Genomic DNA, 144179 nt, shown 5'->3' on the forward strand with positions numbered 1-144179 from the left:
GCTCAGAAGTTCCTTCTTGTACTTCTGCTGTGTTCTGCTTGTATGCAAGAACTAAATCGGGCCAAAGTTAACCCTTTAGTGCAGTTTAACTGCTCCGTCTTTAGGATTTACTCAACTTTATCACAAGTAACAGCAGGTTCAAAATTAAAATGAACTTACTTTGGAAGCTGGCTTGTTTTCATCTTGTTAGTCATACAAAGCCCTTAAGGTTAATTTCCTATGGAAGTTTTTCTAGTTTAGATGATAAACGTTGTTTACTATCTCCAGTCATACTCAGAAATTTGGACACAGCGGCGGCTGTGGCTCGGGAGGTAAAATGGATCTACTAATAACTAATCGAAAGATCAGTGAAGTATCTATGGGCAAGATATCGAAACCTAAGTTGTCCCCAATACATCCAGTGGAGTGTGAATTTGTGAATGTTAGATGAAAAGCACATTGGCATTGAAAAATGTGCTTGTAGAGTGTGTGAGTGTGTGTGTGTGTGTGTTTGTAAATAAATGGGTGAAAGGCTTGTAGTATAAAAGCACTTTGAGTACTCAGAGTAGAAAAGCACTATATTAATTTTTTATAAAGCACCTTTCACAGACATGATCCCAATAATTGACATAATAAATCTATTGAAATTGGTTTGGAGTTCAGTGTGCTCGGTTCATTTTGAAAACATCTCGGGTTGTTTTTTGGGTTTCTGTTTAGTTATCGGTGGACGTTGCTTTTACAACATAACATGCAACCTTTGACTCCACTAACAAAGCGGCGTTGATGACAGCTGCATTTGATGTCATTCTTTGGGTGGAGTAGCTGGACGGCCTGAGCTGACAATTTATTCCCTCAGACCAAAGAGTTAACTTTATTCATAAAGCTATAAATGGCTGAGTCAAGTCCAGCAACAGACCTGCAGCAAAGTCCTCATTACCAAGAGAGTTCAGCTGACTTCAGCCGAGTCAATCGTCTGAGCTGAAGAAACAAGAATATTCCTCGGAGCAGGCAGCAGCCCTAATGAACTCAACAGGGTACTCTGCAAGTGCCCTTGTGCACGCTGTAACACCTTATAAGAGGAGAGGTTAGCAGCACCAAGGTGCCCAGCATGTAAATCAGTTATTTAATTAAACAGTTGCTAAAGGCACAGACCAGGTAAATCTTGTGTTGAGTTGTAAAGGCTTTTCCTTTAAAAGTATGCTCAGGGAAGCTAACCGGCAGTGTGTGTCGGGTCATTAACATTCCTATTGAAATGTATCTGTGGCATGAGCTGCTACCTGCCAATTAGGATAACAGTGCTTAAATACCAAAAATGCTGTGCAATCTGGAAGCGGTGCAGGTGCAGGTTAGATTTGTTTTGTTTTGTAATTGCCCTGGTTTGTTGGCAGCGGTCTTCAATGAACTGCTAATCGGTTTAGTGTCACATATTGCTCCTTTCAGCCTGAAAGTGCCAGCGATCGTTATCAGATTGTTTTATTGATAACATTGAACGTACCTCCTGCAGTGTCAGGTTGGCGCAGTCTCCATTAAAGCATCGGAGAGCAGTAGTAGTATGGACCAGAAACGAAATCACGGGGCTTGGCAGTAGCAATTTGCATGAGGTGGTATTGTTTTAATAGAAGCACTAACTTGAGATTGCTTTGGGAATTGAGGGCAGGAATGAGGATAGAAGAGCGGATGTACAGGGATCTTGAAACAGAGCCCCATTCTTTCTTTCTTTTTTCTCCCCCAAGTCAGCAGCGGATTAGTTTCTTCTTCTGACAGAGGAAAGGCTTTATTTGTCTAGCTTATGAGGATATAAGGACAGAAAAACAATGTTTCATCTAGAGAGTGAACTGCAGGTTTTTCTAAATAAACTCACATTTTTGGAGTTAGCTTTTAAATACTGTGCAAAAGTCACCCCATATTTTATAATATTTTCTTTTGAAAACAGGAATTTGGGTGTATACATGTATTGAAATATGCAAACATACATGGAAATGCAGTGCATGAGGGTACATAAGACAAAGATAGCTTTGCCATACAACAAGCTTCTGCTGCTTCTTTTGGAGTCACCACAGTGGCCTCCTCAGAAGAAGACTCATGTCTTCTTGTCACACCAACCCTCTGAATGTCCTCCTTCACTGCATCCATGAATCTTGTCTGTGGTCTTCCTTTTTTCCTCCTAGATTGAATTTTCTTATTCAACATCCTTTTTTCAGTATAACCACAAACCTCCTCTATACAAGTCCAAACCACCTCAGCCTTGGCGCTCTAATTTTATCTCCAAAGATTTAAGCTGTCCTTCTGATAAACTCAGTATTTTGGTATGACCAGCATTATTTTTCAGAACAGGCTAAACTCTCTTAGGCAGCTTTCTTGTCATTTCTTTAAGGAGTCTTTGGGAATAGTTGTCCAGGCATCTTGAAGGACATTCAAAGCTCTTCCTTGGATGTTTCTGCCTTTTGTTCTGTTTTCTGTGAACATAATCCTACACTGCATTAGTAATGTTGAGGTCTGTGCTTTGTGGAGGCCAATCCATGACTGATTGTGTTCCATTATGTGCTTTTCTATCCAGGTATGTTTTTACTGATGGGATCAAGCTGTTGCCAATTTGATGCGTTCAGATGGTATTGCATGGTGGATCAAAATCTGCATTCATAACTCCATCAATCATTTGTATTTCTTTGTATGTTTACCTAAATAAATGGGAAGAAATTATGTTATTTCAACAAGGACAAGGACCTTAGGATACAATTTAGGTTCTCTGGTATGTCTATCCCTTCAGTGATGTGTCATTAAAAAAATAAAATAATAATAATTCTTAACCAACAAACAAAAAATAGCATTTTTCTAAAAATGGTCAGGTATGGGGACTGGCCTGAAAATGATCAAAGATGAAAATGTTCAAAGACAAACTTTGAAAGACCTACAGAAAAGTACTATTAAAGACCTCTTTAAAAAATATAAGAAAGTCTGGCCCTTGAAAGCAAATATACAGTAATATGGGGTGTACCCAATAATTGGCTCAGTTATATGTTTTTAAATTAATACATTAGCTCGATAACAATAAACAGTATTAACATCTTACTAACAGATTATAACTTAACTTATTAAATGACATTAGGCTCAATTTCTAAATCTTTTTGTTTCAAACTGTCCCACAGTTTCAACCTCACAGGAAAGAAAACATGAGGATTTGGGAAAAGGCTAAATTAATTTACAGCCAGGTCCACTGGTGAACACGTAATGACTGTAATGGTGAGCTCACATGCTGGGTTATCATGTCCAACCAGTCAGTGCCGTGGCTCATCAGCATTCCTCCCAGTGGGAATGACCGCAGTGTGGGCTGATACTAAGAAGGGACTGGCTTTGATGTGCAGTGATACATTTTCATGATATCACCATGGGTGGCTTTTAATTTGCCTAAAGTGATGTTTGTTAAAAAAAAAATGGGAACAAGGCTGACACAAATAGGAATTCTAAAACACAGAATTAGATCTTGACAAGATCATTACAGTTCCTTTCATGTGTGTATTGGGAATAATTTAATGAATAATCTGCCTCCAACACAAGCCTATCTCATCATATTTTATTAATACAAACATTTTTTTTGGTCATTTCCTTCCTTCAATAGGCCAAAAAATCAGTAGCCTTTTAAAAAGCTGAATCATGTCGTTCAGCAGGCGAGATATTCCACTAAAACTGAAATAGAGTTAGCAGAACTTACAAAGGGATGTCTAATGTAAGTTCCTCTGATCGTTAAATGCTTATTTGACTTTCAGTTTACATGCTGCTTTGTTTGTCTGCAGCCGCAGGATGGAGGGATCTCTTCATAAGTCATGATTTGCAGCTCCCGGTGATGCCTCAGGATGTGAGATGCTGCGGTAGTTGAGGTGCTTTATAAAGTTTATCATCTTTGAGCTTAGATATAACCCAAGCTTCACATAGATCCTAGGAACTTGTTGTTGAAATTCTGTTAGAAAACGCACATTATTATTGATTCGCATTTTATTCATAGCCAAGCTTGGGAATTCACCTGCTGCTGTCTCCACAGTCACTCTGGGCCTTCATAAAAACAGCCCCGCACACGATAAAGGTATTGTAACTTCTATTTCACCAGAAGGATGACTGAACAGAGGATTACTATTAAGAGCTGTCTCAAACTGCATCGTTTCCCGATTGATGTATTGATCGCAGCCATTGTTTTCCTCACAGCACAGAGGTTAGTTTACCTGCGCTTTTGATAAGGAGAAGATGGAAGAATGCTGTATTTTGCCGCATAATGGCTTCCTAACAGCCTGGAGTCTCATCAGAAAGGCAGTGATCTCCTCTGGCAGCTCATTCAGTCCCTTATAGCACAATGCTGCGGAGTACCTCCTCAAGCTGCCTATCCATCATACCCCAAGAAAACACACCAGATCAAGTAATGTTAGCCGTAACACAGTTTAAGCTTTTCTCTGTGTTGTGCTTTTATTAAATTTAGTGCCAGTGCAGAGAGTCTCTGTGGACAAGTTGATAGCTAGACAAAAGTCCAAGAGGAAACGGCTACTGTATAACAACACTTTGGAAAAGGTGGAGAGAGAATCTCCTGTGATTTAAAGGTTACAGGTGTGATGCCTGAAAAGGGTAGAAAATGGGAGCAGGTTTCGTTGGACTATAGGGAGTCCGATACCACCCAAAATGCAGCTGTCTGGACTCGTCTTGTTTTTTTTCGTGTCTGTTTTTTAAGGGCAAGGAAAGTAAATACATATAGTGCTGTTTTTTTGATTGAGAAATATATATATATATATATATATATATATATATATATATATATATTAGTGCTGTCAAAATTATCGCGTTAATTGTTAAGATCAACGCGAAATGTTTAATGCATTAAAAAAATTTAACGCTGATTTTGTTTTTTTTATTAATTTCCTGTAATCTAAGACCTTTAAATTCATGAGCACCTCTGGAGGAGGGGGCAACAGTGTGCTATGCTGGCGTTTGGCCTGACAGAAATGATTAGAAGAAGAAGAAGAAGTGACACCATGCTACTATCTAGCTAACACTAGCTAACACACGCAAGCATGGACGAGGGCGGACTTTTGGGTGGAAAGTTTCTCTTTAAGAAGTTGCCTGATGGCTTGTTGGACAAAACGAGAGTAAGATGCACAATTTGCAACGCTGAATTCAAGTACCACAGAAGCAGTTCATCACTGGCGTATCACCTGAGAGCAAAACACCCAACTGAATCCACCTCTACGGGACCTCGCCAGTCTACGCTTCAGGAGTATGGTGCTTGTGGACGAATAACAAAAAATGTGAGAGAAAAGGTAACCAATTCCTTGGTTGTTTGGATAGCTAAAAACTGCCGACCAGTTAGCATAGTAGAAGATGATGGACTGAGAGAAGTCATTCGTGCTGCATCAGGAGATGAGTGTTACAATCTGCCCTCGAGAGGAACCATTGTGTCGAGACTGCACACTTTGTATGGGGACCAGACGGCTCAGCAGTCCAGCAAGCTTGTGCAAGTAAGGAATGTCGCTCTCACCGGAGACCACTGGACTTCGGTGAACAACGATAATTACTTAAAATATAAAGAATAAAAAAATGTAATTGGAGCCAGGCTATTAATAAAGTAATTGAGATTAATCGCAATTAATAACAGAAAATTGTGAGATTAGTTAGTTAATTTTTTTTAATCTATTGACAGCACTAATATACAAAAACACCCAGCACGCCCCTGCGGGCGGTTTATCCTTCAACTCGGGTCCTCTACCAGAGGCCTGGGAGCTTGAGGGTCCTGCGCAGTATCTTAGCTGTTCCCAGGACTGCGCTCTTCTGGACAGAGATCTCCGATGTTGTTCCCGGGATCTGCTGGAGCCACTCGCCTAGCTTGGGAGTCACCGCACCTAGTGCTCCGATTACCACGGGGACCACCATTACCTTCACCCTCCACATCCTCTCGAGCTCTTCTCTGAGCCCTTGGTATTTCTCCAGCTTCTCGTGTTCCTTCTTCCTGATATTGCTGTCATTCGGAACCGCTACATCGATCACTACGGCCGTCTTCTTCTGTTTGTCTACCACCACTATGTCCGGTTGGTTAGCCACCACCATTTTGTCCGTCTGTATCTGGAAGTCCCACAGGATCTTAGCTCGGTCATTCTTCACCACCCTTGGGGGCATCTCCCATTTTGACCTCGGGACTTCCAGGTTATACTCAGCACAGATGTTCCTGTACACTATGCCGGCCACTTGGTTATGGCGTTCCATGTATGCCTTGCCTGCTAGCATCTTGCACCCTGCTGTTATGTGCTGGATTGTCTCTGGGGCATCTTTACACAGCCTGCACCTGGGGTCTTGCCTGGTGTGATAGACCCCAGCCTCTATGGATCTTGTACTCAGAGCTTGTTCTTGTGCTGCCATGATTAGTGCCTCTGTGCTGTCTTTCAGTCCAGCTTTGTCCAGCCACTGGTAGGATTTCTGGATATCAGCCACCTCCTCTATCTGCCGGTGGTACATACCGTGCAGGGGCCTGTCCTTCCATGATGGTTCCTCGTTTCCCTCCTCTTTCTTGGGTTTCTGCTGCCTGAGGTATTCACTGAGCACTCGGTCAGTTGGGGCCATCTTCCCAATGTATTCTTGGATGTTCGTTGTCTCATCCTGGACTGTGGTGCTGACACTCACCAGTCCCCGGCCCCCTTCCTTCCGCTTAGCGTACAGCCTCAGGGTGCTGGACTTGGGGTGAAACCCTCCATGCATGGTAAGGAGCTTTCTTGTCTTTATGTCAGTGGCTTCTATCTCCTCCTTTGGCCAGCCTATTACCCCAGCAGGGTACCTGATCACGGGCAGGGCGTACGTGTTGATGGCCCGGATCTTGTTCTTACCATTCAGCTGACTCCTCAGGACTTGCCTGACCCTCTGCAGGTACTTGGTGGTTGCAGCCTTTCTAGCGGCCTCTTCATGGTTCCCATTTGCCTGCGGGATCCCCAGGTACTTGTAACTGTCCTCTATGTCTGCAATGTTGCCTTCTGGTAGTTCAATCCCCTCAGTTCTGACTACCTTCCCTCTCTTTGATACCATCCGACTACACTTCTCCAGTCCGAACGACATTCCAATGTCATTGCTGTATAGCCTGGTAGTGTGGATCAGTGAATCGATGTCTCGTTCACTCTTGGCATACAGCTTGATGTCATCCATGTACAGGAGGTGGCTGACAACTGCTCCGTTCCGTAGTCGGTATCCGTAGCCAGTCTTGTTAATGATCTCACTGAGGGGGTTCAGGCCTATGCAGAACAGCAGTGGGGACAGAGCATCTCCTTGGTAGATCCCGCACTTGATGGTGACTTGTGCTATGGGCTTGGAGTTGGCCTCTAGTGTTGTACGCCACATCCCCATTGAGTTCCTGATGAAGGCTCTTAGGGTCCCATTGATCTTGTACAATTCTAGGCATTCCAGTATCCAGCTGTGGGGCATTGAGTCATAGGCCTTCTTGTAATCAATCCAGGCAGTGCACAGGTTGGTCAGTCTGGTCTTGCAGTCTCGGCTGATTGTTCTGTCTACCAGTAGCTGGTGTTTTGCGCCTCTGGTATTCTTGCCAATTCCTTTCTGTGTCCCGCTCATGTATTGACCCATGTGCCTGTTCATCTTAGCCGATATGATGCCTGACAGGAGCTTCCATGTAGTACTGAGGCAAGTTATTGGTCGGTAGTTGGAGGGGACCGGTCCCTTCTTGGGGTCCTTGGGGATCAGGACCGTCCGGCCTTCAGTTAGCCATTCCGGGTGTCTCTCGTTAACTAGCAGCTGGTTCATTTGTGCTGCCAGACGCTCGTGGAGTGCAGTCAGCTTCTTCAGCCAGTAGGCATGAACCATGTCGGGCCCTGGTGCTGTCCAACTCTTCATACTGGAGACTCTTTCTTGGATATCTGCCACTGTGATGGTTACTGGACCCTGTTCAGGGAGGTTGCTGTGGTCTGCCCTCAGATCCTCTAGCCACTAGTAGCTCAGTGTTCCAACATTCGAAAGAAGGGACTGCTCTCACAGCTAGAGATTGACGAGGTACAACACCAATGCTACGGCAAGGAGGAGTCAGGACGCCAGGTCAGGGGGGCGATATCATCACCCCCACCCGAGATTGGGTACATAGCCCCAAGTGCGATAGGAGAAGGATCGTTGAGTGCGAGAGGAACTGACCTGAAAAATAGGATCATGGCCAAGCTTGAAACCTCGATCCCCCGTAGCCGGTTACCAAGATTACGTGAAGTACCCTCAGAAGGTCTGCTAGATGATGTTAATGCAGCACTACGGGCAATACCTACAACCACGATTACCGACACTAACAAGCTGATCTACAATACGGCAGCAGTGATCAGTGAGATGCTTGGCTACACGTTGAACAGCGACAAGGGGCAGTACCCTCCATGGAGAAGGAGGCTAGAGGGCAAGATCAAAGTAGCACGGAGGGATATATATATATATATATATATATATATATATATATATATATATATATATATATATATATATATATATATATATATATATATATATATATAAGGGGTGCAACGATACACAAAATTCACGGTTCGGTTCGGTTCGATACTTTGGTGTCACGGTTCGATATTTTTTCGATACAAAAAAATTTTCATGCATTTTTAATTTGTCATTTATTAAAATTATAAATATATATTTTTACTCAAAAGTACAGTTTTTAAATTTAACCCTAACCCTTGTGCGTGTTTTTTATTTTGACAGCGAATGCGCACCTGCGGACCACTTATGTGCAGCCCTGGTTATTTAGCTCATCATATTGCAGCCACAGAAATTCTTTTGTCCATGAAACCATAAAGCTGCACTTTCTTTTTGCCTTATAGTCTGATTTGTCATAACTTCTCCGTTTTGTGGTAAGCTTTTCTTTGGCTGTCACTTCTTCACCCTGACCTGTCTTATTTGGCTCAACAGAACTGAAATGTTTTTACACACGCACTCACATAAGCTCAGCGATTCTCTGCGCGATCAACCTCTCACATGTTTAAGCTTGCTGCGGGAGATTTCACTTGTCATGTTTGCATAGTAAGCTAACGATTAATAAGACGATGTCAGAGGAATTGGTGCACAAATTATCATCACTCACAGATCAGTGCTGTCGCTCTCTATACACAGTTCGCACGATTGCAAAGTGAAAGCAAAAAAACAAGCGCAAATTCAAACGCGATTTCAATATGTCACATATTGACAGTGGCTCACCGATGCCAATGACATAATTACCCAGCTACATTTCCGAAAGAATGCAGAAGCATTGACATATATTTTTCCTTCCTACAATAGCCCGACGGGCAGGGAAGAGATAGATTTTGGTAGCCCGACTGAAAAAATCGCTAGCTCCGGGACGTCGGGCTAGCGATATTGCAAGCCCTGTATCTGATTGAGGAATCACTCATCTTTGGAAAAGAGAGTTTATTACAGAGAAATGTCTCTTTCCAAAATAAAAGCTATACTATCCGCTTCTTCTGGGCTATATTCTCAGCAGTATAAGGAGAATCATGTGCTAACAGCTGTCTAAATGACTCGGCTAAAGTTAGTAGCATGCTTGCTTTTTTTTGTCTGCTTCCACTTGTCTTTGCACTAGGATGATGTCGGCGTAAACGTGCAGTCATATTCGTTGTGTTCCCGCTAGTGCTTTCAGGTTAATCTCGTTGAAATGACCTTAACGCCACAACACGGCAAATCTCCGTTAACGAGCTACCGCCGATCACTCCGTGCATGGGGCTAGACGGCCAACACGTTAACGAGCTAACTGCGCTAACACACTAGTTCACACCAATGTAATTGAGCATTGCATGGCACATTCAACATACTGTTTTACTTTAGTCCATGACTCGCTTACCTTCAGGGTCATACGTCACATGAAAACCAAAATAATTCCAAACACCAGATCTGAATGACGTTCAATTTGCCTGTTGCAAGGAGTGCTTAACTTCTGTCTCGCTAGCTTGCCCTGCGCTCTTCCTTCTGACTATGCTGTCTGTGTTGAGCGCTCAGTGGATCTGCGCTCGACAGTGCAGCCTAGGCGGAGTAGTCGAACACAGATTCACTGAGCGCTCAACACAGACAGCATCGTCAGAAGGAAAATTGATAAAATAAATTACAAATGTTGTATTGTTCGATACATATGCGTACCGAACCGAAAGCACTGTATCGAACGGTTCAATATCGATACGAATATCGTTGCACCCCTAATATATATATATATATACAGCGGGGAAAATAAGTATTTGACACATCAGCATTTTTATCAGTAAGGGGATTTCCAAGTGGACTATTGACACAACATTTCCACCAGATGTTGCCATCAAGCCAAATATTGAAGTCATACAATCAAATCAGAACATATAAGTATACAAGTTAAACCATAATAAATAAAGTGAAATGACACAGGGAATAAGTATTGAACACACTTTATTCAATACTTTGTAGAAAAGCCTTTGTTGGTGATTACAGCTTCTAGACGCCTCTTGTATGGATAGACCAGTCGTCTGCATTGCTCAGGAGTGATTCTGGCCCATTCTTCCACACAAACGGTCTTTAAATCTTGAAGGTTCCTTGGGCCTCTTTTATGAACTTTAATCTTCAGTTCTCTCCATAGATTTTCTATGGGATTTAGGTCAGGTGATTGACTGGGCCATTCAAGCAACTTGATTTTCTTTCTTTGAAACCACTTCATTGTTTCCTTGGCCTTGTGTTTGGGATCATTGTCTTGCTGAAATGTCCACCCTCTTTTCATTTTTAGCTTCCTGGTAGATGGCAGCAGATTTTTATCCAGAATGTCCCGGTACATCTCTCCATTCATCCTGCCTTCAATAATATGAAGTCTGCCAGTACCCCTTGCTGAAAAGCAGCCCCAAACCATGATGCTTCCACCCCCAAACTTGACTGTTGGTATGGTGTTCTTGGGGTGGTGAGCAGTGCCATTTCTTCTCCAAACATGGTGTGTAGAATGACTGCCAAAAAGTTCAATTTTGCTTTCATCTGACCATACTATAGTCGTCCAATAATCCACAGGCTTCTCCAAATGCTGTTGCGCAAATTTTAACCGAGCCTTGACATGCTTTTTGTTCAGCAATGGAGTCTTGCGTGGTGAGCGTGCATGGATGCCATGGCGGTTCAGTGCATTGCTTATAGTTTTCTTTGAAACAACAGTACCTGCTGATGCAAGGTCTTCCTGAAGTTCTGTCCGAGTGGTTCTTGGCTCTTGGAGAACCCTCCTGATTATTCTTTGGACTCCTCGGACAGGGATCTTGCGTGGAGCACCTGATCGTGGCAGGTTTATGGTGAACTGATGCACTTTCCATTTCCGGATAATGGCCCCCACAGTGCTCACAGGAACATTCAGCATTCTGGAAATGCACCTATAACCATTCCCATCAAAATGCTTTTCAACGATAAGATTACGAAGATCTTGAGAGAGTTCTTTGCTTTTACCCATCATGAAGTCTTTCCTGTGTGCCTTCTGGGTAATGAGGAGCCTTTATAGGCCATCAATTAGGACTAAAGCAGCTGATATCAATTAGTACTGATAGGGGACAGGATTTCTCTATCAATACTGACAGATTTCAGGTGATCTCCTGGCTTTCTATGTCATTTTGCCCCTTGTTATCTCCATGTATTCAATACTTATTCCCTGTGTCATTTCACTTTATTTATTGTGGTTTAACTTGTATACTTATATGTTCTGATTTGTTTGTATGACGTCAATATTTGGCTTGATGGCAACATCTGGTGGAAATGTTGTGTCAATGGTCCACTTGGAAATCCCCTTACTGATAAAAATGCTGATGTGTCAAATACTTATTTTCCCCGCTGTATATATATATATATAATGTGTGTAAAAGAAAGCAGAATTGTTACCCTTTTGAAGCGTTCCCTTCATTTTCCTAAACAAAGCAAAATTACCTAGTCCAAGGTGGTCCAACCCTCCCCGAAAGCCCTAAATTCACTGTGTGGAAATTGGTTTGTGGTCATTTGATTAACTGTAATATCATTTGGGAGTGTGGGAATACTTTGGACGACAAGACAATAACAACTCGTCTTAAGGTGCATCCTGCATCTTCACCTGGTCTTCAATCTGTTTTAACCTGAAATGTTTCAGGAATGTTTACAGCTTTAGAAAATGTACTTTACAGTTTTATTTTGTGCACCATTTTACAGTTTCTGAAGGTAATGTCATACTGCTCAGTTCTGTGTGTGCTCTTCAATTTGGGTAGTATGTTTGCTGTGCATTTACTCTAGATGACTTGCTTTCATGTTTTGTAATCCTATCCCATAGATGCTTGAAATCCTGAAAGTCCTGTCCTTGACCAGGTACCATTCCTTTACACAGAAGAAGTAAAAGATACTTTGTTTGAAAAAATAGGAGCTAGATTTTCCCTCTACCACCCCTCTTATAGAGTACTACTTGACAATAAATCAGCTTTGTTAGTTTATAAAATATCCTTCAGAACATGGTACTAAGGCATCCTCGTTTTTTCTTCAAAAGTGGGTCTTTTGTGTTTGTGCTCGATGATACTCCACTTTAATGCACCTCTCTTTCCTTAAAGAAACACCTACTAACTTCAGGCAAATGATGGCACCAACACTTGACAAATAGCCAATAGCATTGCATGCAGGTGACAGACTGTTTGCCTCAGAGTCATTAGCTGAATGACACCAAGGACAAACAGTGACAGAGCTCCATGAAAAGCTCAAAAACCTGCCTACCAATAACAAATGTTTGTTTGATCCATTTGTACACAAAGACAGATGTGGCTCTACCGTCCTGAAGAGTTTGGTTACTTGCACAGCAAAATATCTTATCCCAGTCAGGCTTACATGCAGCATTACTGCTGGCTGGACTGCATTTTGAGACGAGGTTGAATGAATTTATGGATTGCATCAGAATTAGAGAATGTGGCTGTTGTGACTCTAACACCAGACAGCAGGTTTCTCGCTGTCTTTACCGACTTGTTGCAACCAGGTATGTAAATTGATTCACACTATGCATGAAAACTCTTTGAATTTATTTATTTTGATGCGGGAGCTAGGAAATATGGAAGATGCTGGAACACCCTTTACAGGCCAGGGCCCACATAGCTACTCACCAACACAGGAAGAAGTGAGGACTGATTGGCTTCAAGCTCTGCAACCTGGCATATTTAAAGAAACCCTGTAGACCTCAGCAACACTTAGCTCTAAAAATACAACAAAACACAGGTGACTGTAACGGCAGTGAAGACCAGACTTGATTAGGGCTTCATGTGATGAAGTAAACACAGCACAATGCTGATGCTCAAAGGGAAAATTTCCACTCTGATTTCCTCTCAATCGGCTACCTTGGACAAACACAGCTAAGCAATTTACAGAGAGATTAAGGAAGTCGAAAAAGGATTAGAAAAAAGTGCAAGGCCTTACCAACTACGTGTGCAACTAAGAGCTGCACCTACAAAACTTTGCTATTCCATTTGTGCGACACAATTAGCATAGTAGTGTTATACAGGTGAAAAAGCAGTGATGAGCAGTTATAATAGCCGATCTATGCCCTTACGTGGTTCTGCAGATCACTGTGAAGTGCTGTTTGAGTGGTTTTCAACTTATCAGTTGGATTTGTGTTAGTAGTTAAACAGTGAAAGAACAAAATCTTGTGTGTCCTCATAATGACACAGGTCTGGGCAGAGATGGGTAGTAACGCGTTACTGTAATCCGATTACTTTTTTCAAGTAACGAGTAAAGTAAGGGATTACTATTGCAAAAACGGCAATTAGATTACCGTTACTTTCCCGTCAGAACGCTGCGTTACTGCATTACTAAAACCGTGATTTTTTTTGCTAGAATGTCTCATGACAGTGACATAAGCGAGTGCGACGTTTGTGACAACAGCTGTGTGCAGATCAACAATGGATAATATATCGAGTGCGGGAGAGAGTATGAGCATGCAGCGTTTAAAGCGTGGAAGTACTGACCTTACTTTGAGTTTGATTCCATAAAAAGTGAAAAAAACATTAGCGTCCGTTGTGCGTGGGAAGAAAACTTCTTTTTACAGCGAAAAAAAACCCTAAACTTCCAAGCAAGCACCGAGTGCGCAACGACGTAATGGGAAACTCCCAGAGAAACTCGCGGATTCTTCCAATGACCGCTGCGGCACACCTGCACCAGGGTAAACCTCCACCTACCCCGCTCCTGCTTTACAGGTGAAAATAGAGCAACACGACCGATAGTCTTTGACTTTATTTATTTTCTGCTGTGTTTTACTTGCATCTATTTGAAAGACTGAGTGTAAACACACAAAAAAATTATTTTATGTGCTGGAATGTGCAGAAAATAGGTTTAAATATTAAACAAATTTCTTCCAGTCAGAGAATGTTGCATATAATTAAATTTTTGCTTGATGCATAAAGTTAAAAGATTAAAACTAATAAAACAAGTTTTAAAAGAGGACTTTTCCATTTGATTATTGATTGATTGACTGATTGAATCTTTATTTTGAACATGTTGAAAAAGTACAACAAAATAGAATTAAAAGACACAAATGAACAAAGCAAAACAAAAGGAAAACGAGCAACCACAACTCCAAATAACTTTCATGTTCAAAAAGGAGCAGGAATAAGCATAAGCTTATTTAATCCCACCCCTTTTCCACTATCTAGTATCAATAGACTACAGAAATACCTCCTTGCAATTACATTATATGTCATGTGTATTTATTTATTTATTTATTTTTTAAATATATATACATATATGTTTCTATCTATCCATACATACGTATATACACATACGCACATATACACATTTTCAATAACCCCATTAACACCTCAAGGATACACAACCTACAAATACATATATATACCCATACCTGTGCTCTCAAATTTGAGAGCCAACATAGTACATAGACTTCACCACAGCCCTGCAAACTCACCAGTGTACCATGCAAGAAACTCTACCCAATTGCATAATACAATATTTCAATTGAAAGTTTGAATAATACAAAAGTAGTGTACATCAATTTCCTTTTGCAAGCCATTTCACAAAACTGTATTTCAGCAACACATCATGTCTAGATCAAATTTCTGGTTTTATAAAACAAACAAAAATCAAATCGAATTGCGACATTCCATCCATCCATCCATCCATCCATCCATCCATCCATCCAAAAATGATTTAAATGTAGAGTTTTTAAAATTGCACTTGCTGAACAGCGCTCACCTTTGAGAATGATTTCTTACCCCTTTCTCCTGTTTTGTCGTTCTTACATCTTTCTCCATCTTTGTGTCCCACATTAATGTTTTTTTCTGTCCCTGGAAATAAAGCATCTGTATGTTTAGTTACCAGTCTGCTACACACAGTTTGTGTGTCTGCTGATATTTGTTGAGGTGTTTGAAATGCTGCATTTGAAAGGAGCTGCCATTTCAAAAAATCCGTTACTCTGTTTATTGTGCTCACCCCTCTTTTGCAGCATCAGCTAGATGAGCAACTCCACAGTAACTGCAGCATGAACACATCACAGGGATGAGAAGAAACAAGCTGTGGGATGTTACTATTTTTGTATTCTTAAACATGTATGTCCATGCTATCATTAGAAGAAATGCCATGCTGCAGCACACAAGACAAGATCTCATTTAATAGCAATATGCATTAACCTCCATATCAGATTTAATTGCTCATTAACCAAAGGTGCTGGAATGACATTTTGGATCATTCCAGCCCAGCCCAATATAGACTGACTCACAGCTGTGCTGAAAATCACATAACCTTAGAACACCACTGAAGCATCTCTTTTTTTCTTTTAGTTACATTATACTGGGAAGGTCAGCTAAACATGCTTGCTCTTGCCCAGCTATGCCCTGCTTAACATTCATGGTACAGTCGCACACATTCACGCCTGGGAGCAACTCAGGCTAGTCTTCAACTATTGACCACTGAGCAGCTCCACTGGAGCAGCTTAACTTAGCTGTCTTATTCAAGGGCACTTGGATGAAAATAGTGACAAGCCCTTTGAGGCCTGACACGACCCTCACCTGTTTGCTTTCATGCTTTCTTTTAACATGGCTTCTTATAAATATACATAAAATAAAATTTCTTTACTCAAAGCACAGAAAACAAAATGATATTAATGCAATTTAAAGTTTTTGAAGAGGGTATACGCACCATTCTTGAAAGTTCTTGACCCTAAACGACTCTACATAGCTTCTCTCTCTGAAGCACGCCTGTTTATTTATCTTTTTTCCTTTGCTCTGCATATCTGCCATGTTTTTACTGTCCCTGAGGTTTTGAGCCAAATTTTTCACAACAGCAACTGCAATAATCATCTCTATGGTAACTCAGTGAAAATGCTTTGCTGCATTTGAAGCAGGACAACAAGCGAAAGCGGGAGGGAGGGGGGCAAGACAAGCTCGGGGCTTTTCATTTAATTTTCAGCTGTTTTCTAGTCATCAGTTATTCATCCATGTTTTAAGTCCATCACTCACACTCACTTAAGAATCCCAGATCACATCAAAAATGGAATCGGGTGAATGCCATTTTTCCTGCCAATCCTCCTCTATAAATAAAAAAGGAAAAAACAGAAAATCATGGTGTCTTGTCTGAAAGGGGAGACAGTGCTGCTTGTCTTGTAAGCCATTCTGTGTTTATCAATGGCAGTCTGAAGAAAAATGCATGTTCTCGGTTGAAGTAGATGTGCCGTCATATTTAAGGACAGCACATTAGCTTTATAAATATCTCACATTCATCATCAATCGTGCGCTTGTTCTCGTCAGCTTTACATTCTGGTCTGCTCTTGAGATATAGGGCTGTAAGTGGTTGTGCTGCAGTCACAGATGAATAATCTATGTGTCCACTAAATTCTGTTTTCATCCAGCTGGGAAATGAATACCAAACCAGCAGTGCTCAGCGAGGTGTGGGACTCTTTACTTTTATCTTTTGGTGCAAATATTTGTCTCATGAATTTCTCTGCCAACTGTTCCCAGAGATATTATATTCCCAAGATAGGACATAGGTTCTCCTCAACATTTATTCAAATCTTTATTATCAGTTCAAACCCTCCTTAAAGCGCTTAGCTCAGGGAGTATTGCATTCGTATGTTTGCTGTTGGAATATGTACACGGGGTTTTAGTGCTTCCTCGTGGTGTGAAATGTATTCATCTGCCAGGCTTCTAAGCAGGCTGATGCCTGTGTTACATGCTGTTTCAGCCTCTGAATGTATCGCTCTGCTAGGATTAATTAGTGCGGCAGGTCTGACTTAAAGGTCACAGCTTGGGGATCATTCAATAGAGCCATTGCTGCCTTGGGACACCTCTGGACAAATTAAATGAAAACGTGTGGCTTGAGCAAAAGAGCAGGAATAAACCAAGTGTTTGCAATGTTTATGTGTGCTAAAATGACTGAGGTTACCATGCACCATTACGAAAGGCTTAATTACATAGTGAATCAAAACTATAAGTAAGCATTGCAAGACTTTAGGTTCAGATTCAGTGCCGCAGGAAAAGAAATACTTAAACTATACAGGAAAAATAAAGGAAATGGATAACAGTGGCAGGAAATATGGGCTTATAGATGGCTGAAAAGATCAGCAATGCTAGCATATATATTTATGACTTTGCTCAATCTCAGAATCCAACTCCTATGAACGTAAATCAATCTTATCCTACCTGCAGATTCTGATCATTCATATGTAAATATCTTTTAATGGAGATAAGCATTTATTTAAGGTGATGCTTCTGTTCCAGTCAAGCTTGTTATCATTGACCGCAATGCATTTTTCCATATGTATTTGTCCTGGTCCTCCACAGCCTAATAGTATTTTCCTTGGATTTACAGGAGTTATGTACTCAAGAAGGTGCCAAATTCTTTTTCTTGTGACATAAAACTTCAGACTCTCTTGTGAATTATTCATCTATACAATACTATCCGCAAAGGTTTTGAGTCTTCTATTATTTCTTCATATTTTGCTTCGAAGGAGCCAGACTTTCTTATCAGTTTTCAAAGAGTTCTCTAGACTTTCTGAAGGTCTTTCAAAATTTTTCTTTGGACACTGGCTGCTTTTACACTCATTTCAGGCCAGTCCTTGGAGCTGAATTTTTGAGAGGATTTTTTGTTTGTTTGCTAAGCCACATATCACTCCACCTTTTGCATCTTCTTTAGCTGAATCTATGAATAATGCCAAAATTATCTCAGTTAGACAGGAACAAATAGCACTGATGCACCAACAATGTGATTGCCAAAGATTTACAAGTTACAAGTGGAGGACAAAGAAAGAAGTAGCAGGCTGGAAAAAAATCCAGAAAATCCAAATCTAGAAACCGAAAGACTTGACAGAGGGCACAAGACATGCATCTGGCTCTTCAGTTGACCCATCTACTGTTCACTGAAGCCTCATCAGAAATGGTCTCACTGGAAGAGTGGCTGTCAAGAAGCCATTTTGAAAAGCTCTGCCATGGTTTAAGGCTGTACCTCCAGATTTCGACTGACCACAGTGTAAAATCTAATTAGATCCCAGAACTTAAAAAAAGTTATGTAAACTTGTTGCCTTAAAAAACTAAGTACACCCTACTTAAGATGACTAAGTTAGGGCAACTTATTCACACTGTGAAAAACCTTTGATTGATAACGGCTTCATTTTTCAGCATGAGAATGATCCCAAACAAACTGCCAGTGTAGTAAAAGCATACTTGGATAGAAAAAATCAGTCATGGATTGGCCTCCTCAACATTATTGAAGCAGTGGAGGATCATCTTGACAGAGAACAGAACAAAAGGCAGGCAACACTCAAAGAAGAGCTTTGGATGTCCTTCGGGCAGCCTTTTTTCCTAACATCTTCATCTCTGGTGCAAGATCCACTGTGCATGTCTTCGGTGATTGCGTCCATCCACAGCTTCTTCTGTCTTCCTCGTGGTCGGCGGCCTCCAGGGTCAAGTCGAAGGGCTGTTCTTGACACTGAATTCTCCTCGCTCTCTGTGACGTGTCCATACCACCGTAGGCGCCCTTCCCTCATCTTCTTTTCGAGTGGGGCAACTCTGAAACGTTTTCAGACATCTTTGTTCATCACATGATCAAGGCGGGTTAAGCCCACCATCCACCTGAGCATCTTCATCTCCATGGTGTTGAGGATCTGCTCGTGTTTATTGGTGGCTGACCAGCATTGTGCTCCATAAAGGGCCACTGGCTGTATGACTGTCTTGTAGATCTTGGCTTTAAGGTGTTCCTCTTATTGCCCAGAGGATGCCCGATGCCAGGCGATATAGGGCAATGACATGCAAAGAATCAAACCTGGGTCTCACTGCATCTGCACCGATGGGATATCTGCTGGCAGGTTGTCCTGCAATATATTTATCTTTATCCAGCTGTAGACTAGAATGCTTTCAGCCTACTTAAGTCGTTATATAATTAACAGCTAGCCATGGGTGATAAAATCTGCTTCTTAGAGGTGTCATTTCCTGCAGCAAAAGAAGCATGCTTTTGTCTCTACACTTTTAACCAAGGATCGATGTTTCAGAAGAGTTCATATGGGCAATTTGACCTTGTTGTCATAGTAAACTGAAACTTTGTGAGGTGCCAGAACAAACAGCTCGACAGAAATTCAAATGAAAGGCAAATTTTATTTTCATTTCTCAGTTGTTCGACTTTGGAAGTTACCACAGTTGTTGTCATCTTTACCTGTGTCCTCTTTTTACACGACTTGCTATTCTTGTCAGAAATGCAGCTTTGTGCAAATCATTTCACGTTCATGGTGAAATACTGTAAATCATTATTATCATTTCTGCCTACTGCACAACTGAGGAACATAACTGAAGGCACTTATGATGGAGAAAATGTTAAGCTGCTCCCAATTCCCAAAGTGGATTATTATCTCTGCACCTTTTAACACCGACATCAAAAGATTACCCCTATTCCCCGAGGTAGACCTACTGGTCTCTGAGCTTTCTTTTCGACGTGTTTTCTCACAGTTTCCAGGGAGACAACAAACTTCTCTCCCGTGTAACAACAGGCTTGACCTAGTGTGACTTGCCAGGTGTTGAATTATTCAGATTTTTTTTCCTTTACTAAAATGTTGCATTTACACAACAAAAAGAAAACACAAGCACCATTTTGAGGCATGTTCGACAAAATTGGCTAATTAGGACGGCTGGCTACCACTCACACTGCGTTTTAATTTGCTTCTCACAGTGCAGAGGTTCTGTTTCACTTTACAGTTTGTTGGCTTCCAATGACTAAAACGCTGACGTTGGATAGGGACATTAATAAGAATATCACTTCTGCTACGCTGGGTGCCCACATCTAAATAATGACATTCAAATTGTACATACTGTGTTCTTCACAACACTCAGCTGGAGACTGAATCAATTTGAACTTAGTATAAAAGTGACTAGAGAGCAGTTGTCTGATTAGATAAGTACTGATACTGTATGTGCAACTGGACTTCGCTTAATGCATTGCTAACATTTGTTTTTTGTTATTTATTTATTTATTTTTGCTACTACTTACTACCTAACTTCCAAAATGTTGACACGACGCATCCAGCACAGCATTGCCTCTTGTTCCCGTCCATGGAGAGGATAACAAGATGAAGAAGAATGTTGCAAACCGCATACAAAATGTCTGCTACTAAATAAATGACAGCCTGCCCTGGAAGTCACACGGAGATTCACACATACCAGAAGGCGCAAACCATTAGCAAAGTGTGAAATGGAATGATGAAGACTATTTAAAACCCTTTTTTCTTTGTTTTTTTTTATGAGGTTTAGAATTACAGTTTGGGGAAGCAAAAAAAAAAAAAAAAAAAAATAAGGAGGCAGGAAAGAGGTTTGGGGTTGTGGGTGTGCAAGCAATGAGCATGAATTGTGAATGAGCAAGCGTCTGAGCTGAACACTTGCATAACAACTTAGCTGAGAGAAAAATACGGCTCGCTGAAACTGAAAGGGAAGTGCTGGGTGTTTTGAAGACATCTTGTTGTCTTGTTCGCATTAAAAGATGAGGACTTCTTTGCATGATTATGGCTCACGCATTAAGTTTTTCATAAATTATTGAATGGTTTTATGAAGCACCATCCTCTAAAGATACAGAAACATTTGAAATTTATGACATTTAGTCTTTTTTATGGTTTACAGGTGGTTACGGCCCTAATTAGGTAAACTGATTTAGCAGATTACCTGTTCTCAGAAGCCGCCTGGGGACGTCAGAACTAATGAAGTGCTGAGTGAAAAGCTGGAGTGTTGCTTCATGCAGACTTTATAATTCTTCTCACTAAACATTACAGGGAAATATTGCTCCCACTGTTTCCACTGATGCATACGGTTATTTCTTTTTGTAAAACAAAACTGCTGCTTTTATTATGCATTCTTGGAAAATAACACTTAGAAATGAACTGGTATTATAATGTCATATTAGATAAATGCATACACTGGAATATGTCAGTTTTTAGCAGCACAGTCTATGAATCTATGACATCATGTAAATTTCATGAAATATAGAGGAAGCTTCTTTCTTAATCTGCCTAATAACTGGGTTTACACTCCTTAACTGCACTGGGAATAAACCAGTGTTCTCAAAAGCTATGCTGGCTCTTCTTTGATCTGATGCATTTGACAGTATACAAAGTCCCGCATACAGTGCTGTTCAAAGCTTTTTAGACTTTAGATGTTTGGATTACAATCCACCAAGGAATACCATCAAGGAGACATCTGATTGGTCCCAGATTTATTATGCAGCACAACAATGGCACCAACTACACAAGCACACTCATAAAGAACCATCTGCAGCCATGGGAAGAACAAGAAGTCCTTCAACAGATTAGATTGTGGCTCTGTAGGGACCAAAGATCATCAAATCAGTCTGGGATTACATGAAGACACAGAAGCAGCTGAGGCCTCCTCAAATTCTCCAAGAAGCTTCAAATATCTCATGTACCATGAAAAATGTGTGCAAGTAAGAATTTTTAAAGGTACTGACGCTCTTCAAATCAAATATTAATCGGCTGTATTTTTTTCCTGTTTACGGCACTTTCGATGACTTGCCAAGAAAAAAAAATTATTCGTAATATTTTTTAAACGTCTACAAATAGTTACTTTTTTTGTATAGTGCAACACAACAGAGGGCATCATGGCACTGATTTTAAATCATTACTTGCACATGTACATTTATTTATCAAGTCTTATCAGGTCAGTCTTGTCATGTGACAGGTCAATCATTATACTACTTCTGGTGGTTTCAAAATGATGAGCAGATATGCAAAAGATCATCCAGCATATTGAGTAAACTTGCTGTCATTGCCATAGCGAAGCTTCAGAGGCTCAACAACCTCGTGGATATCGGTGGCCCACATCTGTTATCAACGTCAGACCAGTAGAATCAAATGGTAACAATCAGGTACTGATGCAACAAAGGTTTAAATTGTTTATATTATTGGCTGTTTAAAGGGCTAAAACACTCAAATCCTAAATGGCCCATTTTACCTGACCCAGTTCTGCTGAGTTCCTCCTATATGACAGGACAAAATGTTCAATGTTGTCAGTGTTGTAAAACATTGACCATATTGGCTGAGATCAGAATCAGAAGAGACTTGACACTGTGCTTTAATTAAATGTAAGAACTAGGGATGGGTACCGGTATCCGGTGCTATTATGGCACCGGTTCTGACATAAACAGTAGTAACCAGACCAAAAAGCAGTGAACATTTCGGTGCTTTATTTCAGTGCTTTTTTTTCCCTGAGATGTCATACACTTTGGATTCTAGCCAATCATTTTACCTTTGCAAGCATAGTAGGCGGGCCCAGGTATGCAAGTTCTCTTAGAGCAGAGCTACAGATTAAAAATGCCCAAGGCCAAGCGGTCAAAAGTCTGGCTGTACTTCACAGCAAAAGATACAAACTCAGTAGCCTGCAACAAGTGCTTTAAGCTGATACTGTGATAATGTCAAAGGAGGTAACATCTCGAATCTGATGAAACACCTAGCGACGTATAGCATTTTGTTAAAAGCCGAGAAATGCACTGTATTTGATAGCTTGCTGCGAGACCTCACATCGTGCACATCTACTGCGGGTGTGGTGCCTGTTATTGGACCCGGAGTTAGCAACATCCCCCAAAAACCCGAAGAGGAGAGTCCTGGCTCCTAGCCCTGCCAGTGTAGCAGAAATGATGACGGATGATGATGGCAGCAGCAGCCGTTCTTCTCTGTGTGAGTAGCTTAATGTTATTTGTGTGTAATTTACGTTGTGTAGGCTAACCACGTTATTACATTAATGCATGTAAGGTGAACTAGCAAACACCGTCGTAGTTACATGCGGCTGTCTTCTTGTTTGATGGCCGATACTCCCTTCACCCTGGCCAAAAAAGCTAAAATGACCAAAGAAAAAGTGGGAAACAGTTAAACATGAGAGGTTTTTGGACAAAGTTTGTGTTTTTTTCCATTGATTAAGCACTGCTTCCAGCCAAGAGTGATACCATATATGCCCTATAGCTGCAGAAAGGGCTAACATTGTTATCTTTTTACAAAAAACAGCTAAACATGAGAGGTTTTTGGACAAAGTTTATGTTCTTCATACTTTAAGCACCGGTTCAAGCACCGTTTAAGCACCGGCACCATTTCAAAAATACCGGTTTGGTACTGGTATCGGATAAAACCTAAACGATACCCATCCCTAGTAAGAACGCAGTGTTCTCACAGGAGTACTTTGGTGACTCAGCTGGACATGTGCATGGCCACTGTGACCAATCTCTAGCTCTATGTGCAGCAAGTTGTAGTGCACTGTGTATTCTGACACTTCTATCATATAGAGTATGAAGTACTATCTGGCCTGAGCTCCCCTCATGCAACAGCTAATCTTGGGTGACCATGACCCTAGTGATGAATCACCAGTTGTCTGGTGGACTGATTATGGTAAATTAGTTTTTTTTAGTAAGTGTGGAATTATGTGCCGATGTCGGCATTCCAGGAATACTCAAGATGATCTTTTCTTGCTCTGGTTCAGTCATCTAGTTATCAAAATTTGTTAGAAAATCTCTGATATTGTTAAGCTTATTCATTTTGCCTCCTTCCAGTAAATAGATTTCAAGAAATGACTGCTCGCTTGCTCTCTAACTATAAGTCCTTCACTTCAGTTGTGAGTACCACTAATTGTACCTGTGTATTTCTCAAAAGGACGACCCACTGGTTGCAAACTTCTTCCCAATTTTTCAACTTAGCCCTTAAAGCTCATCATGTGGTGAGGGACAGAAAGACTCCTTACAGTGCAACAGCTTATGGTATGATGAAGAAGAATAAATTATCTTGTGAAATGATTTGATCTGGAGGCTAAAATACCCACATTTCTTTTTCTTTTCTTTTTTTTTTGCTTTGCTTTTTTTTTTTTTAAGCTTTCTAAACTTAATCAACTAAGGACAATATCTGCAAAGGTAACTTGTGCCACAGTCACTGAAAAGTAAAGTAGGACGATCCTGTCTTTACTTTTACATGTGTTTTGACTGCATCTAATCAGTGTAAATACCTTCAAAAGAATTACAAAATAAAATATTAAGAACTCTGTGTCGCCTTCAGCATGCACTTTATATTGACTTTCCATTCCCTGCTTATTATTATACACAAAAGCTACCAATTATTCAGTAGTTTAGCCTCCTCTTCCTCCTTCTCTTCAGCTCCTTTTTCAGAGATTCATAAAAATATATTTATATGCTGAGCTAATATTAACAATATTGACCAGAGGTCACACAAGATTATCCGAAGCAGTTATATAATGAACTTGGCACACAATTTATGAGCCACATGATTGCATATGCTTCCAGCTGGGTTATTCAAGTTTGCCACGAAGCTTTAAATAAAATTGTGATGATCTAACGAATAAATTTTCATTCTGTTCCTGCTCTGTAGCTGGTAGAGCGTGTCCTCTTTTTTTCCCGTCACAAATAGACTTAAACTCCGCTTTTGTCTTGTCTGTTTTTCTTTACAAGCTTTGCCCTTTAACCGTTATGTAAGTGCTGCTAGAGAAATACTTGCTTTTAAATCATTTAGCACGTTTTGTGGATCAATGTTCTCCCATGTTTGAAAAAAAAACAACCCAATGTCTATTGGATTGATGTTTCCCAAACCAACACTCTGAGTAAATATATCTGCATTCATTGAGCTGCTCTGCTCAATCACACTGCAAGATAGCTTGCACCCAGAGGGAGATACTGGCAGACCCTGTAAGGCGTCTTGCTGACTGCTCAAGTGCCTTTATCTGTGCATTTCCTAATGGCTTTGCGTTTGCACCAACTTTAATGTAAAAAAAAAGCGATCATTTTCAAAGTGATTTTTTCCCCTCATGACTTAATTAGTGACAATTACAGCACAGAAATGAATGTTTCCAAATTTGTCCTGACTCCTCCGTTATTCTTTTAGGTTTGCTTTGGCTGAAAACTTAATGAAAATGAATGGAGTTGTAGGAAACTTGATTGTAAATTTTTCTTTTTTTCATGGTATTGCATTTAAAAAAGGAGCCATGTTTCATGAGAGCTCAACTCTCACTGTTCAGACGACCTCTAGACATCGACTGTACATCCTTTGCCGTCACTAGACAAGTAATCAATAGGCCCTTGTGAGGACAAAAACAATCCCAGCAGACCTTTATAATGTATCCATACACTTGTTTAATTGCCCTGCTTTTTCCAAGGTGCCTGCCAAAAAAAAAGGGGGTGCCATCTGCTTTAAATTAGTACTGGCCAGGAAGGAACCATTTGATAGTGTATTTAAATCAGTCAGACAGGACAAGGAAAGTAGCTCATTATGATTATGGTGATCCTGGGAATCAATCACCTCCCAGCAGATGTTTCCCCACCACCCAAAAAAAATCTTTTTGGTGCTGTCAGTCTTATCATCAATCAGCTTCCCAATATCAGCTAAAAACAAGAATAATCAGGAATGACTGTGAAATGTGGTATAAGAAGAAATAGACAACTTTTCTTTTTCGTGTTCCTTTCAACTGGCTCTCTAATCAGCGTTTCTCAAAAAGAAATCACTGTGAGCAAGCTCCTTTGTATCCAAAGTGCATTTGAAATGTGTTTTTTCAGTGACAGATTTACTCAGTGTGAATCTCGACTGTCATGGCCATTTGGTGTGTGCGTGTATGTGTGTGTGTGTGTGTGTGGCCAACCATGCATATGAATTTATGAAAAAGCACTGACAACGTTTCCGACTTTATACAACAACTTTATAATTCCTCTGCTGTTGGAAACTGACAGCAACGTCCTATCTACAAGGACAAAATAACAAAACAGCTCAGCAAATAATGCAATCCAGAACAGCAACAGCAAAAATAGTGGTCGCAAAGCTTGGGCAGCCAGTGCGGAGTATGTGAGGGCAATCAAATGCAATCAAGTACAACACTGTGAATGCCTTTGACCAGAGTCTGTCCAAAATTTGCCACTTGTGTGAGTCATTGATTCTCTAAACGAGCAGGCGTTTTAGTGTGGCCAGTTCCAGCTGTGTGGTACTGTCAGTTCTTCATCTGAAAAAGTGACAGCACCACAGTATGACACAGTTTAACCTTGCTTTACTGTTTGGATCAAATTTGACCCTTTGTGATATTTGACAGCAGTAAAAATAATATAAATGGATGTCAATTAGCTTGGATTTTGATTACTTTTTCTAAAGTTATGCAAAAAGAAAAGAATACATTTGTTACATCCATGTACAGGTACGGCACTTTTTTTTGTACATGGAGGTTGGTCAAATGTAACTTGTAACTATTCCGATTTTAGATCCACTGTTGTGGTTCTAATCAAGGGAGATTTGGGTGTTAGGGAATCTTTTCAAACGGAACTTGCAATATCTGTGTTTACTTTTTTGGCGACGGAGTTCAACGAGGACCTTGACACAGTCCTGCCATACTATCTCTGCTCCCACCGCATTTGCCAAAGCTCCCACAAAGACTGTCACCTGCTCGTCTTTGAAATAATAAAACAGTAATACAGCACATTAGTGATCATATGTGGTGCACATGAGAAATGAAGGTCACACAGAGGTCAGAGGGTGCCTTGACACCGACACGAGATCTGCACTCGAAAGCACAAAAATAACCAAATTTAAATCAATTTATTCTGAGCTGACTGACATTAAACAAACTAAGAGTAAAACACAGATCAAAAGATTATCAAGGCACTTGTCCTGACATTTCAGTGAGTGTGGGAAACACATGTGCAAATTCCACACATGCAATGTTTCGTACCACTGCTTTGACTGAGGTTTTCACATTTAATGTTAATAAGTTTTGAGGCCAAAAATTTAGTGATAATAGTTGTTTTTTTTAAAAAACGGATTAGTAGTTCAGAATTTGATATAAACACTTACTGTATTAGCCTGTCAAAACTGATCTGGACCACACTATCAAGGCATGAATAACCGGAGTAATATTAGGGTTCATCTGAGTTCCTTGTTGCCAACTTACCAATGCAACACCAATATTAACTCCCTTTTGCCTCAGTTTAGAGCTCCACAAACCATTACAGAAACAATGAACAATTTCATTGATATAGTCTTGACTCCGTTAGGTAGCGTTCTCAATCTGCTTCTTGGGAAGCAGCAAAAGGTTTATGAAAACATGTGCCCGCTGGCTTCAAAAATTATTCCGATGAAAGTAGGGAGACTGAACCCAAAGCCGTCTGGAAAAATCAAAACAACAAGATGAAAGACACTATACAGCTTTGTAGAGATGAGGGGAGTTGCTTGATTATTCTCTTTCATACACAAGTACTCATGTCATCCACTGTTGATTTAACAATATTGATTACAACCGCTTGAAATGTGGTGTTGATTTCAAGGCTACTTGTCAGCTGTCTCTGTTATTTTGTACACCCCCCATGGAGTCACACAGAGGTATATTCAGAGTGATTCATACACAAAAAGCCAACACTGCCTATTAAAAATACTGAACTCAAAATGTGTGACACAAGATTAAGGCACACAACAACAACAACAAAAAAAACAACAACAACAGAGTGCACAGACAAGCACACACTTACTCAAGGGCTTTGGATAAAACACATAAATAATAATAAAAAGCCTGGCAGAGGAGCTATGTTTTGAGCCTGCTCTTTAAAAAGATAAGATTTGGGGCACAGGTCATCTGGCACGCCGCTCTGCATTTTCAGGGCAGAGTGACTAAAAGCAGTTTCACCAGATTTTGATTCCATTCTTGGATCAACATAAATTCCCACGCCCATGATCACAGAAGTCTGGTGCTGATAAATCGTAAGCAAGTGAGAAACGCACTGTGGAGTCAGATCATTGTGTGCTTTTTGGACCAGAAGTTCAGTCTTAAAGTAAATTCAGGAGGATTACAGAAAGCATGAAAGCCTAAAGCATACGTGATGTGTTCAGCACTTATGTTGTAGTCTGTGCTGCAGGCTCCTAGTGCACTGGGGGAGACCAGAAAGGATACATACAATTCAGTATGCTCATGATAGACGTCAAATGTAAAAAAAAAAAAAAAAAAAACTAAGTGGGGAAAGTTTTCAGAGCCCCCTGTGCTTACTCCCATCATTGCAGTTAGTGAGCTTTTAAAGTAGATTAACACTATTGTTCCAACTTTATTACACTAGGGAGGAATTTCATATTCAGAGCCCTCAACATTTCATTGACTGCAGCGCGTCATCTTGTGATACACTAACAGTACAAGACTGTACTGTCTTTGGGGAAAGGTAAACTTCACTCTGTAGAATATGTGATCTACATGCCTCATGATTGACCCTGACAGGTGTTCTGTGGTCAATTCTTTGCTGCTACACTCTCAAAAAAAAAACAACTTCAAAAGTTCTTCTCACGCCAAGTTGGCGGAGCAACCCTTGATTGAAGTTGAAGGGTGAAGTAACACTCCCTTCTTTGGGGCTTCGAGGTATTTTTTCCATTCTGTGAGACAGGTAGCCTGGCGAAGGCGACTGATTTCTAAGGTACTGTAGCTATAATTACGTTACTGCCAAAGGAGGCTGTGTGGAGTGGAAGTCGTGCCTGAAGTCTGGTCATTCACTGACAGCTTGTGCCTTACTGTCCAATTCTATTGCTCTCAATTTAAAGTCTGATAATGTGGGCAAATGGAGAAAAAAAAATGAAGCATTTAACACTCTGCTAATCAATATCTATGAATATATATATCAATATCCGCTAATATGTGAAAGAGGTTTCTCCCCCAGTTCTGCAGCTAATGTTTTTCATCCCATTGTTTTTGTTTTCCTGCCAGCACCTCGATTTTTTTGGTTTAGTCTCTGGGCTCTCATCAGCCTCATTTCCATCTGCAGGACACAGATGTTTGCAGCTAATTGGAAACTACTGTACTACATTCACTCAGTACCAGGAACAACTCTTTAAAGCGCCATTATCAGTGTCTGGTAGATAGGAAGTTCACTAACAAATTTACCACAGTAACATTAAAAGGAGAATTGACACAGTTCTGTGTGGTGTTTACAAGTTATTTAACTCTCTATAAGTGACTATAAGTCAGTGTTTCAGATATCAGTACTTGGATTTTGTGAATAACAACCAATCAAAGCTGGCTTGCTTTCTTCATAGAAATTTCTACAAATGTGTCCTTCAAGTGAGATCCTGGCAATAAAGTGGCATGCATACTTTATGTTTTCTTATAAATTCATTATCGAATAAAGCCTTTGAGAAGCAGATGAAGCCGAAAGCAGTGAATAATAATAATATTCTTCGGGTTACTCAGACGATGGGAGATGCACCTACCTGTGTGACCTGTCACTGCTAAGCCTTTGAGCTTTCCTGTACAGCCTCATTGCATCCTCCTCATCAGAGCATTATCTAATATTGGTCCTTGAGGAGGAGACATCAAACAAATGTGGCTGATAATATTTTTATCTATTACATTCTCTGAATTGGTATTCCTCTGCAGTCACACCTTTTAGTGCCAGTTAAATTTGTAGCAAATACTGGAATTGCCCTCATAATTACATACAGTCAGTCGTGAGCTATTCTTAAGAACCGAAGCTGTGACATAGATTTCAACCAGATAGACACTCACTGTATAAAACCTCCTAAATTAAATGCACCGACTGTCTACATTACCACTACTACTTTGCTTTGTTATTACTCACACCATGCCCCATCGATCCCAAACAACAATAAAAATGATTGAGGAATGAACTGAAACTCAGCACACAAATTTCTTTTTTGTTTGTCATTTGTACATAAAAATAGCAATGGCATACTGATGCAGCAAAAACATCAACACACTGTGGTGTTCTACTTTTTTTTCCCCTGCTAATATATTCCAAGTTTTTACGAGCATTTAATCTTCATTAACCCCCTGTCTGTGCCCATTCTATGCGTGACTCTCCTGGAATAGTTCCCTCTCTGTCAGACCCGTTAAGCAGTTTCTTCCATAGTTATTTCCTTATAAAACGTTTTCTTGCGCTTTTAGATGGCTATTGTTTGTTGGCCTTTGGTATTAATTTAAAATAATGGCACTGTGAAGACCTCTGTGGACACTAAAGAGCGGTACTTCAGCTTAATTTCATTTGACTTGACATGCAGCAGACTAAACTAGTGATTAATTTATGATTTGGATCCAGTGCATCCTCTTTCATTTTTTTAAAGTTTTTTTTGACCATCGTTTCCTCTTCTCTTCCCCTCTGTTGTTTTGTTTCTCTTGGCCGGCGACAGGGAGCACAGGTCTAAAGGTGAAAATGAACAACAATAGGTAAATATTTTGAAACAGAAAAACAGTCTGTTGTGTGTCCACTCTAAGGTGTTTTGGAACCCTACCACTCTACAGTGTTGAGTACGCATACAAGGTCAAAATGTGGTGCTGAACTTTCTGTGATTCTCACCTAAAAACAACAACAAAACAAAAGACCCCCCCCCCCCCCCCCCCCACCCACATTTTAGATTCTATTTTTTTAAAATTTTGCTGCAAATGTAGAGGGACACATGCAAATATAGTGTGACAGGTCCTTACCTAGGGTGGCCCTGACCGGTCAAATACACTGCAACTTAAGAAAACACCAGCGAACAGAAAAACACTGCAAAAGCACAAAAAACACAATGGAAGTCAAACAAACCACAACAGAAGCAATAAAATAAAAATAAAATCTCACAAAACATAATGGAAGAATTGGAAAACACAATGGAAGACAAAATAACGTGTTTCACTATGGGAATCGCCTTGGCATGACCAACTACAGAAGCTCCAATGACACCACGTCTGTCTATGACAGACCTGTCGAGCCGTGCTCAGGGCTCCGCCCCCTCATTCTACCATGGCCGACCAGCCCTCCTAACTATTTCCAAGCAGATTTCTTTCTGTGCCTAAGCAAGGAGGGAACTGTTGGTGAAACACCTCACTCTGTTATCAAAGAACCAGGGATTACGTTAAGTAACCCAACATTCTTTTTCTAACTTCGCTCGTTGTTTCACTATGGGAGATATGGCCCACTCCTGGATTGCGCTAGCTCCCGAAGCTAGACAGAATAGACAGAACCTGTAATTCACTAACTCGCTTGGCTGTGGTTAGAGCCAACAGCAGAGCAGTTTTAAGAGAGAGAAACTTCAACCCCACTGCCCCGATAGGCTCAAAGGGGTGGTGGGAGAGGGCATCTAAAACGACTGACAGATCACATAAAGGGACCAGTGGTCTACAGACTGGGAGCGTTTGACGCGCCCCCCTCATGAAGTGACATAACAGAGGGTGCTGACCGGCAGGTTTATCACCAAACCCCACGTGACAGGCTGAAATAGCTGCTAAATAGACCTTTATGGTGGAAAAAGCTCTCCCTTTGTCTGGCAAGTCCTGAAGAAAACACAACAGCTCCACCAATGAACACTGGAAAGGGATTATCCGCTTTTCATTTACTGCTGTAAATGGAATGAGTGGACGAGGCTTTAGCATTCTGAATGGTTTCAATAAACTTCGAAGGCATGCCTGTAGCCTTCAAATTCCACCTTTCATGGGCCAGTCCAAGACAGCAACCTGGTCTGGATAAGGATGGTATATTTCCCCATGCGCCTGAGACAGAAGGTCCCTGGGGATGGGGAGTGGCCATGGCTCGTCCACCAGAAGCTGGATTATTTCTGCTATCCAGTGTTTGGATGGCCACAGTGGAGCTATTAAAATCAGGCTGAGGGGAGGGAAAGGATACAGTAATGTGTTTGGCCATGGATGGGCCCTCGCATCCACGCCCAGTGGCGCATCTGCGTCTGACAGGGAGAAAAACTGTGGGCAATGTGTGCTTTCTTGCGAGGCAAAGAGATCTACGGCAACCCGGCCGTATCTCTGCCAAATCTGCTCCACCACCTGTGGGTGAAGCCTCCATTCTCCGAACAGTGGAGGTCCACCCCCCTGTTCAGAATTCCTGGCATGTGAGTTGCTTGAAGGGAGATGAGCCGTGTGCTTCTCCACACAATTATTTCCCTGGCTAACCTGTGTAGCTGCCGGGAACAGGTACCGCCCTGGGAGTTGATATAAGCAACTACCATGGAGTTGTCTGTTTTCACTAAAACATGTTGCCCCTGGAGATATGGCAGAAAATGGGGCTAGGAGCACCGCGCGGGGCTATAGCACATTTATGTGATTCAGAGCCTGTCTCTGTTACCAAATGCCATATCCTGCTCTGCCCATCATAATTGCACCCCAACGTGACAGAGATGCATCTGTGGTCAGTGTCACCCTGGGTGATACTGCCCCAAGAGGTACCCCTGCTGTTTTCCAGGTTGATTGTGAAACAGAGCACCGTGAGGTGATTCACTACCACCCCGGAATCTTTGATCGCCTGCTTGCACGATCGTGAGCTTATTAGATAATCGTCTATGTAAGAGAATACTCTGATGCGGCTGTTCCTTAACGGAGACAGCGCTGCCTCCACACATTTGCTGAACACCCTCGGGGCTAAGGATAGCCCGAATGGGATAGTTTGAAACTCGTACGCTACACTCTGATAAGTGAACCTGAGATATTTCCTGTGTGGAGAATAAATGGCGATGTGAAAATATGCGTCTGAGAGGTCGATTGTAATAAACCAATCGCCTGTGTGCAATGAGCGACAAAGTGTTTTGTGTGTGAGGATTCTGAATGTGTACTTTCTCAAATGCTTGTTTAACACATGCAGATCCAGAATAGGACGGAGCGATGTTCCGTCCTTTTTCGGGATGAGGAAATAGCGGGAGTAAAAGCCCTGCTGAGCTTCTTCGCTCGGCACTGCTCTGATCGCCTGTTTGTGTTACAGGGAGGATATTTCGTCCTCCAGCACATTTGCTGAATTGCCACTGGTCACTGAAGTTAACACTCCGCTGAATCTTGGTGGTTTTACCGCAAACTGTAGTCTGTAACCATGGGAAAATGGTTGACAAGACCCAAGGATGAACTGCCCATGTGCGCCACCGCTTCAGTCGTGCTGCGAGAGGGCCCCTGAAGATGCGATAGTGTGATGTCCGGTGTTGGGCAAGTTACTTTGAAAAAGTAATTAATTATAGTTACTAGTTACTTCCTCAAAAAAGTAACTGAGTTAGTAACTGAGTTACAAGATTCTAAAAGTAATTAATTACTTGAAAAGTAACTATTGCATTACTTTAAAAAATGTTTAACCCTCTGGGGTCCAGAGTGGGGTCAGGTGTTCTGCATTCAATGAGGTGCCACACAAATTATTTATGCCACTCCAAAAAAATAATTTCTGTCCACTATAAAGGAGAACATCACAGACCTGCAGGTCTGACAGCAGCAGGTGTATCACTCCTGTTTTCTACCTGGAGACAGCAGTCGCCTCTTTGTTCTGACACACAACACAAAACTGTCCACAATACTACACACTAACTACACAAGACAACACATTAACTACACACTCCAAACACGCTAAACGTCACAAATCTCTCACATCTCAAAACTCGCTCTCTCTCTTTTTCTGCTGTCTTTCTTTCTCTCTCTCGCCGTCACTCCTAAAACTCCCCCCTCTTCCTAAACAACCAAATGTCATGTTGCCATATCATTTTTGATTGGTTGACATGGTATATTTTTCCACCTACACGAATGGGCTGTTTTTTGTTTTTTTATTCTTTGCTCATAAGCAGAGAGTGCTTGCTAGCGCTGTCCTTAGACAGTAAACGTGACGAAACTATTGAGGAAAAAACACAGCGTAAATAGTGTTTATCATGAATGGTTTTATGTCGCCTGTCGACACAATTTAAAAACTGTTATATATCACCTTGTTACTTTGTCATCTTAAAGTGGTCGTGTGATTACCACGACTACTATATTAATAATGGATTGCATTTATATAGCGCTTTTCAAGGCACCCAAAGCGCTTTACAATTCCACTATTCATTCACTCTCACATTCACACACTGGTGGAGGCAGCTACAGTTGTAGCCACAGCTGACCTGGTGCAGACTGACAGAAGCAAGGCTGCCATATCACGCCATCGGCCACTCTGGCCATCACCGGTAGGCGATAGGTGAAGTGTCTTGCCCAAGGACACAACGACCAGGACAGAGAGCCCAGGGATCGAACCGGCAACCTTCCGGTTACAGATGCGCTTCCCAACCCCCTGAACCACGGTCGCTCAGGGGGTCGCCCAGGCCAGCCAAACAGACGCCTGTCTTCCGGAAGGAGTTTGGGCTGTCCCCCTCGGGAAGAGCGTGAGCTCCCCACGCTGGGGACAAAGACAAATGGCAGTGATTTTCTTTTGTTTTTATTTTCAAACCGGGGGTATATTCTGCCCTTGACAAACTGCCTGGCTGCTGAAATGCATGTTTTATTTCCAGTGTTGGGTAAGTTACTTTAAAATAGTAACTTAGTTACATTACTAGTTACCTCTCTCAAAAGTAACTCAGTTACTTCAAGTTACTCGTTACTTTCAAAGTAACTAGTTACTAGGGAAAGTAACTTAGGTTTTACTCAGAATTCTCTTGTTAATGTGTTTCTTCCATAACTTTGCCAGTCTTCTAGCTTGCTTACTTGCCACAAGTGCACTGTGCCACCTACCAATAGAAAGGAAAAGATAATGTGCATATTTCCACGAGAGAAATCCCACGCCTGGACCGTCATTGACTGCTGCCATGATTCTAGCCTACGTCACAGCGTCATGTGCGCCTTTTACATCCAACACAAAAACTGCAGTCGTGGTGCTTTCGATTGTACTCAGAACTCGGAGGTGACACGGTGCCATTTGTCCACAAGTCCGTCCTCCCTGAACTGGAGGAGGAGACTGAGAGGGTGCTCCTGGTGAACTGGAAACTTCCGGAGACCCTGAACCTTGGAGTGATTTTGTTACCCCTTCTAACACCTTCCTTCTCTTTGGGGGAGAAGAGGAGAAGAGAGGGGTGACACAGAATGACGCAGGTTTGCTAGACTAGATTTACCCTTTTTAATTTTCACATTTATTTCCTATCTTATTCATAGCCTTTTCTTTTTTTCTTTAAGTCACGAGCAGTTGTCTAAGCATTTCACTGCATTTCGTACTGTGTATGACTGTGTACGTGACAAATAAAATTTGAATTTGAATTTGACTGACCACTTCTTTTTTTCCCTCTCCGGGATGTGACGGCTTGTTCTTTGCAGCAGCTGCTGCGAAGGAATGCTTTCCCCAAGGTCTTTGGTTCTCTACCTTGGCCTGGCGGGCAGACTGCAGGCCTCCTGCTCCTCTCTGCATTCTGGCCCCGCTCTGTCTCCCTCTCACAGCTGCTGCTATCCGGTTGTTCAGTGATGACGCGACGAATCCTACTTCCGGGTCTAAAGTAGTCTGCGTTTAATATGGCTTTTGTGTTGTTAACATGTTTAATGTTATGTATTTTCTTCTATTTGATCTCAAAAAGCTCCTAAAACAGTCAGTGATCACTGTTGACCTCCCTCGGCTTTTATTACCACTAATCATTTATTTAAGCTCAGTTTTTAAAACCTTATGAAGTAACTACAGCCCAGCCCATGCAGCAGTATATGAATGACTAACCTCGTATTGTGGATGGATTATCTCAGTTGTTCTCCTGGCTGAAGTTTGGTCCTTTTACAGCATCCTGCCATGCGATTACATTTGTTCCTGACCACCGAGAACACTCACGTTAACTTTTATCGAGTGGAAAAAAAGTTAGCTTGTTTATATTATGCTAACATAGCTGTGTCGCTAGCGGTCACGTAGCACATCATTATATACCAGCTAGCCCAACTTCAGTAACCCTACAAACATCACTGCTGTTTAGTTTTCTGTCTTCATTTATGCTGGAAGTGATAGCAGAGCTGTACGTTTTAATTTGTTTCCAAAACCCCGCAGTCAGGACATGCTATATTGTATTTAGATAGAAGCTAGAGAGCTAACTCCCTGCTAACTTCTAACTCCGTTAAATGTCATAAATTCCGTTTTCATGGATGCCTGGATGTTAAACTCAATTGTTACACCTGGTAGAGCAGAACGCTGATCATTTTATTAAAGATGAAATACTTTAGACAGTTTTTCAACTCTCAGTAATGCCATAGTGATCGTTTGATATATGGACCTGCAGCGGAGTTTAGACCCAGACACGGCTAGTGACGTCAGACTGAACAATCGGATTGCCACAAAGCCAGCTCTTGGCACCTGCTGGGGCTGAGGGTTAGGTTTTCTGGGTAAGCAGAGGTTGAATGCTTCTCCCTCCTGCTTTCTGCGGGTGCTTGTCTCTCTCATTCTATCCAGTGCTGGGCCAAAGAGACCCTTGGTAGGGTCACAGGCTGCATCCATGACCTCAGCCTTCTGAGCATCACCTAAGCTTGACAGGTTTAGCCACAAGGCTCTCTCACCTGAGACTGCAAGGGACATAACATGGCCACACCCTTGGACTGCTCCCCTGGAGGATCGAAGAATGAGATCATTAACCACACAGATTTAATCCCAGAGGGCTGGGTTTGGGGAACCTGAGTCAAGCTGACAGCCCATGTCTTCCAGAGCAGTGCAGCATATTTGTACATCCTTTGATAAATAGATGCCGTGAGGCGATCCATCTTGCTGGGCAAAGAAATGCTAGAAGAAGCTGAGATTGCCCTGCAGTTAGGGTGAAGGTGATACGCCACTGACAGCTGGGGGTTCGGTCATCCCCAGTTCACCCATCCCCTGGATCTCAAGCTTAGAGCAGCCCTTGGTCAGAATCTTGCTTTTAAAAGGGCTTGACCAATAGTGACTAATTTCTTTCACGAAGGCCGGGACTGCTGGCAGAAGCTGCTTCAATGGTGGCAAGGCTGGTGGGAGCCTCTTGCTGTCATACAGGTCCCGTTCTGCCCCTTTGGCATCCTGGGCGGCTGGCCATGGCATGCCTAGCTTGGTAGCAGCCCGTTTGCAGACCTCGTACAAATTGCTGTCCACCGGGGGTGCAACTTCAGCCCCACTTGGTGGCCTGGACTGCTGGGGAGGAAAGGTAGAGTCATCCTCCTCCTCATCCATGTCCTCTAGGTCGAGGAGGTCAGAGTTGGCATCGCCCTCCGTGTCCTCGCCACCCGGCTCACCCACGTTTTGATCGAGGAGGTCTTTGAACGATGGGGGCATGAGCGGGGACTCTTCTTTCATGTCCGCCCAGCTTGTGGAGGCTCGCGGATGACGGATATCACTTGTAGCAGTAGCGGCCGACAGGCAGATGTCCTGACTGTTCGTTACTGCTACTCTCAGCCTCCTTTCCAGGACTTTCTCTGGCATCAACATGCAGTGTGGGCATCCCTGAGGGTTCGCCAGTGAAGCCTGAGCATGCTTGGCACCCATACAGAAGACGCACTTTGGATGAGGTTCCCTGCCCAAGATGACCGCATGATGTGAGGCACGGGCGGGATACAGCCTCTTTGGCCTTCGGTTCCGACCATTTGGCAGGAGTAGGAGCCAAAGACATGGTTAGAGGAAAGGCGTGAGACTAGGCTACACCAGGCTCGTCGCGACACGTTAGCCTGTACGTAGCTAGGACTAGCAGCGGGGGTTAAATCCGAGCTAGTCACCACGGGAGTCAGCTCGTCGTGACACGTTAGCTGCACTCCACTAGCCAATATTGTTAGCAACTTAATGCTAACTGAACCCTTGGTCGACTACAAGCTAACGAGACACTAAAATGGTTTGTGGCCTGCTAACAAGTTAATGCTAGCCAGACACTGAAAGAACAGCTCGCCATAACGCGTTAGCCCGAGTTACACAACGTCCACCACCTCGATAACTAAAACCAGGAACCGCTGGAACAGCTCGCCTGATGCGATTGCTGTTCCACAATGTAGCTATAAGTACACTTCTTTCGTAGGACTTACTCAGCATGATCCAAACTGGAACCAGAAAAACTGTGTTTGGTGACATACTCCTACACGGGACACCTGAGAACTGTTAAGCAGCTAATCAAGTTAGCCCGGATGCGCTGAGGGAGCTCAAAGTAGTTTCTCACAGGACAAAAGCAAGAATGAGTTAGGAGGGACTGGTCGGCCATGTTAGAATGTGGGGGTGGAGCCCTGAGCGTGGCTCGACAGGTCTGTCATAGACAGACGTGGTGTCATTGGAACTTCCTTAGTTGGTCACGCCGAGGCAATTCCCATAGTGAAACACTGAGCGAAGTTAGAAAAAGAACCAAAACAAGTACTGCACTGAGGCAAAAAGAAAAGAAGCAGAGCATCGATCGGTTTTGTGAGGGGGAAAATATGTAAGGTAATGTGTGTTTTAATCACGATTCATCATTTATAACCCTGTAGATATATGTTAGCTTTGTTGATATTTGCATCAACTCTTTGTTGATGCAAATATCTATTCAGCCTATCACACTGCATATTTCATTTTATTTTCCCCATCATCAAACCAGCTACACTAGTGTTTGCTCTAACTTGTGAAGTTTGACTTTTTTCTCTTGTTTATATCATCATGGGGAGGTAACACATTTGTTTCTTCTCTGTAGGTTATCTCAGTTTGCATTGGTAGGCAGCTCCATTTGTTTGTTATTTTGGCCTTAGCTCACCCCAAGATTATTTCATACTGGTGTGTTTGTAAATCTGTTGAATAATAAATACAACATCCATTCTTTATTGAGAAGTTCTTTCTGTGGCTCTTTGGGACTTCCATCATACCCCAGATGCAACATTGGATGATGCCAGACGGGTTTTCTGAGTATTTCTAAGTATCAGTATCTAAGTATTGATTTTCCACGACTGTCTCTAGGGTTTACAAAGAATGGGCTGAAAAATCTAAACTATTGATTGAGTGGCAGTTGCTGCTAGAGGTCAGAGGAGAATGGCCAGACTGCTTTGAGCTGATAAGAAGACAACAGACACTTGAATAACCACTCATTACCAACTAGAGTCTACAGAAGAGCATCTCTGAAGGAACAACACATCAAACCTTGACGGAAGTTGGCTACATCACAAGAATAGTATTGCTGCTTGCTATGTTCATCCCTTCAAGCAGGATAACCCACCATGTCACAAAGCTCAAATGATCTCAAATTGGTTTCTTGAAATTACAAGTTCTCGTTACTCATATGGCCTCTACAGTCACCAGTTCTAGAGCACCTTTGGGATGGTGATAGTAGATTCTCTGCACTGATCCAACAGATTAGCAACAATCATGCTATCATGTTAATATGGACCACAATCTCTGAGGCATGTTTGAAGGTAGTTCTGAGGCAAGGGGTCCAAGGTGGCACAAACAAGGCGCACCTAAAAAACCTGGTATTAACTGCAGTGGAGTTCAGCAAGTGATAAACCACAAATAAGAAAAAATTAGAACTTATTTTCTGCTTTTTAATATGGGACTCAGCATAAGCAGTTATCCCAATGTTCATGGTAACCAGAGCATGACCCTATTATTCTTTTGCTTTAAACGCAAGGGTTAAAGTGGGTTACTGAAGGTGCTGGAACATTGGTAGGTTAATACATGTAATAATAATATTACTAATGAATTGGTTCATTTTTCACATCCTGCAGTCTGGCTTCGCTTCCAGTGATGGTGCAGTCAGTGCTCAGTAATAAGAAAATACAGACATCCAATGACCCACTTAAACCTTTACCAAATCCCTTTTCCTTCTCATCTGTGTGATGTGCTCATGAAGCAAATGTAAATGTTTCAGTTCATGTTGTGTTCATGTTTCATCTACCCAGATAATAAGTAAAAAGAAGTGAGCATAAATTGAGTAGTCTTTTTTTTAAATGGCAAGTAATTTCAAATACTAAACCCCACTTTAACCCATTTTTGTTTTAAATAGTTGTTAGAGGGTTAGGGTCACATATGAAGAGAATTAAACCAAACTTGATACCTGCTGTATGTTTCATTAAATTTAATTCACAGAGAATATTCAGGTGATATAATGACAGTATTAAAACAGTATTAGTATTGGAGACCGTTTTACAATAACACATAATTTAATTTGACACATTTAAAAACATCGCAGCTGTTTAATCACATCAAATAAGTTGCATGAAATCGACTAGCTATGTGGATGGTATATTTATAAGACATTACCTCCAATTTTTTACTTCTGTGGATTTTTTTCAGGTGCATGTGGAACAGTAGTGTTTCCCAGTAATGAGCACATTTATTTCCCCTTTCTCTATTCGCCATAACCACAGAATAACAGATAAACCCTATTTTAAAACTGAAAGAAGGGATTTATCAGTGGTGGTAGTGGGTGGACGGTTGATATAAAAATTAGCAGCATGACTTGTTGTGACAGTAAAATGATTAAAAAGTGAGGAACTCTATTAACAGCTTGCAAAAGGGGTAAAATTATTAATCACAGATTCATAGCTCTAGAGTGCTAAATATATTCTAAACTAATAATAAGAAAATATAATAAATGGAAAAATGCACAGCTTCAGATATTGATTCAGTTGCCTTTGACTTTGGACATGCCTCTGACCTTCATCTTACTTTTGTTAGAGAATAAGAGCTATGTAACAATCACACTATCTTACATGTGCCTGTAACGTATCATAGCATAGGATGGTGCACAGGAGGCAATATCTCCCACTATTCTAGAAATGGCGTTTTTTCCCCTTCCTCTAGCAATTTATTTTCGCCCTTGTGGTTTGTGATCGCTTTGTTGTGGCTGCCACATGGCACAGCACTAAGTGTAGTAAGAGACTATTTCCATTCATTAAATTGCAAGACAGCATGCACATACAGAGAAGGGAGGGTATGAGACACTGTATGTGTGTGGTGCATTAGTGGTTAAAAGGAAAAAGTAAAAAAATATAGGGAGTGTGGGACACTTAAAGTAATATCACACTGCCCTTTTTAAAGGTTATTGTCAAAAGATAATAGCGTTGTAGCTAAATAATCAATCAGATGAAATGTGTGCAATCTAGAAAACCATTAAATCACAAAAAAATAAAGGTTTGATGAATGAAGCAGAAAAAAACCCCCAAACATTTTGGATTTATTGTCGATATATAAGGCCGATCATGTGGTTTTGTGAATAGAAGCAACTGCATCTTTAATCGAGCCCTTTAGTGGAGTCCCTTCTTGTTTGCAGTGGTGATGGACAGATTAATAGATGAGGTTAAGCACGAGTCTCTGTTAACTATGATGTTTGCAGATGATACTATGATCTGTAGTGAGAGTAGGGAGCGGGTCTAAGATAGCCTGGAGAGGTGGGGGTATGCTTGGGAGAGACGAAGAATGAAATTCAGTAGAAGCAAGACAAAATACGTGTGTGTATGTGAGAGTGAAGCAACTAGACTGGTGAGACAGAGGTAGTTAAGGTGGATGAGTTTAAGTAACTGGCACCAGTGTTGGTCAAGTTACTTGAAAATAGTAATAAGTTACTAATTACTTCTCCAAGAAAGTAATCCAGTTACTTCACTGATTACTTATTTTCAAAAGTAATTAGTTACTTTATAACTTAGTTACTTTTTAAAAACATGATACACAACCTGAATATGTTAATAAAGTAATAGACCTTTCAGCCCAATTCTATTTTTTCTGCATCATCCATCATATAAAACTGAATCTCTTTTTAAAACTTGTTTTATTAATTTCAATCTTTTAATTTTATGCACATTGCATCAAGCAAAAATGAAATTATATGCAACAGACTTTGACTTGAAGTAATTTGTTTAACATTTAAACCTATTTTCTGAATATTCCAGAATATAAACTATAATTATTTTTTGTGTTTACACTCACTCTTTCAAATAGATGAAAGTAAAACACAGCAAAAAATAACTAAAATCAAAGATTTAGCTGCACTAAGTCCTGTCACTCTTAAATCTGTTTTCACCTGTTTAGCAGAAGTGGAGCCGTCGGAGGTTTGCCTGGTGCCAAAGCGTTCATGTCAGTGGGGGGATCCGGGGGTTTCTCTGTGAATTTTACATTCCCGTCCCAGCACTCCATATTATCCATTGTTGATCTACATGCGTCTGTTGCTGTTGCACATGCTTACGTCATTGTCACGAGACACCCTCACAAACCAAATAATGGTTTAGTAATGCAGTAATGCAGCCTGCTTACGGGAAAGTAACAGTAATCTAATTACTATTTTGCAATAGTAAAAAAGTAATCAGATTACAGCAACACAATAGTTTTAATGCGACAAAGAAGACAAAGATATATATCCAGGGAAATGTGCATGCATACAAGAACATGTATAAATTATAGTGTAAAGTTACTGAACTTCAGGATAACTTCTCTCTGTGCAAGTCAGTCCTCGTATGTAAATGATCTGTTCCATATTAATGCGAGACTTTTCTTACCTGAGTCACTTCCTCCCTGCTGCCAGTCTCCTTTGCAATTAATTTAATTCCATTTGTGTTGAAGAAATGTTTGGGTATGGGACTGGAAACACAACAGTAGGGAGAGGCATCTTCTGACAATGACGCCTTTGAAGTTGGCGGTTCCTTTAAAATAATTATGAAAAGAAAGGAATGAAAACACTGCACATGCTGCTACATCTCAAAGACAATGCTCGGTGATCCTTATTCACGCATTTGCTGGAGGGTAATCAGTCTTCCTTTAATGTTTTTTAATGATATTTCAGTCAAGCAAAATCCCTTTGGTTGAATCAGAATCTCAAACTTAATAAATACTATATCTAGCTATTGTACCCTTTAAGACAGATGACTTACTTTATTGCTTTGCAACAGCATATCTTGACTCCCAAACTCCCAGCAGTTAATGTTCAAGTAAAATAAAAGCAGGATTACAGAGGCGTACCTATTATTATGACAGTTGTGGAAATAACAGGAAAAATGTGTAGGCAATAATACAATGCACGTGCATATACACATAAAATATGTTTAGTCAGTGATTACTTCATTGGTTTCAGTTTAAGGTAGTCAAAAGTGTGTTCTTGTGCACTTACAGACACACACTACATCAATAATGTGAGAGTGTAGTGATGCATTTCTCTCTGCCTGTTCACTTTTATATCACTACACGATGAGGGGGAATTAAATTACTATAGTCTCATGCTATTCCAAAATACATATCAATGCACCAACAAAGGCACAGAACATAGATTTGTAGATTATGGTTTCATGAGCCTGTCACTGAAGGGGCTTTTCGGAACACCCACTGCATCATAGATAGGGTAGTGAGTGTTATTAAAGAGAGATGACTGCTTAGCAATGACGCTCTTCTCCCCAGTGTTTCCACTGTGTCCAAGGGGCACACAAGGACAGCGCTGACATTCATAATTAGTTTATTCAGTCTCTTGCTTTTTATCCCTCTCTGTGATTATTTCTGCTTCCCAGCAAACTACTGCACAAACACAAATTAAGAACTAATGCCAGCACAGTGATACAAAATGATTTTTAACTGTCTATGGCACCGTCTCCTTGGCAGATAATGGCCACTTTGGCCATTCTTATACATTTTTTCACTAAGGCAGGTTCTTAAGATAAATAAACAGGTACAGTGCTTCTGGAGTCTGCTACAGTCTTATTCTAAAATGGATCACTTCAGAACTCTTCACACAATATGCCAGAATAACAAAAAAATGTTTGGAAAGCTTGCAAATTTCTTAAAATTAAAAACATGTACATAAGTATTCACTACCTTTGTCATGATACCCAAAACTGGGCTCAAGTGCATCATATTGATCACTGATCATCTGTCAGATGTTCATATGAGTCTACATAAGGCCCCATAGTTACAGGTCATGTTAGAGAGCAATCCAAGCCAAAAGTTCCAAGGAATTGCAGACTTCCAAGACAGGATTGTATAGAGGCAAATATCTACAGAAAGGTACAGAAAAACGTTTGCAACACTGCAGGTCCCAATGACCACAGTGGCTTCCATCATTTTTAAATGTAAGACATTTGGAACCACCAGGACTCTTCCTAGAGTTGGGTGCCCAGCTAATCTATGTGAATAGAGTGAAAGGGCCTGAGTGAGGGAGGTGACCAAGCTCATTCTGACAGAGCTCCAGCATTGCCCTGTGGAGAGAGCAGAACGTTCCAGAAAGACAACCATTTCTGCAGCACTCCACCAATCAGGCCTGTTTAGTAGAGTGGCCAGACTGAAGCCACTCCTCATTAAGAAGCCCATGACAGCCCATCTGGAGTTTGCCAAAATGCACCTGAAGGACTCATAGACCGTTACAAACAAAATTCTCTGGTCTAATGAAAGATTGAACTCTTTGCCCTGAATGCAAAGTGTCATGTCTGGAGAAAAGGCACTGCTCATTACCTGGCCAGTACCACCTATACAGTGAAGCATGGTGGTGGCAGCATCATGCTCGGGGGATCTTTTTTGGCAGCAGCAGCACTAGGATACTAGTCAGAGTCGAGGGAAAGATGAATGCAGCAATGTACAAAGACATACTTGATGATAACTTACTCCAGACCTTTCTAGATCTCAGACTGGGGTGAAAGGAGTAGTTTTAAGACCAATCTGTGATGTTCCTGAGTGGACTGAATATCTCTGGAGAGATCTGAAAACGACTCTGCACCAATGTGCCCTATCCAACCTAATGGAAGTCAAGAGGTTCTACAAAAAAGAATGGGGGAAATTGCCCCAAAATAGTTCCAAGCTTGCAGCATCATATTCGAGACTTGAGGCTGTAATAGTAAAAGGTGTTTCAACAAAGTATTGAGCAAAGGCTATGAATACTTATGTATATTTTATAATGTTTTTTATTGTGTAAAAAAATAGCAAGAATTTAAAGAAAATATTTTTGTATCATGTGTAGAATTTTGATGTCATAAATGAATTCAATCAATTTTTTTAATAAGGCTGGAAGCTTGACAAAATGGGGAACAAGTGAAACTTTGTGAATACTTTCCAGATGCACTGTATTTGTATGTCCCAGCAATCCAAATGTCCATTCCATAAAAGTATTAGATTACCAGTGAATGGGCTTGTTTCCTGTGAAAGTTCATTACACTCCTCTTAACCTTCCTGCCTTCTTGGGACCTTTTTGTGCCACTGCTATGTGTTAAATGGCTGCCACAGGATAGTTTTTACCTGTCAATGTTAATATTCCAGTGTGAATTCCTTAAATCAGCCTAAAATGGCTGAGCAGCAGAAATCCCCACACCCATCACCCTGGGGACCATTTTCTGCCCATTGACTTCCATTATAAACGCTATTTTTCAACCCCAAATTATCATCATATGATTTTATTTTTTCTTCTTTTCTTGGATGTCAATGAAGACTCAGGGCCTTGAAGTTTTAATTTTTAAATTACAAAAAAAATGCAAAAAAAATAATGGCAGGTCAAAATGTATGTTGGTGCCAATCTTTGGTCCATCTAAAGGCCTACTTATAATGACAATCACATATTACTTCAACTGGTTTTTTGTGGAAATATTTAGTTTCGTTTTTTGGTTTTTGGGGCTTATAACACAGGGCGCTCATGTAATAACACTGGGATTTGAAGGGTTAAAACAACGAAAATATAATTAAAACTTTACATGAATATTTCAGGGAGAAGTAGTTTTACAAGGTTGGCTAATTTAAAGTGGAATAAAATATGGATATATGGTCTTTTTATGGCGTGGCTGAGAATGGTCCCTAGGGTGATGGGTGTGAGTTTTTTAAAGGATGGCAGGAGGGTTAAGCTTGTTCACATTACATCAGTTCTGTTTTTAGCATTTGGTGAAATCCTGGGATAGTGGTTTCATCACCACAGATTTTCTGAAAGTGCCAGTTGCTGCTATTTTGTACATCTAACAGTAACAAAGTAATCATTATGACAAACTCTAAAAAATATACAGAAAAAAACACAGTCATGCAATGCAACAAAATAGTGTCTGTTTCATCCGCATCCACCATCTCAGTCTTTCCTGTATGCAAGCCTGGCAGTGTAGAGTAAAAAGCATGGAAAACAACTTTTTCATATTGTTCTTCAAGATGATACAGGGAACTGCACACTAGGTATATGATGGCGAACTGCACAGAGGAGCTCACCCAGAGTATGATGTGACCGAGGAAAACCTCTCTAGAGTCTTCATTAGGTTTCATGTAAGAGCTTCTACTCTGTAATGGTTAGGATCTCGCATAAAAAGAAGAGAAACTCTCAGAAAATATGAAGCACCACCTCAGGCAGCTAGTATTCAAAGACCTTAAGAACTCTGGAGAAGACAGGAGATAAACAATGGACAATTGTAAATACTTAAAAAACTAAAAGTAATTTGAGGGGAGGAAAATGCTCTCAGGTTTGCTGAATGCAAAAATAAAGATGTGCATACATTGTTTTGGTAAGAAATACTCAAAGGTTACCAAAAATGCTTCTTGTGGCACATTCATTTGACTCTTTAGTAGAGGTGGGAATCACCATACACCCCACGATACGATATTATCACAATACTTAACTCACGATACGATATTATTGCGATTTTTTTTAATATATATATATATATATTTGCAATATTCTGGGTATTGCAATACGATATTTTGTGATTTATCACATATTTTTTCTACTGCAGATTTTGTCCATAAAGGTAAACTTTATCAATATTCATTTGATCTAATAATAAAGTCTCACACTCAGTCTTTCTCTCATGTCAGTCAGTTTTATTGCTGACAAAGTGAACGGTTTGTATAACAGTCTAGTAACCAACTTAACTGAACGTAACTATCTGGTACAATTATAGCTTAAAACAAAATATAATTTTACATTAAATAAAAAAGTTTTAAATTTAAATAAAATAAAACATTTCTTAAATTAAAATAAGTAAACTGTCCTGTTTGTTGCTGCCCTAAAAAGTTAAACACATTTGGACAGTGAAGCAATGTCAGCATTCTTGCTCAGAAAAAGGAGCTGATCAACATGCTCTGAAGTCAGAGTGCTCCGTTTTGCTGTGACGATGTCTCCAGCGGTTGAGAAGACTCTTTCAGCCGAGACACTAGTACCTGGGATACAAAGGTATCTTTTTGCCAGTGTGGCCAGGAAAGGATAGACTTCCTCATGGGATTTCCACCAGCTTAGTGGGTCTTCTGTGAGTGCCAGTGACGTGACCTCCTGGCATCTTTTCACCTCCTCCTCAGCTGTGGCAGATAATGATTTTGGTGGGGCTCTAACATCACCATAAGTCTGACCAAGCAAGTCTGTTAACCCACAAGACTTCCTCATCTTGGCTGGTATGAGAGGGGGTCTGGGATTTTGTTCAGTCTCGTCAGGTTTCTCATGATGTTCATGGGCTTCTGGCTCACAGATGGGCTGCTGCCTCTTTTCTTCCTGTAGAAAACCCACACACATACAGAGAGAGGGAGAAAATAAATATTTCATATCTTTTAGTATGCAGTAATATGTTAGCAAATTATAATTAATGTATTTAATTGTTAAATAGAATATTACCAATATGACAAAAATATCACCGATCTACTAATATTGTAAGTAAGTTATTTAAATTATAACACCAGAATGTTTGCTTACCTGAAGGGTTATAGCCTCAGCAACCACTCTGGCATAGGTTTCCTGTCTTTCCTCCAGTGACAGGAACGGCAGGGTTTTAAAGCGTGGGTCGAGAGCTGATGCTGTGTAGAGGGTGTTCCTCTCGACTGTGCTGGCATATCTCTTCTTAAGATCTTGACTGATACTTTGCTTGATGTTTCTGACCAGCGCTGTGTCACCAATGTTGTCTTGGGTGTCGTGCAACAGCTGTGCTAGCAGCGGTGCTACGAGAGACAGAGTAGGATTCTTTTCCTCAGACATCACAGTAGTCGCGACTTGCATTGACTTCAAGGCCCGGACAATTTCTTCAGTGTTCCCAATATCCGTCTCGTTTAGAGTAAAGATATCTGTGCTACTCTTTCTGACTTCGGGAGACAGCAGCGCTGCAAAAATCGCAGGTTGTTGTTCAAGGAAACGCTGGAGCATGTCATAAGCACTGTTCCATCTCGTGCAGACGTCGGTCTTGAGCTTGTGAGTCGGGAGCTGTAACATTTTCTGTTTTTGCTTCAGAGCGTGGTTTGCCACTGTGCTTCTATTGAAAAACCCAGTTATGCGCCGCACTCTTCCCAAGACCCTGGCTACTGCAGGCAGGTTTAAGGCTCGTTGTGATGCCAGATTGAGCGTATGGGCGAAACACTTCACATGCAGGTATCCCGCTAGCTGAGTGGCAATTGTCATATTAGAAGCATTGTCGGTGACAACCACCAGATTTTTGTCGGCAATCCCCCATTCCTGTGCTGCATTTTGCAGGAGATTTGCAATGTTCGCTCCGGTGTGACTTTCATGTAATGTTCGAGTTTGGAGAACGTAAGACAGCAGTTGCCAGTCCGCTGTGAGATAATGAGCTGTTATAGTCACATATGAATCCACAGCCCGCGAGGTCCATGCGTCGCAAGTTAATGCAACCCTTTCTGCTGTGCTCAAACTTTCCTCAACTTTACGCTTCACATCTATGTAGAGATTGGGTACGGCTGTGTCCGCGAAAAAACGTCGTGATGGTATCACATACCTGGGTTCCAGCGTCTTGATCATATAAGAAAAGCCCTCGTTTTCCACAATGTTGTAAGGACGCAGGTCTTTGCAGATGAAGTACGTGATAGATTGTGTTATTTTCTTAGCTCGCTCTGAATTGGGAGATAGCTTTGCTAAGCTAAGAGTGTCCAGCGTTGGTTGATTTTTCAGTGGAGCTGATTCAGAGCTAGCTTTCCCATCCGCGGTTAATGCTATTTTTGGATGGTGCCGTGTAAGATGGGCCCTCATGTTCGTAGTATTCCCAGAGTACTTTATTTTCATACGACACACCTTGCAAATCCCGTGTGTCATATCCATCTCATTTGTTCCATCCTTGTTAAAAAATCCAAAGTACGTCCAGACATTTGATTTAAATGCAGATGGCGCTTTCCTGATCTCTTTTTCTTCCTCCATCTTTGTTTGATCTATTTTCCCATGTGCTGACCTAACCTCTGCTGACCTCACTAGAGAAAAAGCTCAACCGCACCATCTGGTGGACTGGAAGTTTTTGGAACAAAATATCGATATCTGCTGTCCCTGTATCGATACATTATTAGCAAACAAAATATCGCGATACTACGCAGTATCGATTTTTTCCCCCACCTCTACTCTTTAGGGGGTGAAACACAAGACACATTACACTTCTAATCAATAACAAGTATAAGAGACAACATTTGTAAGAAAACTGAAGATAGTTTAAAATTCATATTTGAAACAGACATCGAGGCAGTGATTGCAATGTTCTTGACGATTCAAATTTCAGGGTTTTTTTCTAACTGGGACCTGCCGATGCAGCTTTTTGCATTTTCAAATTTTCATAATAAAAGACGTGATTCAAATGTACAGTTTTTGCAAACTTCTCTCACTTAAACAACTGAAAATTAAGTGGAAAGAGGTTCAAATAATTCACTGAAAATGAATTGCTGAACAAACACCTTTAACTGACAATTTTTGTTACCAAAGAAAATCAGGTGTAATAGATTAATATAATAAATCAAATTTCGGTCACTTATATCATTTTAAAGTATGTTTATAAATTCACCAGATAATCGAACATCGATTTTCTTTTTTATTTCTTCTTGATTTCTTATAATTTCTCTTAACTGCTTTGGCTGTTTGCTCATACTGAGGCTGCTAGCTTGTTGCTGGCTCTGAGCTCTGGATAGCTTTAGCTTTGCCGCTGTTAGCTTTTTAAAATATCCATGTTCAGCTGGGTAAATGTGATTTAGGCATTTGGTGGTTTTCTTCTCACAGTTTACTTTGGCAAATGTTGTCTCCAATAACGTCCACTCATATTAGCAAGTGTCTATGAGTATCCGTGCGATTTTTGTGCTGCTGTGATTGTTTTCATAATTGGACATATGTGAAAATGAATGGCCAATTCTGATTATTGTCCACTTAATATTTACATCTTTTAGGGTAGACAAATTCTGGCAATGCTGTTTCATTTTAGTTTAAATGTAAAGAGTTTGATATGTTTTAAGGAAAATATATAGAAATAAATATAGCAACAATATACAAGGGGTGTCAACACCTTTATACATTGTGTGGATTAAAATAATAACACCTAGGTTAGAACATATATTAAAATGAAAAGTGACATTATCTATTATTTGATGAAATTATTTGTTAGGCAAATCAGTGTTCCAAGAAAGAGTCAATGAGTTGAGAAAATAGTTTATAAAAGTGTCTTAACGCATTTCATCTTGCAAATATTGGGTAAAATAAACACATAACTAGAACCTGGAAGCTGCTCTAAGGAAGAATCAAGGAAAGCTAATTGAGAAAACCAATTTATGTAGCTGATTTAAAGTTTCATAGTGAATTTAATTACCACTCAGTGAATAATTTCCTCAAGTTCTTCTCATTTCAGACAGCCAGGCCCATAATTCTTAAAGCTGAACACAGCATCACATTTTTTTCCCCCTTCCTCTCACAAAGCTCATTATCCACTGCTTTCTCCTCCTCCCTTTGTTTCCCTCATCCTCTGGCTTACTTTACGTTTCTGGTCCACAGCTCATCTTGTTCACTGCAGCCAATTTAAAAGCAGCTTAATCCTGAGGAGAATACTGTTGCCGCTTTCAGTTACACCCCTGTGATTGATGTCTGGTAAGATCTAATCTAATGTGCAACATTTGTGTGACACACAGGTACGAAAGCCAGTGGACGCACACAAAAAAAGTACAAAGGGGGTTTACTTTGTGCCCCATGCCTACTTAGAGAATACAACTGCATGTCATGTCTGAAATACTAGCAAGTTCTTCCTTGCTGATTGCATTTGAACTCAGCTTGCAAATCTCTTGTTGTCCTCTTTTTTTTTTTTTTAAATTCGTGTTGTCTTTTATTCTTTTCTTTCTCTTTCTTTTTTTCCCCCTTTTGTGACAAAATGTTTCCAAAAGCCTTGATTGCCCAAGAAGGTGTCACTGGCGACATGGTGTATGAAAAAGCCAAGTCAACAACAGCTTCTCTACAAAAATAAGTGGGACATGTAGCCTGAGGGTATCACTTTATAAGCAAAGCTAAACTACTGGGATGTGAAATAGACAGTTGTTGCATACAACAACATACTTAACATTCAGTGAAAGTAAAGCACACAAGGTAGTCTTCTGTTAATATTAAAGAGAAAATGCAAATGTCAGACTCATGTCTTTCACATATGGCATGTATTTCTTCTTGATCTTAATAGTACAGTTCCTACCAACTAATTCCAAGATAAAAATAAAAGATTTATTTTAAACATCAAATGCAATAAATGTAAAATAAATAAATAATTATGCATGAGTTTACATAAAGAATCTCAGTCTTGGTGTTGCTCTACAGACAAAGTTTTTTATTATTTCTTCTTTTGCCCATTAATTCTGCATGTACTACTGTATGCCTCTGTGCAGGTACACGAGGTGAAGCAGTAATCCCAGACTGTGTAAACTCCTCTGGGCTTGCCTCTTCTACAGTCAACCACTGCAGAGTAAAATTTACCCATGTTTGTTTGCTACAATGTCCATCACACATCAGTGACTTGTCAATCATAAGATAGCCACAACCTAAAGTACACATTGTTCTATTTAAAATAACAAATGAAACTGGAAAATCCTGAAACCACTCTACCATGTCCCCTATCAGTGGGACATCAGAGACTTTCAACACCTGACAGACACTGTGCAGCAACAGCTTTTTCCCCCTTTTTTTCTGCACTCAGGTCTGTCAGTTGGAGCATCAAACTTTCTTTGTTCTAGATGACTTTGACAGATGTTCTTGATTGAAGAACTAGACTGTGTACTTGCAAGGTGCCATATTACATAAAGACAAAGCTGCAAAGCTGATTTGCCATTTACATAACTGTCGCATACTTAAAAAAAATGACACCACTCATTGCGTATTATCCAGTTTGTATCACATCGTGGGACCACCCTTTCTTCTTTGAAACTTCGCATTCAGTGCTCTTTGTGTATGTTTCAAGACATGCTTGACAGAAAGAGTTCTTTTCCTTCAGCTTCCAGATCCTCTCCACTCACCCGGATGATCCTTCCAAAGCCAGGGTAAACAGTCCGCTGCTTGTGACTTATCACCTTAGAGAATGAGACCTTCTTTGTTTCTCTACTGACAGCTGCCTGACTTGACAATGTTGTAATAAATGAGCTTTAACAAAATGTATCTAATATTAAATAAATATTACATATTAGTAATATAGTCATTATGTAGTTGCATTAGCTATTTAACTTTTTTTGTAGTGGCATTTTTGATATGTATAACATAGATACTATATAAAAACTATTTGCATAACTACAACTTACAACTTGAATACATTCTTAGTAGAAATGCAAAGAGATGTCTGTACCAGTTATAGCAAAGAAATGCAATTCCAACAGGACCACAACAGACGAGTACTGCAGTGAAGACACGTGGCATTGCTGATAACACCCAAAAAAGATGCTGCAGGTTTCCAGTGACAAAGGATATTATTAGACTATCAGCACATTGAAGTTAGAACTTCTAAAACTGTTATTTATTTATTTTTTAGTTCCTGCTGTTTCCATTCTTATGCCCCCACTACTCTTTTCCAACTGCAAACATCTTTTTTGTTTGCTTCTTGAAATTACGTTCACAACTATAGTCTGACTTTTATTCTGAGCTCTCAAAATGATAACTTTGTCCTTTTAGTTAGACAGAACCTTTAAAGCTAGACTTTTATAATTTTTGTTTCTATAGTAGTCAGGTTATTCATTTATTTTCCTTTGGATGGGTGACCAGCACTTGACAGTGTTTAGTCTGTTGTTATGATTTGCTTAATCACTGAGTTAAAACTCTTACGTGGAGGTTCCTTACACATTATACACACCACACTCACTCCTATATTCCCTTGTGTCAATGATTGTTTTCCTGTCAGTGTTTAAAGTAGTTTATATTCTCGTTCTGGATACGTTTTTTTTTATGTTGCCGTCCTGTTTTGTTCATAAATAAAGTTATATGAAAAAACCCCAAGTGTGTAGTCTGGGAATGAAGAGGTCATCAATTTTAAATTTAGTTGTTAACAATTTTTACATTTTCAATATGGACGTGGATCAAGTTTGGAACCTTAAATAGGTTAAAAAATGTAATCACCTTGACATTTACATTACACAACTATAACTATAATATGCTTTATTGTTATGCCTGTGATTGCTCGATTGCTAGTTTCAGTCTCCCTTTTTTTTTTACGTTTTTTTTTTATCTGGAGGTACATGTGAATCTTTCTGAGTTAATAGGATCTTTGAACAAAATTTACAGTAATGGATTACATTTACTTAAAGTTGGTTTGAGTTTGTTTGGAATTTGTTTTGTCATCTATCACCCTCACTGCTGTTTTATCAATGTAAATCCTGTTAAGTGAATGTGCATAGAGAGCCCTGAATGATCATTTAATCCTACAGTAAGTGTTCCTAGATGATGCTGTGAGCCTCAGTGTGAATGTTAAATAAAGTCTCAATGCTAACTAAAATCAGGCTCTGTGTCAAGTATCTATGTCGCAAGACGGGTTTTCCACACACTCCCCAGAAAATGTGTATTTGGGCAGATGCTGGGAGTGTGTGCATGAATAATACACAGCATTTCTAATGACTTCTGCGCTCTTGGCTGGAGAGCTGTTTGTGCTGCAGTGGGTGGTCTTGTGTCAACCAGTTCAATGTACTGAATTCTAAAAGCTTTGCAATATTGTTTGACTGCTCAATGGAAAATCAGAGGACAGAGGAATGAAGTATTTGCACTTGAAGGAGACTTTGTGGCCACAGACTGTCTTAGTGAAGTGTCAAACAATATTGCAGAGCTGAAAAAAAAAACAATGGGGAAAAAAAGGGAAAAGCATTTTCCATTATCTTTGGGCATTACACTTTAAAAACTCCTACAGAGTCACAAAGCCAGGTGTTAGATTTGTATTGTTGATTGTCATTTATGCTTAGAAATATTTACTTATATATGCTTAGAGTTTTGTAATTAGTTGTAGATTGGTAGAGGTTTTGATCCTTGATAGTCTGCAAACTTTGTGTGTATTAGACAGCACTTTGGGAGCATGAGAGGTCATACCGTGTCTTATTGTTTTATGGTAGGATTAACGTAGTTGCGTCTGTTCTAGTCTAAGTGCTCTTTGTTTAGATGAACTGCAGGACTTCCTCACCGTGTTATCTAGGATGAACCATCTAGGGGGAGGGGGAGGCTACCCTCTTCCTGACCAAGGATGTTTGACCCTTTGATCAGCAGTCCACACGCACGCACACACACACACACACACACACACACACACACACACACACACACACACACAGGCAAGGTACTCTTTGTGTGTATGTAGACGTCATATGTTAATGAACTTATGCATATTCATGTAACCTCAATAAAAGAACAGTGGTACGGGAGAACGGACGAGAGCAACTGGGGTCAAGCGAAGGAACGGTGCCTGTCCGGTTCTCTCCCGTGCACGAGAAACATGAAGAAGCTTGCCTACTTGTGTCTTGCTTTGCAGTGTAATTATATTGCCTTCAACGTTCCAGCGGATGGGTTCAAGCTACAAACCTATCACCAGGTTGACAGCATTCAAATCTAAAGACCTTTGTAATGGTAGATTTGAGTTTTTGTTAAAAGTGAGGTCTTTGGCGGCGTGGCCAATTTTGATGTTTCATAATGGTGTTTAAGTTCATAAGTGCAGGTTTATAACATGATGCATTATCATGTTGGAAGCAGCCATTAGACCATTAGTACACTGTGGTAATAAAGGATGGATGGATGTCATCAGCAAAGGAAGGCTGTGGTGCTTAAACGATGCTCAGTTGGTTAAAAGTGTGTAAGGAAAATATCCCCTACAAAATTACATGTTACATGCTGCTGTACAGCTGAGATTCATCAAACCACAGAACATTTTCCTGTTCTTCTGTTGTCCAATTTTGTTGAGCTAGTGCCAAATGCAACCTCAGTTTCAGGTTCAGTGAGTGCCTCCATAGTGTAGCTGCAATTTTATGCACAGATGTGCCATCCTGGAGGAGCTGGACCACCTGTGTAACCTGAGTAGGCTGCAGGTACCATCCCTTTTCCTGGGTAGTAGTTTCACTATTAACCTGACCCTTTTTGCCTGGATTGTCACACAGATTTCCTGTGGCCAAATTGTTCGAGGTGTTTGCAGCAACAGAAGGATTCAATATGATTCTTAGTTTAGGTTTTAGTTTAATTGCTAAATGTTCTTTTTTTTGTTTGTTTGTTTGTTTGTTAGTTTTGGTTCTAAAGGAGCGGCCGTTTTCTATTTAAGAGACGTGATTATAAAACTAAATTCCATCATTCTATAATTCGTGTTATTCAACCACACTGTCTATCATTTAAATAAAGCTACTACCATTTCATTTCATATTAGAACATTAAACATATATTAAATTATATTGAATGTAAATTTTATCACGTTATATATAAATTTATTTTTCAAATAGAATGACACAATGAGACCAAAATAATAACAATACTGTTGTGTAATTTTATTTTAATTGTAGTACAGTGGTGCATAACTGTATTGTTTGGTAATTTAATTTTATTCCAGGGCAAATACCTTTTATTTTAACATAAAGCATCTGTTAAAATGCAAATGAAAAACATATAATAATGCAAGTCCACTATTTACATGGAGTATTTAAAATAAATGTGAAGTGATATTTACAGCATGTGTGAAGCACTTTGTAATTAATATTGTTGTTTTTATGATCCCAAAATATTTTAAGCACAAACATATCCAAATATCTAATAAAACACAATGTCCTTTTGAAGGCTGCATTTGTAACCATGAATATTAACAGTGACAAGAGCAGTGGGGAATGCTACATTATTAACATTCATATCTTTGACAATCTGGGTTCCGACATAGATGAGCTTTTATGAAAAAATGTATTTATTTATTTATCTATCTGTTTTTGTCTTGCTTTGAGACAAGAGAATCTAATCAGTGATGAGATAAATGATCACAAAATCCTGTTATTGTGTTTGTACAGGATGCAACTGCAACCCAGCTACAACTATATCATATGAAAAGGCAATATATGTAGTAACAGAAGAAGATTTTCTCATAAACGTGTACGATAGAATGGAGCAAAATTTATCTGGTTTGGATTTAATGGGCAGCCACGATGTTTCTGCATGTTTTGGCCAATCTGATTATAATATCCTCTTCACAGGGATTGCTGCTTTTTCTGAATGTATGCCAAGAGGACTAATATCTCTAACTGACTCCACATGAGTAAAATGAAGGTGAGATGAGCTGTGCAGGCTCTGGTGTTTCTGATTGAATCTTATGGGGAGATAACCACATTTGCCCATTTCTTCAGCTCTCCCACTATAAAGAAGTAGTGCAATGCCTCCCTATATGTTTTATGTGAATTCTTATGAGTGCTGGGGGTGGAAATCTATAGCATCTTTAGACTCTCATGAAAAATTTGAGTGTTATAAGAATGCCTAGAGATTTCAATGGAGAGAAATAATCATGCTTGGTCCATGGCAGACACCCACAGGTATATGAACACTGAAAAAAAATCGCAGTCGCTCATAATGCTAAGAACCGTTACTTCACAGTAAGAGGGTCCCCGGGTCAAAACCTAGGCATGTTTCTTTCTGGGGCTCTAATTTGTCCCTCCACCAAAAATATGTTGGGTTAATTCTGCTGCAGTACATTGGCTTTCAGCTGTTGCTAATACAAAAGATTAAGCACAAAGACTGAATTTTACTAATAAATGATATCTTATCAGATAGTTAATATTCATGAGTCATCAGTAAGTATTTTCACTTTCGCAGTTAGTTCAAGTGAAACTAATTAGCTCACTGGCTCCCAAACCTAGCTGACCCAACCAAAGTTTCACAAGATTAACAATTTAAATGATCTCAAGATCCCTTGGTCCAAACTGTAATTTTCTATTTAAAAGGGAAATAAGTAAAAACTGTGTCCTGATACATATATTTGCATATTTGTGAAATGGTGGATAATTTGATAGAAGTAACCTGACAAGTGTATAAGTTATCTCTTTCGTACCTCTCTTAACAACTCATTACAAGGCAAAAAAAAAAAAATATATATATATATGTTGGATGGATGTCTTTTTTTTTTTTTTTTTTTTAAAGTTGTATGTATGTATGCAATTATTTAGCCATATGTTGCCAAGCAATGAAGCAAACCTGACGCATGTTTAAGTCTGTATTTGATACTTTGGTCTAAACTGTCTTTGAGAACTTCAGTATTTCACATTGTGCCTTAATGTAACAGAAATAATGTTGCATAAAGGATCACCAAATGATTTAGAGTAATGGATTGAAATAATGGTCGGGAGCTCATGGTTGAATGCCAGCCTCTCTTGGAAGCCTTTCTAAAGACTAATAACAGAGTAGCTGGAAGCACTTCACTGCTGACCTCTCTTCCTTTGTTGTGTTTACAGTGAATAGAAAAGTGACTACGAACAGAACCATGCTTCTTTATGTTGGTACTACATTTTTAATAGAAAGATTCTGCTAGATACAGCTGTCTAACTGCAACAGAACTGATTAGGGCAGGAGCCAACAGTAACAAGAGTTCTGTTATCTGTTTCTTATCTTGTTTCTACCAGTTCAAACCCAGACACAAACCTCCGTCACAAAGGTAACAGCAAAATGTGTTGCTTTTCATCACTCTTCATCACTTATATGAGCAATGATAGTGCTAATCTTGCTAGGATGATTTGTTTTACAAATGATTGGATGTTGCTATATGCCGTGTTTATCTGATGTGACAGTCTTCAAACACTAGCAAGCTTTCTTCTTAGTTGTTAGGTTTTGTATTGTTGATTGTTATTAAATGACTGACAAATTACAATCACTACAGTAAACTGAGCTGAAACTGACCTCCCGCTTTTAAAAATGCCAACACTCCACTGATACCAAACACTAAAACCATGGAGCAACTACACTAATGCACTCTGCTTCAAGTATGTAATGCAGTCCAATAATAATGCTCATAAAGTGCATGCTATATTTGTGAAGCATGTAAGTTCAGAATCTTCATCTTATATCAGAGAGCCTTACAATTACCATGAAAAAGTAGTGTTCAGTACTTTTTCATGGTAATTTTAAGGCTGGATGTTCCTTTGTTAGTGCACTGGAATGGACTGTACTGTAAATATCATATTCATGTTCGGCATTATATGGAAATACAGAACTATTCATTATAATTAACTCTACAGCGGGGAAAATAAGTATTTGACACATCAGCATTTTTATCAGTAAGGGGATTTCCAAGTGGACCATTGACACAACATTTCCACCAGATGTTGCCATCAAGCCAAATATTGACGTCATACAAACAAATCAGAACATATAAGTATACAAGTTAAACCACAATAAATAAAGTGAAATGACACAGGGAATAAGTATTGAATACATGGAGATAACAAGGGGCAAAATGACATAGAAAGCCAGGAGATCACCTGAAATCTGTCAGTATTGATAGAGAAATCCTGTCCCCTATCAGTACTAATTGATATCAGCTGCTTTAGTCCTAATTGATGGCCTATAAAGGCTCCTCATTACCCAGAAGGCACACAGGAAAGACTTCATGATGGGTAAAAGCAAAGAACTCTCTCAAGATCTTCGTAATCTTATCGTTGAAAAGCATTTTGATGGGAATGGTTATAGGTGCATTTCCAGAATGCTGAATGTTCCTGTGAGCACTGTGGGGGCCATTATCCGGAAATGGAAAGTGCATCAGTTCACCATAAACCTGCCACGATCAGGTGCTCCACGCAAGATCCCTGTCCGAGGAGTCCAAAGAATAATCAGGAGGGTTCTCCAAGAGCCAAGAACCACTCGGACAGAACTTCAGGAAGACCTTGCATCAGCAGGTACTGTTGTTTCAAAGAAAACTATAAGCAATGCACTGAACCGCCATGGCATCCATGCACGCTCACCACGCAAGACTCCATTGCTGAACAAAAAGCATGTCAAGGCTCGGTTAAAATTTGCGCAACAGCATTTGGAGAAGCCTGTGGATTATTGGACGACTATAGTATGGTCAGATGAAAGCAAAATTGAACTTTTTGGCAGTCATTCTACACACCATGTTTGGAGAAGAAATGGCACTGCTCACCACCCCAAGAACACCATACCAACAGTCAAGTTTGGGGGTGGAAGCATCATGGTTTGGGGCTGCTTTTCAGCAAGGGGTACTGGCAGACTTCATATTATTGAAGGCAGGATGAATGGAGAGATGTACCGGGACATTCTGGATAAAAATCTGCTGCCATCTACCAGGAAGCTAAAGATGAAAAGAGGGTGGACATTTCAGCAAGACAATGATCCCAAACACAAGGCCAAGGAAACAATGAAGTGGTTTCAAAGAAAGAAAATCAAGTTGCTTGAATGGCCCAGTCAATCACCTGACCTAAATCCCATAGAAAATCTATGGAGAGAACTGAAGATTAAAGTTCATAAAAGAGGCCCAAGGAACCTTCAAGATTTAAAGACCGTTTGTGTGGAAGAATGGGCCAGAATCACTCCTGAGCAATGCAGACGACTGGTCTATCCATACAAGAGGCGTCTAGAAGCTGTAATCACCAACAAAGGCTTTTCTACAAAGTATTGAATAAAGTGTGTTCAATACTTATTCCCTGTGTCATTTCACTTTATTTATTATGGTTTAACTTGTATACTTATATGTTCTGATTTGATTGTATGACTTCAATATTTGGCTTGATGGCAACATCTGGTGGAAATGTTGTGTCAATAGTCCACTTGGAAATCCCCTTACTGATAAAAATGCTGATGTGTCAAATACTTATTTTCCCCGCTGTATATGATGCTAACTTGTGTACTGACAACAGCTAATTTACCACTTCTTATTATATAAGGTAATAGGAATAATTTTTGACATTAATCTTTAACATTTTACAACCAATGATATATCTAAAATAGTAGAGCAAAAGCTAAAATATTCCAACTGTCACGGTTCTGGGTCCGTTGGACCCAGTATTTTGAGTTCATTATGTTTTGGTACTTTTGCATCATGGATTTTCCTTTATGTTTCTCTGGTACTTGGTGTTTCAGTTATCTTGGTGTTTTTCTATATTATGATTTATGATCTGATACTGTTGTGATTATGATTATCATTTAGTAGCCTTTGGTCAGTGTCAAGTCTGTCTCTGTCTAGTCTGTGTCTTAGTAAAGTGTGTTTTGTTTCCTGTTTTACTTTGAAGGTTCTTGTTCCTGTCTGATGTTAGTATGTGCAGCTTTGTTCCCCCTGTCTCGTTAGCCCTGATCTCTCCCAGCTGTGTCTCCCTCCTGTTGCCGATTTCCCCGTTACTACCCTGTGTATATAAGCCCTGTGTTTTCCCATGCTCAGTGTCGCGTCGTACCATCAGTTTATGCCTGTGTGTTCTTGGTCTCAGTGTTCCGTCCTCACTTTATGTTTGTTTTCCTGCCAGCAATAAAGCTGAGGTTTTTTGAGTTACATTCCATTTTCCGAGTCCTGCATTTGGATCCTCATCTCTGCCTGCCCGCACACAGAGCCTTGACACCAACTGATAAACAACTAAAAGCACGTAAACACTGTAATTAAAAGCATTTTAATTTAAATTAACCAGTCTTTGAGTAGCTGTTTTATATTGTCAACTGAACTTAAGGTTAGAAGAATTTTCTCTTTATTTTTGTTGTGCCATTTGTCCGAAATTTTACTGGTAATTTGACCAGTAATGGTATGGTACTGCATACAAGTAAGCTGGTTGTCACAACTACATGCATTTTTTTTTCCAAATATATGTGAGTAAGACGGAACAACAGAACACCCAACTGGTACCTGCAGATCAATTTGTTGCTGCTGGGTGTTGCTATTCTAGATTTGCAATAATTGGCCATATCTCCTAAATATTGCAATACTGTTTATAATAATAATGGATTGGATTTATATAGCGCTTTTCAAGGCACCCAAAGCGCTTTACAATTCCATTATACATTCACTCTCACATTCACACACTGGTGGAGGCAAGCTACAGTTGTAGCCACAGCTGCCCTGGGGCAGACTGACATAAAGTATGGATGTCGTTGAAGGACTTGAGTGGTGTTTTTTGTTCTTGGTCTTTCTACACGTGTCTGTGCTCTGTGTGAAGATGTGTACATTTTTGTTGAAAAGGAGTAGTTGGGTTTTGCTCCTGGCATTCTATATCTGCCTAAGTACTTGGTACTTAGGTACTTACATATTTAAATGTATGGCTTATGTAGAATCCATTGGAATTTTTCCAATTGGGCAAAACTGGTCGGTTATGGTGTAACCTTGGTTCTCTTAGTGAGAAACTATCTCTCCACACCGTTACGTATTCCATATGTACGGGGTACGACCCCCCCTTGGTCGTGGCATGTGGATATTTCTTTAAGACACTCCGGCACGCCCGGCTACACCCCACAGTTTACGTATAAAACAGCTGTGCGGACATGACACCGGTTATAGTTTGATCGGAAAGCGTCTCCGAGCGGCATGACGGTGGACAGGCCTAGCCTGCGTAAGTGGAGGGCTGAGCAAGGCGATGATCCGAAGGTCCACCCCCAGCACCGTCACCACGTGCTTGTCTGTAGACAGAGGAGCCTCAAGAGTGAACTTGCAATGAGACATTCGAGGTCAGACACAAAGTCCCCGTGCTGGCCATCTAAGTCCGTGAAACAAAGGCGGGCAGTGGGCAGCAGCAGCAACAGGAGCAGCAGCGGCGGCCGCTTAAGCTGCGGTCAGAGCCGAGAAGCCACCCCACTCGATCAACAACAGGAGCCCTGCTGGCCGTGTGAACCGCACACTGTGGGCAACACGCCAGACAGAAATGGCTACACTAGGCTGGAGAATGCCACTCGCCGCAGCGAGGTGCGACTGGCGTGTACGCCAGCGAACGCGGGCAAAACGCCAGGGCAACACAGCCTACCAAGCCACTCGAGCACAGCAGCTGGCTATCGCTGTGACAGAAGCCCACGATATGCGGATGACCCCAGAAGGGAAGGCGGAGCCGCCAGCTGGAGAAGTGAAGCCACAACAGAGCCCTGCCTGGCACTAGGCAGTGACACAGTGCCAGGGAGAAAGAGCCTGTCGAAGCATCTCGGCCACTCAGTGGATTGGCCGAGGTAGGACGAGGCCCAGGGCCTGTCCCAGGAGTAGAGCAGCTGACCTGCACCATCCATGATAGGGGAGGTGCTGGTGGCTCAAAGCGCGGGCAATACGCCAGGGGAACACAGCCAGGAGCTGCAGCAGCTGATATGCCAGAGAGAACCCAGCTAAAAAAGGCTGGAGAATGCTCACTCGCTGAAGCGAGGCCCAACTGGCGCGTAAGCAGGCGAATGCGGGCAACACGCCAGGGGGAGACAGCCCGGAGCTGCAGTGCAGCCAGGGACGTGACTCGCCAGGAGTGGCAGCTCACTGAGCGGGCCCCTCCGGCCACGTGGACCCGCAGCATTTGGGCCAGACAGTGAGCCAGTGCCGCAGGCCGGAGAACTGTCAACCGCAAGGTCCGACTGGCGTATGAAGCCGGCGAAGCATGGGCAACAGGCCAGGGGAACACAGCCTGCAGCAGTGCTGGCCACTAGGCCCAACTCAAAGGATGTCACGAGGAAGGAGGACAGCTGAGCCTAGGCGCAGAGTCCTCCCTGCCTCAACTGAACACGGCCTCATAGCGAGTAGACAGACAGTTCCATCAGGTAACCCTGGTCGGCTGACCGGCGCCAAGCGACATAAGCATCAACCTTCTGACAATCAAACCTCCACCAGCCCAGGCCTCAAGAAGGCGGGCCCATGGGAGGGAACGCTGTGGGAGGGCCCAGAATCAGGCGACCCACACATGGGTCCACCCGTCTGGCCCCACTCCAGTGGTAGCCAGAGGGGATGGAAGCTTCTTCAACATCCACCTCACAATAATCAACCCCCACCAGCCCAGGCCTAACAGAGGCGGGGCCATGGGAGGGAATGATGTGGGAGGGCCCCAGTACCAGGGAAGCCAAACATGGGTACACCCGTCCGGACCCAACTCCAGTGGCAGCCGGAGGGGACAGAAGCTTCTTCAACATCCACCTCACGATAACCAACCTCCACCAGCCCAGGCCATGGGAGGGAATGATGTGGGAGGGCCCCAGTACCAGGGAAGCCAAACATGGGTACACCCGTCCGGACCCAACTCCAGTGGCAGCCGGAGGGGACAGAAGCTTCTTCAACATCCACCTCACGATAACCAACCTCCACCGGCCCAGGCCATAGGAGGGAACGCTGCAGCCATCATCCTCATATAGCCTGAGAGGCACAGGTTTGGGGCGGACCCCCTTGCCCAGCCCTTCTGCAGCTGTCATGTTAAGCTCCATCCCATAGAGGGAGCGACAAAATGGCCACCAGCAGAGCATAAGTAACCCTCACATCCCTGTAGGGTACGCCGCCCTGCCCAGGGAGGGCCTGAAGGGGCAACCAGGGACTGGAGGGGGGGCAAAGGCAACTACTCCCGCCATGCACGGCATCATCCAACTACGGGCAGGGGAACATAAACGCCAGGAGGCGGGGCACACACGGCCTGCAACCAGCCCAACCAGGCAGCAGTGGCACCTTAGGCAGTAGGCGCCGAGGCTGCGTGATAGCAACAACCTTGAGGTCCACCCGGCATGCTCCAATCAAGAGCTGAGGGGACCCATCTCGCCGAACACTGTACCCAGGGACCAGCAGGGGGCAGACCAGGGACAGGTTGGCAACACCAGAGGAGAGGATGGAAGCTTCTTCGACATCCGCCACCCGACAGTCAACCTCCACAAGCCCAGGCCTCACAGAGGCGGAGCCATGAGAGGGACGCTGTGGGAGGGGCCAGCAGTAAATCAGCAACAGGTGTGGGGGAGGACCCAGCCCATGGCCTGCCTAACTGGAGTCACAGCAGGGGCAGCCATGTTCCCCATAGGAGCGTGCTCTCTCATTTTTGGAGGCAGGAGAACGGAGAGGGGCGGGCCATTTAATGCTTTCAAAAACCAAGCACAATCTGCCTAGTTCGTGCTGGCAACAAGCAGTGCATGCAAGCATCAGCTACTTCAGCCAGCACAGCAATTTCTAGGCTGCTTTCATGTTAGTTATATATTTGCCCTTTTTCACCCAGGCACAGCCACACTGCTCGTGCCTATCGTAAAAAGGCAAAAATGTCATACACAGACATGTTTGGGACATGTGGGCTGCCATACTTCTGCTACCAAGCAAGGGGCCGGGGCCACACGCTAACCAGGAAGTGCTAACAGGTAGCCGGTGCTAGCCGCAACCTGAATTCTTTCACCTTTCACTGTTTATTAGCCCCTGCGTAACAGTGCTGACAGGTAAAAGCATATGCTTGGAACTCTGACACATTTCCCCAATGTAGCCGAGCTACGAGCGGAGCCCTGCTGGCCGCGTTAACCCGCGAGCTGCAGGCGACACACCAGACAGGCTAAACGGCTGAAATGCTACTCGCAGGCCGGCTAACGATTAGCTGGCACGAACCGTAGCATAATTCCCCACTGTTTATTCCCCACAGTGTTAAGCAGGCCAACAGCGAACGCTTGGAACGCTGAAGCCGTATCCCCTCTGTGTTAACGCACATAGCAGCCGAGCTGCACAGTGCCAAGGCGACAGCGTATGCTTGAACGCTGAAGCCGTGTCCCTGCTGTGTTTCCTCACTGCAGCCGAGCTACTCGCTAGCCGGCAGCCGCACAGCGTGGTCCGCACAGCGTGGTCCGACCAGCGCATAAGCCTGTTTTTTTTCGAGGCGATATGCCGGGGAAGGGGGACCAACCAAGGGGAAGCAAGGGCCAGCTAGGGGGAACAAAGCTAAGGGATACCAGGGGAATACCGGGGAACACCAGGGCATACAGGGGGAATACCGGGGCTACCAGGGGAGAGGCAGCGCCCACGGAGGATGCTGAAACACGCTCCTGATGGACGCACATTCATACAGCACTCTCAAGGCACTCACACACGCACACACATACACAACACAAGTGGAGATCAAACTATAACCGGTGTCACGTCCGCACAGCTGTTTTATATGTAAGCTGTGTGGCGTAGCCGGGCGTGCCGGAGTGTCTTAAAGAAATATCCACACGCCACGACCAATCGGGGTCGTACCCCGTACATATGGAATATGTAACGGTGTGGAGTGATAGTCTCGATATGCTAGAGAACGCTTAGTATCTTGCAGTTTCAAGATCCCTTCTTTCCAATTTAAACAAAAATGTATCATATATGACATGAATATTTGAATAATGAAATATTGATACTTAACATTTGGTTAGTGGTTTGGCAAAAAAAAGGCCATGTGAATATAAAAAACGTGCTTTAAACAGCTCGGATGTAAGTGGAACATGCCTCCTGCTTCTGTATATTTTTTATGTTGCTCTAAAATACAGATTCAGATTTTGTTTTCAAGAAACTGAAGAACACGAGCTCTTATTATGTGAGATGTTCCTCCTTGAAGGTATGTTTGCTGGCATAAGTCCAGCTCCCTTTCACCAGCTTTGTTCGTCTCTTCCAGTGTCTCTGAGGTGTGTGGGTGATTACCATTTAGTGCTATCAGTGTTTGCAAAGTATTTTGTTTGTTTGAGATGCTTGTCAGACTGTCAGATGTGTAAAATGTAATTTCTTTTTTGGGGGAATTTTAGGCGTTTACTTCATCTAGAAATGCTCATGTAAAACAACAAGTTAAAACTCATACTTCATCTCAAAAATAAGAAACATTTAGTTCTCTTCACAAAGAGAGATGAATCAGAAGATTATATGTGCAGCAATAGAAAACAATTTATTTTAAACATTTAAAAAAGTAACATTTAGGCATTTTGAGTGGCTAAATTCAAATTATTAAGCCATTTGTTAACAGTTGTGGAGGAGAGTTTACCCATTTATTGGCTATACCAGGTCTATTCAGGCATTATTGAAGTAACATCTCCTTTTGTTTGTAGAGCACAAAAGATGTTAGGATTTACTTTATGACGCAAGATATTTTTTCAGGGTAGGGTTTTGGTGTAGTTGGTATATTATGTTTCAATTCCCCCAAAAATAAGTTTTATCAGACAGGCAAACGCAATTTTTTTTTATCCAAAATGAATTACAGTCTTGTCAAGGCCTAGTTATTCTAAAACCCGGAAAATTAGTCTTACTATTTATTTTCTCTTAGTCTGAAAGTGACGGCCTTGTTTGGTCCAAGACCATCACAAACAACAGTACTTTGCAAAGGGAAAATTGCTATTTTATATTTGAAAAGTGTTAATCAATAATGTCTTGATGCATGCTCAATCATCCAGGTAAGTAGCTCCCCAAATGTTGATTCTATTCATCTGGACGATCCGTTTTCAGTGGGAGAAACGTTTCGTCACTAATCAAATCAAATCAAATCAAATCACTTTTATTGTCACATCATCATAATCATAATCAAAGTGACTTCTTCAGTCTCAGCTGACTGAAGGTTTCCCCAATCTTATAAACAGTACATTTACACAATGAAACTAGCTCCACTGAAGGAACGATGGGCTGGGAGGTCATTTCCTTGACCATTAATATGCAAATTCTTATAACCATTGATTAACAACCACTGATCAATGGCCATGAGTACCATTCGCAGTGAGTTGGGGAATGGCTGCAATCACAGCATTGTAAGATGGTGACAAATGTACCCTTAGGCCCCCTCATCGGTTCAGAGATGGTCTTTCCCTTTTCACGTAAATGGCCTCCTTGACTCTGCGCTCAAACCAGCGTTCCTCCCAGTCCAGGATGTATAGACTGCAGAGTCCTGGCCTGACGAGGTGGCTCGTCTGTGTTGTGACATCCGCTTCGCTAGAGGTTATTTTGTTTCCCTGATGTATAAATCCTGGCAATCAGCGTACACTATGTTACTCTGTGTCGGGGGACCTGATGCTCGAGGTGGACCAATTTTTGGCGTAGCTTGTTTTGGGCTTGAAAAGCCACAGAGACACAGTGTTTAGAATAAGTGTGTCTCAACTGTTTCGATACTCCTGACACATATGGGATCATTACGGGTTTTCGTTTAGTCAGCGGTTGTCCTTCTCTCCTGGATCTGTCAGGGCTCTGTGTGCAGGCGGATGGAGAGGAGGATCCAAATACGAGACTCGGACACTGAATACAACTCAAAACCTCAGCTTTATTGCTGGCACAAAAACAAAACATGAAGTGAACACTGAATACTGAGAACAGAACCACACAGGCATAATCTGATGGTACGACGCGACACTGAGCACAGGAAAACACAGGGTTAATATACACAGGAGGGAGACACAGCTGGGAGAGATTAGGGCTAACGAGACGGGGGAGCGAAGCTGGACACACTAACATAAGACACAATCCTTCAAAATAAAACAGGAAACAATAAACCACTAAACAAAGATGCAGACTGAGAGGCAGAATATAACACATCAATCTCAAACAATACATGAGACCACAATTCCTTAAACACGGATAACAATAACATGAAACTCTAATAATAATCATCATCATCACCACCAATACAAGCGCTACAAGAGAATAAGAAAACAATCCATAATAAAAAAACACACCAAAACATAACAACTCAAAATACTGGGTCAAACTGACCCAGAACCGTGACAGGATCGGCTGGAGCTTTCTTTATGTGCCTTCCCTGCTTTGACAAATGTCCAGCTCGGATAACCACATTTACTCAGGGCCTTCAATGATACTCATGGCCATTGATCAGTGGGCTTTGATCAGTGGTTGTTGATCAATGGTCATGAGAATTTGCATATTAATGGTCAAGGAAATGACCTGCCAGCCCATTGTTCATTGTTCCTTCAGTGGGCTGGTTTCAGTCATTATGCAAATGTACTGTTCATAAGATTGGAGAAACTTGCAGTCAGACGAGGCTGAAGAAGTCACTTGGATGAGTGATGAAACGTTTCCCCCACTGAAAACGCTACGTCCAAATGCACAGAATCAACATTTGGGGTGTTATTTAATAAATCTATTTTTTGCTGTAGTATGACACTCTTGTACTTAAATGTAGATGTTGTAGGAAAGTGCTCTGGGTTGCCTTTTCTTTTTTATCTTGGCTGTTTAGGTAAAGTGTCTAAGTGGCTTTTTTTTATTGTTTTTACTTTTAGCCATTAATTTGCCTATAATGCTGTTTCCTACATCAAATGACTTTGAAACATTGTCCTTTATTTTAAAAGTGTCACAAAGTATTTCACTGAACAGAAAAAATTACAACACAAATTACTCACATGCAAAATGTCAACATATAGCACAGCTGCTTGAGCTACCTATATTTATTCTGTTCCTTCTTATCTATTTTACTTTATCTGTAATTTAAATGTGGACATTGGAGCAAACAAAACAAAAAGTGGAGAAAAAACTAAAGATGAGGAGTGCTCACCTGCAGTGTGCACTCCTGTTTTATTTATGAAGGCTCTGCCAGGCACAATGGAGACAAATTACCTTTTAACAATGTGAAATAGAATTTTGTTTACAAGGCTACGCTTCTCCTTGCTTTTTCAAATGAGATTTTTCGCAGCCTCCTTATTTGTATCTCACAGCATTATCGTCTCAATCTTTCAAAACCAATCAGTCTCAAGAAAACAACAGAAAAAAGAAGGATGAATCGCTGCTTTTCATAAAACAAGCCATTAGGTGTATTTATGAATGCGCACCACATCAGCCACAGACATCCCCCTCCTTCACCCTCCCTCCAAACCACCCCTCAGTTAAGTCATTTTAGTGACATGTATTTAAAGCCCAGAAGGTTCTATAGCATGGTAGAGTACCCTCTTTGAAAAGCTGTACTTGGAGAGATTTGGAAAATGTTTACACTATCTGAAAAGAGACAGGCAGCAATGAGAGCACACTCAACTAAAACACAACCATATCAGTGCATCGCAGAGCTCGTGTGAACAACCATAAGCCTTGAATCCATTTCACAGATTATCAACATTTGATACTAAGGTTAACCAAGCAAAGCATTTAGTCTTTGTTTGATAAATATAACCAGGGATTTTGGCAGGCAAAATCAGCATCTGTTAAATCCGCTCGTTCTAGCTAACTTTATGTATTGGTCTTTTGTTTGAATTGTTTTCTTTTATTTCTTTTCCCACGAACAACTGTTCTTCTATATTTTCTTTATAGTTTTTTTTATTTTAATAGTTTTTTTTCTTAAGATTTATAACTGGCGAGGTTAAAACATATTATTTTAAAGTTACAATTGTTGCACACAGCTGTAACTTTACACACAACTCCACAGCACAGAGAAAAGAGAACAAATAGTCATTAGAACTTTTAACTGTAAAGAAATATGTAATTACAATAGCAAATTCACCATTACCACCTAACCTATACAAGCTACCAAAAAATGCTGCTACTACTTCAAATCCTTACCTAATGATACACCTCACTTGTTGGTAACTGAAGTGTAATTGTTTGAATGTTTTTCTTTCTAACTATGACCATAATATACTACTTACCTAATATCTATTTTGTGCCCCTCCCCCCTCCAAAAAAACAAAAACCCAAACAAGCAAAGAAAAAAAAACCCCTCCAACAAAAAAACATTGAAATAAGACACTAAAAATGCATATTTTCAAGATCTTGATCATTAGTAAAAACACAGAGAGACCACTGTAGGCTATCTCAAACAGGCTGATAGTGATGAGCTGATTTAAAATGGCAAATTGATTTGTTATTGTCAGTTTGCAGTACTCAGTTTACATGAACTGATTAATGTTTCATGCCATGCTGGGAAAAGGCACCACACGTTTCTGTTCATTAATTGCAATAGATTTTTAAGCCCTTGAATAAAGTAGACAATTGGTATTCTGATTGTGTGGGTTGCATTTAGTTCTGAGTCACTTCATGAACTATCGGATCTTGGCAGATTTGAAATCCCTTGAAAAAACGAAGTATGTGGTGGCTTTAGACATCCTGGAAAAAAAAGTGTGTAGCTTTCCCAGAAGTTTTTGCTCAATCACTTCCATAAAAATAGTAACAGTTTTGAAACTGGGCTTGTGTTTGGCACATATATATTTATTAGTATGTACACTTGAATCATCGTGATGGCTACCTCCTTTCCCTTTACAAGTGCTATATGGCTTGTCTTTTATTTAAGTGGTTCCTGCAGTTTTTAAATTAAATAATTTATTTTTTGTTCTGCTTATGTTTAGTATGTTACCATGTATTACTAGAATGGGCAGTGCTATTTCCTATTTAGCCATTGGCTCTTACATTTTTACACAAAAAAGGAAAGGGAACATAGCCCTACACACACACACACAACCTGACAAAAAATTGATTTTCTACAACGCAGCTGGCTTGTCAAAACAGGCAGCCATAACTACAGAAATGCTATCTTCAGACCAACCCACCTCGTTGCTTTGGTCTTTGTAGAAGGAATGAGTGCTGTTAAAATTTTACAACTGAGAGATGGAGCAATGTATTGTACATTTTTCATAATTTAACAAAAAGCTTCTTGATGATAGGTGTCCAGAAAAAATAGGCCAACATGTATTCCTCTGCTCTCTGTGTCTGTCAGCAAAGACGAGATACCATGTGGTTTCTTCAGCACCACACGCTAATGTGCTCACTGTAGTGCTTCCAAACCTGCTGTGCTGGATAGAATATCAAGATGGAAGAGGCGTAAACAGTGCCCCCTCCTCCTCCGCCCACAAGCAATAGAATAGTGCTGATGGACAAAATAAAAAATAGAAAAACATGGCTTTCTTTTAGCCTGGTTTGAGTCAGCAGGGACAAGAGGTGACAGAGGTAAATTGGGGTCATCAAATACAAAAGAGAATATAGCATTTTGCTTTGAGTGATTGATATGTTGTTGACCAAGTGATAACTCTAAAATTCCCCCTCTCTCATGTTTTTTCTCTCAAAGCCCTGATTGAACTGGTACAACTCCAAGAAGGATCTGTGGCAGTTATTCCTTACTGAATGCCAAGGCACCCTACAATATCAATGGAATTTGGCTCTAATATGGCAACAGTTATTTATAGGTACCATCTGGAGCAGGGACATTAGAGAATCTGTTTATATTTAACCATGCCAGCAGACATGACTGATCATTAAGCTGATATGGAGTAAAATTAAAAAGTTTAGTTGCTTTTGTAGAATCCTTTTTAGGAAACATAGTGACTAAAGATGGCCAGTGAAGGAAATGTAGATGTAAAACTCTAAGCATAAGAAGCAAAGTTGCCCATGAGACAATCCAGCCCAAAACAGCAGGCTGCAAAATGTTAGCAGGTAGCGCATACATGGAACACTGTAACCAAGTAGCTGGCATAGCATGCAGGAACATCTGTGTTGAATGCAACCTGGAAGTCCCAAGGTCAAAATAGGATTCGCCCCATAGGGTGGTCAAGAAAGGCCGAGCTAAGATTCCAGACACAGATGGGCAAACTGGTGATGGCTAACCAGCCAGACATAACACGGTGGGCAAGCAGAGGAAGATGGCCGTACTGATAGATGTAGCAATACTAATTGTTCTTTCATCCTTGAGAAATACCAAGGGCTGAGAGAGATTGGAGTGCTCAGGGAAGTGTGCCCAAACTGGGCGAGTGACTCCAGCAGATCCCAGAAACAACATCCGAGATCTCTGTCCAGAAGAGCGCAGTACTGGGAACAGCAAAGATACTGCGCAGAACCCTCAAGCTCCATGCCATTTCAAACTTATTTTGGATGCCATGTCAATGCAACTTAATCTTTTCAGGTTTCATTTTGGTACTTCAAATGGCACATGAGGAGGTTATGGTTAGAGTCAGCATTGAAGTTTCCAAGGCATGAAATAAAGCAAAAAGCAATAATAATAATAAAAACATCTAAAATGACTTGGTGTGTTAGTCATACATAATTTTATGAAACCAGGCCCTACGGCTAGCTGGATGACTCTTTTAGAGGGCATTTACAACATACAAGACGAGGTCAGTCTGATAACTCGAAAATGGTATTCACATCACAGCTCACTGCAGTCTGGTTGGGAGAAAGGAAAGAGGCTAAGTGAAGCTGGCAAAAGCAGACGCCAGTTTAAAGTATACACTTTACAGTCTCCAGTCCAGTTACTAGCTGCTGCCTGCAATGCAGTACACTGAACGCCCCCCCCACAAAAAAAAAAACTAAAAAAAAAACTACAACACTGAACAGGTGAAGAGCATCAGTTGGAGACCAAGACCACTGACATATTCAAATCTAAATAATACAATTTGAAACTAAAAATACCCCAATTCAGATCAAGCACGTCACTGCTAACAATCTTGTTACTGGCTTGGAAACAATGGCATGGCAAGTAACTTGTTGTTTCCAGTATGGAGCTTTTGGGGTGCAGGTCGTAAGTTTGTGAAAATGGGCGTGTGAAATGCTGAATAGAAAGGTATCAGTTATATACAGTGGCCCCTAGAGACAAAGCACGTACAAACTCCAAAACACTTGCAAACTCCAAAACACTTGCAAATTCCAAAACACAACGGAAGTGCTCCAGGACGCTAGGGACAGTGTTGAGCTCGATTTGCAAAACAAACATTTATTTTTAGCTCCATTCTGCTGCTGATACATACTTTAGGTTTCTGAATATTAAACTTGTTGCTGCCTTTCATAGTGTGTAACCTGAAGGCCCTGAGTACTTTCTCCCACACTGAAAACACTGGAATGATAAAATTATTTGAACATTACCTAATGCGATTGATTCAGGACACACAATTAGTTATTTTAAACTTTCCTAGCAGTCCTTCACAAACAGGGAACAGTCTGTCTATTCTCTCCATCTGTCAGCTGCTACTGGCTCTTCCTCCTCCTCTTCCTCACACACTGCTGAGTTTGTCCTGGTGGATCATCAGGGGTGCAAAGCCTCACAGATGATGTGCAGCAGTGGGTCCCTCAGTCTGTCCTCACTCTGGACACTTGCAGTTGTCACACATGGAAATCAAATGTGTGATAAGCTGCAGGATTCAAACACAAGTGTGACTTATAAACACATGTTCATACTTTTATTACACAATCAGAGAGAAAGAAACAGAGAGAGAGTGCAGGACAGACAGACAGGTTACAGTCTCAGGTGTAGACACTGCTACAAAACAGTACAAAAGAAGGAGGATTTAGTGTTTGTGTTATTACGAAACAAGAAGAGTTCCCAGATGGTACAGTGGACACATGTGTGACTCCTGTGATTAAAGCATCTTTCTTTCAGCTTAACGAGTGAACCGTCAGCTCGTTCAAACACACGTTAAAGTCCGTTTGGCTCGACACCACCGAACAGAGGCAGCAATATAACATAACTAACATTAACAGTGCAGTGAATCCTGCTTGTGCCGTGATATTCAGGACTGCAAACCGAGCAGCATCACTGACTTTCAGCTTGTTGTGTTTGTGGATATATGACTGACTTTAATTATGCATAAAATCATCACATTCTCTGTAAGATTAAAGTCAACTACTGAACGGAGTATATTTTGAAGTAAAGGCTTTAAAACCAAGTTAGTACAAACATCGCTAATGTCACTTAACTTTCCCGACATTTGGCCAACAGTAATGTTTTAATGTTCTTCATTATAAAAACATTTGCGCATAAATAAGTGACATAATATTCAGTACTTACTTCTGAAAGTTTACTCTTCGGCGGCTCCGCTTCCGCCGTTTTTTTCGGCAAAATTATCCACACCACTGCCGCGCTATGAAGTCTGGGATATGTTGGGCCATGAAGGCTACACCGACCGGTGATTTCACTGTCTTTCCAGCATGCACACAAACATTTTTTACAGGGACAGGTAGCATGCAGCGCCAGCATTTCAATCTGCTCTGCTTCTCAACCTCTGTGCACCTTTGCCTTGTTCGCTATGCTGCAGTTACTTAGTGGGAGGGAATGGAAACAAGGCACACTTCCCTCCTCTCAACCACCAAAGAGTGCAGTGAGTTTTTATTTTGTCTTTCTTCAGCCTGTGTCTTTATCCTACCCTCTAGTACTGCATAAACAGATAAATGACTATATAAGAGATCAATTCAGCAACTTCTAAAAGACAGCTGCCAGTGGGGTTTGAAAACAAAGCATGAAACATTACTTTTCAATCTGCTTTAACAGCAAAGTTTCTCTATTTCTCACCCATTCTATACTTTTATAAAGAGGATGAATACTTGCTTTTCACACTATATAGTATATCAAGAATTTAATCCCGGGTCAGTCCACTAACAAGACTAAAATGACAATTGAAATAAAAGTTTCTAAAGTGCCTGTGAAAATGTTATATATTGTGTTTTGATGGACATTCACCCTTTCTGTTCAAATGGAAGTCCATTGTTTTATATAAATATATTCTTCCTTTAATTCAGCATATGTGGGTCAAGTCCATGAAGATAAATTAAAGTTAGATTTAAAAATCTACTTGTTTTCAGACAGTAGCACATGGTGTTGAGATTGCATTTCAGACACTTCCTCTCCACGTGGACTTTTTGTCTGCATGTGGCTACAAAGCCCATTTAAACACGACAACAAAAGCTACTTTCAGCTGCTCCCTTGTCTCACCACCGACCACAGCAGGTGGTTTCACATGTTTTGATTTGGCAAGAGTTTTATACTGGATGCCCATCCTGATTCAAACCTCAAGGAGGATTTGTGTCTATGGCTAGAATCAAACCAGCAACCTTTTGCTTGCCAATAATATGTGTTAACCACTATATTATGGAGCCTCCTATTTAAATACGACTACAAACAGACTAAAAACAATTTAGAAGATACCAGAAAGCTTGTCCCTTAGATTTCAGTTTTTGCATATCCATATAAAGACATCTTGGACATATCATAAACTGGGTGATAACTAGGTGGAACTCTAAATTTAAGTTTAGGGTCTCATGCCGTGAAAAGTTCAATCAGCCAACTTTTTTTTCGTTGTTTTAAGTGAATTGTGGCTCAGTTTATATTTTCCTTGAGAATTGGTGATGCAAATGTAATACAAACTCCCCAATGTGCTATTTTTCACTTAAAAGATAGCACTGTAACAAAGAAGCTCCACATGGCAAAATCAAACGGAGTTTTTAGTGTATCAAATAACAAGTTAACATCTGGGGTCCATATTGTCTCTGTTAAATCAGCTTATAGATTTTCATCCACAGCCCATCAACTGGTGAGCCACCATGAAAAAGGAAAAAACATAATAATCTCATGCTTCTGTAGTGGCGTGTGTCTTCAAAGTCATCTGAGGTGAACTCTCCAGTGAGCGTGAGCTGGACAAGGTATTTGGGTCTGTAATATTGCTTAAGTGATACTTTGTGAGGCAGATACTAGCTTTGTGCACCATCACACCTGCCCCTTCATGCCTAATGGCAGAAGGCACAGCTGTAGATACCAATTGCTCACCAAGACAGAACAGCTGAAACCAAAACTATTGCATTTGGACTCATTAGGCCAAAGCAGTTGTCTTCTTCTCATTGGGCTCCCATGCAACTGTTCAGCCATGGAGGCCTGATTTACATAGTGTCCATGAACATTTGATGTGATGACTTATACTCTGGAAAGAATTGAAGTGGGCTCTGATCTCACTGATCTTTGGTCATTTCGGAGGTTGGTAACTCTAATGTGCTTTCCTCTGCAGCAGAAGTAACACTGTAGCTCAGGGGTGGCCAACTCCAGTCCTTGAGAGCTACAGTCCTGCAGTTTTCAGACGCGTCCTTATTCCGACACACCTGAATCAAATGAATGGCTTGCTGTCAGGCCTTTGCCAAACTTGATGGCATGCTGAAGAAGTAATCCAACCATTTGATTAATCTGTGTTGGAGTAGGGATGCATCTAAAAGCTGCAGGACAGTAGCTCGCGAGGACTGGAGTTGGACACCTCTGCTTTAGTTTTTCTCTGGCGGTCGTGAGAGTTTCATCGCAGTGTTTGATTCAAGTTTCAGTTGACACATCAAGATGTGTCAACTGAAACCATAGTAAACGATATATCGTTTACTATGCAAAAGTCTTTAGCCCCCCCCCCCTCGTTTCTTCTTATTTCACTTCCAAGGACCCAGACTTTATCATTTTAAAAAAATGTTTTGAGCAATAGTTCTCCAGTATTTCTGAAGTTCTTTTGAAGTTTTCTTTGAACAGTCATAAGATTGTTTTTTGTTGTTTGCTTGTTAAACCACATAACACTGACCAATAAATCGTTTAACCATAAAACAGACATCAACCAGTATTCTGTCTGCACATAACAGGCAACTTAGCAAAGTTAGCCTGATACAAAAACACATAATTTGTCCCCATTCTTTAGTTGAATACACAAAAAAATGCTAAAGATAACAGAGTTTGACAGTTGTTGGTATTTATGCACCAACAAGGTAATCCCCAAAGAGCTATTAGCCAAAAATGACATATCTCAGCATGGTGTGTTCTTAAAAGATGTGAGAAAATTAGACAACTGGAAGCCAAAGGAAGAAAAACTATCCACAGCAGATAAACTGTATCTGAAAGTCAAATCCATAGAAAATAGGGGAAAATCAAGCAAAGACCTGATACAGGACCTGAGAGATGCATTTGGCATTTTCAGGTGATCCATCTGTTTGCTAAAACGTAACCATACATGGTCTCTGAGGTATGACACATTTGCATTGAGAAATGCAACTCAACGTTGAAGCAGTTTGGCATCATCCTGACAGAGAATTGAACATAAGGAAGCCAAGATCCAAAGAAGAGCTTTGAATGGCCTTTAAGGAGCCCAAAGAACTATTCCTGATGAATACATAAAAAAAAACAAAAAAAAAAAAAACCAAAGGTTGCCTAAGAGAGTTCAGGCTAATGATGACCAAATACTGACTTCCAAACTTGGATTTCCCATTTGAAATAAGGTATGAATAAAAACTTTGGTATTGCACTGTATTTTTTTTTCTAATGATTCTTGTTCTTATACAAATTACCTGTCTGCCATCAAACCTTTCAACAAATTTTGTCACGGTCTGGCTAGGGCCGACCGTATGTTGCAGGGAAGGACTCAAGCGCAGACCGAAATGAGATATGAATAACAAAACAAGCCGTTTATTAAGGCAAGAAACGAGGGTACAAAATAATAGGGAATCGATGAAAACTAAACAATGACCTAAACTGGGTGAACTAAAACGAAACATACAAAACTCTAAACATAACGAACTGACAGGGATACCTGGAGCGGAGACATAGGAACAACGGAGCAGTACAACGGACGACCTGACCAAGAATGACTGAGAGCACACAGACTAAATGGACACAGGAGGATAATGAGGGAAGTGGCAACACATGGGGACCCAGCTGACACATGAACATAATTATGTCACAGGGGGAGAGTGACTGAACATGATGAACACAGACACGCCAGACCTCTTCACAATAAAACAGGAAACAGTGAGATATAGACATGACAACCTGAACTTGACAACATAAGCCACAGACATGAAATACATGAAAAGCAGGGGAGACTTAACATAGTGGGAACACGAGGGGTAAATAACTAGAAACACCTAGGCATGATAGACTTAACATAGTGGGAACACGAGGGATAAAAAACAACTAGGCATGATAACGATGAACTTAGGAAACCTGAAGGCTACATAAACTAAACACAAAACACTGGGTCAGCAGACCCAGGATCATGACAGAGCCCCCCCTTCAAGGGCGGATTCCAGACGCCCAAAACCCCGAAAAGACAAAACCAAAGGGCAACCCACCAAGGGCGGGCGGCGGGGGCCCAGGACGGAGGGCCAGAAACAAGGCCACAAAACGTCCATCAAGAGCACAGGAAACAGTTCGCAACTTCTCAGGGGGCCGGCCCGGCGGCAGACGGCACAGGAGAACAATAGTCAAACAGTTCCGGGGGCCGGCCGTGCGGGCGGCAATGGCGGTGACACAGGTGACGGCGATCCGGGGGCCGACCGTGCAGAAGGCAGCGGCGGCGCTCCAGTGTCAAGCGTACCGGCCGAGGCCCGGAGGGCACAGGACCAGACGAGGCAAGACCAGACGGACCAGGCGAGGCAGGACCAGGCGAAGCACAGGCAGAAGCTGGACCAGGCGAGGATGAAGACTCTGATGAAGCTGGACCAGGCGAAGCACAGGCAGAAGCAGGACCAGGCGAAGCACAGGCAGAAGCAGAGGCTGCACCAGGCGTGGCAGGACCAGGCGAAGCACAGGCAGAAGCTGGACCAGGCGAGGATGAAGACTCTGATGAAGCTGGACCAGGCGAAGCACAGGCAGACGCAGGACCAGGCGAAGCACAGGCAGACGCAGGACCAGGCGAAGCACAGGCAGACGCAGGACCAGGCGAAGCACAGGCAGACGCAGAGGCCGGACCAGGCGTAGCAGAAGCAGAAGCCGAGGCTGAGGCCGGACCAGGCAATGGCGGGGCCGGACCAGGCGAGGCAGAAGCGGAGGCCGGACCAGGCGTGGCAGAGGCGGCGGCCGGACCAGACGAGGATGAAGACTCGGATGAAGCTGGACCAGGTGAGGACGAGGCGGCCGCAGGCGGCGGCCGGACCAGACGAGGATGAAGACTCGGATGAAGCTGGACCAGGCGAGGACGAGGCGGCCGCAGGTGGCGGCTGGACAGGCTCCTCGGGCCCTCCAGCGGAGACAGGAGGCTGAACGGGCCCCTCGGACCCTCCAGCGGAGACAGGAGGCTGAACGGGCCCCTCGGACCCCCCAGCGGAGACAGGAGGCTGAACGGGCCCCTCGGACCCCCCAGCGGAGACAGGAGGCTGAACGGGCCCCTCGGACCCTCCAGCTGACGAGGCATGACCAGCAGGTGTAGAGACCACCGGCTGGACAGAAGGCTGAGCAGGTGATGGAGCAAATGACTGAGCTGCACAGTAGGTTAAAGGCTGGGCTAACGGAAGCACAGGAATGTAAGCTACGGACTGGGCTGCTAACAGAGCTAACGACTGAGCTAATGACTGAAAGGCATGCAGTAGCGATGGCGGTGTGGATTGCAGACCGAATTCTCCTGAGCCCTCAGTAGAGACAGGGACGGGTTCAGGAGCATGCCGGACACTAGCCACTCCCACCCGAGGAGTAGGTACGGGTGTGGAGACGGGCTGCATCCTGGCTGCCCTCACCCTGGGGACCGGAACAGGTACCGGCAACGGCTGGGCAACTGCCCTTCCCACCCGAGGAGCAGGTACGGGTGCAGAAAGGGTCAGAGCCTCAGCCGGCCTGAAAACCAGAGCGGGAGCCAACTGGGCCTCAGTCTCCCCCACCCGAGGAACAGACACGGGTGCGGAGGTACGCTGGGCCCGAGCTGCCCCGGGGGGAGAAACACGAGCAGGAACGGGAGTAGGCTCAGAAAAAACAGTCGTAGAAACGGCAGGCTCAGGGTCAACACATACAGGGTCGACAAAAATGGATCTATCAAAAATGAACCCGCCGTCCACTTCATGCTTAGCAGTCTTAGCATTTGCAGTCCTAGGTTTAACAGCTTTCGAAATCCGTGGGTTAGTGGTAGCAAAGCGGGTTGACTCGGGTATAACTGAAACGGCCCTGACAGAACCTGAACAGACGGAAGCGGAACCGAGTGTGTTTGTCCTGGTAGCGTAATTAACAGTCTTTCCTTTAACCGTATGTGCACGCTTAGGCGAGCGGGAATTGTCTTTCATCCCTCCCTGTGTAGAGGGGGTAAAACAAAACGGATCCTCCCAGTCCACGTCGTCATCCATAAGGGAAATTTCCCATGGATCGGAAGTGAGCTGATTGTTGTTAGCATCAGACAGGACGTGAGGGTAATAGTCATTGTTACTCACCACCGTGAGCTCGGCATTGTCCAGTTTATGGCGACGGGCGCGCTGCTTCCTTCGAGCGGAGGAAGCCGGCGGAGCGAGCGACTGAGCCCCCGGCGCACAACACGGCGACAACGAGGCTGGAGCGTGAGCGCCTGTAGCCACGCGAAAAACTCCCACTTGAAGCAGACGAGGCTTGGAAACAGGCGGGGACTTACGGCAGCTCTTGGGACCTCCGTGAGCCAGCCGAGTCCCGTGGAAAATCCGCTCATAGTCGGGGGCGCGCCACGGCTTCCAGCGGAGCTCCTCCTCCAGCTGGGCGAAGGCTGCCTCCCGACGCTCGTAAAGCTCGCGGTCTGCTGAGTCCATCTTGGTCAGGTCGTACTGTCACGGTCTGGCTAGGGCCGACCGTATGTTGCAGGGAAGGACTCAAGCGCAGACCGAAATGAGATATGAATAACAAAACAAGCCGTTTATTAAGGCAAGAAACGAGGGTACAAAATAATAGGGAATCGATGAAAACTAAACAATGACCTAAACTGGGTGAACTAAAATGAAACATACAAAACTCTAAACATAACGAACTGACAGGGATACCTGGAGCGGAGACATAGGAACAACGGAGCAGTACAACGGACGACCTGACCAAGAATGACTGAGAGCACACAGACTAAATGGACACAGGAGGATAATGAGGGAAGTGGCAACACATGGGGACCCAGCTGACACATGAACATAATTACGTCACAGGGGGAGAGTAACTGAACATGATGAACACAGACACGCCAGACCTCTTCACAATAAAACAGGAAACACAGTGAGATATAGACATGACAACCTGAACTTGACAACATAAGCCACAGACATGAAATACATGAAAAACAGGAGAGACTTAACATAGTGGGAACACGAGGGGTAAATAACTAGAAACACCTAGGCATGATAGACTTAACATAGTGGGAACACGAGGGGTAAAAAACAACTAGGCATGATAACGATGAACTTAGGAAACCTGAAGGCTACATAAACTAAACACAAAACGCTGGGTCAGCAGACCCAGGATCATGACAAATTTGTGTTAAATGGAAACCACTGTAGGTAAGTACTTCAAGAAGTCTCCCATATCTCTCTGGCAGTTTGGTCCACAAAAGAAGGGGCGATGTTTGGGGCCATTATTGCTAAAGTAAAAGTAAAATCGTATTTATATAGCATCTACCAACATAAATATTAAAAAAGACAATACATAAAAACATAAAGACAAAAAGTTACCTGAAAGCTACACAGAGTACCAATCATTGTCTCACTGAATCTCTTTTTTAAGAGAAAACATTTCAAAATCTTTTCTCATATATTATTTTAAAAACTTCTCACAAAGTAACTTATTATTTTTGCATCACAAACACTTTTATACACCTGCCAACCATTCATTTCAGCTTTATTTAGTTTGCATTTTATTTTTATTATTGTTTTCATCTTTCTTGTAAAATCTGTGTTACTTTTTTTGAAATTTCTATGCTTGGTACTTTTAAAAGAACCTTGTGGCTATTGAAAGAAAAGAGCTCTATGAATAAAATTTTCTTTGTTGTTTATCTTTAGAAAAAAGGTATATTTTTACCTTTTATTACATTACTGTTGTGCTTCTCAATAAAAGATTGCTACAATCAAATATCCGTGATCTTGAACATTGTTGTCATTTCTTGCCAATTCAACCCATCTAGAGGACATCCAACACCTCAGCCATTTTTCTTTTACATAATTACACAGTTTCAGCTGAAAATTGAATTCAGTATTCAGCTTCATTTTAGAAATATCGAAAAAAAAGTAAGTATGCATGGTATTATTCTATTGTATATATTTTTTTTTATTAATTTTGAAAGCAGACTGTCAACAGTAGTTTGGGATTGAGGGCAAATCCGAACCAAGGAACAATAATTTTTCAGATGTATGCAAGAGAATAGGTATGTATTTTATGAAATAAAATGACATTTTCTGCTTTCCACCAGTAGTTTTTAGCCTTCCATCTGCCATTTGGCCTTTCACCTCTCACAGTTCCATGTTGTAGATGCCTTGTCTAATCCTCCTTGATCCAATTATATTAATTAGCCTCATACATGCAAATAGGTTATAAAGTTGTAAAAGCCCTGCACACCCTGCTTCCCTTGCACACCACTATAAGCCTGTCATGTTACTCCTGACTTAAAAAAAAGAAGAAGCTTGCACTGAATCTGGTGTATTTGTTATTGATTGCAATGCATTACTGTAAGGCCACTGTGAGGCTACGTACCTTTTTCGTATAGTTATTGATTACGCTGCTTTTATAAGTCACATATTTGCCTCTTCTTATGGATGATCTATGCTGGATTAGAGTTTGGTGTTGAGTTTTGTGAGGAAATTAAGGAACACAAATTCATTAAATGGATGTTTTGCAAACAAAATCTTTCATGTATTTAATTATTAAGTAAACTCAAAGGTAATTCAAGAATAACCATGCAGTTGATTCAAAACTCAAGCTAAACATCTTTTCAGGTTTAAAGTGGACTCTAAATCAATAGATCACAAGTAGGTGACATTCAACCTTGAAAAATAATGGTAGCTTAGAGGAGAGAGATTAATGGAAAAGCTCTTCCCTGCAATGGCCTTGCCTTCTCATAGCTTAAAAGGAGTAAAAAGTTGTTGTTTTTTGCTAGTGGACAGCTATAGTAACCAGTGTGGCTTATTAAAATTAAACACTAAGTCTGTCTTAATTTATACAGCATTTTGGTGTATTTATGTTAAGGTTGGCTGCAGCTGTGCCATTTGTTTGTTTAGTATTCAGTAAGGTTTCACTGCAATTAGCATAAACCAAACCAAATTGCACCACAGGTAACTTTTTTGACCTGTCGTTACCAGTTGAACTTTGTAAGTCTGTGTGTTTCATCACAGTAAAATGGGATCCTGGAGAGTCTTAGTAACAGAAACTACCAAATTATTAGTATTTTTAATATACGTGTATGTCCGAAGATGCTCTATTGGATTGAGTTTTGCAGCTGTCAAAGGCATCTGAGGACAGTGAACTCAGTGGTATGTTAAAAAAACCCAGTTTGATACATCATACATTATCCTGCTGGAAGCTGTTGCCTTCTCTAGTATCAACAGTTCTCTATAGATTCTATAGACATTTGTGTAGAGATATGTCAGAAGATCAAACGTTTCTGAAATACTCATGTCAGTTTATCTATCACCAACAACAATGCCACATTCAGTGTAACTTAAATCACTTTTCTTCCTCATTCTGATGTTCAGTTTGAACTCCATAAGGTTGCCTAGAACATCTCTACATACCTTGGCATTGGGTTTCTGCCCTGTGAATGGTTGATTATATATTTGTGTTAATGAGCAGGTGAACAGGTGTACTTTGCAAAGTGGCTGGTGAGTGTGTACACAGACATGAACTTACAAAGAGAGACAGACAGATGTTAAAAACTGATTGAGCAGAGCAGATCTTTAAAGGGAACGCATTAACCAAATTCAAGAACCAAACTGAAAAATGCAGAGAGAAGAACAACCAGTGATCCAGAGGGCTGGAACAAGGTTAGCTGCCCATCATTTTTAAGAAATGATGGGGAAAAATATTCTGATTTAATTATATGCATTGCTGTGAAAATTGAGTGTTAAGTTATCTGACATTGCAGAATACCAGTATTAAATTACTGTATTTTATGACTGAACTCTCATAAAAAGCACAAAAAAATATTTTTTTGGAAAGAAGATTGTTTCTGACAATGCATTTTTGAAAACGAATTCATAATTTTTCCAGCAGAGCTTAAAGTCAATTTTTTTGGTAAGACATTATCCCATACATTATTGTTCAATCGCACTCGCTCCTGAGCAATGAATACAGACACATCACAGGATAATATGAGAAGGGTTAAGTCTATGGCAAGTTAAATGAGGCCACCTTTATAGTTTTTTTCTTTGAGTAATTTAAAATGAAATGAAAATTTCAATGAGTATGTGCCTGCCACGAATGGAAAAGAAAGAGGGAATTAGCTTCTAGACATGCAAATATTTGAAATTCATTAAAAACCAGGGAACTCTAAAGAACTGAGTGTTTAACACATTCTGTGCTACTGTGACAATGCACATTGCCTTGGGAATAATGTTCCTACATAATACACAACCAACAACTTTTTTCTCCTTTGAATTTCAGGTTGATCGTTCACAGAATGAAGTAGAGGCATACTGAGCGTATTGGCACCCGTTTGAACAGGAGGTAGGTTGATAAAAAGCGGAAAACGTACAATGAGTTTCATTTTCTTTATTGATTTGGGAAAAAACTGTATTAACTGATAATAAAAATAAATGTAGTTGCATCCTTTGTGCCAGTTTGTTAAACTTTTACACTGTATCCGTATCCCAGTATGTACTTACTGTATTTATCTGTATCTTATTATAATTACAGTGAATTTCGGTTCATCTTAAATTCACACCTTCTGGCCGTTATCTCTCCTAGACATACTGTGTCTTTAGCCTACTTTGCCTAAGGGACTTGTCACTAGATGGAGACATTAATCTAAAAAGACACACACATATCTCGACATGAAGCTTACATGCTTTAGGTTGCAATGTATGAACTGCATTTTCCAGTAATGTCTCATGTCGAGTTAGCATTCTCCATTCAGTCCAAATCATGAGCACTGATTCTTGTCTGTTGCACCGTCAAGCAATTCACATCGAGTCCTTTGTATCCTCATTAACTGCTTGGCTGTGTATTCTTTGGCAGGGTAGTTAGGCTGTGCCTGTTGCTTAGCAACAGAGGAAAATGCACCCCTTCTGGAGTGCTTGGCGATGTTAAGGCAGTCCAAAGAAGAGCTAAACGATAAACAGCTAACGGAACTTTTGAAGGCCAAAACATAAATCACAGAGCACATGTACATACTCCCAATGTAGTTTTCATATTCGTCTTTTATGACACACATTGACAGCTTCTCAGTATTGCTGTGCAAATTAAATATTAACTCTCTTAGCATAACCAAATAAGCTCATCCTAATGGCTTTTCCTTCAAGTTTATCATAACTTAAGCATGCATACATTACATGCACGCAGGCATGTAACCAAGACTGGAGCAAAATTATGATGAACATGTGACTTGTTGAAATGCAGAGTATGTTGCTGATTTGGAGTTGTACACACAGTTTTAAAATGTTGCTGCAGAATAAGGAGAGAGGGGCAGAGAAAAGCCAGCTTTCTGTTTTCTAGTCTTTTTGCCTATCTCTGTGTGATGGCGGCTGGCTTTCTCTCTCTCTCTTTCTTTCTTACTATCTGTGAATATATCTCGCTCTCTCTTTCTCTGCCAGAGCTGACACCTGCTGGCTGAGTACCAGTGATACTGACTAATAAATCCTGACAGCTTCTCGCTGGAGCCAATATTAATGCCCCACTACCTGGCAGGCCAACCTGTGAGAGTGTTTCAATAAAGTAGTATACCCAGGGCTTCTTATTTACCGACCACAGACAAGCAGATTAAAGCCTGGCAGGATTTTTGTCCTGTTTTTCGCAAGCTTTGAGGTTAATTACCAGTTTGAGCCTCAGACACTCTTGCTTTGCCTGCTACAACCAAAACTTCTGACTCTTGTGTTAGATGGATGCCTTGAGACTTAAGAAATGTTACAATCTTCATGCATCTCATCTGGTTTGTGGTTTCTGTCAGCAGAGGTTAAGTAGAGGTTAAATCTGCCCTAATGAAGCATGGACCCCCCATCCCACGAAAAAGCTTCTGCTTGTTTTCCATAAGATCTCATTGACATAGCTCTTCACCTCATTTTACATTCCCATCACTGTGTGCTGCTGCAGGCCTCCTGGGTCTGCTGTTCCTCTGAGTCTCAGCCATCACAGGCAGCTCTTGAATTGCTCTGCAGCAGAAATCTGTGCAGCCTCAGTTGCCTTTCTTTTAATTTGTGCGTTCTCCACCCGTGTGCTTTGCTTTTGTTTCCTATTTGTCTGTTTGTTTTCTTCATCTTGGTCTGGAAATTAATTTCATGTTAGCTGATGAGCAGGTAAAGAATGCATTAGGAATTTAGAGAAGGGCTTGATGTGGGTAATCATAATGCATGTGATGTTTGCCAGGCTTGCTGAAGTCTCACTCCACTTATTTTGTCCTGCAGGTCCATGCTGTTTTTCAAAACCCTTTGAAATCTTGTCTTGTATTCTTCAGAAAGGTAAAGCCTACTCTGCGAGACAAACCAATGAAATATATAACAACTGTAGAGCAGCATCAATTATCTCCAAAAGGTGATGACAAATATGAAAATTGTACATCACAATTCCTAAAAGCACAAGTTAAGGTTTTCAAATTGCTTCTTTTAAAAACAGTACAAACCACCAAAAATATTTCGTTTACTGTCATATAAGACGATAAAATCTTGATAGGTTATTTGAACCCCCCCCAAAAAAAAGGTAGCATTGGTGTTATTTTGACTTGAGAAATTACAGGTTCCCTTTGAAGTTTTCTTGTAAACAACCACAGTTTTGTAGACACATGTCCAAAACTGTGTAAACAAACAAATATATCCTTATCATATTATAAAACAAAGTTTGTGTTTTCATTAGAGATGGACCGATCCGATATTACGTATCAGTATCGGTATCAGTCCAATACTGACCTAAATTACTGGATCGGATATTGGAGAGAAATAGAAAATGTAATCCGATCCGTTAAATATCAAAAAAGCACCTCACAAAATTTGCAACACGCAGTAACTCGGCTCATAACCTTAGCACGTTGGAGCAGTATGCGTCACGTGATAGAGCGGCTGTGGCACCTGTCAGTGGTCTGGTTGAGCATTTGGAGCTTTGCTACCAAACCGGCATTTCATCTCCGACAAAGTTATCCCCGAGAGAAGTAAAGCAAGTGTGTAAGTCCATCTCTGGATGTTTGTAAAGCATTCCCACATTAAGCTTAACAACCGATAAATGGAGCGACTGCCTCTTCTCTCTCCCTCCCTCTCCTGTTGCTACTTCAATCATGAAACTGCTTAATGATCAGCTGATCGGCTTTTCTGTCGGGAGTCCGTCTCTCTTGTTTCTTTTTGGCCCACTTCACGCCAGAAAGAGGAAACCAGCGGCTGAACAACAGCAGCACGTTTAACCTTGATAAGCTGTTGTTAGAATTTATTTAAGATTACTTTTTACACCAGGATCCTTTTCTACACAGCTGACGGCTGGTAAATGTGCAGGGGCGGATCTAGCAAAGTTTAGCCAGGGGGGACGATAGGGCATGAACAGGGAAAAGGGGGCACAAAGACATACTTTTCTTTCTTATTCTCATTTAAAATGTCTAGCTTTTAATAAATAATTATCCGAATCTTACACCCAAAGTTTTAATCTGATGAAAAATGTATAGAAGTCCATTACTGTATATAGTAACTATTAAGTCTAATATACCCTAGTCTGTGCAGTCTGCAATTCTGTTGAAGAAAGATGTTGAATCTATTTAATTATTCTTGAAAAATAATTGAGTTCTGTGCATTTTTTTCCACACTGCATCAAATTAAAGTTGATTACGTCGATTAAGCATCATGAGGTGGAGGGTGGGAGGTGGTTCCCTAATTTTTTATTTTTTTGCTGGGAGTTTTAGAACCCTATTAGTTAGGTTGCTTAATATTTCTGCTAAGTACTCTTTGAAATACCAGAATAGGGAGGATGGAGTAGGTTTAAGTTTATTAGATTGATCAGTGTTGCTGAACTATGAAATATTTTGGGTGCAGTGTATTTTTTACATACAGGTATAACAGAATAGCTTTAGTGTTTGTTTGATTTTTTGTTTAACTTGAGTATGAACTTATACAAAAAGCAGCAAGATATTAAAAAAACATTTTTATTGATTAAAAAACACTATATCGGATTCATATCGGTATCGGCAGATATCCAAATTTATGATATCAGTATCGGACATAAAAAAGTGGTATCGTGCCATCTCTAGTTTTCATATTTTGGACTGTTCACCATTTACATCAGTTTTCACTTGCTAACAATCTTGCTCTTTATCTCACTAATAAATGCCCATCACATGTTTCTGCTTTGCCCATGATGTATAAAACAAGGCAACAATAGTTTCTGATTCTTTTGTGCTGAACGCCATCCTTTAATGAGCCAATCATTTCAATTTTAAAGAGCTGTGATGAATATTTTAAGATTCTTGCTCGCACTGCTGGAGTGAGGCGTCTGAAGAGGCAAGGGATCGACTGCTGACCTCTCTTAAACTCACCTCGGATCAGTCGGCTTTCTTCTGTGCTTTTCATCGCAGTGTGCCATTTGTAATTGTCATTCAAAATGTCATTAGTGATGGCGCAGTGATAACACCAACATAGATTATTAATGAGTTTGCTTTGATTTGTTTGAGACATTTTGATGGAAGATTTACCCGTGATTACAGGAAGTGGCATTTGAATGTGAAGAAAGAAAAAAAACAGCCTCTCACAGTGCTGAATTCACAGTCTGTATTAGTCAGTTCCAGTTAGACGTCCACATGTGTAGGCAGATCTCACACACACGCAAGCACACATATACAGAAGAGAGACAAACAAGCTTACCAGCACCTTTGTCAGCAGTATTGGCTAACTCCCCTCCCGCATCCCCCGCCCTCATGCTGTGTCCGCTTTAAACCACTGCAGCATGCTCCAAAGCTCTTTCAGGTGCTCAAGTAAATTCCTCTGTTGTCAAAGCTTCAGGCACCATAAAAATTCCCTGTGCGAAACTGCAGGTTGTTTATATGGTACTTAAACATGTGTGGTGCAGACAGTCACCATTAGCCAAGCGCTGTCGGATCGTTTTATGTTATTTGTGTATTTACCAAGCATGGGCACTAATGTGTGTTTATCCTAAGATTAGCAACTATGTCTTGTAGAAATGAGCCACAAATGAATGGTTAAACCTCTTTAAAACTGTGGGATATTTCATTTGATTGAAATAAAATGTGTGGGGAGAACGAGTGCTAAACGTTTCAATGAAAAGGTCAAAACGTCATGTTATTCCTCCGCCTTTCTTTTCCCAGTGTGCGTGTCTGCACTTGAACAGCGGCTGCCAGCCCTCATTTTAAAGAATTATTCCCACAACAGCCATGAGGTACAATGATTTATAGCTTGGTAATTGACTTGAACTCAAATAGTCATGCCTTTTACACTGAACCAGTACCAAATCCCTATGAATGCCATTACAAAATCTCATGTGTGTGTGGGGGTTTTTTTTGTTTGTTTTTTTTTCGGTTTTAAGCAGCTAACCAGATCGGGGCTGTTTATTTTTCTTTCACATATTTAGAACTAGAATTTTTTATTTTTTATTTTTTGCTCCAGGACGGCTCAATGCAGCAACCGATGCGTTTCCCGCATGAATGTTTGTGTGTTTGTGTTTATGTTTACAGTATTCTTTGATCTATGAGTGGGCGGGGCTAGTGTCTACATTGTAGGTTGAAGCTGCCAATAGTGCAGAGCGGAAACAGCGTGCCTTATATCTCTACTTGCGGCATCTAGACATGGATATTATAAATAACAAGCTGGGTGCCAGCAGTCAGGGTTGCATAAATTTTTACACACAGACCTCAAGCCTTTGCTGAGATCTCCGCAGCAATTATAACGGATGGGAGGGCCCCCGTTTCGTTTTATGTTGCCGCAGCAAGGGCTTGGAGAGCACCCACTGTCTCCTGGCACGCCGCTCCTCATCAGCGCCGCAATAAATCAATTTTCACCCTCACACCAGCCACACATACACCCTCCCCACCTCGTGCTCCCATTTCTCTCCACTTCTCTACTCCCACTTGGCTCCTTCTACTCAGCTCTCGTCTGTTCACCACATCGGTTCTCAGCTCTCAATAGGAGCAGGGGTAGGCTGAGGTCATCCTGACCCACCTCCACCTTTCTCTTTGACGTGAATGGAGCAGGTTTTCTTGTGAATGTCTGAAATCACTTTCAGCTTGATCTGAAGCCAAGAAGTGCACATACAATGTATGTACACTTTTGTGGGCACAGGCTGTCCATCATGCTAAAACATTTATTTGTACACTTCACACACACTGTGATATAATTCTGAGGGATATGATGAAATCTCCAGAACCCAAGGAGTCACGTGATGCAGGGGCAACAAATGTAAAGCGTCCCGGCAGAAAAGCAAGTGAGAGTTGATCGGACAGCTGTGTCTTCCAAGTGGACTTCTTGCAGAGCTATGAAAAGGGAGAGGAAAACGTAATCCAGGTCCTTCCTTTTAAATGTCAGCTGAGTTCCAGCCTCAGGACAGGCGCTGAAAGCGGTCCATTGTCAGTGGCCTCTGTGTTTGAATGGCTCTCGGTCAGCTTTGATCTCATCTCCATATTAACCTGAGGGGCACTTCTTGATATTTGGAACAGACACGCACAAAGGCACACGTGCTTCCTGACACATTCTGTTCAAAGGCCTCAATTTTTCCTCAGGAGACACAAGAGCATTGTTTATGAGAACAGTAGAAATGCAGGTTGTTATGATTTCGGATCAAAGATTGCTTCTCTGCATTGGCTTTTACATAAAGACCTACTTCATTAATTCATTCTTATATTCGAGCCAGATCCTTCCAGAACAGGGACCTGGACCTCCTAGAATGGCGTGGATACAAAATTAGATCTTTCTGCTATCAGTAACATAATGTTCCAAGAAAATGTTGAAGCGGGTCCTTAAGAGAATTGTGTATAAACCAAAGCCTTCAGCGTAATTCCTCCAGCATGACGTGAGAGACTGATGAAGTCATACAGAGAATTATTACTCGTCGCTGATTTTTAGTTTAGTTTTTGCGTAATTTGGTACACCTCAGCCTTTTCTCCCTGTTTCTCTCTCTTAAGAAATGCTTCTTAACAGCCACTCTTCCACTCAGACCATTTTTGATGAGGCTTCAACAGAGACGGATCAGCTGAAGGTCCAGATGCATCTCAAGTTTTTGCTGATTTTATTTCCCCATTTCTTAAGGATGTGTCTACCAGATAGTGTTCATCTTTTTAAGCCTTCTTCTTATTCTTTTGAACTTCAGTTCTCCAGTTTCCTGATTTTTTTTAAGCACACACTGCAGGCTGTGCTGAGACAGGTCAAGTTTGCTCTTTGGGAATCACCTTGTTGGTGAAAAAATATTATTTTATGCCCCCTCAAACTCTGTTCTCTCTGGGATTTTAAAAATATATTCATCTAAAGAAACGAGGACAAATCATGTTAGCAAAGTGTCTAAACAACCGGTTCTTTTTGAAGTTGTCTATTATATGTAGACACACTAGTTTAAGTTTCTGTCATTCACAGGTTGGTGTAATGTGGCTTAACAAACAAATAAACATTCCTCTTAAAAGCGCTATTGCTCATACCCAGTTTTGCTAATGAGTCCAACTTTAATATGATTGCTTTCAGCTGCTGTGTCTTGGTGAGTAGTTGGTATCTACATTTGTGGCTTGTGCCATTAGGCATGAAGTTATGTGTAGACACAACCTGCCTGATTCACTTTGTGAGGTGGCTCAAGACTTTTAGACAATTCTATACTTAAAAACAAATAACTCCACTAAGCAAACTAGAAGGAAAACACTTGTAACATCCGTTTTCCTTATATTTCACTTTTTCTGAAATGGAATCACAACAATGTGCCTCCAGAAAAAAAGGGAGGGTTAGCTTTGATATAGAGACCTGCTCACTTCCTCTGATGCCAATCCGGCTAAACAAGTGAAACACATTTGTCATATAAATCCTTACACATCTCTATGAATAAGAATTTGGCAATGTTATTTCTGCAAGCTATTGGCAAGCGCCTTCACTAAACACTTACCACGGAGTGATCACAAATCCTCCAGCTTAGATTGCAGTGCCATTCTTACAACTGCCAGTCTGACTTCCTGTCATAAACTACATCTTACTCGGTGCAGTTACACTCCTCTCTCTCACTCTGTCTTCTGTAACCTTTTAAATACAGCTTTAAAAGGAAATTGTTCCAATTTTCTAAAATAAATCATTTGCATGACAACAGGAGCAGAAGTGCACCAAAAAACCTCCCAAAACAACAACAACAAAAAACTCTTAGGGATAAACCATGGCACATAGTCAAATGCAGTAAGAGCATGGCGTATATCCATCCTGCAATTACACAACCAGCCGGCCAAGCCACCAAGTGAAAATATCCCTGTGGTCCATTTAGCACAAGGGCTGTATTGTACACGGCAAATAGTACTTCCTCATTCTGAATTCCCTCCACTAATGCACTGGCTGTGAGGAAGGCAAACAAAATAGAAGGATTTTAGATATAACTAATAAAAGCATGACCTTGCAATAAATGTTTTGGCTTGCTGTTTTGTTAAGAAAGAAAAATGATCTCTCAACTTGGCTTTCTATCCTGACCATCATATCCAATTTCCTGCGTCAGCATTGAATGTTGTCTGAACACAAACTGAGAGTTACAGAAGCACCCGATGTGAATGTGATGCACACTAGACAGTAATATTGAAAAAGGGTTATACTGTGAGGCGTTAGTTCTTATGAGATTGACCTCGTGTACTTCACACTATGTGCTTGGTTGTAACAATATTAATTACCTTATAAATCACTGTTGTGCCTGCTGGTGTTTATCATCTTGTAATGAGATGTACAGCTATGTAGCTGCTAACTGTACTCGACACATTTGATTGGAAATTAATGTTTAAGTGTAAAACTGAATTGGAAGCTTGATATAAGATATAATATGACATGATATATTGCAAACATAGGGTGGCAGATAGACTTTCCTTGGTCATACCTACCTGCCATGTACCGTGCAATAAACCCGGACCAGTCTGGGACTGGGGAATGTCATAAAGGAGATTAATGCCCTAAGCCCTGGTAGATGGTGCGGCTGTGTCAGGCTACAGTTTAACCTGCATGCCTGTGTGACAATTTGACTAACATTTTGACAGAAGTTGTTTGTCAGTCCCAACCTAATGAGATTGGATCTTCCCATTGGTTCGCTCACCTGTCAGAGCAGGGGCCATGACTGTCTGTCATCTATTCTTAAAAAGGTTTTTTTAGAAAGAGCTCAAAATAATTGTATTCTATTGTTTGAAGGAGAAATGCATAAGCAGCTGTGACTGTTCTTGACCCCTATTTTGTTTTCTATGTAATGGAAAGGATATGCCTACCAAGATGTCATCTGTCTTTATTGTGAAAAAAGTCCTTTACAGTGTCTAAGTCCTTTAAAATTATTATATTAGATCAGAAAAACTCTTTTTTGAGACCATTTAGGTTCCAAACGAACAGCCAGCCTCCAAAGAGGAGATAAAATGAATACAGAGCAGTTCAATGTTAATTTTATCTCTTTCTAAGCTTCCAACACAGTCCCAGTTTTTCATGTGGCCCTTGGGAAAATTAATTGCCCACTCCTGGGCTACACTTATGTTTCAAATGTGGCATACAAATCTCTCCCAATTAAAGGTGGACAGTGCAGCGTAAGTAGGATGACCCGGATTATCATCTGACTGCCCTCCCCTTTGTCATTTCTGTTGAGAACATTAAAGTAAATTCAAAACGACTAAAATAAGGACATAGTTGCTCCATATCTTCTTACTGGAAAAGTTCCCCGGCGACATTGTTAACTAATCCACAAAGACCTGTCACTGAATGCCTGTCTGTGTGATGAAACCATAAATGCAGTTAATGTATAAAACCCTTATTTTATAAAACACCCCACACTCTCTTCTGTCACACTCTTGAAGTGGTTAGAATAATTTTCTTGGACAGCCTTTTTCACTCTTTTAGAGCTCATCATCTGTGACAGCTGTAATTGTTGACTGTTAACTCATTTTCTTGTTAGTTTGTTGCCACAGTCAGGGCAAAGCTGTGGGGAGACACTCTGAATTAGTTTTTAGCTGTTTTACATATAATTATTTTGAGATATTAAAAAACAAAAACAAAACAAAAACCAAAAGCAGCTTCAGAAGCTTGAGCAGGTTAAACTGGGCTTACAAAACACTTTCAGGATTGACTGACGCAGTGTTGTGACTCAATAAGTGTATTATTTGTAGATTTAATAGTTTAAAATCTTGTATGGACTTTTTTTTTTTTTTTTTTTAAGCTAACTGTCCAAAGTTTCCTTTTTTCCCGCTGAAGGAACAAATTTGCTTGCGGTTAAGTATTAAAAAATGAAGCATATTAGCCACTACCCACAATTCTTTTTCCAGCTTTTTATGTGTTTTAAAAATATATTTTGATTATTTCCTGTCAAAAAAAAAAAATCCTGGTTCATAAGCCTACAGTACGGAGCCCCGCAGGGGACATGGGAGAAAAAAAATTAAGACGGACTTTTGCGAGATGTCGCAAAACAAACTCGAGATCTCGCAAAACTTTTGTGAGATCTCGCAAAAGTTTTAGCCGCATTCTTCCTGTTAGCTCAAAGCTAACGGGAGGTCGAGACCTACTACAGCCGGGAGGAACACCGCTTTTCCGGCACATCGTGCCTCGACCTCCCGGTCGGCTTCGAGCCGGCGTCCGAAGAATGCAGCTAAAAGTTTTGCGAGATCCCGAGTTTGTTTTGCGAGATCTCGCAAAAGTCCGTCTTAATTTTTTTTTCTCCCATGTCCCCTGCGGGGCTCCGTACTACAGCCTAAACGTGTGGGTTGGGCTTTTTCTGATTGCTCAAGTAGTCTGTTTGCAACATTTCAGTCATCTCTAGCTGGTAAAACTCAAAGTATATCGCACAAATTGTCGGTTACTCTTTTTAAACACAACACTCAAACTTTGTGCCTGATCCAGTGAATAAGAGAAGGGAAAAAGAGAGAGAGAGCAGTGCAGGACCAGTGAACCACACGGTGAATAAACACGGGAGTGGGGTCATTTTTTTCACAGTGGTTGCTTTCTAAAGAATGAACACTCCCACACCTCTGCACAGACCTGAGAGAAGGTCAGAGAAGGATGGATGTCATGGCACCGTAATGTCACCCACTGGTTAGTGAAGCCTGGTTCTTAAGCTTTTGATTTATCATTATAAACACAAGAAGCGAACATGCTTGGATGACAGATGTCGCCTAATGCTTGCAGCTTTGGTTACCAAAGTGCATCCATGTAATATATGGGTGCACTGTGCAGACACAAAAACTGTTGAATTACTAGTTCACTCACCCAAACTGGTAGTACAAATAATTGCAAAGGGAACCGTATTACTTCTGTTTACTGGATATTACTTCTCTTTGGATACTGGGGTTCCTCCCACAGTCCAAAGACATGCATTAGTGGGGTTAGGTTATTGTTGAATCTAAATTGTGTGAATGTGAGTGCGAATGGTCTTCTCTCTGTGTTAGCCCTGCATCAGATTGGCAACCTATCAAGGGTGTACCTTTGGTAGTTTAGATAGGTTCTTCTTCTTCAGGTTCTTCTTCTTCTTCTTCAGGTTCTTCTTCTTCTTCTTCTTCAGGTTCTTCTTCTTCTTCTTCAGGTTCTTCTTCTTCTTCTTCACACTTTTGCTGTGGTTTCATTTTTCAGCCCCAGACGTTGTCACTTTGGAAAGGTGTCATATTACCCGATGTTGTGTGAATGTAACAGGCTTCAAGAGCAAGTGTCTTTCAGAGACATGTACCTGTAGCTCTGACATGGACAGAGAGCAAAGAAGGGAGACCAAAACAGCCCTGTTTTGTTTTTTTTGTTTTTTTTATAAACACCCATGTTACATGCTGCTGTTATGTCAGCACACGTATTTGCCCAATCTTTTTGGGTTGTTAGACTTCAGTAGAAACACAGACAAAAACACTCAGAAGGAAGCTTTTAGTTTCTTGGAAAAAGTTTCTAAGAGTACAATTTCTGGGCTCTTATGAGGCAAGCATTGCTACTGAGAGGCAAACAAATGCACTGTTAATGGTGATATTTAATTTCTGAACGGCACCTCACTTGCACGTTTGCATTAGACATCTCTCACCAATGACCACTAACCATCAGCAAAACACTCAGCAAAATCTGAAGGGACATTTTGTTGAAACTTTAACTCTCAGTTTTCCCTGAAAGCAGTCCAGTTTTTCTACAACAATGTACAACAACAACAATGCAAAACAACAGCTTGACAGGAAAATAAGTGGAGCCCAACTGGATGTATCAGATGTCATGCTGCTTTTCACCACATCCCAGCGGCTCGTGTGCCGCACTGAAATTCCTTTTCCTCTCGATTAATTTTGCTGAAAGATGATGCTTCACACTCTCGTTCCTCTCGTTCTCTCTCCTCAGTTCAAAGAGGCTTTATTGGCGTGCAAGTTTCAATAAAAATATTAAGAAAGAATCAAAATATAATCTGTCTCTCTGCGGAGAAATGTGTGTGAGTCTAGGTCAGTGAGGTATGTATTTCTCCAAGGAAAATTTTAAAATTTTGAGAGTTCAGTAGTTTGGTTTTCTTTTTTTTGTTAAATCTTAAAATATAACTTGTTAAAGTTAAACAAGTTAGAAGTTTCCTAATTCTTTCTCTCTCTCTTTCCCACTGTATACTTGTCTTTCTGTCCTAGACATACAGCCTGTAACCACTCCCCATCCTTCCTTTCCATACCCTATAGTCCCTTACACTGAGGGCACTGAAGATAAGGTCTAAATGTCTGATGCCATTTTTATTTTTCATCTTCCCCTGAGGGCTCTTTGTCAGCTTCTTATCAGAATGTCAGGCCACTGCTTGAGTAAGCAAACAAACAAGCAGCAGCAAAAATGATGTATCAGAAAACTGCCACGGGCTGGGGATGAGCTGTCAGGCGCTCTGTTGAGCTAATGATCACATTTGGGTGCTGTGGGAATTGAAGGTCTCTAATTCAGGACACTTTTTTCGCCTGCGTATGATATGGTCTAATTCATGTGGGTGCCGTTGGTTTCATGATGTGTTAGGTTTTTGATTTTGGTATGTTGATCATTCATTACTAATAATAAATCAGAGTGTCTTTGGTTTACCCCTTTGCTGTAAGTTACTGAGCCTTTCCTGCAAACAACCAAACACAAGACAACTTTTTTTGCTCAAAACTTCCAATAAATTAAGTAAAATGTCTTTTTAAAATATAGCAGGAGCAAAGGTTAGGTCATATTATTTTATCTTGACAGTAAACAAGCAGGGAAACAAACTCACACTTTTTCTAAAAACCTGTTTTTGTTTTCTGTCAAAACGATTAATCATATTGTCGGTGAAATTATATTATGCCTATTACCCATCAGACATCAAATGAAATCCCTGCCATTTCATGTCACATTTAATGGGAACATGATTATCAGAGCTGCACATTAAATGAAAATGGAAAAGGATGCTGGTAATTGTGATTTTTCAGAAAGTGGAACCATTTTTTTTAAAGGAAAGACAAAACAATAAATAAAAAATTAAATAAATAAAAATACTGTTCATTAAAAAATCTGCACTACAGGAAAAACCCTTTATTTTAAAAAGCTTTATACTTATTGTAGACGCAAGTTATCTCATATTGATCTTTTGTCACTGCAGTCAAAGTTACCATTAGTAAGAACTTTTCAACTAATGCTATGAGAAACATAATGCATGACCAGTTATACACAGCATACCAGGTTTTGTGTGAATAGATGGCCTGTATTTGTATAGTGCTTTACTAGTCCCTAAGGACCCCAAAGCCCTTTACACATCCAGTCATCCACCCATTCACACACACATTCACACACTGGTGATGGCAAGCTACATTGTAGCCACAGCCACCCTGGGGCGCACTGACAGAGGCGAGGCTGCCGGACACTGGCGCCACCGAGCCCTGTGACCAATTACACGCAACATTTTAGTCATTGGGGGACATGAACACTTTCTTTGTTTGAGCTATTTAAAACATTTTTTTCAATATAATATTATATGAATTCATAATGATACAAAAAGATTAATATACCAGGCCTTATTTCCATATTACCTGTGCTGACATCGGCATATAAACATCAAAGTTTTAATATAATCCTTCACCCTCGGGGGAAGTTGCACTCCCTGAGTGCGCTTGTGTTATTTGAGTTACTGTTGCCATCCTATCAGCTCGAACCAGTCTGGCCAGACTCCTCTGACATCAACAAAGCTTTTTCACCCAGAGGACTGCTGCTCACTGGACATGTTTTCATTTTCAGACCATTGTCTGTAAACCCTAGAGTTGGCTGTGTGGGTAAATCCACACTTTCTGAAATACTCAGACCAAACTCATCTAGGACACCATGGTCGCTCAAGAGGTTAAAAAAATATTCCCCTTTTTTCCATTATTCTGTTACTCAGTGGTCATTAAGACAAATTATATGTCAGAATGTCAGTTCATTAGCCAACCAAGTCAAGATAACCAGCTTGAAGTTCAATTCAAGCACCAGAATAGGGAAGAAAGGTGATTAACACTGCAACAGTATGACTTTCACTACACAATTCTGCATGCATGTGGCTACTGACACCATAATACTATCATTTGGAACTTCCAAACACGTGAACATTGAATTTTGAGCATTAATAGTTAAAACTGGGCTGAACAGCTGATTCAGAGTGTGTTTTACTTTATCACGCTCATACTAGCCTGGTCTTAATTTTGTTCTTTACATTAGTCTCGAGAGATCTTACAAATCACCAGAAATACATCTCATACTGAACATAGACATAGTAGCAGACGTTTCTTTGTAGCACAGGGGAGGTAGATAGAGTTGCTTATCATTTAATACCTATTATGCAATATTATATTCTGTCAACAAAACAACTTTCTTCTTGCATTTTGCGCAGTTTTAGGACAGTGTTATGTGTTTGGAGGACAGGTTATGCAAATAAAATATCTTATAACAAAACTGTCAAGCAAACAGCCAGATTTGCTTAGGTCACTTGGGGGTTTTGTATCCCTACCTGTACTTTCCACTCTATAATCATAGGTGGCCTATGAGTCCTTGGTTATGCTTTTCAGGCAGCAATCCTTCATCCCATTATATGTCAGAGAGAAAGAGAGAAGAGGGAGTTGAGTGGTATAAATAGGGAATAGCTCACCCATGCATATGTATGAAACTTCTGTACCCGCCTCATATTTATTTTGAACTTTGTGAACATTTTAAATTTGCTGGAATATTATTCAAATCACAGAGCTCTGTGAAATGAACACATTTGAATGAATTTCATGAAAAGTGGACTTGTGATGAGGTTGGGGAGGTGGTTAGAAGTATCTGATGTACATTTCTCATCTTCAGTGTTTTTCACTCTAATGTACGTGATGGTGAACCTTTGGTTATCTGCAGCCTGCATGGATTTGATTTAAATATGTTACAAAAATGTAAGATGGCTATGTAATAGATTACAGTATTCTGTTTTTTATGTAAAGAACACACTGCTTCATCACATATGATTAAAATAATCATCTGTGGTTTTTATATAGGGATGCATAGTCAAAAATTTAAAAAACTGTGATGCAAACAGGAAACAGAATGTTTGCCTTCAAAGTAAAAGTTGTAACTTTAAGGTGAATCCCCTCAGTTTAAGTGGTTATTTAGCAAATCTTTCCAAACAAATTGCATGCAAATTACAGGCAATTGCAGCAAACTGTGGGCCTCTGACTCCTTAGATTTTTGAGTAGAACTTTATGCAAAAGTCAAGCACATAACAAACTATTATGTATAATGATGAGAATAAAGGACAAATCCTTTGCCTCTCTGGTTTATGAATCTTTTCTCTTTGCCAAAAATCTCCCAATTAGTTGGTTTCGCCACTCAACATTGCAATGATTGATGAAAATCACTTTTACAAGTCCTCCAAGTAAAGAATCATCTCAGTAATTTGTTTCTAATTTTTATTGTGACAAGTATTTCTGACACAGTGTGTAGCTACTTTTCCACTCTTAAGAAATGTTGAAATGTGCATTTTGTGCTCACCTGCAATTAGCAAGCGAGAGTGATGAAAACACTTCAGTTTTCTGTGCTTTCAGAGTTTGAAAACCTAAAACAGCAATAGTACCCACCCAGACAACGCAGTCATCAAGTTTGCAGATGATACCACCGTGGTGGGGCTCATCTCAGGAGGAGATGAGACGGCGTACAGAGCTGAAGTTCAGAGGCTGTCAGATTGGTGATAACAACCTGGACCTCAATACCACCAAGACAAAAGAACTGGTAGTTGATTTCAGAAGGAGGAAGTCTGAGCTGCAGCCTGTCAGCATCAACGGGGGGTGTGTGGAAAGGGTCTCCAGTTTCAAGTTTCTGGGTGTGCACATAGACACAGACCTCCAATGGAGCTCTAACACCTCTGCGGTCTTAAAGAAGGCCCAACAGCGTCTCCATTTTCTGAGAATCCTCAGAAAAATGGACCTGAAGAAGGAGCTGCTGACCGTCTTCTACCGCTGCTCCATTGAAAGTGTGCTGACATATTGCATCGATGTGTGGTTCTCCAGCTGCACCACAGCACAGAGAAAGGCACTCCAGAGGGTCATCAATATGGCCCAAAAAATCATTGGGCATCCTCTTCCCTCCCTGAAGGACCTGTACAGCACTCGCTGTCTCAAGAGGGCACGCAGCATCCTACGGGACGGTACACACCCAGGACACGGGGTGTTTAAGCTGCTGCCGTCTGGCAGGAGGTTCAGGCTGCTGAGGTCCCGAACAAATAGACTCAAGGACAGCTTTTACAACAGAGCAATAGCCCTGATCAATGCAAATAGCTGACCTGACTGGGTACCTACCTGGACTTTTTTTTTGGGGGGGGGTTACCAATGGTAAAAACAGTACTATATTAAAATATCTTATAACAAAACTGTGTGTGTGTGTGTGTGTGTGATAAAGACTGATTATTCTTCTATTCAGTGCACTCACTGGCATCTTTTCCTGTTTTTACAGCCTCCTCATTACTAGTTAATACATTTTATATTAAGAACGAAAACCTTCTGACCCTGTTCACACCCCTGCTAGACCAATGATGAGCGATACATTTTATATGCAGACTGTGTCAAGATATCATTTAGCACATAGCAGATATTGTGAAGTATAACTTTGGCCTCACCAGTCCCCTCATTTAAATTTCACCATTCTTTCTCACAGAGAAAGAGTGATACATCTCTCCTGTGATAATTACAGACAGTAGACGTCAAACGCTTGGTGGATTGTGCTGTTAGAGGGACCTGTTCTTGGCTTTCAAAGAAACAATTTGTCTAGACAAGAGGAATGCCACAGGCAACAACTTAGGAAAAACCAGAATCAGTTTTATGCAGAGGTTATCATTACTATGGATTACTGCATTTTGTCAAAACTGTGAGAAAGAAGTGGCAGCAGAGACTTGGTCTGATTTCCTACCATTCTCAACATCTTTTTCTTTCTTTTCTTTTTCTTTTTTTTGAAAACTTACTATATTAAAATGCTTGAAGCATCTTATTTCTTTTATATTCTCTATCCATTAAATCCTTTTCATGATTTCAGAAGACTACAGACTTCTCAGCATACTTCAGGCAAAATGCAAAGAGGCATCAAAATGATTTCCTGGTCACATTTTAGGTCCTTTCATTGGCTCTAGTAAACTTGTGATGAAGAATATTGTGTAGTTCACAGTGTTAATTAAAAAAAAATAGCAACAGTAATAATAAATAATCCCTTTAGTAAATAAACATAAAGCTATAATTATCAGCCCATCTTGCAGTTGCTGCCATGTGATTGACACATTACTAGCTCAGCAGCTGTTTATTGAATTAATAGCTATAAATATTAGCCCATACTTTAATGCCTTCTGTAAGGAGATTGCCTTTAGCACAAAAGAAGAACAAAAATCAATATTCCACTCAGTACATTTGTGAACTGCTCTTTGTGTTTATGCACGTTGTCATTTGGGACAAATTAGACTTGTCTGTGATGGTCAAATATCTAAAGAGAAAGTATTTGACAAAGCTTAAAACTTTTTTTTTCCATAGCACTGTATATTTTTACACTGTTTTAGATCAAGAAGTAAGCAAATATTAATAACACAGTAGTGTCCATAGAATAAAGCAGGGACAGGCATAAAAACACATTTTACTTTTTTTGTGTGGTTAGCTCTGATTAGCAAAAAAGCTTCAAAACTAAAATCTCTAATAATTTATGTTTGTTTGTAGCACAGCAGTTACAATTCTTCCTAGATTAGATTTTAAGACTGAAGCATTCTTTATGAAAGAAAACAAAAAAAAACCTGTCAGCATTGTTAAGCAACACCATGATTAACTTCTGTGAACTTGAAGTCTTTATCATAAACTTTAACATAGCTTATTTAGACATAAACGTTATTCAGGACTTTTCTTCATGGGCTCTCAGAAATAATGCTTTAAGTGTGTTGTTTTGTATTCTCAGAAGAATTCTTTTGTATCTGCGAAAACACAAAATAAACTATGTAACTGTTGTCTTACTTTAAACCAGATTAATCACCTTAATCTGTCTCATGTTAGCTTATCGGAAGCGGTAGAAATAACAAACACTGTTTCTGAAGCACTCCTCTGTGTATGCAACCTTTAATCCGACAGCTGCACATCATCATTCTGTCATTGTTTGCTCTTTCTCATAGCGCCATACTTTCACTCACTTTGTTATGAAACAGCTAAATTTGCTTAAAATGGATTTCAGGGAATTCTTCACTTTACTATTTGTGTTTAATGCAATGGTTTGGGTGTATTTGGGCCTAGATAAAGTGTCAGTTTTAGTGACTGACCAACAGTCAAGGGAAATTCAATTTAATAACACAGGAGTAGGAAAAATATGACATTTCCATATTTAAATTGGAACTATTAAGCTCATTTCAAGCTTCACATTTTTATTCTTGGACTCTGCTAGGATCGCAGGTCCAATAACTAAGATCTGAATAAAAAGTTGGATGGTCTCACAGTTCTGTGCTCACAACCAGAGCTGTGTGCCTGACATCATACAGAGCCAAGCATAGACAAAAAAGCACTTTTGTGAGCTATTAGCTCACAGGAAGTGCTTGCACATACAGTATTTGAAATTATATGTACAGGCAATAGCATAGCATGCAGTAATACAAAAGTGCATTTGTACACTGAATTCTCTTAAAGAAAACACCGGCTTTCACCATAAAAATAATACGGATGATTAAGATTCATTAAAACCACGCTGTTAACATGTAAAGCAATTGGAACAGCAATAAAAATAGTTAAATAATCATAATATCCAAATAAAACATTGCATGCATATAGGCTTCATTCCAAACATGACTTCTTGCTCTTCTTCTTCCAAATTAGTTTTTAAAATGAGCAAAATTACATGATAATGTCTACTGTCTTTTATAGTTTCCATTATCCGCCAACTGGAATAATTAGATGCAATAAAAGTGAAAAAGAAATCACTATTACATACTACAACATCTTAATGCATTGCGATAACACAATGCAATTAGGTTCTATTGTAATTTTTCTACTGGTTCTGCTTGTTTCCCCTCGCCTTATTAGCATTGATCCTAATTGAAAACTGCACAGCTGCTTTTTCGAAGCTTCCTGTACACACAGGGGCTCTTTTGGAGAGTGTGTTTACAATATGCTGTCAGCTTAGGGAATTAGCTTTCTCTCTTGATATGATAATAATCTGACTTGTAAAAAAAAAAAAAAGTAGATTCAATGTTTCTACAGTAATTATTCTAAATTATATTGCTGTGGATCATGATATCAACATGTAATGCTACTGACACATTAAGTGAACAGCTCTTTGCTTCAAGCATAACTTACTACTACTTAATATTCTCTAAGAATTAAGCTCTGTATGCAACATTTGCCAAAATTAAAAGTGCCTAATGACTGTTTGGGTTTTTCTCACTACAGAGAAGGTCAGTGTCCACAGCAAACAGTCTGCTGGCCTTTTTTTTTTTTTTTTTTTTTTTTTTTTTTTAAATTGGATTAATAACTGGACTGTTCACTATGAAATTTTTCTTGTCAGCATTTTTCTCACCATCTCCTGCCTTGAACATAGTTAAAACACATCAGAAGGAAATTTTGAACTGCTACATAGATCCAAGTGACGATTCTGTCAGTTTTCTCAATGAGCATATGTTTGTAATGCATGAGGATTCACCATAGGCTAGAAGCATCTGGTGGAATTGATCATCTCGATCAATCACTGAGACCTCCTGAGGTCAGGGATGAAACATATGGATTGTACTTATGGTGATATTATGAATGTAAAATCAATGTAAAATCATGATTTGCAGTGTTTTTGTGAGAAAATATTGTATAATAATTCAAAACTAATTATTGTTATCAACAAATTAATATTCTTTTTAGTAGTTGATATTTCAGAATTTGAATATTGTGAGAAACAGAAAATAATTGACTTAAACTCCACGTTTGTCTGCATTTTGTTGCCACAGGAAAACATCTTCCTTTCCCCTTCCATAGAAGTAGTCTGGAAAATCCATGTTTGTTGACCAACCAAACTGAAGTTAAACTGTGGTTTAAAACTCAGACAGGCTATATGTCTTGCTTGGATGTACATTTCAGTGTACAGAAAAGGTGAAGATAAAGTTATGTTATTTTTACTGTTCGACTGAGGCGACTATGAAAACATTTTTCAGAAGCAGTAATACAAAAATGGAAACAGAAATGGAAGAACAAACTGTTGCTAAGTGCTCTAGAGATTGTCAACCAGGATATAGGAATACTCTAGTGGCTGAAAAATAAATAAATAAATGAATAATTACACTATTATCTCTGCACAGTATAGGAAAAAAAATACTAATAGTGAAATATATTCTTGGTTTTTAGTCTTTTATTCATCACAAACAAGTATATATAAATATCACTGTTATAAACTGTGCTCCATTTGCTACAACATGCAGTCAAGCTAAACAAGACCCCCAAGCTGCAGTGAATGGGTCAGATCAGCTATAAATTGTAGACACACCTATGAGTCAAAGTGCAGGGAAGAGTAGTTTTTAACCCTCAGCCATACAGTGCTGGTGTGGTATTGTTTCCAGCCCACCAGGCGGACGGGTGGGTCAATGTGGACAAGCAAGTCTGTAAATCCAATAACCCGAGAATGATACTATAGGTGTATCTACTACGAGGCTGATGGGTAGCACTGGTGGCTGCCAGTATTTCTTTTAAGGAAGCAGCTAGTGTTAGTTAACAGTACGTGGAAAGAATACAGACGTAGAGGAGCACAACAAGAGCAGATACCAAATCACCTATTAAATCTATCTAACTGAACTCTTAATTAACTCTAGTCTAACTGAACATATGATTGGTAAAGAAAGGATCGATCTAAAGGGCTCATCAATTTTTTAACCTGCTCCTCAATTACGACACGACCATTGCAACAAGTCAGTGTGTGAAATTTGTTCCTTCCTGAATAGTCCATGAACAACTGTAAGTGGTATAACTGCGCCTCATCCATGAAGTGGCAGAAGTGAGAAAACAGGGTCTGTTAAGCCGTCTGTTCAGCTGAGACTGCAATGCATTAGTTACTGAAAGGGGAAAAAGCTGAGAAAAAAGTGCTAAGTCTTGTTAAGCTTGGGGATCTTGGGGATCAAATACTTCAAATACTTCAAATAATCAGTGATATACAACTCAATTTCTTTATTTATACTTTTATGTAATTTGTTTTTTTCTGGATTTTTGGTTGATATTCTGTCTCTGTCCATGAAAATGAAACTGTCATAACAAACAGAACAGCAGTTGCTATATATACTGATTGTTTGTAAAAGAAAAAAAACTGTTAAAATTGCAGTTTAATGTATAACTGCAGAAACAGCATTACCTCATTAAAGCCACCCACAGCTAGCACTGATTCGATGGGATAACATAGCAAATAAGATCAACTTGACACAGTTGTGCAAATGGTTTGTGCATGTGGCTGCTGTGTGGCTGCATCAATGATTAAAAGTGTTATGGACACATACACAGTTGCACTTACAGAATCCTCGTACGTCATACTTAGAGCCACAGACCTGCACTCAAATTCCAAAGAATGAAACTCATTAGCCACTGGGTGGAGCTCTCACACTCTGTCCATTTCTTTTTTCTTATTCCAGTCTTTGTCTCCCTTCAGTCTGTCTCTTGCCTCCCTCACCAAACCATCCTCTCCCTATCAATAAATGTCTTTCTCACCTCATCCTTTTCTCCATGTCTCCTGGTTAGGATTGCACATACCAATGAGGCTTTTTCTCACTCTCACTCTCTTGTGCATTGTTTATTATTCTCAGATAGACCTGCCTTTTTTTGTTACACCTCAACCACCCTCAACTCCATAACATCACACATGACTACAGCAATATGTCAATATATATGTGTAAGGTAAAAAGCTGAAGAGAGAGTGCTGGTGAAGAGACACCTGGTGAAAGTCTCATCGCCATCATCACCTGTGACAAACATCCTACTCTTTTTAGGCTTTTTTTAACATCTGATAAGAGATGTTTGCTGTAGCAGTATGGGTCGTATGGCAAAATGAACTCTAAGCACATCTTTGTCTAATGAAGAATCTACATAAATGAAAATTAATATGTTTAGCCAGAACCACCAGTCCTTCCCATAGTAACTAAGGTGGCATACTTAATGGGATTTTTCATTTCAGACTATATCAACTTATTCACTATTCCAGTCAATTCAATTTTCATTTCAGTTTTATTTATACAGCATCAAATCACAAAAGCCATCTTAAGGCATGTTATACTGTAAGGTAAAAACTCTACAATAATACAGAAAAACCCTGAAAGCCATATTCTAAGGAGCCTGAAAAAAAACCCCAACTGGACTTCATTAAGATTCTTGAATACGTTTCAACTTTCTTCCGAGAAGCTTCTTCCATGCACCGCACCACTGTCCTAGCTCCCCTTGTGGGGAACACATCCCATCAATCAACATCAATAACTCCGCTGACTTCAACAACAAGGTCTAGAAACTTACACTGGAACCAGACGAAGCCATGGTGTCCTTTGATGTTGTTTCACTCTTCACTCGCATACCTACAACTGAGGCAGTTCTTAGAAAACAGAACCAGCTTTACTCCTGATCAGATTTGCACACAGTTGGACTTTTGTCTTACCAGATATTTTGAATACAACAAGGGTTTCTACAGACAAAAACATGTGCGATGGCGTCCCCAATTGTAGCCAACCTCTACATGGAGGAAGTGGAAAGTAAAGCTCTTGGCTCTTTCAAAGGGACAGCGCCTAGCCACTGGTAAAAATATGTGGATAACACTGGTTAAAATCAAAACCCAAGAAATAGAAACTGCGCTTTGCTTGGCGCAGTGGGAAACCCTTATTGCATAGCGGCAATACAAAAGAATGGGTTTCTGAGCACAGTGCATGCCATTTCCTAAATGGTAAATGGCCTGTATTTATATAGCGCTTTACTTAGTCCCTAAGTACCTCAAAGCACCCATTCACACTGGTGATGGCAAGCTACACTGTAGCCACAGCTGCCCTGGGGCGCACTGACAGAGGCGAGGCTGCCAGACGCCAACGGGCCCTCTGACCACCACCAGTAGGCAACGGGTGAAGTGTCTTGCCCAAGGACACAACGACCGAGACTGTCGGAGCCGGGGCTCGAACCGGCAACCTTCCGATTACAAGACGAACTGCCAACTCTTGAGCCTAAATGAGAGGACTTCAAATGCTCTGTTTGGGTGATATGGTACTATGAGGTCTTTAAGGTAAGATGGGGCCTGATTATGTAAGACCTTGTATGTGAGGAGAAGGATTTTGAATTCAACTTATTAAAAAAACAACACAAGATTCGCTGCAACATAGTTACAATAGCAATTAACAATTATTAGGCAAGTTGTATTTTTGAGGAATAATTTCATTATTGAACAACAACCATGTTCTCAATGAACCCAAAAAAACTCATTAATATCAAAGCTGAATGTTTGTGGAAGTAGTTTTTAGTTTTAGCTATGTTAAGGGGATATCTGTGTGTGCAGGTGACTACTACTGTGCATAATTATTAGGCAACTTAACAAAAAACAAATATATATTTCAATTATTTATTTTTACCAGTGAAGCCAACACTGAAAAAAATGTTTTGTTCAATTTACTCAATTTTTTTATGACAAGTGGTTGCACGAAATAAATTTGTTTGAATCCAGAAATATTTTTTAAGTACACTGAATTTAATTTAAGCGAGTAAAACCAACATATATTTTTAAGCTACTTTAACTTAACTGTTGTGGATACGTCTTAGTCAAATATTATTAGTAAGTCCAACTAAGGTCGTGTTAAATGTACCAGAATAATTTGTTTCCTTTACACTTATGTCCCAAACTTATATTCAAATCAATCAAATTGTTAATGTCTCTCTATTTCAATTAAGTTAAGTTTACTTAAAAAATATTGCTTACCCTGATTTGTAGTTTTTAAAAACGTCAATAATGAAAACTACAACATTCTTTCACATCATTTATTAATGCAAAATTTGTTGCAAACAGAATAAGAATCCACATCTGTAAGGGAAATTGCTGCAATTTGTATAATACAAATTACAAAACTTTTGCCTATGAACTAGTAGCTTTAAAAAGCTGTATTCAAACAAAACAGAAACAACAGACAAGAGAAATGTTAACCAATGTTTCTCTTCCTCTAAAAAAGAAAAAAACAAACTCCTTACATAAAAGAATAAAACACTACCAGCAGTATAATGTATCACAATTAGAAACTGATGCATCCACAAACTAACCAGTTTCAGACTTGCTGTTCTGCGATCCATATTTAGAAATTGCATTTTAATAAGGTAATTAGACTTAAAATTAAACTTGTGTTTTCCTTACTGCTTATTGACCACTGTCTTTCTATTCTAGTCCTTCCTTGAAGATTCTGAATGTTTTACATATTTTCTGACCTAACATACTCGCTTCAAAACAATTAATAGTCTTTAAAGTGTTACCAGTGTGCTGCAGTGTGGTAATCATGAATGGTTTTTTTTGTTTTTTTTTATCCGGTTGAGTTAACACTGATTATACGCAGGGCAGCAGCTATAACTGAATAATTACAAAGTTGCTCTTCAAGCTACTCAAATGTACCACACGTGAAACATTCATTATTGAAAGTTAAAATGTTCAATCGAAACATAACACAGAACAAATGATGGTTGTACAAGAGTTTCACTCCTATTCACAAGAGCACCAGTCATTGGTAATTTACATAACAGCATTCTCTTGATGTGTGGTTTTAGAAATCTTCCTATCCAGTAGCAATTTTGCTCTTCAGCCCAAAGACTTTGGGGGAGAGCTTTTCACCATCGAATCCCATCAACACTTTCTAAATGAATTCATAATAGTCCTTCAATTCCTTGGGGAAGGCTAGGTTTAGTGCATAGATTACTCCAAGCATCAATGCACAAGCTTGGGCCAGAGATCCAATGTTGTCCATGACTATCTCCTCTTCAACAAATATTCCAATGTCATCATAATGTCCATTTTGTCCATCCTCCCTGTTGATGACATAAATGCCCATGGTGTGCTTCTTCAGGTCTCTCTGGATATCATCTCCTTCAATGTCCTAAACATTTAATAAAAAGGTAAACGAAAAAACAATTAACTCTACAATTAAATTCCAATCTAGTCGTGTGTGTGTGTGTGTGTGTGTGTGTGTGTGTGTGTGTGTGTGTGTGTGTAATACACACACACACAGATATCTATCTAAAAAGTGTGTGTATAGATGACTTGCTTACAATGACTTAAATGACTTACAAAGAACTCCCGAATAAGGCTTCCGTCCTCTTCACCAAGGTAGAGGCAAAGTGCCCTGAGAACTGCTTCCCTTTTCACTTTAACATCACTTTCAGCCTGTTTAAAGAGAGTTGCTGATTAAACCAATTTGGAAAAAAGAACAATGTCTGACATTCGCAATAAGTAAATTTTATCATATGTCAGTTCAAACATAGTAAATAAAATTTATATATGAAATTTCAAAATTTAGATTGCTTGGCTGGTCACCTAAAACGGCTTATTGGACTCACCAGTGACCTGCCACTTAAGACAAAAGAAATCCAAATAGAATTTGCAATATTCAGATTTACCTCTTGCATGATCTGCAAGTGGTGGGCAAGTTTCTGCCCAGAAACACCGCCCTTCTTCTGGAAAACTGTCATCAACTGAGGTGTAATTCTGTCTAACTGTGCCGCGAAGGTCATCTCCAGTTGAAGTGTTGTAATACACTGGAATTCAGCATTTACCTGTAAAACACACACACACACACACACACACACACACACACACACACACACACACACACACAAAAGAAGACTGGTGCTTAATCATTGGTATGATTATTTTGTTATTTCTTCATTAAATGCTACAATGCAATTGCCATCACTTCATAAAGCATGATTATCATATGGGTTAGTATACAGTGCATGAAGGATGTTACTACTGTTAATCAAAGAAGAAATGAATGGCATCAGTCCATTTAACGGGTTTAAAGGGTTTTAAAAAGCAGATATTTGTCTGTTTCAGGTGGTTGGCAACACATTTTCCTGTGCTCTTTGTCCACTGGTGGGAGTGTCTCACCTGTGAGGTCAGCGGGGCAGAACTCTGCCATCAGCAACAGAGAGCAGAGAAAATTTAGATGTGCAACTAAAAACATGCTTGCCATGTAAGCCCCAAACATCTCTGAAATTGCTCTGCAAACTTCAGAGTACTTATACTTCAGGAGTCCTATGGGTACCGTAAAGACTCATGTATGCAAACAAACCACATTTTTTTTGCAATCTGATCCTTTTTCTCTTGGCTGTTTCCTTCAGGGATCACCACAGTGAATGATCCACCTCCATCTAACCCTATGCTCTGCATCCTCTTAACTCACAAGAACTAAATTCCTGTTTTTCATTTCACTTTCGCAAGTTTTTTTTTTCTTTTGTCCTGGATAAAAGAAATTTAATCATATATATTAATTGATATTAATTAATATCAATATTAATAATCACAAGAACCCTTAAGATGAGATAGATAAACTTGTCCCTGCAATACTGTGACAAATACTGTTGTGATAAATATGTAAGGAATTTGCATGTACTTACCAAAATAACACCATCTTCTTGAATAAACAGTAACACATAAGGGGAAGAAAATCTGCCAGAAAAGGAAGACAAATAAAAAAAATAAACTTTAGAAAGACAAACAATTACCGTTTCCAAGCCATTAGTGCATTACTTCATGATACTCCCTTGTAACAAAACAAATCTTACTTGTGCCTCTGTGCAAACTACAGACGGCACGATACCACTTTTTTATGTCCGATACCGATATCATAAATTTGATTATCTGCCGATGCCGATATGAATCCGATATAGTGTATTTTATAATAAATAAAACTGTTTTTATAAATATTTTGCTGCATTTTGTATAAGTTCATACTCAGTTTTAAAAACAAAACATTAAAGCTATTCTGTTATACCTGTATGCAAAAAATACACTGCACCCAAAATATTTTATACTTCAGCAATACTGATCAACCTAAAAAACTTACACCATCCTCCTTATTCAGGTATTCTAAACAGTACATAGAAATATTAAACTAACTAATAGGGCTGCCAACTCCCAGCAAAAATATTAGGAAATCACCCCGCACCCTTCGCCTGATAATGCTTAATTGACGTAATCTACTTTAATGCACAGAAATCAATTATTTTTCTATAATAATTAGATTCAACATTTTTCTTCAATACAGTGGCAGACAGCGCAGACAGCGTACCTTCCCAAAGGAAAAAGTGCTATATGTACTACTATTACTAGGGCATATATTAGACTTAATATTTACTACATACAATAATGGATCTCTATACATTTAACCAGATCACCACTTTGGTAGTAAGATTTAGAATAATTATTTATTAAAAGCTAGACATTTTAAATGAGAATAAGAAAGAAATTATGTCTTTGTGCCCCCCTTTCCCTGTTAATGCCCTACCTGGCCCCCTGGCAAAACTTTGCTAGATCCGCCCCTGCACAGTTACCAGATGTCAGCTACATAGAAAAGGATCCTGGTGTTATTTGTCTCTCATAAACAGTTCATAACTTCCCTTCAACTCATTCATGTGACCTAAAATGTAAACCTGTTTCTTCATTACCTGTTCAGCTCTAATGATTCAGTAAAAACTTCTCCTGGTTTCACCTTCATGTTTCCTTCTCACCACATATCCAAACTATCATGACCAGCAGCTATTACGGCTGTGGCTCCAGAAAACATAAGCGGATACTAGAAGTAATATTAAAAAAATTCTAGCAACAGCTTATCAAGCTTAAACGTGCTGCTGTTGTTTATCTGCCGTTTTCCTCTTTCTAGCGCAAACTGGGTGACTAACAAATGAGAGAGACTAGCTACAGAAAAGCCGATCACCTGATAATCGATCAGTTTCATGATTGAAGTAGCAACAGGAGAGGGAGGGGGGAGAATGAGGGAAGAAGTTTTAGCTGTTCAGCATGAAGACACCGAATAACTCCAGCTTTGTGTCTTTTTTCATTCTAGCTGAAGTATAAAACAAATCGCTTCCTTTCCCCCTCAATACAAAACTCCGACAGCCAGTCCAGCTGTGGCTCCATACATCGGTTGTTAAGCTCAACATGGAAATACTATGCAAACATAAAGAGATGAACTTACACACTTGCTTTACTTCTCTGTGTTAGTTTTCTCTGAGATTAAATGCAGCGGTTTGGAAGCACGTAGCGAGGCTTCAAATGCTAAACCAGACCGCTGACAGGTCTTGCACTCAACAGCTCTATCAAGTGAAGCAACTTCTTTTCTGAGTTAATTTCAGTTCTGACAAACCTCACTCTCAGTGCCTTTTGATCTCACATTTTTGGCAACCACTGAGTTATTCTCCTCCACAGTTTACAACCATTATTTTTTTCTGCACAAAAGACGTTGTGCAATGCCAATCCTACTTATTTCCTACTGCACCCCTGACTGTGCAGGTGCGTTCAGAAGCCCCCTCCCCCGCCCGACTATTCCTTAATGCCAATGTTGTGGCGGGAGGGACGATTTCTCAACTTAAAACTGCAGGCGACTGTACAGTGAACTTTACAGCTAACTACAGAGAAATTGCCTCGTTCCATAATTTGTTAGTACAAAGTGTGCCACAAGAACTAAGCTAAAAACATATGACATTTTAACGCATCAATACAATTACTCTTTTAATAGAGCAGTAGCTAATAGAGCACATAGCTAGCTTAAGTCAAATTCATGACAAAGTTCAGAGGTGTACAACTACTTAGACTTCTTTCTCCATGTGCACACGTCTTAAAGAGTCAACATGCTTTGACTGAGGTAAAAAAAATAAAACAAAAACGACCGTAAAAGGTTTACTTACCGAAGCTAGACCACCTTTATATGAAGTTGTGCGATTAACTTGAGCCTGCTTGCAGCACAAAGAGTCCGCTTCTTCAGTCCGCGTGCAAAATGGTGGCCTGTCCTAACGCATGCGCAAAATGGCCCAGCAGGAGGCTATGAAAAACATACTTAAGCATTTTGAGCTACATTTAATTAACTAAAATTAATTGGATTAAAACGCAGGGAATGTATTCTGAGTTACTCGAATTATATATGTAGACAGGAATTACTCATTTGAATTGAAAAGATATACCAAAATATAATATGCTATATTTAAAAGGAGACAATATCACTTCTTTCAGTGAATATAACATCTCCACATTCACAAATATACATTTCTGACATTCAAAAACAAAACAAAAACAAATCAGCGACCAATATAGCCACCTTTCTTTGCAAGGACACTCAAAAGCCTGCCACCCATGGATTCTGTCAGTGTTTTGATCTGTTCACCATCAACATTGCGTGCAGCAGCAACCACAGCCTCCCAGACACTGTTCAGAGAGGTGTACTGTTTTCCCTCCTTGTAAATCTCACATTTGATGATGGACCACAGGTTCTCAATGGGGTTCAGATCAGGTGAACAAGGTGGCCATGTCATTAGTTTTTCTTCTTTTATACCCTTTCTTGCCAGCCACGCTGTGGAGTACTTGGACGCGTGTGATGGAGCATTGTCCTGCATGAAAATCATGTTTTTCTTGAAGGATGCAGACTTCTTCCTGTACCACTGCTTGAAGAAGGTGTCTTCCAGAAACTGGCAGTAGGACTGGGAGTTGAGCTTGACTCCATCCTCAACCCAAAAAGGCCCCACAAGCTCATCTTTGATGATACCAGCCCAAACCAGTACTCCACCTCCACCTTGCTGGCGTCTGAGTCGGACTGGAGCTCTCTGCCCTTTACCAATCCAGCCACGGGCCCATCCATCTGGCCCATCAAGACTCACTCTCATTTCATCAGTCCATAAAACCTTAGAAAAATCAGTCTTGAGATATTTCTTGGCCCAGTCTTGACGTTTCAGCTTGTTCAGTGGTGGTCGTCTTTCAGCCTTTCTTACCTTGGCCATGTCTCTGAGTATTGCACTCCTTGTGCTTTTGGGCACTCCAGTGATGTTGCAGCTCTGAAATATGGCCAAACTGGTGGCAAGTGGCATCTTGGCAGCTGCACGCTTGACTTTTCTCAGTTCATGGGCAGTTATTTTGCGCCTTGGTTTTTCCACACGCTTCTTGCGACCCTGTTGACTATTTTGAATGAAACGCTTGATTGTTCGATGATCACGCTTCAGAAGCTTTGCAATTTTGAGACTGCTGCATCCCTCTTCAAGATATCTCACTATTTTTGACTTTTCTGAGCCTGTCAAGTCCTTCTTTTGACCCATTTTGCCAAAGGAAAGGACGTTGCCTAATAATTATGCACACCTGATATAGGGTGTTGATGTCATTAGACCACACCCCTTCTCATTACAGAGATGCACATCACCTAATATGCTTAATTGGTAGTAGGCTTTCGAGCCTATACAGCTTGGAGTAAGACAACATGCATGAAGAGGATGATGTGGACAAAATACTCATTTGCCTAATAATTCTGCACTCCCTGTAGGAATTTCATATTTCAAAGCAGCTACCTTTTCAGTCCATTTTAATGCAATCACTTGCTTTTAGGACTGATATTGGCATGTTTTCTGTGTGCTAGCATAAGGATAAGGATAAGCTTTATTTGTCAGTTGCACTTGCCCGCAGCCGAAAAACAGGCCTAGATGACCATACATGCAACAAATACAACACATACAATATACATTGGGGGGACAGGTCAGGCTAGGCAGCAAAAGAAAGGGGGGGGGGGGGGGGGTAGACAGTGAAATATGTAACATATGGGGGCAAGGTCAGGAGAAAAAATAAGGTTTCTGCCCATGGTGACTCTAACAAGTGAGTCATCATGAGGAGAAAACACAAAAAAGCATGGTCATTTTGCAGGAGATGATATTGATAGCCACACCAGAAGAGAGGAAAGGTCTTTCTCAACAGGCTTGCTTAGTGTTCTTCAATGACTCCGAGATGGTGTCTAAAATCACGAATGACTTCATTCTGTTTAGTCCCTCTCCAAATCCCAGTGCTCCCTATCAAACACTGCTACTACTAATGCAAGTATTTAAGTAAAGACCACATTGAGTTGGGATCACATTAACCCCAACACTAATTACTTTTCAGACAACACCCATGATGTCAATTATTGTGTACCTCATATGGCAAGTTAACAGTTCAAAGGAAATTTGGGCATGGACAGGCAGGGATAAAAAGTTTTCTCATTTTTCCTCCTTTTCTTGGAGCAAACCTATCTTCAAACTCCAGCTTAATAATATCTTGCACCTTTGTGACGCTGTTGCATTGACAAGACAGACAGAGTGACATATAAATACCTATGAAAGTATCAATACTGTCTTTGTGGCATGTCCAGGTGTCTCTAGGAGCACATTCAGCCCTGATGGTAGACACCCACATACACACACTGACAAAGTTAAAAGCAATACCAGCCAAGCTGTCGTGGCTGGTAAAAAGATGGAGCTGCATTGAGCAGTTGACACAATCAATACTGTTCTTGCTTTACAACTATGCATTCTACTAGAGAAAGTGCAGTATTATGTTAGCATTAATTAAACAGAAGAAGGTGAGCCACCTCCAGCTCCTGCCTTAATTTGAAATGTCATGCGGTGAGAAAGAATGCACTGGAGGAATTTTAATAGCTTCAAACTCAAATTCGCATGGAAACATTTTTGACTGAACTGACTGTGAATGCTTCAAACAGGCACTTTCAAACAGGTAGAAAGTCATTTAAAAAATGACTGTGGTGTTTATGAAAGACACTTTTATTCAGTTTCTTCTCAATTTTTGGAAATAAGAATTCACGTAAATACAGCTGTTGATTGAATGCAAATGCAAACAGCGAGCATATTTACAGTAGAGATTTACCTCTAAGCTCTGCTTTCTTTCCACCTGTTTGTTGTGGCAGAGGGAGAAAGGCCAGAGAGCTTTTTTGTGAATATCTCCGTCACTGCCATTGTAGCAGAATATTAAAATGAACTGATCTCCCGAGCTATTTTGATGGAAGTTGATTTTCTTTATTTATGTTTGTACCTAGTTGTTAGTGTGGGTAATGGGTCAGGGAAGAGAAGCTGGATGGCCAAGGTGACTGTCCCTACGAAATCCCTACTGTTTGGGCTGTTCAGCCCCAACGTCCATTCTTTTTTCTGTCCGTGCTCTTTTTGCGGTGAGTTGTTATTTTACTGTACAAACCTAGCTTCGTTAAATTATTATATATTATTCAATGATGTTTGAATTTCTTGTTTGTTTGTTTGTTTTTTGTACAATACTATTTTGCGAATTTCGTTGTTAAATTTATTATTATTTTCCTTTAAGTAAATTTTTGTCGACTATTGCTTAAACTGAGGTTCACATGGTAAAAATTTCCACCATATACATGCTGATAAACGAAAGAGGAAAAGTTCAACGTCTTCATTTATTGGGAAAACAGACACATGATTAAGACTGCTACACCATCAGTATTGACCTTTGCCTGTTTGGTATGCTCCCATTTATGTTTGTGCTGTTAAAACAGAAAACAGTAAAGATCTTAAGTGCTTTAGAGAATTAAGTAATCCTGAAGGACAGATGGATGTATCAACATGTTAATTCTCAAACAGATGGTAAACACAATCAGCACTCACCTCGCCTGCTGCCCTTTCGCCTCTAATGCATCAGGTCTAATTAAAACTAAAGGAAAAGTTAAGAATCCTGAGAGAACTGCCTCTACAGACAGGAGATTAAGATCACTGATTGGTAATGCAGACAAACACAGCCAATTTATTCGGACATGTTTTCTGAAATATCAAACATTTTTTTTTAGAACATGGAGACACAATGACCCATGAACTTACTGTCTAAAGAAAGAAATGGAATATGATAATAAACACAGTGGATTTGTGACATTTAAGATTAAAATATCAATATTCATTTTTTTGTCACCACAAATTAAATATATAGTTGTTTTATGAAATATACACTACAACGCAAAATTCTTGAGACATTCGGTATATTTTTCCAGGGAAATGGGGAATAGGTGCTGAAATGTATTGCAAACAAGTATATCAGGCAAAACAGTTTGTACGTTTTGGTGTTTTTGGTATGACCACCTTCTTCAACACAGCCTGAACTCTCTTAAGTTGGGTTTTTATAATTTCTTTAAGTCATCTCAAGAAACACTTCTTCATGCTTTATGAAGGACATTCAAAGCTCTTCTTTGGATGTTGGCTGTCTTTTGCTCAATTATCTGTCAGAATGATCCCACACTGCTTTAACAGTGTTGAGGTCTAGGCTCTTAAGAGGCCTGATGGTGTTCCACTGTATGTTTTTCTATCCACGTATGCTTTTACTGCATTGACAGTGCATTTGGATCATTATCATGAAGCTATTGCCAATTAGATTTCATGCATTCATAATCTGATTTGATCACTAACACCTCTGGCTTAATTTCAGTCCCAAACCACCACAGAGCCTCCACTGTCTTTTACAGATGGTGTACGTCTTTCCTGACAATACTGATTTCAAAAATGTCAAAAATTGAACTTAAATTCAAACTTGAACTCATACCTTCATAAGACCTGTTGCTACTGATTGTCAATCCAGTTGTTTTATAATTGGGCACAGGGTGGCTTCTTCACCTCCACCCTCCCACTGAGCCCATTTCTGATGAGGCTTTAGCGAAGGATCAGATGTCTCTCACAGGCTTTGTGTCTGAGCTTTGTTGGATTTTTTCCTATTTTGTGTTCACTCCTGTTTTTTATCAACAAACCTTCAGATACTGTTCATATGTTGTAGTCTTTCAAGCCCAGCACTCCTTTTGTCCTGCCCTTGTCCAGGACACACTGCACACCATGCAGAGACATGTCACCTTTTTGGCCAGTCGCTCTCTGGGCATCACATTGTTGGTGCAGAAATAATAGTTTGTCTTTCAAACTGTACTAGCTTTGTCATGTGTTTTTGCTCATATGCTTTTTTGGTTAATCCTGTTTAAATGTTCGATTGAGTCAAGTCTTTTGCTCAGAACTGTTGCTATTTTTAAAACCCTTTTAAATAAATGTCATGCATTTTCAGATCTTTCTATAAATGCAAATTCACATTGGGACTACAGCAAATATTCAGTCCAGGTATTGCTTGTTTTGTGATGGTAGGGGTGGGTGTATTTTAAACACTACAGTTAACTGTACAGGGCAGGAAGGTTATTCATCACAATCATGACATGACTAGAAGCTTTTGTGTTTGCTCTTCATGACAGATTGTTTTACCTGTGTCCATCAGTGTCGGAGTACATTAGGAAGGCAAATAAACATCCCCTACTCTGTGGTTAGCGGACAGGCTCTTGCAGTGCTCTAGTCCCTTGATTGAATGAATTTTATACATAAAGAAGTAAAAGCTTTCTTGTACTAATGCTTTCTTGTGAATTTCTTTGTGTATGTCAGAAGAAACTCAAATGTTTTTGCTTTTTGCGGAAGCAGAAAGATACACAGCTCTTGCCAAGTATTGATTAGCTGAGTGAGAGAGCACATGGATGTCTTAAACGATGCCATGATAAATCGCAGCATCCCTCGCATGCCTATCTTTGGGGTCAGTGACATGTGACTGCCCTGCTCTTTACTTGTCTGTTACTTAAGACTCATCTAAGAGTGCAAATAAAGTTCAGTCCCTCCCTAGCCTGGTTTCTTTGATTCCCTTTTTTAGGGCTGCATATTATGTCCAGCAAACCAAGCATTTGCTTTCTCACACATCATCTTGAAATACTGACTGTGTTTAATGCGTGCGTGTGTGCAATGTCTAAATTTATGTCTTAATTTCCTTTAAGGATAAACATTTATCCCTAGAAAGTGACACCTCTTGGAAAACGAGGTTTTATTTTACTTATTTTTTAACTGAGCCAACTTGAGGTGTTTCATATAATAGTCATGCTGTTTAATTCTAAGGTGATATTTGCTTTTGTTGATACAGCTATGGTGTACTTTCTGTCTGTATAGTCTCACTGTGATGCGCTTGAAGTCAAGGCATATCAAAACTATGACTCACCTTTTTTTTTTTGCAAAAGGAAATTCTTTTATTTTTATCTTGGTTTAAAAAATAATATGGGGAAGTGTTGAATTCAACTATGTCCTATGACAGCTGGGGGACTGGAGCTTATCCCAGCTGTCATAGGACAAAAGGCGGGGTACACCCTGCACAGACTGCCAGTCTATCACAGAGCTAAAACTAAGACAATGACAGCCACACAGTCTCACTGAAACTAGTATGCATGTTGGAAGAGGCTGAAACACACACACTAGGAAAACGTTTAAACTCCACCCAGTCACTGTGAGATGACTGTGCTGACCACTGCACCACTGTGATGCCCTGCAATAAAAAAGATAGCAACTCTGTTGGATGAATAAAAAGGACAGCTTAAAAAAAGCGATTACATTTTATAACGCCATGTTTTATAAGTTCTGTGCTAAAGCTGATGCTTACTCACTCAACACATTCTGCTGATCCTAAAGCATGTGTGTATTGAACGCTGAGTGGTGTGAACGCAGGTGCGCCTTTTGTATATATGAAATTGTATGTAATTTGCCTCTCTGGAACAATAAGCAAACTCCTCCACCAGTACTTCATAAAATATAATATTTCAATCGAACAGATACCTTAAAATCTGCAAAATCCTGGTGCCAAGAGAGAAAGAAACCTCCTCTGCAGTTGTACATTAGGCTAGAAAGGTGCTTGCAGACCCCTGTGTCTTACAGCACCTGTTATGACCTCAGCTTGTGTGAGTGCATAACTGCAGGGCAGCCTTGGCCTTTCATTTAGAACTGTGAATGAAATCCTGTCAGTTCAGTCAGCACAGTACTGTGATACATGTAGAGAAAGAATATCTGAACCGTAAATAATAAGTTGGCAGACTTTGCACACCTGGGAGGCACGTCTAGGAACAGGTGTAAATGAGGAGAACAAAACTGCTCAAAAAAATCAGCATTCAATTAAAATCAGAGGTAATCAATCCCCCAAATGAACTGGTTATTAGAATAAAAAGAACCCCAAATAACTTGATAGCAAATGTACATTTGTAATTTAGAAAGAATATGATTTTTTTTTTTTAAACAGGCAGGTGACCTTTACTGTAGGTTGAAAGTTTTTCCTTATTACGTTATCATGCTGTGAAGCAGATGTGCTGTTGCAAGGGTGTAACACCTGTCAGCTGAAGACTAAAGTATGATGTTAGAGAGTAAATGACCACTCAAAATGGACAACTAACTTTGAAGTAAATGTCTTTTTTGACATTTAAAGATTTTAGTTGTAGTTGGTGAACTCATTTCCTTAGTCTAAAAACTTGGTATGCAATATTGTGCAAAGGTTTTGAGCCATTCCTCCTTTCTTATTTGCTTCCAATGTGCCAGGCTTTGTTTTGTTTTTTTGTTTTTTAAAAAGTGGTCTTCAGCAATAATTCTCCAGGCTTTCTGAAGGTCTTTCAAAGTTTTTCCTTGGACACCGGCTGCATGTTCACTCATTTTCAGTCCAGTCACTTAACACTGACCTTTCATTCAAGCATAAAAAACACACTTAACTTGCAGGACCAATCACGTAACAGACAACTTAGCAAGGAACCATTTTTAAAGTGTATTTGTATTCACTTTGTTACAGTCTGTTGCAAAAACAAAGAATTTGCTCCTAATTTTTGAATCAATTAAACTTTGACATAAGGTGAATTTCAGAGAGCTATTTGCTGAAAAGTTGACATGATATGTCATTATGTCATTAGAAAAATGTACAAACTGGACAAGTGCAGAACAAAGAAAGAATATGCAACACAAAAAAAACTACAGCAGATGAACAATACCCAAAATTCATGCCCTTGAGAATCAAGACAAAAAGAAAAAGAAAAGAAAAGATTTAACACAAAACCTGAGAAACACATCTGACCCTTCAGTTGATCCATCTATTGTTTGCTGAAGCCTCAGTGGAAGGGTGGCTGTCAAGAAACTATTCTTTAAGAAGTGAAACGGGGACTAAAAGCTGAGGTATGTCAAATTTAACAAAAATGAGCGACGAATTAAAAATGTAATTTTTTTAAATTTCATATGATCATTAGAATGTACACACAAGGTCAGGAGAGAGGTACAAAAGTGAGTGTCTACAGCCATCTGTAAAACACGGTAGAGGCTGTGTCATGAACTGGGGCTGTATTTAAGCCAGAGGTGTTGGCGATATTGTCAAAACTGATACAATTATGAACGCAGAAAAATATTTTTAGAATTTGATCCATCATTTAATACCATCCAATCGGCAGTAGCTTCATTTTTCAAATTGACAATGATCCCGAAAACATTGTGTTACGTCCCCCCCGAAGGGGTCTAGGCATGCGAGTGAGGGGACCAGTAACAAATGAGTCCAGAAACAGAATGAAAAGGAAAACAGAGTTGTCCTAAAATAATATAGTTTTATTACAAATGATATAGTTTTATTACAAATGACGTTAACTTAAAGACCGGGCAATGCCGGTTTACCAATAATGCCAAAGAGACAAAGGAAACACTCGCAGCAACAAAAGAAAAAGCTATCAAACAAATAAGGGAGGCACTTCCCACTTCTCACACTTCATATCTTCTCACCACGGGGAGACACTTCCAGGGCCTACAAGCCCATCTACTCACAAGGAGGCTGTCTGTCCAAAACCTAGCAGAAAAACTGCATAGAGCCACAGAGGGGGAAAAAAAACACCCTTGCTCACAGCTCATCCCCAGCTTATATAATCTCAGAGGTGATTGCTGACTGGATTCAGGTGGCAAACGAAGCTAATCAAGAGCAGCTGTGTCCTGGGGAGAGAGGAGAGTGAGAGAGACAGAGGGGGTAGGAGTGGCAGGAGAGGAGGAGGCCGAGAGAGCGGGCAAACACCCCACCCACACACTCCCAAAGCCTCACAGGATGTAACACATTGCAAATGCAAGAAAAGTATTACTGAAAGAAAACTAGACATCTTCTGGACATAGAAAGAACACACATGAAACGCTATCAGTTATGGATTGGCCTCCCTCGAGCCTAGACCTCAATTATTGAAGTAGTGTTGGATCATCTTGACAGAGAACAGAACAAAAGCAGTCAAAATCCAAAGAATTGCTTTGAAATGTCCTTCATGAAGCCTGGAGTGCAATCCTATCATTCTCCTGAGCTGACCTACTAATTCTCTCGTTCTTTCTATTGTTTTCTTCTATTGATGTGTGTGTGTTGTGCTTCATTCTGCTCGTGTGTTTGTAGAACTCTGTCTACTCTACTTCCATGTATGTTTGTACATATCAATATATCAATATCAATTCAATACGTTACTGCACCTATTTCCTATTTACCCAATAAAATATGAAGAAATAAGGCTTGGTTTGAGACATTTGGATACTGTTTTGTTCCTCAAGTTGTTCCCAACAATATTTGATCTGGATTTGATCTGATCGGGATTGCAGGTATTTAAGCAGGTGCCACTTGTCCCATATATACCAGGACAAAAGGTTTCCCAGCAAAACATGGCACTGTAACAAGATAATTAATGTAAGTCATGTCACCTACCAGTAGTTTTAATTTTGTAGCTGACTGCTGTTACCATGGTGATCTTAGTTTGTTATATGGTGGTTCTGCCCTAACTAAAACAGAGGTGAATATCTTTCTTAGCAGCAGTTTTGTTGTTGCATCACATCAACAACTGTGGCACACTCAATTTCCTTATTTGAGCCTCTTTATAACTGAAGCAGCCAATCAGAAGCTAGATCTTAGACCGAGGTAAACATGTTAGAACCACATCATACTTTGCTCTATAACCATTTCAAAGTTATTTTTTTTCATAAACAGACAGGTTACATACAAGAAAGCCACACATAGATAATGAAATTTCTAGCTTTAGTTGCAGGACACATCAGTAATCTATTACTCTTGCTTCAGGGTACTCCCTTTGATCTTTAAGGCTCAAGTGCTTACACATCTAAAATTTCTCTGTCTCTCAGCTTCAATAGCAGCCTTTAGAAAGCAGGCATTTGTCAGACCTCTGTGGTAAAGTATGAATTGTTGAGTTTTGTAAAACTAGAAAAAAGGTTTTTAAGTCGTTTTCTCTTTTGAGCTTCTTATTTGACTGTGTTTCATGACTACCTTTTATTCTTGATCATCAAGTTTACACAATGAATTAGCAGATAGGAAACAATAATTTTGTCTGATAGTTGATGCAGAATCAAAGAACTGGAATCAGTCAGTAGTACTCAGTAATACTGGTTTCCACCAATTGTTTTAGAAAAAGGAGTCAGAATCGCAGTGCCGTATTTCTTTAATCCATGGCAGTCTTTGTGAGAACAGATCCTGCTATAAAAACTAGAAATGGGTCCAAATCACCACTTGTATATTGTGTTTTGGACTTCAGCAAAATTGCTTTCCTGTCCCCAGTCGATCCTTGACTTTAAAATGTGTCTTTGCCAGCAACCCCAAATTACAATCTTCCCATGGATAGAAGCAGATTCATAATGTTAAGTTGCCAAACACAATAACTGCAAATATGTTCATATTTAATAATAGATTCATACTGAGAATGTGACTGAAATCAAATACATGTAAAATCTGTTAAAAATTTTCTGCGACTGGCATCATGTTGTTGTCTGTTTTCAGTTTTCAGTTCTGGCTTAGATGTCAGGTGTCCAATTGAAAGCATTGGTTCCTGTTACCATTTAATGAGCAAGTTGCTACTTTGGAAAATCCTCATTTGTCTGACTTGAAAAGCTTCAGCTTAAAATTTTACATGCAACTTTGTCCCCTGGTACAAAAAACAACCTTTATTCGATCTTTTTGTGTCAACCTATTTTAAAAAGGTGTCCCAGAGGACAACGCTCCTCATCCACTCCCAGTCGTCATCTCCTCCTCACAGCCTATATCACCAGATCAGACCAAAAAGGATAACTTGTAACAAAGACTATTTGGGGAACAAACAAAGAGCATACAAATAAACATCTCTATCTCTGTGTGTCTCTCCCACACATCTCCCTCTATGGAGCTCAAACAAACTTCACCCAACCTCATCTTCAAGTTGAATCAGAAAAGCCAGTCAAGTTATTTTTATTAGAATATTTTTTCTTTATGATTACAGACATCCTATGTTTGAAGAAAAGCATATAATTACAACTTATTCAATATTCAACCACATGTTGTACACTTGACCAGGTGACTACTAAGCAACAAAATCAGTAAGAGGATGACCTCATTTAAGTTTACAAGGTTATACATATTTGCTGGAAGTACCCTGTTGAAGACATTTGGATAGGGGTGTCTGTTAAGGACAAACCAGAGGCCACAACAGATAACAACCCTCTTCGAGGGACAAACTATTCCTTCTGGTGTGCCAGAAGATAAATTTTGTTGTGTATCTGTGTTTGAACCTTGTGTTACTTGTCCAGACTAGTCCAGGAAAATTCAAGATACATGGCGCACCAAAAAACCCCAACATAAATAAACAATGGGATGGTGTGCGGTGCTCTAAAATCTTTCAAGTACATTAAAATATCAAATAGACATAAATTTGACAAACACAAGCAACTGTGGTAGTCAACATGCAGAGGAACCCTAACTGAACATAACAGATGCTGTGACGAAGCCTAATCGGAAGACAGGACTATTTATACACCAATGGCTGATTCAGGAGTGGCAAACAGGAAGGGAAAGAGGCACGTGTCAAAGCATTCACTCACAGGTGAGAACAATCAGGACAATCACACAGCAGGAAGTAAAACTAAAATGAGTCACCACAGAAAATTTGCCTTTACAGTAAAACAAAAAGTGTTAAAAAAAAGTCTCACTGTGCACTGTCGATCTTAAATAATAATGTTTAATATTTCGTATTTACTGTTATATTCCCATATATCATCATGATGTTGTTTATTCTGTTGCTCTCATTTTCTTCTGCTTGTTTTCTTTTTTCATTCTCAACAGGTGATCCAGGTGATTGATGTATGTATAAAAAAAAGTCACATAAGAAAACAGAGAGCTCAGATTGGAAGCTGAAGCTAAATAAAAAACCAAGGACTCAAAACTCAGACAAGAATACAAACTAAAACCATCTCAAACTCCGTAAATACCAAACAGTAGATAAGCCCATTAAAACAGAGGCTAAGAATGATCCAATGATGAGATGGGTCACTTACCCTAAACTCATCACATATGCACACCTGTAAAGGACAAACTGCTGTCTTTGTTAAATGCACTGTCATTTCTATGACGTTTTCATCCAAACCACAGTGTGTTTCTAAACCTAACAAAGCACTCTGTATTGTATGGACATACGCAGTTGTGGGGAAAAAAAAAAGAAAACATAGTGTCCTACAGAAGAAGATCCAAACACAGTCCAAAACTATTACTCCATTCATATTACTCAATGAGGGACTTAAAGGCTATATCAAACACTTTATTCTTACAAAAGATTAAGTATATTAACCTATCATATAATAAAAACAACATTATAGGTGTTCTAAACAATACGGTAAAATAAGGATCATATGTTGTATTCAAACACATCCAATCATTTCATATCAAATAATGGTTCTGGTTCTGCTCCTTTTGTTGTAGCAGTGCCTCAACCCTCTTCATGCTGTTAAGTATTAAAAAAATAAAATAAAAATAGGTATGACGCAAATATAAGTGTGGGTGAACTAGGTATTTATAAGAGACCATTTAGGGCTTTTCAAACACTCAGAGCAATGAAGCTCTTCTTAACTAATCCAGCTGTGGATTTCTGATAAACATTTCTGGGTTTGTTCGCTTCCCAAACAAAAAGCTGTTAATATTTAAATCTGTTTGTGGTGCTTATTACTTGGGGCAAGTATTGTGGAAATTTACTTCAAAAAGATGACAGTTTTATATTCTACTTTCTGCATGTTGGAAGAATGAAGAATGTTATTAAAGAATTGTTACATGTGTACAGTATACCTACAAATTAATTCTTTGTTGGGCTCATGAGACCTTTTTTCCAATATGGTCCCATTAAGGCTGACTTACAATAAAACCCTTTCCAAGATCTTCTCTTTTTCAAGCCTCCCAAAATCTAAATGTGCATTAATGACAAGTGACACTTACATTAATTAATATAATTATTAAGATTTTAATCAGTAAATTCAAAGAACCTGAAAATCTTTTAATAATCCGATTTAACCGAACATAAAATACTGTTTTCTGTGGAATCTGTCTTTTTTAATGGCATTTTCAGTTGTTTCACTAGCTGCATGAACATTAATATTACATGAAAATGTGTCTTTGCCAGCAACCCCAAATTACAATCTTCCCATGGATAGAAGCAGATTCATAATGTTAAGTTGCCAAACACAATAACTGCAAATATGTTCATATTTAATAATAGATTCATACTGAGAATGTGACTGAAATCAAATACATGTAAAATCTGTTAAAAATTTTCTGCGACTGGCATCATGTTGTTGTCTGTTTTCAGTTTTCAGTTCTGGCTTAGATGTCAGGTGTCCAATTGAAAGCACTGGTTCCTGTTACCATTTAATGAGCAAGTTGCTACTTTGGAAAATCCTCATTTGTCTGACTTGAAAAGCTTCAGCTTCATATAAGCTTAAAATTTTACATGCAACTTTGTCCCCTGGTACAAAAAACAACCTTTATTCGATCTTTTTGTGTCAACCTATTTTAAAAAGGTGTCCCAGAGGACAACGCTCCTCATCCACTCCCAGTCGTCATCTCCTCCTCACAGCCTATATCACCAGATCAGACCAAAAAGGATAACTTGTAACAAAGACTATTTGGGGAACAAACAAAGAGCATACAAATAAACATCTCTATCTCTGTGTGTCTCTCCCACACATCTCCCTCTATGTGAAAGGTAGACATGGAGCTCAAACAAACTTCACCCAACCTCATCTTCAAGTTGAATCAGAAAAGCCAGTCAAGTTATTTTTATTAGAATATTTTTTCTTTATGATTACAGACATCCTATGTTTGCGTCCAACCAAGATTTTTATTTATATCCCCTTTACAAATCCTACCATACAAATCCTACCATGTGGATTCATGGATTTTTTTTCACATTCTGTCTCTCACAGTTGAAGTGTACCTCTGGTGCAAATTACTGACCTCTGTCATCATTTTAAGTGGGGGAACTTGCACAATCGGTGGCTGACTAAATACTTTTTTGCCCCACTGTATGCTCAAGTGTTTAGTGTTTACTTTAGCTTTCCCCAGTTAAGTTTATCATTAGCTTCGTCTTAGTTCCCTTTTGCCCCTTGTTTTGCGTGTTTTTCCATCAGCCTCAAATAAACCACCTCACTTTTGGTTAAGAATTAGTTTTGCCTCCCCGCTCCTGCTTTTGGGACCTCACCACTCTGCGCTCGACATGATCAGATCGAAACAGAAATATCCTCTAACTCCAGGGTGTGTTATTTAGCATAAGTCAGTCTGTCTAATTTCACACTTCATTTTTTGGCCATGTGCACTGGCTGCCTTGAGGACTGCCCTCAAAGGCTGCATATGCCAAAGACAGCTGTTACAGTAGATAATGGCATCATCTGTATAGACAGTAAAAGCCTGCAATTGTGCACTGAAAGCAAAATGCAAAACCTGCATGCTGAAGAGATGACAGAGACAGAAAAATACACAGATGTCCAAGTTGACCTTGAAGTTGTAGTGTTAAGGGCGGTTTGAGCAGCGTCTTAGGAATTTTCTTGGATCCTTTGTAAAAGTACTATAATTACATCCAGCCTGAAAACGAACACACAACAGAATCTGAATGCTAGAGGGATTACATCTCGCAACTGGCTTGGAAATCTGTAGGTATCGCAAAAATAAGCTGGAGGACAAAGCTAAAGACCTTGTAGGTAGTATTCCCCGTCTGACTATTCTGCTTTCGTCACAACGTAGTAGTGGAAAATGCACAAATAGATACAATTTAGTAAATAAAAAACTCACAGTGTTATTCAGTCGTGCCTGCTAGACCCAGGCTGACACTGAGCAACTATGAAACAGCTCAAAACTATCGAATTCTACATAAATGTGAATGCATGTAAAGCAAATGAAGTTCTAAGCTGTTTGAGGTAGCAATAAGTGCTCTTCTGGTGAAAGCGTTTGCTCATAGGGGGTCATATGATTGTTGGGTTTTCTTTGTTTTCTTTGTATTATTGTAGGGTCTTTACCTTACAATATAAAGCCCCTTGAGGCAACTGTTGTTGTGATTTGATACTGTATAAATAAAACTGAATTGAAGTTTCACGTTCTACTGGTGTCACTGTTGCATTTTTAAGCTGGCTCAACAGAAAGTGGACAACAAGTTGTTGACGGATCTGTTGTGTTAAATATTTCAATTACAATATATGACCATACGTTGTCATATTGAGATGGTCATTCACTTGAATATAAAGCCTCTTCATCTGAGTTTGCAAATACCACAACACCAATGCTTCGTAACTTATGTGTGTAAAATGCATCACAGGGTAAAATCATTATCAATATCAACTACAAACCTGTTTGAAGGTTTGAATTTAAAGTTGATGCAATGAACCAAGGGACCACTCTTCAGCATAAACGGAGTAAAGGAATTAATTGAAGGAACCGAAAAATCAAATGCAAAGCATATCCTCTGAATCACTCATGACTAAACAGAAATAAGTAACCGGGCCAGTATCAACTCTCTCTTCACAGAGACTCTCGTATTGTGGATGGATTCAAGCTGAATATAGTGGCTTAAGAAACATTTCCACACCCGCTTGAGGTTGAAGTGGCCCTGCATCTCGCAATGGATGACCATGGCAGAACAAGGACTACTGCCACCGGCTGCAGTCCAAGAAAGCAGAGGTGGAGTCTAACCACAAAATGAGTGAGCCTCAGCAACAACCTGATAAGGCTAATATAGGGAAACACTAAAAGCAAAGGGCTATGGCTCATTGGCTTATTGGTTGATTGAGATTAGATAGCAAACTGACCATTTTATTCTCCCAGGTGGATAAAAAAGTAAAACCAAATTGAACAATATGCTCGGGCTGACGATAATATAACTGCTTAAGTAAAGTTGGCAATTGTGTTCAGGAATATTAAATATTAGCATAGTTTTATTAAGGCTAAAGAACAGCCAAACCACCTGTCTGAGCTTTGAGAGTCTTAAAAAAATGTGTTAAAAAAAGAAAGAAAAGAAACAGTCCACAGTAGAACAACTCGACAAATCTGTTGATGCGAACAGGGGACATTGTTCTGTGTGCATTTCTATGCTTGTGTGCAAATATAAGCATGTGGTTTCTTTCCGTCAGTTCAAATTCATCTTTTCCTCTTGTGCTCAACAGTGTCAGTGACGAAGGAGCAGCCATTATTCCCCTTGGGCTGTAAGGCAGAAGTGGCCCGGCTGACGTGGCAGGTAGTAGACAGAGCCATAGCTCAGTTCTGACTGGCTAGCCAGTTAACTGATTAAAAAATGTGCTGAGTTTATGGTTTGAAGCTAAGAGTTCCACTGTAGTTGAGAGGCAGTGTGGTCTTGTGCCAATGAAAACCAAAGTTATTACATGTATTCAGCCTTGTTTTACTAGCTTTGTGATATATATTTTTTTTCTGATGCCCTTGTTTTTCACCCCATGTAACTGTAAGCTGTACTGTCCAATTACAAACAAAATGCAGAGAGAATGCAACCATATACCACAACGCACAGAATGTTTTTCTCCTAATGTTTGCTTTCTCTGTACTCCATTAAATATTAACATGACAAGGGAAAAGTAATTTCTTCTCCTCTAGTTCAGCCCCGCCTGGGTCACTGAAAAAGTACTACACACAGACATTTTGATGAAAAAACAAATAGAAAAGTGAAAACAGTGGAGAGACTCTTGTATAATTTGTAGTTATAGTTTATAGTTTAAAAACATTGCTTTTCCACTAATAACCTATAAAAAGTGGCCTAACTGTGCTATGCTGCCCTTAGGCAACAAACCAAAACATCTGAGTAAATCAAGGATATTCAAAATCTGTGTTTGAAAAACCAAAAAGACTTCTTCGGGTATTGATGTACATGCATTTACATGTACATATTTTTAATATACTTGTTCAATTTAAACATGTATAATAATTTTTAAGGGACAGTATAATCACTAAAAATGTGGTTTGTTGCTCGAACGTATTTCATGTCACATTTTTAGTATTTCACCCTTAAAAAACCTAAAACGCTGTTCATTCAACTTTGTTTCATTACATATTGTTAACCTGGTTGTCCATTCCCACTTACTCAGTTTGAGAAATACTGGACTAACTTAACACTCTTCTTTAATATTATACTACTAATACAATGACACAATAAACATGAAAATAAGTTTTGGCTGTTTTTTTTTAAAGTTTTTATAAAGATTAAATGTTCAGAAGCTTGTAGCTTAAAGACTACCAATTAATTAATAATGTGAAGGGAATGGGCTTCTTCAGCTTTTGCTATAGAAGGAACAGTTGCATGATGTTATTATTTCATTTAACTTTATTTTAATTAGGTTTATGCACAAATTTTTGATGCTTAAACTTAACTTTAATTAAGCTTTGACTTTAACATTTTTTTCAGATGTCATAATTAGTTGGTTTTTTCAGCACACCATCTCAGTTGTTTTAAAGACACACACTGATTTAACATCATATGGGTTCCCAACAGATTATTTATTATTAGATGCTGGTAAAAATATAATATGTTTGGTTTTCCATCTGTCTTTACCCTATAATGTGAACCACTTTAAGGTGACTGTTGCACAAATTAAATCGAACTGAAATAGCTGAGAAAAGAACGGTCTGTCTTCCATTTTCTGTCTAGCTCCTAATGGGAAAACAGTTTGAGAGCAGAAAAAAACCACCCCAGCACAAAAAGCACATGACTGTCAATACACTATAGAAACACATGACAAGCAACAGGGATGGGTAAAAGGTGAGAAACAGCCCGTTTAGACAGCACATCTGGGCCTGCAGCATATGCGCTGGTCCGCTTTGATCCACCGTCTGCATCGGGAGCGAATAAGCGTTGAAGGCGTTTGGAAGGGGAGGGAGGATGAGTGTATATCTGCATGTGTTATATATATGTGTGTGTGTGTGTGTGTGTGTGTGTGTGTGTGTGTGTGTGTGTGTGTGTGTGTGTGTGTGTGTGTGTGTGTGTGTGTCCAGAGTTCAGCTAAGACAGTGTCCTTCGCCCTGCCCCTATATACTCTTCATTAAAGAAAAAAAAAAGTATATATTAATTTGTTATTTCTTTCCGTTGGCTTCAGTTGTGTTCTTTTGTGTATTTGTTTCACTATGTAAAGATAATACAATTATTCATTGTTGATAAAAGTTTCTTTTGGAACATACTAAACATACTAACAACAGCTATAACTTGAGGAAAGAAAGTTCAGTTGTTTTATACATTTATTTTGAGGTGGGGGGTTCTGTCAGCAGCAAGAAAAGCAAACATATCCATCTTAGCAAAGCACCAAATTGGATAGGACCATGCCAAGTCTGTCCAGGGCAGCGTGCCAGCAGAGAGCAGAGGCAGTGCTTTGGGGCTGTAGCAATAAAAATAAAAATGACAACAATGAACGGAATGCAGAGGGGGAAAAGATTGGTAGATTATAGGAGCGCTGAGAAATTAACATTAACATAAATATTTATGTTTTCATTGTGTTGCGTGTCTTGCAGCACTCGTAAACCATGTCTGAAAGCCCTCAATAAGGAACATCTTCACATCAAGCTTTTTTTTCTTTTTACATTTTTCTGTATACGTCGCAGTGTGGTCTCAGTGTTCCCACTTCTGTCACATTCTCTCTTATTTCACTGACTTTCCAACACTAGCGCGCACACATACGCACACAAAGTATTTTGGGAAGATGTCCAGCTGCCGTGGTGAGTGACTAATGACCCCTTTCACAGCACAAACACCACATAATCAGAGATGCTGAGGATCTGTGTCTGCCCGCTGTCCTGTCTGAGTAATTACGCCAGAGACTCAATTAATCTACTACCCAACAATCAACCAGGCTGTACATACTTGTTGCCTACTGCAATGTCCCTGAGTCCTGGTTCAGAGTGCATCACTTCTGTGTCCACGCTATTTTATTTACAAAAATGACAAAAAATTAATAAAACAAACAAACAAAAAACATCACCTTCATAACCAGCATTTGTTCTGTGTCAGATCTAGTTAAACACCCAATAAAACTCACATATTCTGAAATACCAGATTTCAGTAATTACAGAAGAGATATTTTATTTCAAGCCAACATGAAAACAGTCACAGGAAAGTGTTTAAACAGATACTCTAAGAAGCCAGTAAAGAAGTCCGCTTAAAGAAGTCCAGACGCTTTTCTTTCCAAGCTCCTTAGACTACGATGATCTGGATGACTGAGAACCTTCACAGACATATTTAAACAGATATTACTATTAAGACATTTACATTTAAATGCATATTAGCCGCCTACCTTATTTCATTCTGACAGTTAAGGAACCTGGAATATAATTAAAACGTTTTCTGATCACTGTCGACTTCGTGGCTTTAAATATATTATCTCCCCCTGTTGGTAATGCAGTTTCTGTATGCATGTTTATTACATTTTTTGGAGGCAAAGTTTGAAATTGACACGGTGGACCGGTGTGTCTATTACACGTTTTGTTGTGATACTGGGTTGAGTAGACTTATATTGAATATCTAAATGAACTATTATGTTTTAAATTAAGTTAAAAAAAAAAGGTTTATTAAAGCAGTACACTTTAAGTTGTTAGCTGTTTTGATGTAGGTGATGAGTGTAAATGCAGTGGCTACATTTCATTCTGGCTCAGTCATGCTAGAGTAATTGATGGTTGCACATGACTGTACTGAAATTTTTGGCATTCAGTAACCAAGTAAAATTAACTAATCAACCAACCAACCAACAAGTCACCCAGAAGTTGAATGTGCAACTCAGGGTGATCACTTGTGATCGCAAGGCTGTTGCACAGGTTCCACTTTAGAAGATTTGCAAATAATTCCTGTAAATGCACAATTTATAAATGTAGACAGCTTGCCAAAACACTGTAATAAATCGGAGTCAGTCTGTGCCAGTGAGTGCAACTCATCTGCAACATATCTCTTTGCAAAAGGAGACTTGACTCAACTGATTGCCAACTGGTTGTATTCCTATATAAAAGCAAGGTTGCTGAGCACCTATGTCTTTTTGCAGTTAAGTTGTTTGTTCTGTAGCAACTGCATTATGATTTGTGGAGGAATTTCTGTTTTAGATCCATGAGGTTCTTGCTGGACTGGCACTTAATGTGAATTATCATTTAATGTGAACTTCTATGTGCATAGATGGCAACAGCTTTGTAATAGTTGTCTGTTGGTTACAGTTATTCACCATATTATCACAAACAAATTGTAATGTGGGTGTAATTATCAACTTGACCCTTTTCATTTGCAAACTAATAGCAGACAGACTCCATCATACTGTCAATAAATTACATCAAGACACCAAAGTTACTTTTAAGACGGCAACTGACTGCAAATGGTTACAGACCTCGCACTCATTTTGAAGCAACCATTACAAGATTACAAGTTCATTGCACACGATTGCAATAACTTTGTTTCTTCCTCTATTTGTAGTGACTGAGGGACCCTTATGGCAGTAACACAAGGGTCATTGGTTTTCATACACAGGTTGTCACGGTTGCGATGGCGGACGTGTGGAGGTGAAGTAAGGAGCCAAGTGCAGGCAGAGGTTGATATGAGAAGTAAGTTTTTTTTTAAGTGGAGATGGCGAGGATAGGAACTAATAAATAAACTAAAACTGGGAAAACCTAAACACATGGAACTGAATCAAAACTCTCAGGGTGATATGCAGAGGAACACAGGAAGAACACAGGAAGAACACGGAGGAACCACAGGGCGACTCAGGGAAACAACACAGACAGACCAGCAACTAACAGAGGCAAACACAAGGCTTAAATACACAGAGGGATAACGAGGGAATGAGACACAGAAGGAGAGCATAGCTGGGAGTAATCAGACATGACGAGACACATTCACATAAGACATGGACTTTCAAAGTAAAACAGGAAATACACAGACACAGAGATCCAGACTAGCCACTGAACTTAACAGACAAATTCATGAACAGACACTATGACATCATGGACAGACAGAGGGAACACAGAAAAGTGGGACCAGGGCAGGCACAGAACAGAAACCTAACAAATGGCAAATCTTAATGAAAGACATAACCAGAATAAACACGAACAGAGAATATTATAAGGAAACACAAAACACTGAGTCATCAGACTCAGGACCATGACACAGGTGTCTTTTTCACACCTTAGCTCCTCGCAGTGAGAACAGAAGAGACCTCTCCATATTATCACTAACAACTCAAGATACAAGTAAATACTCAGAAAAACAATTTGTGTATTTGTGTATAAAATAAATTCTCTAAATTTACCTAAATTAAGGTGTCCAATTTGCAAAGAAGATAGGAGCTGCTTATTTTTCCTTATTAGAATTAATCTTATTCTTATCAATTAAAATACTGATGAATAAAATCTTTATCAACTGTGTTAATCCTGAGTCTTCATGAGAGGCAGCAAGTCGTCACAGTTACTGAGTTCTTCCGTGACGTTGAAGCAAAGTGGTTTCATAGGGAAGCTCTTCTTATAGTAAATTATCTTTTTTTGACAAATCAGAATTATGGCTTATATTTCTTTTATTTCTAAAACTATATTTTCAACACATTAAAAAAAATTAAAAATTCGAGACCACTTGCAAATAAAAGGTAAATGCAATTATTTTAAAATGACTAAAATACCAATCAAATCAAATCTGCACCAAGTCTGTACCAAATATTGAAAGTCAGTAATTGTATTGTATTGTATGTATGCATTGTATTTTTGAACTGATGACAGAAACACATATCACCAGCCACTCCATTTAAATTCATATGTATTCCTTATTTTTTAATTTCAATTCCAAACCTAGTAATGAAGTAATATTTCTGACCGTGTTGTCCACATTTATATAGCCTGTATGATACAACCAGGACACAATTAAGGGTGAAAGATCTAAGCTGCAGTGTTGGCAATCTTATGTGAATATCCTCCTACTTATAAAGCCTACTGAAAGTGTAGCTAGGAAACAACCTCTTCTCATCTTTTATTCACCTCGTGTTGTTTTCCAGTTCAAGGAGAGTGTTTAGGAGAAGACACTGGACCTAATATTTTTGAGTATTCAACTGCAGCCTTCTTCTTCAGTAATGCATTTAACACAACAGGATATCCATCATGCTGGATTTTCAGGTCACTGAGGGAGAGGATTGGAAGAAGCATAAATTAGCAGAATAATCTTATCTCAGCAACACTTTTCTTCCAATCACTTTATTTTCACTTTACCTTTATGGTAATTGGTTTCTTATTATTTACCACTGAATCAGTGCAATTTATCACTTGTATTAACTATTTTTCATACTCTAACTTTATCCCCTTCTCTGGGCCTCAATGAGGAATTCAAATAGACAATACAGCTCTGTTTTAGTGCCCCCACAAATCTGCAGTTGTGTTTGGCAGGATTTAAATGAAGGTTATTTGAATATATATTAAGCCAGTGACTCATCTGGGGTAGGATGGTGAATTTTTTTTTTATCCCTAAAATAAACAAATAAATGTGCCAGCTCACATTTAGGACCTTAGAATGTGTCCCAGGATTTCCAGTTGTTGATGTTTCCTGTTTATTGCTTAATGTGAGTGTTGGTTCTTATTTTCATCATGGCAGTTTCTTCGCATCTTCAGTTTCAGTTTCTTGGTATAGCCTAGGGCTGGGTATCGTCACTGATTTCTAAAATCGATTCGATTCCGATTCACAAGGTCCGGAATCGATTCGATTCGATTCGATTTGAATCTGGGAAATTTTGCCTCAGACAGTCAGAAATATTATAATTCAGATCAGTATATTTACATATTTTTGTATCTATAAAAAGGAAGCTGACACTCGCAAGACTTTATCGAAGGTGAAAGCATCACAGCAGATGCCTTTGTGTCAAAGTAGCTGAAGATAAAACACAGAAAAACATGAAGGTGATTTTTCCTGGCCTGGGATTTTATAAAAATATTCTGCAGTACATCAAAAGCAAAAGAAAACCATTAATCAACACATGAAGATTACCTCTGAAGTTACAGCGGCTTTATTACAGACACAGCTGAGCGTTTTGCATTTTGCATAATTTTAAAAAGTTTAAATTTATTCAGAAGCCTATTGAACAGCAGAAATTAGGTTTTCTTTTCAGAAGTAAGTAAAAGGAAAAAAAACAGCGGCTGACAGCGCTGTAAACAATGGTAGACTTGTGCATAACAAGCAAGCGAATAATGCAGAAAACAGATTTTTACATGGGAAACTGTTCTTGAAGTATACAGAGAGAGAGAGAGAGCTGTGCATGAAGTGTGGTGGAAGCAAAACAGCAAAAGTCAGAATGAATTCACGATGATGTTTATGTGAAGCATAGTTTGGATCTTCTTTTGCTGCTGGTTCGGTCAATATTGTTTGGAGATAGATAAAACTAACAGCTTTAGAATCAGCGTAAAAAGATCGTAAACACAAAGCGCGGACCCGCCGAAACATCAGAATCAGTGAGCTGTCGGCTTTCAGCCCCGACCGTGTCGTCAGGTGAGAAAGACGACATCTCACTGATTCTGATCCGTCGGCGGGTCCGTGCTTTGTGTTTACGTCTTTGTGCAGAATCCGTGTTCCTGCTCTCATTTACTGTTTTAGCTGTTTGGTGGTTGTTGAAATTTTGTGAGGTTTAACCTGAGATTCTGGCGTTTTGGGCAAAATAAATTAATATTAAAAAATCGATACAGGATTTTAATGAATCGATATCACGTTATGCAAGCAAGAATCGATTTTAATCGATGAATCGATCAAAATCCACCCCTAGTATAGCCTTGTTGTTTTCCGTTGCATCCAACTGTGCACAGTTGTATATTAATCGTTTCACTATGTCCTGTCTTCTCTCACCCCAACCAGTTGCATCAGATGGTCCCCTCTCCCTGAGCCTGGTTCTGCCTGAGGTTTCTTCCTGTTAAAAGGGATTTTTAGAGGGTCATATGAGTGCTGGGTTTTTCACTTTATGTATTATTGTAGGGTCTAGCTTACAATATAAAGCATCTTGAGGCAACTGTTGATGTGATTTGGCGCTATATAAATGAAATTGAATTGTGTGGTTACTTCCTGTTTTATTTTGGTAATTTTGGTCAGTCTTGTGTTTAGCTTAACTCTCCACCAAGTCATATGTTAGTTTGTGTTTTCACCTGTTTCCTTTTCCCTCGTTATCACTTGGGTATTTACTGTCTAAGGGCATTTTCACACCTATAGTTTACCTATAGCAGGGGTGGCCAACTCCAGGCCTCGAGAGCCAGTGTCCTGCAGGTTTTAGATGTATCCTTGATCCATCACAGCTGATTTGAATGGCTAAATTACCTCCTCAACATTTCTTGAAGTTCTCCAGAGGCCAGGTAATGAAATAATATCTAAAACCTGCAGGACACCGGCTCTTGAAGCCTGGAGTTGGCCACCCCTGACCTATAGTTTCCTCTGGTTGTTACTCTGAGCGTCCTGGTCAGCTGCATCACTGTCTGGTATGGTAACTGCACCGTATTGGATCGCGATAACCTACAACAGATAGTGATAACAGCTGAGCCTCTCTTTCCTCCATCACAGACACTTATCGTACCCGCTGCATCCATAAAGCCACCAGCGTTGTGAAGGACTCCACACACCCCTCACACACACTCTTCACTTCTTTCGCTGCCTTCTTTCAAGAGGTATCGGGGCATTCGGGCCCTCACTGCCAAAACAGTTTCTTACCCCAAGCCGTCAGACCAAGCCGTCAGACTCCTGAACACTCAGTGACTGGACTGACTCTCTCTCTCACACACACACATACACCACGTTACTTTTTGCACAATGCTCAGTCGTTTGCACGTTTCTATTGCACTGTTGTGTCTGCACTGTCTTGTGTCTGTATCGTGCCATTCTGTCTGGTGTTGCACTGTTTTTGTTTTGTTTTTTTGCACATTGCACTTTATGTAGTCCTGTGTTGATTGTCTGTTATATGTCGTATGTAGCAGCACGGTCTTGCAGGAACGTTGTCTTATTTCAGAATAGGATCAATCAGCACCAGACTTTCTTTTCTTCTAAAATAAATGTAAAAACATTTTTTTCAATTCTGTGACTTTCTGTTCTTTATGTAAAATAAAGTTTCCAGTTGAACTTGTGCTGTTAAAGGCCATCAATACAACAATAAGCATAAACCAAACTAACACACACTGCACTATTTCAAAACAGCTATGCCCTGTTCATTCTGTTGTCATGTTCTTGTGCAAGACGATTGGGTTGTCCTCATTATCTGCCAAGAGATATACAGATGTACCATGTCCTGCATGATGTGACACAACCTGAGTGATACTGGACAAAGGCCTAGGGGTTCTATCATCTGTTGTACAAAGTTCTCCAAAAACCTCTGCCGTGGCCACTTTTTTCCATGGATGAGATGACATTTTTGATGCCCGTGGCTCTGCTGCTAAGGGTGAACTGGTCACCTGGGCTTCTCCGGGTTTACCTTATAGTTTAAAAAAACAAATAGCAAATAGCATAATAGTTTTGAAATATTAATAACAGCAAAAAGAAAAAAAAATAGTGGCATGCCTTCCTGTCCAACAGAATAGACAGTAGGAAAAAGGAAAATGATTGCAAAGCCATAACTATGGTGTATTTCGTTTAAAAAATACAGCAGTAGTATTGATGATAAATGACAATACATTTAATTAAATATAAAAATAAATCCATAATACCTGCTCTCCAATGTCTGTAATCCCTAAATCCTAAATCACTGTAGATTGTCTGAAGAGAGTATTCCGCCAGCTGGGATTAGGTTCTTGGGTCTAGGGTTTGGCTCCATGCAGAGAGTCCTTAAGATCAGAGTCTTTGTATCTGCCCTCCAGGTCTTAAGTGATAGCTGCTTTAACATCTTTGATATTGGACCTGTCCTCTTCACTTGAGTCATGGATTTCAGTATCATCTTCTGCAGAGGAATTATCATTGCCATATATCTGTGTTCACGTGGGCTGTCACATTCTTCAGAGGTTTGTGAATCTTGATTAGGTCTTCTGTTAGTTTTGCCTCACTCTCAGTGAAGACAGCAATATCCTTGACATCCTTTTCTATCAGGGCTGAAGACACGGCAGCCGGCAGTTTCACATAAAGCTTTAGCAGGTCATATGATGTGTTATTATTGTATTAATTGCATATTAGTTTGTGAAAAAGCAATACCTGTATCTCCTGCTAGGCAGCTCTTGTGTTTTGACAGAACAAAGTGGTCGCTTTCCTAACTTTCTCCAGGAGTCGGGATACCTGATTTAATGAAACTGCATTCTTGTCTCCAAGATTAACTGTAAGCGCAAAGCACCCAATCTGTGGCCCCAGTCCACCTGTTACATTGACTGCATTCACCATGGTTTTTTTGTTTTTGTAACAGGAAATGTGCTGGTGCTCCTCTCCAGTTTCCATTCTGTCACTGTTTCTGTCAGTGATTCAGAAAGAGCCTTACTTGACATGTAAAGTGGTATGGCTTATAAAGAGGGCGGGTCTGCAAAACAACACATTTCATCTCACTCTCTGAAGTAATGTAATGATTAGTCACAGTTTAGTGGAACTGTAGAGCCACTGATAGTAGTAAGAGCTGTGTATGTGTTTTGGATAACTCTTTGATAATTCCTAATCATGTCTCTTCATAAAGTCTGGGAATTACGATGTTACTGAAGTGTCAGCGGAAGGGGATATTATACCGTGGCATGAGTGCTAACTCATATGCTGAAAATTGGCAACCTCCACTACAGCATAAAGCTGCATACCTTTAGCTATGAAACTTAATTGCTTTTTCTCTTTCTGACTTTTTACTGAGAGGCTGTTTAAAGGAGAGAGCAGAAGTTGTTCTCCCAACAAACATAGATGTTTACATACTTGTGTAAGTAGTACAAAATCCAAAATGGTGAAACATAGCAGGCCAAAATGATGCTACTCCTAGCACATCACTATGTTATAGGCACAAAGCTTAAATTCAAAGATCCACTTCTTGGCTTTGTGAACTTTCAACCATCAGTTGTTGGAAAATGGTGAATGTTATCAGGAGGAGATTTAGCTTCATTCCACCAACACATTTAAAACCTCACGTCTGTTCAGTTTACAATCATAAAATACATAGAAAATATGAAATCTTCATATTCTAGGCAAACAGGAAAACAGCAAATGTTTGTGTTTTTGTGGGAGAAAATGCCTTTAAGTGTTGACTAAGCATGAAAATGGTTTATCATTACTTTATTATCTAAGTGACTCAGCTCAGCTCTACTTTCCAGTTCATCTCAAGTGCATCTCTCTCATAGCTGGCTTATATTTACCGGCTTGACGCCCATGAACATGTTGACATTTTGAACCCTTCTTTGCTACAAACTGCAGCAGCATGGTTGTTAATGTCACCTTGTGAGATATATATGGAATATATAACTATACTGATATTCATACTGACCTCAAAGATCACTCATAGCAAGTTTACAGAGTTTATAACATTGAACTATGGCTCAGAGACTAATTACATTAAAAAAAGAAACAAAGTAATAGTTTTTGTTATTTTATAAATATGTATTTATAGCTATTACAGCTTTGTAAATACTAATGGTACATTTACATACATTTTAATAATCGGAGCTCATTACATGGTTTGTTACTTGATTCTGATTCACTTTTTACATTGTTTTTGTAAGGAAAGACTCTGATGAAGTGCTGTCATGGTTATGCTTTGTAATCTTAGAAATGTAGAATACCATCACACCAAACCGCGATTACTGCAATTATTGCCTTTCTGCCAAGCATTCTTTTTAGACAGGGGTATCATCCATTTTTAAATAAATCATTAAAAAATGTCTTTGTCTCAAAGGGTGCAAAGACAGTGCTCTTTCTCTAGCACTATGAATGAATTTGAAGAGTAACTCAGTGTCAGCTCCATTTACCATTGATCTCTCAGGTGGCAGGTTTTGTACTAAGATGTGATTGATCTTCATTACTAAATTTATCATGAAGACCTTTCTGTGGCAGCCAAATATGCTTTCTCAAAGCTTTCCAGTATGCAGATTGCCTTGGCCTGGACAACACTGGCACTCCACAAGTCTCATCCAAAACAGGAAATTATGCTACAATGCTCTGCCGAGGAGAGTGATTAAGAGTACATGAGATCGGAATACAAAGTACTCTTCATTTATTTCAATTATGCTAAAATACTATTCCTTTTAACAATATGAAGGGATTTACTTTTTAAAAATGAAAGAAGAAAACTGGATCTAAATCTCAAATACTTTAATTAAAACTAAGTATAAAGTTGCCGTATATACATATCAATAAAACTTTTAAAGTGGAACAAACCATAGAGCTCTATAACAGATAATGACTGTAAAAAAGAATTAGGCTGAAATTAATTAAAATAATACATAAAATGTAATAATTTAAATATTTAATATTTAAAATGCTTGAGTATACATTTAGCTATTACAGTATAGATTCATTTTTACTTTACTTTAAAAATGATAACTAGTACTGGACGTCCAAAAAGTACGTGCCAAGACATGCACCTTTTCACCGTCGACCATATTTTGGTTTTGAAACCATCCATTTATTTTCTTTAAGTCATTTAAAGTTATCTTAAAGAAAGATCCATTGCAGACAAGCACAGATTAATAAAAGCATGATGAAAAATCATTGTTTATGACAGAAGATGTCACAGAGAAGAAACAACTGATATTGATTAATTAATATTGATTTTGATTAATGATTAATCCGACTAAGCCTAGAATTAGACATTTTGCTTAAAAATGAATAATAAGTTGTTGTGCAAAATTTCTAGTAGAGACATCCAGTTAAAAATTAACAATTTTTTTTTTAATTGAATCAGTCTTTGGCAGCTTCAGCTAATCTTCCTGCTGTAACTTCAATCATCATTTCTCACTTGGGATGGTGAATCAAAGTTTTTCAGTTTTTCACATCTGAGCATTTTAATGTCCAACACAAGTCCAATCAAGTGCTTCTATTACATAAATATAAAGTTGATTAATGAGACGATCCATAAAATACTAAGCTTAAGCAGAGAGGCAAAGTGTCACTTCTTAAAATAGGAAAAATTAAGCTTATTTTAATCATACAATCCATTTTTGTCAGACTACACCCTGCAGAGAGTATACACACCCAACACTGACACATTTCGGCCCGCCATTGCTTACTATTATTCATACTTACATAACCCTGCATGCCTTCTACCTTTATCACCTGCCAGCAAGAAACATATCAAGATATATCAATCCTTTTGTTTTCTTTCTCACTTTATAACAATCTATGGCTAGACTTTGTTTTTATACCAACACCTGCTCTGGCCACCTTTTATACCCAGAGTTTTTTTTTAAACAGTCATGGTTACCAGAGTCACATTTGAACTTTAACACAATGTAATGTGACAGAAATATCAAAATGGCCTTGAAGCCCTCTGTAATATTAAACCCTGGGCACAGGATTCATTGTTTGAGCTTTTGTTTTGGAGAGCAGATTGTACATTGTTGAGAGTCACAGATTGGATGGTGGCTGGAGAGGAGGTTAACAGTGAAAGATTGACTTTCAGAGCACTTGGTGCTGGACTGGCTTTTCACCAACAGGTGAATAGAAAAAGTCTCCCAAATCCTACTGTGCTTTATTGTTTTTGCACACTTCGGTAATGACCTTTGAATTACCACCTTCCTCTTGTGATCCTGGCTGAGCTTGGTGTTTTCTCTTGCATTTTGTTTTGTGAAATTATTGCAGCACATTTATATCAAAAGCAACAAGCAAAACAAAGCACAATCACAAGCAAATAAAATCATTTCACAAGCGCTGTTATTCAGTGCCACACTAAATTCCTTGCACATAAATTTAGCCTACACTCATAGAACTGAAAAGCCAAGCAAAAAAAGCAGGCATCATCCGCGTGAAAGTGTCTGCTTGGTGAGTGCTGCAAGGGAGTCATGCTCTCGCATGAGACTCTGCTCTAGAAGTTGAATTCTGCTTGCCTGAAGTAATCGGATATATAGTGCTATTCAAAAGTCATTAGCCAGCCCTCATTTCTTTTGCTTCCAAGGAACCAGACTTTCTTATATTTTTTAAACTGACCTTGAGCAATAGTTCTCTAGACTTTCTGAATTCGTTAAAGTTCTTCTTTGGACATTGGCTGCTTTTTCTTATTTTCAGTCCATTTAAGTCCTTCCATCTGAGTATCTGGCAGAGGAAAGTTTTGTGTGTGTGTGTGTGTGTGTGTGTGTGTGTGTGTGTGTGTGTGTGTGTGTGTGTGTGTGTGTGTGTGTGTGTGTGTGTGTGTGTGTGTGTGTTTTTAAGGCACCTAACAATGACCTATGAATCATTCAATGATAAAAAGGCACCTAACTTAAGGGATGAACCAGTGCATATGGCTTGTGTCTACATATATCAAACAATTTAGCAAATAAGTGATTTTAAATTGTATCTTTAGGCACTTTGTTATCTTTGGCATTTTTTGTAGATTCAGTGAAAGAAATGGGAACAAATGATGTTTTTTGTGACATGCTGCTAGTAAAAGAGTTTGACAGGCATACAATGGTATTTTGTACCAACTAGGTGAGCATGGTGTTTTGTTTAAAATGATAAATTGGGACAAAAGAAGGACACAAGAAGAAATGAGGGACTTGATATTATATTACTATGTTGTACTGTATGTTGTCTGATGTTTTAATGGTAGTTAAATGTGAGATACACTGTGTAATTTGTGTATATCATGCCAAGCAGTTGCCCATTGCTTACAGTCTAAATGTCTCATGTGTCCTAGTACAAATCTTTTTTCCAAGCCTAAAAGGCTAAGAGCC

At 40.0% G+C, this 144179-nt stretch overlaps 3 protein-coding genes and 3 pseudogenes across 3 annotated transcripts; 1 reads left to right on the top strand and 5 right to left on the bottom strand.

Moving 5' to 3' along the window:
• Positions 1-31394: 31394 nt before the first annotated feature.
• LOC147327810 (uncharacterized) lies at positions 31395-36905 on the bottom strand (annotated as a pseudogene).
• Positions 36906-36951: 46 nt separating this feature from the next.
• On the bottom strand, positions 36952-37777 carry LOC147327811 (uncharacterized; annotated as a pseudogene).
• A 574-nt stretch (positions 37778-38351) lies between these two features.
• Positions 38352-44720, top strand: LOC147327812 (uncharacterized; annotated as a pseudogene).
• Positions 44721-46936: 2216 nt separating this feature from the next.
• LOC147327813 (E3 SUMO-protein ligase ZBED1-like) lies at positions 46937-48238 on the bottom strand. Its single transcript, XM_086297595.1, has 2 exons — positions 47729-48238; positions 46937-47530 (listed from the first exon to the last, which is right to left on the bottom strand). The coding sequence occupies exons 1-2, from the start codon at positions 48236-48238 to the stop codon at positions 47060-47062; spliced, it is 981 nt and encodes a 326-aa protein (XP_086153721.1). The 3' UTR covers positions 46937-47059.
• A 15517-nt stretch (positions 48239-63755) lies between these two features.
• LOC147327814 (uncharacterized) lies at positions 63756-80318 on the bottom strand. The gene is made up of 3 exons (XM_086297407.1): positions 78825-80318; positions 65081-65173; positions 63756-64073 (listed from the first exon to the last, which is right to left on the bottom strand). The coding sequence occupies exons 1-3, from the start codon at positions 80316-80318 to the stop codon at positions 63756-63758; spliced, it is 1905 nt and encodes a 634-aa protein (XP_086153533.1).
• Positions 80319-108308: 27990 nt separating this feature from the next.
• LOC147327815 (uncharacterized) lies at positions 108309-113257 on the bottom strand. The gene is made up of 5 exons (XM_086295701.1): positions 113171-113257; positions 110882-110933; positions 109883-110038; positions 109554-109649; positions 108309-109362 (listed from the first exon to the last, which is right to left on the bottom strand). The coding sequence occupies exons 3-5, from the start codon at positions 109994-109996 to the stop codon at positions 109123-109125; spliced, it is 450 nt and encodes a 149-aa protein (XP_086151827.1). The 5' UTR covers positions 109997-110038; positions 110882-110933; positions 113171-113257; the 3' UTR covers positions 108309-109122.
• Positions 113258-144179: the final 30922 nt, after the last annotated feature.

The sequence above is a fragment of the Aulonocara sp. 'chitande type north' Nkhata Bay genome, linkage group LG6 (genome assembly GCF_057382095.1).
Source record: "Aulonocara sp. 'chitande type north' Nkhata Bay isolate Kocher_YH1m ecotype deep benthic linkage group LG6, A_spYH_male_GT1.1, whole genome shotgun sequence".
NCBI classification, from domain to species: domain Eukaryota; kingdom Metazoa; phylum Chordata; class Actinopteri; order Cichliformes; family Cichlidae; genus Aulonocara; species Aulonocara sp. 'chitande type north' Nkhata Bay.

Coding starts and splice junctions, on each gene's coding strand:
- LOC147327815 (XM_086295701.1), bottom strand. CDS start 109,996: ATGACCTTCGCGGCACAGTTAGACAGAATTACACCTCAGTTGATGACA. Junction 109,650..109,882: donor ACTTGCAGATCATGCAAGAG/GTAAATCTGAAT, acceptor CTCTTTAAACAG/GCTGAAAGTGATGTTAAAGT. Junction 109,363..109,553: donor GCCTTATTCGGGAGTTCTTT/GTAAGTCATTTA, acceptor TTAAATGTTTAG/GACATTGAAGGAGATGATAT.
- LOC147327814 (XM_086297407.1), bottom strand. CDS start 80,318: ATGGACTCAGCAGACCGCGAGCTTTACGAGCGTCGGGAGGCAGCCTTC. Junction 65,174..78,824: donor CTGGAGGGTCCGAGGGGCCC/GTTCAGCCTCCT, acceptor TGCGTCCATCAG/GAGCGTGTTTCAGCATCCTC. Junction 64,074..65,080: donor TGTTCCCCGGTATTCCCCTG/GTATCCCTTAGC, acceptor CCCCTCCCACAG/CGTCCCTCTCATGGCTCCGC.
- LOC147327813 (XM_086297595.1), bottom strand. CDS start 48,238: ATGTTACAGCTCCCGACTCACAAGCTCAAGACCGACGTCTGCACGAGA. Junction 47,531..47,728: donor CTGAGGCTATAACCCTTCAG/GTAAGCAAACAT, acceptor GGTTTTCTACAG/GAAGAAAAGAGGCAGCAGCC.